General features: G+C 38.1%; 4 protein-coding genes across 5 annotated transcripts; 3 read left to right on the forward strand and 1 right to left on the reverse strand.

Moving 5' to 3' along the window:
- Window positions 1–47,473: 47,473 nt before the first annotated feature.
- On the forward strand, window positions 47,474–51,768 carry LOC145806719 (tubulin alpha-5 chain-like). Its single transcript, XM_082904431.1, has 5 exons — window positions 47,474–47,868; window positions 48,880–49,094; window positions 49,181–49,380; window positions 50,259–50,767; window positions 51,238–51,768. The coding sequence occupies exons 1-5, from the start codon at window positions 47,756–47,758 to the stop codon at window positions 51,548–51,550; spliced, it is 1,350 nt and encodes a 449-aa protein (XP_082760557.1). The 5' UTR covers window positions 47,474–47,755; the 3' UTR covers window positions 51,551–51,768.
- A 6,159-nt stretch (window positions 51,769–57,927) lies between these two features.
- LOC114256113 (uncharacterized) lies at window positions 57,928–102,984 on the forward strand. Of its 2 annotated transcripts, XM_028195690.2 has the most exons (8): window positions 57,928–58,325; window positions 68,072–68,164; window positions 82,377–82,588; window positions 89,990–90,134; window positions 90,222–90,294; window positions 98,454–98,600; window positions 98,702–98,827; window positions 102,504–102,984. In XM_028195690.2, the coding sequence occupies exons 1-8, from the start codon at window positions 58,060–58,062 to the stop codon at window positions 102,594–102,596; spliced, it is 1,155 nt and encodes a 384-aa protein (XP_028051491.2). In that variant the 5' UTR covers window positions 57,928–58,059; the 3' UTR covers window positions 102,597–102,984. The 2 variants fall into 2 exon arrangements, with proteins under 2 accessions (XP_028051491.2, XP_082760559.1); XM_082904433.1 differs by lacking the exon at window positions 68,072–68,164 and having other exon boundaries at window positions 57,979–58,325.
- LOC145806720 (uncharacterized) lies at window positions 71,175–73,030 on the forward strand. The gene is made up of 2 exons (XM_082904432.1): window positions 71,175–72,587; window positions 72,731–73,030. The coding sequence occupies exons 1-2, from the start codon at window positions 71,312–71,314 to the stop codon at window positions 72,763–72,765; spliced, it is 1,311 nt and encodes a 436-aa protein (XP_082760558.1). The 5' UTR covers window positions 71,175–71,311; the 3' UTR covers window positions 72,766–73,030.
- Window positions 102,985–110,694: 7,710 nt separating the features above from the next.
- LOC145788569 (uncharacterized) lies at window positions 110,695–114,052 on the reverse strand. The gene is made up of 2 exons (XM_082904435.1): window positions 112,026–114,052; window positions 110,695–111,081 (listed from the first exon to the last, which is right to left on the reverse strand). Exon 1 carries the CDS (start codon window positions 113,692–113,694, stop codon window positions 112,030–112,032), a length of 1,665 nt encoding a protein of 554 aa, XP_082760561.1. The 5' UTR covers window positions 113,695–114,052; the 3' UTR covers window positions 110,695–111,081; window positions 112,026–112,029.
- Window positions 114,053–144,179: the final 30,127 nt, after the last annotated feature.

Genomic DNA, 144,179 nt, shown 5'->3' on the forward strand with positions numbered 1-144,179 from the left:
TGATTTTAAAATACCCAGCTGACGACTGATATACGACATTCCCGCTTGAGAGGAGAACACAACGCTCGAGCGTCAAGAACAAAAAACTAGGTACGCTCGAGCGCAAGAAGGTCCACTCGAGCGCCAAGACACAAGAATAAAGTACATCCGCTCGAGCGCGAAAACCAGTCCGCTCGAGCGTAGATTTCCCCCTCTCAGAACTTACACAAAAAAGTACTACCCGCTCAAGCGCCAGAGTACCCGCTCGAGCGCGACCGCTCGAGCGTAAAGAAACCCGCTCGAGCGTAAAAATCACACTTGCAGAAGTTTTGCAGGGACACGAAATACTGGGAGTGTGCAATCTTCGCTCGAGCGCAACAAGACCCGCTCGAGCGGAACGACCAAAAATATGGCAACAAGATTTCAGACCAAGGTTCGACCCACCTGTTCGAAACATGTCCAACACATCCTAAAACTCAAACAAATGGAATTAAAGGACGACAACAAGATAGATACAACTATCAACTCCACGGAACCGAGTCCGGAATACAACAGAACAGTAAAGGGATAACCAGGATCGCTATAACCTCCCCCCCTTAAAGAATTTCGTCTCCGAAATTAAATACAAGTTTCTCAAAAACAAGATTTTCTCAATTCCCAACATTATCACAATGCGAATTTTAACAACTCGACCCATTACCGGTCATCTCATCTCTTTTCAAGAGGCAGTTTACAACATTTTCCACAACATGCATTATAGTTATGCATTCCTTGAAATTTCACAAATTTCAATACTACATTCCACAATTTTATATCATATTCAGTATTCATGATATATTTCCATTTCTACAATACATCCAACATATGTAATGTTACATTAAACTTCCATTTTGAGGCAAGTTTCAAAATACTTCCATTAAATCAAAACATAAACCATGTTTTACAACCTAAGATATACTCAATACTCTTAAGGTTCAATAATACAACAAAATATATAATACATGCTCAAACATCCATAAATAGATCCGGATATTTATCTCGGACCTCTAACTCACGTTCCCAAGTGGCTTCCTCCACTCCGTGATGTTTCCACAAGACTTTTACCAATGGAATGGTCTTGCCTTGCAAGACTTGATCCCGCCTATCGAAGACCCGAACTGGTCTCTCCTCATACGAGGCATCCTCATCTACCTCCAAGTCGGTCCAATCTAACACATGGAACGGATCCGGCTCATACTTCCGAAGCATACTCACATGAAACACGTCATGCACTCCGGACAACTGCGGTGGTAAAGCTAAACGATAAGCGACCTCCCCAATCCTCTCAAGGATCTCAAAGAGACCGATAAACCAAGGGGATAACTTCCCACTCTTCCCAAATCTCATCAAACCTCGCCTAGGTGATATTTTCAAGAAGACATGATCACCTATCTCAAACGCCAAAGGCCTCCTCCTACGGTCGGTATAACTCTTTTGGCGACTCTGGGTTGTAACAAGTCTCCTATGGATAAGCTCAACTTTCTCCGTCGTCTCCCTGACCAATTCTGGACCCAACAAAGGTGCATCACCCACCTCGGCCCAACACACTGGAGACCTACACGGTCGGCCATACAAGGCCTCAAACGGTGCCATACCGATGCTAGACTGAAAACTATTGTTGTAGGCAAACTCCACCAAGGGCAAGTGCCTCTCCCACGTTCCACTAAAGTCAAAGACACAACCTCGAAGCATATCCTCAAGGATCTGAATAGTACGCTCGGACTGCTCGTCAGTCTGAGGATGATAAGCCGTACTAAAGGTCAACTTAGTGCCCAATGCACTCTGCAAACTCTGCCACAACCTAGCAGTAAAACGAGGATCTCTATCTGAGACGATCATCACTGGGACCCCGTGCAATCTCACTATGTCCCGAACATACAAGTCAGCGAGATGATCTACCGAATCTCTCACGCGCATAAGAATGAAATGCGCCAACTTAGTCAACCAGTCTACAACCACCCAAATGGCATCACTACCCCGCTGAGTCCTCGGAAGACCTACAACGAAGTCCATAGTGACATGCTCCCACTTCCACTCGGAAATAGGCAAGGGTTGCAACAAACCCGCTGGCCTCCGATGCTCGGCCTTCACTTGCTGGCAAGTAAGGCACTTCGATACGAAAACAACCATATCTCTCCTCATACCCCGCCACCAAAACTGGCGACCCAAATCCCGATACATCTTAGTGCCTCCCGGATGCACCGCAAGGCGTGAATGATGGAACTCTCGGAGTACTTCCTCTCGGCAAGACTCCAGAACAAACAAACGGTATCGGTATCTCACACTCTGGTCGGGATACACCGTCAAACCCTTCTCAACTTTCCCACTGGAGATCTTCTCTCGGAAAGACTCTACCTCAAGGTTACCTCTCTGTGCCTCTAATACTCGGGTCAGGCTGTGCAGCAACAGAAAACAAGGCCGCAGCTTCAACAGATTCGCCCAGTAGCAAATCGAACTCGCCAAGTGCACCCAACATCTCCCATACCTAGATGGCTATACAAGCTACATCACTAATGGATTTCCTACTAAGGACATCGGCCACAATATTGGCCTTTCCCGGGTGATAGTGCAACTCAAAATCATAGTCCTCAATGAACTCCATCCATCTCCTTTGCCTCAAATTCAAGTCTCTCTATGTAAACAGATACTTCAAACTCTTGTGGTCAGAGAACACCTCGAACCTCTCACCATAAAGGTAATGCCTCCAAATCTTCAAGGCAAAGATCACTGCTGCTAACTCTAGGTCGTGTGTAGGGTAATTCTTCTCGTGTATTTTCAACTGACGTGAGCCATAAGCTACCACTTTTCCCTCTTGCATCAACACACAACCCAAACCCTCTCGTGAGGCATCACAATAAACTGCATAACCCAACCCTCTCTCCGGAATAATCAAGACCGGAGCGGTGGTCAATCTAACCTTCAACTCTTGGAACGACTTTTCGCAAGTCTCACTCCACACAAATTTGACCTCTTTTCGCGTCAATCTAGTCAACGGCGAAACTAGCATGGAGAAATCTTTCACAAATCGACGGTAATACCCAGCTAATTCCAGAAAACTGCGGATCTCAAACACACTCTTAGGCTGTGCCCAATCTTGCACTGCCTCTACCTTGGATGTATCAATAGACACCCCTTCTCCGGATACCACATGGCCTAAGAATTTGACCTCTCCTAGCCAGAACTCACACTTTCCAAACTTGGCATAAAGCCTATGGGCTCTAAGCAACTCAAGCACCACTCTCAAGTGTTCCTCGTGCTCCTCCTCTGAAGGCGAATAAATCAGAATGTCGTCCACGAAAATGACTACAAAACGGTCTAAGAATTCCCGGAAGATCCGGTTCATTAATCCATAAAGACTGCCGGTGCATTGGTGAGCCAAAACGGCATCACCAGAAACTCATAATGGCCATACCGCGTACGGAATGCCGTCTTAGGAATATCCTCCTCCTTGACCCTCAACTGGTGGTAACCCGATCTCAAGTCTATCTTAGAGAAACAACGGGAACCCTTCAACTGGTCAAACAGATCATCTATACGGGGCATAGGGTACTTATTCTTGACCGTAGCCCGATTTAACTTCCGGTAGTCTATACACAGTCTCAAGGCACCATCTTTCATTTTAGCAAAGAGGACCGGTGCTCCCCACGGCGAAACACTAGGGCGAACAAAACCCTTATCTAGCAATTCCTGGAGCTGAATCTTCAACTCACTCAACTCGGCTGGGGCAAAACGATAAGGTGCCATAGAAATCGGCGCTGTGCCGAGCACTAAATCAATAGAGAACTCTATCTCTCGGTGAGGTGGCAAACTAACAAGATCCTAAGGAAAAACATCCGAATACTCACAAACCACCATCGGCAATACAATTTGGGTCTCATCACACTCACCACTCATAAAGCTAGCAAGTAGACCATTAAGCTTACTCCGCCCTCGCGGAACATATATCGGTGGCAACACACTACCAACCCGATCCCCCAAGAAATGAAAACACTCCCTGCTCAAGGTACAAACTGTGACCCTCTGGCGGTAGTAATCAATAACAGCCCGGTATGACGATAGCCAGTCCATACCCAAAATGACATCAAAACCCTTCATGGGCATGACAACGAAAGGAAAATGAAGCCTATGGTCAGCGACCTCTATATCACAACCTCTAACACCTTGTTTCAAGATCAACTCACCACCAACAGGCGATACTACACATATAAGAGATGCTAACTGTGCCAACTCCAATTCCAAAACAGATGCAAATGCAGCAGATACAAAAGAATGAGATGCACCCGTATCAATCAATACACTAGCAACCGAGTTGCAAAACAGAAAGGTACCTCTCACTACTGATAGGGCCGGTACTAGGTCCTGCGCGGTAACAGCATACACGCGCCCTGTAGGCCCCTGATCTAACTGTTCACCTCTCGGAGCAAACGACTGCTGCACTGACTGGGACGACGAAGCTCCCGGATTAGCCCTCGAGGCCTGCTCAGACTGAGCTGGCTGAAAACCCTGCGTCTGCCTAGAACCAGACGCGCCCGAAGTGGCACTCAATTGTGGGCAAAACCTCTTCAGGTGCCCAGGTTGACCACACGGATAACAAGACAAGGGCTGGCCCCTGCCCTGACTCTGGTTCTGCGGTCTAGCTGAAGATGAAGCAGCACTCTGACCTCCTCCCCTCTGTGGGCAAGCTGAAGCCTTGTGGGCCAACTAACCACACTTGTAATAGGTGAATTCCCCCTGATTACCTCTCCCCGAGCCTGCACTCGGCACTGGAAAGGTCGACCTAGTAACACCACCCTGAGACTGTTGAGGGTTAGCACCCCCCTGTCTCCTTCCATCACCCTGACCATCTTGGCTCCTCTTGGAACCTCTCTGTCCCTCCTCTTCCTGCATCATGATCTCCATATGGGCTGCAACATCAACCAAGCGCCCATAATCTCGGATCATCGAACCTCCAACCCTCATCTTGAGGCTGTGCCTCAATCTCTTCTCGAACTCAATACAGCGGCGTTCCTCGAATGCCACAAGTTCAGGTGCGAACCTGGACAAGCTAGTGAAAGCAGCCTCATACTCGGCTACTGAAGAACTCAACTGCAAAAGCTGACAGAACTGGTCTCTCAGCTTCTCCCTGACTGCTGGAGACAAATACTTCTCCTGAAAAGCTTCCACAGAAGCCTCCCACGTGCCAGCAATACGGCCCCTCATGTATTTCCACCACTGACTCGCACCCCCTTTAAGCTGGAAGGATGCCAAGGTCACTTTCAACGCTCCGTTCTCGATGCCAAGCATCTTGAACGTCTTACTCAGTTGCTCTAACCACTCGTCAGCCTTCAGTGGCTCCTTCAGATCCCCAATAAACTCATCCGGGTTAGACCGAAAGAACTCCCTTTTCAAGAAGAAAGGCCCTGCCTCAACAACCTGGGCCTGAACTGGAGCCTGAACCAGATTCTCAGCTCGGAAAATACCCACAGACTCCCTCAAAGCATCGGCTATCCTTCGGGTTAAAGCGCCTATAGCCTCCTGACCTGTTGGCTCGGCCACATTGGCCTGGCCAACCCCCTCCTGCTGTGCCGGAATATCATTCGGTAAAGGCATCTCCTGCCTACCACGTCTGCCACGTCTACCACGTCCTCGTCCTGACATCCTAATAAAGGTAACGAAGAACGTCAGCACATTCATAAGTGTGCCAAAACTAAACACTCGCGTCCTAATACATGGACAACTGTAATTCACTCCACTTAAGCACATAAACACATAAGCACTTACGAATTTCATTTCTGGATAATGATAGTCCCGAGGAGTTATTAGAGTTCCGGTTAGAAACAGCATTGATCAAGTGCTTTTCCAACAAGACTCACAGAAACCCAAGGATCCAATCAACATCCTAGAAACTAAATCCCATACCCAAGTAGTCACATAAACATGTTATCAAATAAACACATAATGTCACACATAAGTCTCTAACAAGCGAGACAAATCCATTGTGATACTAATCACTTCCCACGTACCCAAAGTATTCGAACTCGGTACGCTCTGATACCAAGTTGTAATGCCCTCAAAATAATAAATAAAACCCATCTCATTAGACATGCATTGATATAATGTCACAGCCCAAACCCGGCCCTATGGGTTTAGCACCGTAACCGGCCAGTAATCCGAGATTACCGAAGGCCTGCTGAACAGTAATACAGTAAAACAGAGTACAGGGCCTGGCGGAAGCCAATACAGTAAATAAATAGTGTCCATTGAGCTGTGACAGTCTGTATGCGAAAAGGGTTTTCATATATTCACACATAAACAGTACAGAACAGTATGTACAATATTCACATCCATTCAACTAGGGACTCAACCCTACAGAACAGTACAGAAAACATTCCGTCTGTACAAAATAGTACGGTCTATACAAAACAGTAAAACAGTACAGAAGGGGGAAAAACAGACAAAACACCCCCAAGCCATAGCATGGCAACTCGGAACCTCGCAGTGAGGCACAAAGGCTGGCTTGACAAAACTGGAGTAACCCTGACGCCTCTAGCTGCGGTCTGGTGCCTGTACACCTACATATATATATGAGCAGTGAGCTAAAGCCCAGTGAATAACATAAAGCGTAAAGGGGTTTAGAATGAATGTCCTTACAGTAATGAAAACAGTTCAATTCAATCAGTATTTCGGTCGTTCAGTACAGTAAACAGGCATATGTGGTACATCCATTAGCATAACAGTACAGTAGGTCTTGAAAGACCGAACAGTAATGATGGCCATCAGTCAGTAAACAGTAGTGGTTCCACGAGGGAACCGACAGAGATCTCTGTAACAGTAACAGTAAACAGTAGGTACTAAGGATGCCACAGTACAGTTCAGAAATAAAGGACATACATTCATTCAGTAATACCAGTAATCAGTTCAGAAAACAGTACAGTTCAGTTGTTCAGAAGATAATCATTTGTGAACATATCTTTACACAATCGTTACTCACAGAGCTTGGGCTACAGTAGGCTAGAGCGTGTCTCCCCAGTTGCCAACCCTACACAGTTCACAGGTTGAACACACTAAGCTACACAGTTGGGAAATATCATAACTTAATCCCTAATTTGTCTTGGTTTGTTCTACAACGATATCCTCATCTAAATGTCTTAAACTAGGCCTAAGAATGCCTAGGATGGGATGAGGATGCAAAAATACACTTAGAAAACATTTTGCAAACTTTGCTGAAAATAGGGGTTTCGCTCGAGCGAGACTTTCTCCGCTCGAGCGTAAGTCCAAAATCAAAGGTTTCGCTCGAGCGAGGAATCCTTCGCTCGAGCGGTCTGCAAAACAGTAAAAGTACTGGATGCTGAGATTTTACGCGAGATGGTCGCTCGATGGTCGCTCGAGCGGATCCCTGGACAAAGGTGCTCGCTCGAGCGGGGAATCCTTCGCTCGAGCGGGGAAGCCAAATCTGGAATTTCCAGATCTGCCTCCCAAGCTCAAACCAAGCATTCAACCATTCCAAACTCGACCTCTTGGGCCCAAATTCTGGAAAACATCATTAAATTCAATGTATAACAAGTTTCAAAGCTCAATTTATGAATTCAAGCCCCAAAGGTGAGTCAATTAAAACCACATTCAAACCCATTTTCAAGAACAACATTCAAACATGCATGAATGAGTTTTAAACCAAATTGAAGCTCCAAAGCTTGCTCAAATGAGCTCATTTCTTTCCAAAACCAGATGAAAACATGGTCTATAACAACAATATGAGCATGCATGTACTAATGCCCATGTAATCAACCTCAAAATGCAATAATACTAACATGCATGCAAGAGATGAGCTTCAATCCAACATGTATGCACCAAAACATGGCTTAACTCTACAATTAAAGCATGAATTGTGCAAGAATGAACTCAAGAACAACAATAAGAAGATGAATGTCCTACCTTAGTCTTGTATTCAAGGTCTAGGAGCTCAAAGTAGCAATCACACTTCAATTCTCAAACAATTCCAAGCAATTCAAGATGAAAACCAACTCCTCAAGTCTCTCTCTCTCTAAGGTCGGTTGAGGCAAGAAGAGGAGAAGAAATGTTTGGTTTGATCACATACGTGGAGTGTAAAAGGCTCAAGAGGTGTGATGTGGTGGCCACTAAGTGGCGGAACGGTAATTAAGTCCAACTCTTCAATTAGCTTATTTAATCTAATTTAATCATACCTAATCAATTTTCAGATACTTATACCATAAAATCACATTAAATATGAGGGTCACGGAACATCAATCGGTTTCTAGTTCGGCCGCTGATAAGGCCTTCAATTAGCAGTTTAAACATATAAACATGAACAGATAATCAGACAATCAAACAGATAGAATGCAATTAACTAACATATACTCAGTCAATTCAGTTTCAATTTCAGTCAGTCAGTTCAGTATTTCATTCAGTTCGATTATCAGTCAGTTATCAGTCATTATCAGTTTCGTTTAACAGTAATCGGTCAGTCATTAATCAGTAAACAGTATGAGGGTTGTTACATATAAAGAAACCAACCACCTTTCCATTAAATCAGAATAGTTCTTACAAAAGTATTACATGTTAACAACAAAAGTAAATGCCCTACGGGCTTACAGCTTTCCAAGTTAACACTTGGTTACAAAAAGAAGAGTGCTAACTCAATACACATTAAGCCCTTGGCTTGAATTTACATGTAATACATCAAAAGAAAGCAAATAACAAGCAGTCAGTCTGTCTCTAGCCTCCCAAGCTATGTCCTTGGAGGTGGCATGCTACCTGTACCTGAAAATGATGTCTCATAAAGGGTGAGCCACAGTCCAGTAGAAATACACTAAATCAGCCATGAACAATGACTAAAAGATTAGTAGTTGATAGATGGTCAACACAGATACATCCACATATATCACATTTCGATTTCATGACATTAAGTCCATGTTTTTCCAACTTTGAGTTAGAAAACAAGGCTCAACACTTAGCCAAATAACTTAATGAGATTTAGACTCATCTTTAAAACACTTTCAAAATTCATGAGGGATACACATTTTAATGCTGTATCAATAACACATAAACCATTCCCACACTTCGCGAAAGATACACATTTCGATGTTGTATCCACATAACATAGAATCACTTCTATACTTTACAATTGATAACGATATACATTTTAGTGCTATATCAAATCAATTCAAACACTTCCATAATCAACACTTGATACACATTGTAGTGCTGTATCAATGTCACACAAAATCCGGTTTAGAGGTCTATCCCCTATCTTCCCCTAAACCGTGGAGTACATCCCCCATCTCCTCCCATACAACACATGTATATAAACATAGATCATATACAATTAATGAATACATAGAATTAATGTATTATTCCAGTTGCTATATTCAATAGCATACTCAATCGATTAGTTTTAGTTTGCCTAATCATCATGCAATGTCTACAACAATCAACACTATCCTCCACCGATAGCCCAAAGCAGTTATTTCTATACTGAAAATAAATGTACCAAATGGATATATAATCAACATTTCAACTAGGTGAGCGATGAACGAATCAAACTACACCCTTTAATCCCACACACATCCAATTCCAACATTCTCAATTTAATTCTTCTTTTCTTCAAATTAATTATACCAATTAATTTATCAATGTAATTAGAGCATTTCCCATAATTAACATCACAATCCTAAGGTTCCATTTTCACCAATAAATCAATATTGATCTCATTTCTCTATGCCAAACATGCATATAAGTTTATATAAACAAAATCCCAACTTTTGTAAAATTACACAAAGGCCCAAACTTTCTCAAAATTACCCAACAACCCCCAACTCATCAAAATACTAAAATTCAAAGACAAAACTCATGAGAAGGAGTAGGATATCCCTACCTCAAAGTTAGAGCTCAAATGGGGAAGTTGAAGAAAACCAAAATGCTCCAAACTCAAAGATCCATGGATCAAAATGGAGCCCTCGACGATCCACACACTTTTTACAGAGGCCGGAGGATAGTGAGACACTCTAACTAGATCAAACCCTAGAGAGAAGGGAGTTTCTAGAGAGAGGAGCTCTCAAAACAACTTTTTAGAAAGTAAGAGAGAGAGAGAGAATGTAAAAAAAGTGATTTTAAAATGCCCAACTGCCGACTGATATACGACATTCCCGCTCGAGCGGAGAACACAACGCTCGAGCTTCAAGAACAAAAAACTAGGTACACTCAAGCGCAAGAAGGTTCGCTCGAGCGCCAAGATACAAGAATAAAGTACATCCGCTCGAGCGCAAAAACCAGTCCGCTCGAGCGTAGATTTCCCTCTCCCAGAACTTACACCAAAAAGTACTACCCGCTCAAACGCCAGAGTACCCGCTCGAGCGTAAAAATCACACCTGCAGAAGTTTTGCAGGGACACGAAATACTGGGAGTGTGCAATCTCCGCTCGAGCGCAACAAGACCCGCTCAAGCGGAACGACCAAAAACATGGCAACAAGATTTCAGACCAAGGTTCGACCCACCTGTTCGAAACATGCCCAACACATCCTAAAACTCAAACAAATGGAATTAAAGGACGACAACAAGATAGATACAACTACCAACTCCACGGAATCGAGTCCGGAATACAACAGAACAGTAAAGGGACAACCGGGATCGCTATAAAATAAATGCAGCACTACAATTTATTTGTTCAACGAACACACTAAGTGTTTACACTCTTTCTCACAAAAATTAAATGTAGCAAAATGAAGAATAAATTTACAGAGAAGAAGTACGAAATTTCTGAATGGAAAACATCAAATGAGGGCTGCCTATTTATAGATGCAGTGGTGGCTATTGATTTTGAATTAAATAGGTGCAAACCTGTTTTGAACAGGTATGAAACCTGTTTGGTTTTGAATTAAACAGATTTAAATCTGTTGGGTTTAAAATTCAAACAGATAAAAAAAGGAAGGGACCTGCTTGGGTATAGAGAAAAATCGGAACAGATTAATTCCGGAATTAATTTGAATTCTGGACAGTTGGACATATTTTATTTCAAAAAATAAAATTAAATCCAAATGTTTTTGTCCAAAAAAGATTAGTATTGGGCCGAACAAGCCCAACCCAACCATACACCCGCGCCCAAGCCAGCTTGCCCAACCGGACAAAAGGCGGCGGCGCGCGTGTGTGGCAGTTTTTTTAGGTCCAATGGGTCTAGCCCATTTTGCCTATAACCTCTCTCTCTACAAAACTTGGATACCCCTTGGGGCACACCCCAAGGTCCAATCTCATATCTTATAAACCCACTCAAAACTTCCCACCAAATCAATGTGGGACAAGTCATTTTCCAACCTTAAGGAATTTCCACCAAAACTCCATTTCCATGGAGCTCACTTCGGCTTCAATTTTCTATTCACCCGATAATGGTTTTGAGCAACCAAATATACCACGTGAATCACAACACGGCATAGAACACGTTACCACTTAGACCTACCAAAATTAACGCACGGGTCCCACCTTAATAATAGACCAAAGTTAGGAAAAAATTCTGTTTTTACCCATAATTTTTCTACCATTTCCAACAGTGAGAAAATAAGAAAGAAAGTGTAAGAAAACAAGAATTCAAGTAATCCAATCAATTCCTCTAGAGGGGTGGCAAATTCCCTAATTTATCCACATGCCCAATCATATCTTAAACAATAGAATTCATAAGTATAAAGTGTTTGACAGGAGAGAAAAGAAAAGAAAATAGAAAAGAAATTGATGAGAAAGTTCAAAAGTTTACCTCAAGCAAAGGAGGAAGAGCTCTTTGATTAGCAATCCTTACTTTAGGCACCCTCAGACTTCTGAAATCTTCCTTGAATCTCCAACATGAAAAGCTTCAATCCCAAGCTTCAATGGAGGTGTATGTAGAGAGAGAAAGAGAGAAATTTGATGATGCAAGAGCTTTGAGATCAAGTGGGTGTCTCTATGCTCCTGTAAATCTTTCAAGCCCTAATCCTTTGAAAAGAGAAGTGTATTTATAGGCCAAGAGGTTACTTCATCTGCAATTCTCTCAAAAATTACGGAGGTGGCACCTCCACATGCATGGAGAACCATCTTCTAGAAACTGCTTTATTTATCGACGAAGTTGTTCGGCTAAACAAAACATGTCTGGCCAATACAAAGTTGTACTGCCATACATAAAAGTTGTTCGGCTGGGCTCATTTTGTATAGCTAGGCCAAAAATAAAGTAAAAATAGGGTTTTTTTTTTTTTTTTTTTGAAGGATTCTCCTGCTTTCCATTCATTTCTACTTTGTCTTTCCTCGGTTACTGAAAAGTACAATATTTTGATTGAAAAGTGAGCTTGAACATCATAGAAATAATTGGATTCTACACGACCAAAAATATTTTAAAAATAGTTTTAATGTTTTAAAATAGTTGGTCAAAATAGTGTAAGATTTGAATCCGCTTTTAGATGTAGCTTTTTTCTAGAGAAATCGAAGTCTTGCGCATTCTAATTTTCATCATTGAGTGCCTAAAACGAGGCGTCCAAGTCTTAAAATAAATTAAAATAGGACAATTAAATTGTTTCCTCTTACAATTATTAATTAGTTTAGTTCTAAAAATGACATTCGATAATCATTATTATTGATCTGTTACAATGTCTAACCTTTAAATACCAGATTCAAATCATGACAAAAGATGACCGTATTGTATCCAAATTTTTAAAATACTCAACATGAAAATAATTATCTGACTTGCCAACTTCACACATTTCTAGAGCAATGAACGAATCTCATCATGTGAAGGCAAACATTTCATAATTGTTAGTTGTAACTAACTACCTTGTTAGTCTAACACCAGCCAACGTAATCATTGAGTACAAAGCATACATGGCCCTACATGGAGTTGGCATATTATTGTTTCATAAACCTTATCTTTTCTCTCTCTCTCTCTCTCTCTCTCTCAATGCTACATTTATTTTGTTTGTATTTGCATGTGACATAATGTGGTGAACTTAACAACAGCCTAGCTGCACGAGGGGAATTTAATTGTATATAACATTATTTTGTCAATAATAATAAGAAAGCATACATAGTTAAGGTTGTAAAAAGAAAAGAAAAAAATAATCACAATAATTAACCACTTGCGCATGTGGGGAAGAAATTACAAGTGGACTGATCCTAACATTAAAACAGAAATATAATTTCTAAAGTGAGAGAGAAGATCAGTTGGATTTGATAGTTATTTTTTTAGAATTTTATTTATTTATTTTTTGTGTCTCTAGTAAATTTTTTAAAAATGATTTTTCTTTTCAAATCTTTTTACTTTTAGGTCCTACTTTAAGGTCAAACTAGAGTAAATTTCAATTGGGATTAAGAAAAACAGAAGCGTTTTTTATTTATTTATTTATTTATTTAATCTGATGCTAATTCTTGAAAATAAATTTATTGATAAACTTTTTTGAGTGTGTAAACAAAGCATAAGATATGATTGGTCCAAAATGTGAATTTCATGTTCAAATAATTTATTGACCCTACTTACAATTGTAGACTGTACCATTTTATATAAATAAAAACATAATATTATTTGAACACAATGCAACTCGTATTTTTCAAATTTAAATAGTTATGAAGTTATTTTTGTAAATTTATTTTGTGATGTCATACTTTGAATGTAGCCGCATTTTTAAAACACTATTCAATTAATTTATTATAAAATACTTAAAATAATGTTTTTAAAAATTTAAATTTAGTTTGAAGTTATTCAGCTACAAAATAAATAAACAAATTAAAAAAAAACTTGCTTGGAAAAAACTTTTTTAGAAAAAATCTGGATTTGACAAATAATTCATCATCAAAGAAGCATGATATTCATATCCAGTCCAGTGTTGGTGGTGCAACTCCTTGCAAGTACGCATGTTCCAAGCACGTGGACGAGATTGTCCTTCTTATCAAATTTCCTATTTTACCCTGAATATTTAAATAAAAGGTAAAATTATGCTTTGCCTCTTTATGTTCCACAATTTTCTCACTTTAATTCTTAATTAATTAATTTTTTTTTTTTGGTCATTTTGGCTTCTAACCTTTGTAATTTTTTTAATTTACTCTCAAAATTAACTTCCGTCCAATTTTGAATAAAAAATGTCAAGTTGAACTACGTGGCAAAATAAATAAATCACGCTTTGACCCTTTAAGTTTTTTAAGATTTCCACTTTGACTCTTAAACTCTTTTTTTTTTCTCTTTTTTTAAACTTTGGTCCGTAATGTTTGTAATTTATAATTTTTCTCAATTTACACCCAAAACAAATTTCTATCTAGCTTTTAAATCTAAAACCCAAAACCTAAGCCCCAAAATCCAATCTCAAATTATAACCCCATTTCTTTCTCCTCTTCAAATTTAATTCCAAACTTCCACTGTTCCTTCCCCTCTGCCCCAACCTTCACCACCCCCACTTGTCCCATTCCAAACGCCACTCTATTTCGTTAAGGTTTTATAATTTATTTTCTAAAAAAATTTAAAAATTAGTATGTTAAAAAAAATTAATTTTTTTTTTAAAAAACACTATATTTTCATATAATTTTCTCTTTTTGGCGTGGCAATATTTTTACAAAATTCAAATATATATTTTTTGTTAAAGAATATTTTATGTTGACAATTTTTGTAGACAAAATCAGTTTGTAATGGAGTGTTAGAATGTTTTAGAAGTGTGAGGATTTTTTGATAAAAAAAAGTCATACTCAGTTAGCCTAATACACAAGAAATTAATCTTCGCACTGTTACACTCTCAAGTAAGGTTTTGTGTGGGTGAAAATCTGACCACACTGCCCGTTTAGTGATCAGCTGGAGAGCACAAGCAGAATAGATGGCTTAAGCAACCTGAAACAGAAAGAAAAAAGCTCCGGCGGTGGTTCTTCCACCCGGGGGCACTCCGACGATCAAGTCAGTATATCTCTCAAAGATAATCAAGTACTAAATTGAATACTCAAAGTATAAATTACATACCTTAGACCCATGGGGTGCCTCTCTTTTATAATATACTCAATCCAAGTCCCACTAGAAGTATGACTTCTATGAATTCTAATTCACTGTTTACTCTGGACTCTTTTAAGTGATAAAGATAACTCCTTGAGAGTTTTATCCTTATCTTGATTCAGTCCCCTTTGTGCCTTAGGACTCTTGCCCCTTATCTCGGATTCCGATATCTTCGGAGATGACCTCGGCTTCTCCGAGATTACCTCGGCTTAACTACCAGGGCACGTGGCACCTCGGCTGACACGTCGGCGTCACCATGCCACGTGTTGGTATTCAGAAAATATATCCCCACAACTGCCCCCTAGGTTCTATTACCTCGGCATTCTGAGGTGATGGAATCTATTCCGAAATTTTGTCACTTCTTTTCTGAGTAATGGCTCAAAAACTATTTAGCCAAGATTATCTACTTTCAGCCGACGTGTTCTCTTCGGAGAACAAGGCTTTGATCGTATTCTCCCATGCGCATGAGCTGTCATGCATATCTAACTGTTTCTTTTACGTGTTTCGTCTTTATTGGAGCGTGTCAGTGACGCGCCTGAAGCTGTCTGTTCATTTCGTCTGCGCCGTCTGACGCGTGCGTTACCCTAGGCGTAATGATTGCCCTAATTTTGCCGCCGTTTCACATTTTTGACAAAACTTTTCTTTTGCCTCTATCTTTTCTTCACTTTTTCATTCCGTCTTCTTGCTCTTTCTCCCTCTGAAAACTCATTCTTCTTCGAATCTGCCATTGCTCCATTCTTTCTTCTGGAACTGCTCTTAATCCCTCATTCTTGCAAAAGCCCTCTTTGCTGTTGCAATCAATTTCTAGGTTCGGCGAGCACTGCCTCGGCTTCATTTGTCCTGGTAAGACCCTTTCCTTTAATTCTTTCATTCTCTTTATGTGCTTTTGTCTGTCTGTTGCCATTACTGATCTTGTTCGAGGTCTTGGATTTATTTGTATCTTGAATTTGTGGCTTTTACCTTGAACTTCTATGCTTTTTCATCATTCTCTTTGTCGCTGTCCTTGATTTTTTCTGTATTTCTATTGTTTCTGAGAACTATACCTCTGTTCTTGAATCTGAAACTTCATCTTTGTTTTCTCTTTTTTGTATCTGCCCCAGATCTGTGCCCTCGATCTTTATCCTCATACCTTATAGATTTGGGATTTGTCTGTAGAACCCTTAATCTTTAGGGAAACCTGAAAAACGCCCACCTTCTGAAACATATTCCTCTTAGTTTAAGCCAACATAATGGGTATGTGGAGGCATAGGGTAAATACCCCGACAAAACTTGAATACTTTAGGCAAGAATTCTCTATCCCAGCCGATGTTCATCTTAAGCTGGCTGGGGATAATGATACCATTGTGCCCACAGACCACACGATGCCTTTTCCAATAGTTGCTTTTACCGAATGTGGACTTCGGCTTCCACTCGATCTCCTTTTTCGTCAAGTTCTCCATTTCTATAAGCTGAACCCTATGCAACTTACTATCAATTCCTATAGGGTAATTAACGGTATTATTGCCTTAGCTAGGCAAGAAAACCTTAGAATCACCCTAGCCGACCTTCAATATTGTTATACCATGTGCCCTCTTGATCTGAAGGATAGGGGTTTTGTCTATTACCTTAAGCCGAGATCCACTCAGTATAAAATTATAGCCGACCTCCCAGACTCCAACAAGGGGGCTGGAGATGATTTTCTCATTGCTTCTGGAAATTGGGAATTTGGCCCAGATGAAGATGTCCACCTCTACCCTCTTCCTCGAACAATTACAGAGGGCAAGAGTAAGAGCCCTGAGTCAACACTTTAGTTGTTTTTATTTAAGACTTTAATACTTTGTTTCTGACGTCTGTTTCTTTGCAGATCTTCATCAGCCACCGAAAAATTTTCGCCAATCCTTCTTCCCAGGAACAGATCTGAAAACACTTCTTGGCCTCCCAATCCATAAACGAAAAGCCCCAGTATTACTAAACTTCATCCCTACATACAAATCCACCTTACCCGACGTCCCAAGAAAAAGGAAGAAGAGTCTTTCTCCACCCACAGCCACAACCTTAACTGCTTCTACATCCCGAACAGATCAAGAGTCCACATCTGACCCAGCCGATCTTCCATCAACTTCGGCCCCTACTTAATACCAATTCCTGAACGTAAACGCCGACGAAAGCTTGTAAAGACTGCCGAAATGGTTCGTCCAAGGCCTATCGTCCAAGACCTTCTTGCCGATCTCCCAACTGACGCCGAAGCCGCACCAACGCAATCAATGCTCCCACCCAAACCAAAGAGAGTTAAAAAGGTTCAGTCTAAGGCCAAGGCTACAGATGCCGAGGCTGAGGATGCTTTGCCGATTTCGAAGCTAGCTGAAAGCAAAAAATCAGCCTCTACTTCAACAAAGAGATCTGCTGAGGGCCAACCCTCCGGGTCTATACAATCAAAGCGGCCAAGGTCATCGTCTGCGACGACCTTGGCTTCGAAGAAGCCCGACGTCCCCTGGGCCCCTGATCTATCCCTGGAGGATAGGCCTATTATGGCTAGTGAAAGTGCTGACGATATCAACGTTGCTGTCGCCCTTAGCACTGCTCTTCTTCTACCAAATGACTTGGAGCAAAATGCCAAGCTTAGTGAGTATGAAAATTACGCTCTTATGCTCCAACACTCTGCTCAAGTAAGTATTTCTGTTTGTACTTGTGATTTTTTCTTCCGTTCTTCACTGAGAGTACTGTCTCACATTTCTGTTCTTTTTGCAGGCCATTCAGCATGCCCACTCATTTTCCATGCAATCCTTTGAAAATCGTCAAAGGTTGGTTGATATGAAAAGGGAAGCATTTTCAATGAAGAGAGAGATACGGGCCCTTGAGGCAAAAATGAAAAAATTGGAGGATCAGGCCGAGGCTGCAACGAAGGTTCAAACTTTAGCTCTTGAGAAGGCCGAAGCTGCTGAGGCCGTTAGAAAGATTGCTGAGGCCGAGAAGAGAAATGCCGAGGTTCAGAAGGCCCAAGCGGAGAAAGAACTCCAGCAAGCTCTGGCCACTAAAGAGGCCGAAATCAAAGAGGCCGACGAAAAGGCCTATGCTCAAGGTATGGCCGACGTCGCAGAAGACTACAAGCTTCAAGTCAGGCAGGCATGCAACAGGGGATTTTCCCTTGGTTGGATGTCCTTGATAAAGAAGCTTGATCTTCCTGCTGACTCGCCATTGCGCCAGGCCGACGCTATTCCTTTACCATTTCCTCCACCTCCTCCTGAAGGTGGATCAGAGTCTGAGGCCGAGGCCGTGGATGAAGATGAAGAAAAAGATGATGGTGAGGCCTTGGTGAGAAAACCCAAGAATGCTGCCGAAGCCAAGTCCCCTCCTCCTGCTGAGCAGGTTATGGACTTAACTCAAGATGAGGGGGGTGATGATGCTGAGGAAGTGCCCAGGGAGTCTGTTCAAGGGTATCTATCATCTGACCGTCTTCTGACTGAAAGAAGTCTTGACACAACATTGGCAGAGATAGATGCCGAAATACAAGCGGAGAAAGTGGCCGAGGAGATTCCACCTGAATCGTCCGAGGTCCCCGTTCCTGCAGTGGCTGATACTGAAGAATCTTGAAAATGTTTTTTTTTTTTTTTTTTTTTTGTACCTTGTACTTTGTACTTCTTTACTTTCTGGATAATGCAAAACTCCTTCTTTTGGTTGATGTGGTTTCTTCAATATGTAACTGCAACAGTTCTTTCTCTGGATGTTTTGATTTTGTGATATTCTGTTGACTGCTTCTGCATAGTCTTGTACTTAGAAAAAAATCCTTTGCATGTTGCTTCCTTTGTGCAATCTTCTCGGGGTTATATACCTCGGGTATAACCATAAAACTTTTACTTCGGCAAGATACTGTCCTGCAATCTTTTCATAAATTTCAACAAGTATAGAACATATATTTCGGAATGTAAACTTTTGCAAGCTCCTTCTTAAGTTTCAACAAGTTTTAGACGGTTATCTTAATCTTACCTACTTGTAAATTGCTACAAATTTCAACAAGTAATGAACAATATACTTAGCCTTTATTTTAACCTGTAACTTTCTGTGTACCTCAGCGGGTGATCGTATGTCGGCTTAACATAAACTTGTAAATTGCTACAAATTTCAACAAGTGTTAAGCATCTTCCCTTGGGTTTAAACAACCCACATATTGCTATGAGAACTTAAGCAATAACCTCGGCCTATCTTCAACTTGTAAATTGCTACAAATTTCAACAAGTGAAGATAAGGAATCAGCTTAATTCCAACTTGTAAATTGCTACAAATTTCAACAAGTGGATTAAGGAATAACATCGGCTTAACTTCAACTTGTAAATTGCTACAAATTTCAACAAGTGAAGATAAGGAATCAGCTTAATTCCAACTTGTAAATTGCTACAAATTTCAACAAGTGGATTAAGGAATAACATCGGCTTAACTTCAACTTGTAAATTGCTACAAATTTCAACAAGTGAAGATAAGGAATCAGCTTAATTCCAACTTGTAAATTGCTACAAATTTCAACAAGTAGATTAAGGAATAACATCGGCTTAACTTCAACTTGTAAATTGCTACAAATTTCAACAAGTGAAGATAAGGAATCAGCTTAATTCCAACTTGTAAATTGCTACAAATTTCAACAAGTGGATTAAGGAATAACATCGGCTTAACTTCAACTTGTAAATTGCTACAAATTTCAACAAGTGAAGATAAGGAATCAGCTTAATTCCAACTTGTAAATTGCTACAAATTTCAACAAGTGAATTAAGGAATAACATCGGCTTAGCTTTGCCTGAGTTTGATATGTCTTCAAAAACATCCATGCATAACTTTATCAATCGATCATGTTGAAAGGATTCTGAAAAGACTTTATTGATAATATTGGCCAAACAATGATGTTTATCTAATGATAGAAAAATTTCAAATTACAAGTATTCCAAGGTCTGGGCAATGCTTTGCCCTCATTGTCCTCAAGCTGATATGCTCCATTGCCTAATACTGAAGTGACTCTGTAGGGTCCTTCCCAGTTTGGGCCAAGCTTGCCTTCCCTGGGATCCTTCTTGTTCCCGACGACTTTTCTTAGGACTAGGTCGCCAACTTGAAAATCTCTTGGATTAACCTTCTTGTTGTAAGCTCTGGCAAGCTGTTGCTGGTATATTGCGAGCTGAATTGCAGCTTTCTCTCTTCGTTTTTCTAATAAATCCAGGTCTCGGGCTAAGAGTATGTCGTTGGTGCCATTCTCTACTCCCTGGGTTCTGATCCCTGGGATGCCGATCTCTAATGGGATGACTGCTTCTGTGCCATAGGCCATGGCAAAGGGGGATTCTCCTGTTGATCTTCTCGGCGTAGTCCGATACGCCCAAAGTACGTTGGGCAATTCGTCCACCCACTTTCCTTTTGCTGCCTGCAGCCTCTTCTTTATTCCATCCAGGATTACTTTGTTGGATGCTTCTGCTTGCCCATTGCTTTGAGGAAAACTTGGTGTTGAGAAATAATTCTTGATCTTGAATTTTGCACAAAAGTTTTTGATGAGTTTGCTGTCGAACTGTGTCCCGTTGTCGGCAACAATTGCTCTTGGAATCCCAAATCTGGTGATTATGTTTCTCCAAATAAAATTCTTGACATCCACATCTCGGATTTTGGCAAGAGGTTCTGCCTCTATCCATTTTGTGAAGTAGTCTGTTGCTACCGGCAAGTATTTTCTTTGCCCAGTTGCTTGGGGAAGTTGTCCAACCAGATCCATGCCCCATTGGGCAAACGGCCAAGGGCTGGATACTGGGTTTAGGTCGGCAGCTGGTTGATGTATCAAAGGTGCAAACCTTTGACATTGTTCACACTTCTTTACATAGGCTTCGGCGTCCTTTTGCATGTAGGGCCACCAATACCCCTGGGTAATGGTCCTGTGGGCTAACGATCTGCCCCCTGCATGGCTTCCACAAATTCCTTCATGAATCTCGTAAAGGAAATCTTCAACCTGCAAAGGATGTACGCACCTTAAAAGTGGTCCAGTGAAGGACCTCCTGTAAAGATGGCCTTCCGCTGTTAGACTGAATCTGGCCGATTTTAGCCTAATTTTATGTGCTTCTTTATGGTCTTCTGGCAGCTTCCCCTCTTTTAGGAATGTAATGATTGCATCCATCCAACTTGGTCCAAGGCCCACGCACATTGCTTCTTGTTCAATGCTCTGTTTATCTATGCTTGGGGCCGACATGTAGTCGATCATAATTGTCCTTGTTTTTCTAGTTTGAATTGAGCTGGCCAAGTTGGCTAACGCGTCGGCGTGGGTGTTGTCATCTCGGCTTACTTGGAGTAATCTACAGTTCTGGAATAGGGCTGCCAGTCGGATGACTTCTTTTGCATATGCCGACATTCTTTCGTCTCTGGCTGCAAATTCTCCTGTTGATTGGTTAACAATCAATTGTGAATCACAAAAAACAATTACCTCGTCTGCCTCTGCTGCTGCTGCTAGCTTTAGCCCTGCAATTAATGCTTCATATTCTGCTTCATTATTGGAGGCTTTGAACCCCAGGCGGATGGACTGTTCTACAATTTCTCCATCTGGAGATATCAGCAGTACTCCTGCTCCTGCTCCCTGGCGGTTTGAACTTCTATCGACGAATAGTCTGAATGAATCGCCGATGTAGATGCTGCATGGTCTGAGCTTTTCTTTCTCTTGCTTTTTTGTCTTTGACTGGGATTCTTTTTGCTTGTCGGGCCGATGCTCATCTTGGCTCGACGGAGCCCGAGGTGTGATGCCTTCAGGTGTGAGTTCTGCGACGAAGTCGGCCAAAACTTGGCCCTTTATTGCTGTTCTTGGCCTAAATTCTAGGTCAAACTAGCCTAGTGTTACTGCCCATTTTGCTATCCTTCCTGTTAAGTCTCCTTGATGTAATAAGGATTTCAGCGGGTGTTCTGTTAGAACCACAATCTTGTGTGCCTGAAAGTAATGGCTCAATTTCTTTGAGGCCGTTACCAAGGCTAGCATTAATTTTTCCAGTGGTAGGTACCTTGTTTCCGCGTTAGCCAGAGTCTTGCTTACATAATAGACAGCCTTTTGCTCCCCTTTTTCCTCTCGGATTAACACTGCACTGACTGCGTGTTCAGAGACTGCTAAGTACAAAAACAATTCCTCCCCTGGGATTGGGTTAGAAAGGACCGGGGTTGTGGTCAAGTACTTTTTTAGGTCGGCTAAGGCAGCTTCACATTCTTCCGTCCATAGGAAGTCTGTGGCTTTTTTCACCAGGTTAAAGAAGGGTCTGCACTTGTCTGAGCTTCTGCTGATGAATCGGTTTAGGGCTGCGGCCCTTCCAGTGAGCACTTGAACTTGCTTTGCCGATGTTGGACTCTGTAGTTCCAGGATGGCCTTGATTTGGTCTGGGCTGGCTTCAATGCCCTTTCTTGTTACCAGATATCCTAGAAATTTACCTGACCCAACTCCGAAGGCGCACTTTGAGGCGTTGAGTCGGAGCCGATATCTTTTGAGTATGTCAAAGACCTCTTTTAGGTCGGCAAGATGACCTTTTGATTCCTTGGTCTTTACGACCATATCATCGATGTAAACTTCTACCGTTTTGCCAATCAGGTGTTTAAACATCTTTGTCACTAACCTCTGATAGGTTGCTCCTGCGTTTTTCAGCCCAAAAGGCATTACCCTGTAACAGTACAGGCCTTTCGGGGTGATGAACGTGGTCTTCTCCTCATCTGGAGGGTACATAGCAATCTGGTGGTACCCTCTGTATGCATCTAAAAAACTCATCATTTCATGTCCCGAGGTGGTGTCTACCAGTTGGTCGATTTTGGGCAGAGGAAAGCTGTCTTTCGGGCAAGCTTTGTTGAGGCTGGTGAAGTCTACACAAACCCTCCACTTGCCATTCTTCTTTTTTACTACTACTGTGTTGGACAGCCACGTTGGGTACTGGACTTCTCGGATGGCCCTGGCTTCAAGGAGTCTGTCTACCTCTTCCTCGACTGCTTCGACGTGCATTAACGTCGGCCTTCTGGCTCGTTGAATCACAGGTTTTGCCGATCTGTCGACATTCAGACTGTGGCAAGTGACCTCGGGGTCAATGCCAGGCATTTCATAAGGTGTCCAGGCGAACGCCTCTATGTTTGTCCTTAAAAAATCTTCCAGTTCTTTTTCTTCTTCTCTAGCTAAGCCTGAGCCGAGAAGAAAAAATCGTTCTTCGTCGCCCTCCTGGACGAGGATTTTCTTTAACGCCTCTTCGCTTTTCTCGGCTGGTTCTTTCCCGACGTCTTCTAGGACTTCCATGTCCTCATCTTCAACTTTTGCTTTCTTTGGCTCCCGTATACTACAGGTGGACTTTATTGCTGCCATGGAGCAATTTTTGGCTTGTAGTTGATCCCCTCTGATTTCTTCAATCCCATGCTCTGTTGGGAACCGGAGTAGTTGATGCAACGTCGAGGGAACTGCCCCCATTGCATGCAACCACGGTCTTCCCAGGATGATGTTGTATGGTGAGGGTGTGTCAATTACCAGGAATTCCGTCCTGATCTTCTTAGTGCCGGCTTGTACCTCCAAGCTTGTTGCACCCAGTGGCCATGTCGGCGTTCCATTAAAGCCGACCATCGGGCCGCTGGATTGTTCTAGGTCATCGGGGTGAAGGCCTGGCTCTTTGTAACATCTGACGTACATGATGTCACAGGAGCTGCCTTGGTCTATTAGGATGCGTTTTACTTGGCACTCCCCAACCTGGAGGGATACTACCAAGGCATCATTATGCGGATGTTGGACCAGTTCTAGGTCGGCTTCAGTAAAGGCTATCATCGGCCCTTGGCATTCTTCTGGCCGATGTCTCTTTTCCCCGACTTGATAGATATGCTGTAAATGTCTTACCCTCTGGGTTTCTCCTCTGACTTCGTTTTCGTTGACCCTTGAGTGGATCACATTAACCGCCCTTGGTTCTCCTGCTTGTGGTAGCTGTGCTGGGGGAGGGGGTGCCGCTGGTGCTTGAGGCAACCTTGCCTGTTCTTCCCTTGTTCTGGCCTCATCGACCAGGTCCCTCAGAAGGCCTTGTCTTACTAGGTCTTCCAAGTGTGCTTTTAAGGCTTTGCAACCTTGAGTTGGATGCCCTTCTTCATTGTGGTAGGCACAACGTCTACCAACGTTCCTTCCCATGAATTCCCCCGGTGCTCTTGCTGGAGCCCTGAAATAAGGTTGATTTTGAATCCGATCTAAGATTTTATGGATTGGGATCCGGAATACCGTTGTTACCGCCTGTTTATTTCTCAATTCTATTTCTTGTTTGGTCGGTCCATTGTTGACTCGGCCTCGCTTTGGCGAGCCGTTTCCCTTTTCTTGTTTCACCTCCTTGTTTCCCGATGTATCTTCCTCGGCCCTGGCGTATTTCTCAATTCTTGCCATGAGTTCTTCCATGCTTTTTGGCAATGTTTTTGCCAAAGATTTCCGTAGTGGGCAGTCATCTTTCAGGCCGTTCTTGAAGGATACGACTGCTACTTCCTGGTTGCATTCAGGTATTCGGTTGAACACCTCGTAGTACCTCTTCGCATAGGCCCTGAGGCCTTCTTCTTTGGTGATTCGTAGAGCCATCAAAGCATCAACCCTCAGGGGTTGCAGCTTGTTGGTCACGAATCTGGCCACAAACATCTCGGCCAAGCCTTCCCATGTCTTTACGCTTCCTTTTGGTAACTTATGGAACCAATCAGATGCAATTTCCCCAAAGGATGAGGGGAATACTTTGCAGAGCAACGGCTCGTTCCCGCTATACAACGCCATTGAATTTAGGTATAGCCCAACATGAAAGTTTGGATCTGACTTACCATCATAGATTTGAAACCTCGGCATACTGAATCTTTTGGGCGGTTCGAATTTGTCCAGTTCCACCGAGAAGGCTGTCCTCAGTTTCACTGGGGAATTTACCTCGGCTTCTGCATTCTGCTGCCTCCTCTTGAGGTAGTCCCTTAAGTCTTCTTTGCTCCTCCCTGGAGCTCGGCTGTCTTTGGATTTTAGTCTTTTTGGTACACTGCTTTCGGCCTCGTGGTGGGGTCGTTTGGATCTTTCTTCATGGGTTGTGTCAAAATGGAGTACTTGCCCCTGAACATGTCGATGTTCTTTGGGGTCTGGATTCTTCATGTGGTGTGTCCTTCGGGACTCTTCTTGCCTCGGGTTTTCCCGTCCGACTTCCCTGGAAGGCCGGTGAGAATGCCTTCCGCTTCTGGTATGCTGAGGGACCTCGGGGATTGTTTTTCTTCCATCCTTCTGAGTGTTGTTCGCCGGCATCGGCGTATCTTGCAGCGGGTATGGTGGCTGCATAACATTATTCTGCATCATGAAGTTGACGACTGACTGGAGGTCCGCCAACTTGTTTGCTAGTTCTTTTACTTCCTCATCCCTCCGTAGGCACCTGTCCCTCCATACCTGGAGGTTATCTTCATTGTAGTATTTTCCTTGGTTTGCTCTTTTTGACGTGTCGCCTTCTGGGATGACGTCGTTCTCTCTGTGGCCCTGGTCACGGGCTTCTGCATTGTGGTTATCTCCTTCGATGTCCAGGTCAATTGGTCTGCCACTCCCAGTGGGAGCGTCATCCCCAATATTTTCCTGTTGTCCGTTACTGGCCATCTATTCTTCCTTCGTTCCCACAGACGGCGCCAAATTGTGTGGGTGAAAATCTGACCACACTGCCCGTTTAGTGATCAGCTGGAGAGCACAAGCAGAATAGATGGCTTAAGCAACCTGAAACAGAAAGAAAAAAGCTCCGGCGGTGGTTCTTCCACCCGGGGGCACTCCGACGATCAAGTCAGTATATCTCTCAAAGATAATCAAGTACTAAATTGAATACTCAAAGTATAAATTACATACCTTAGACCCATGGGGGTGCCTCTCTTTTATAATATACTCAATCCAAGTCCCACTAGAAGTATGACTTCTATGAATTCTAATTCACTGTTTACTCTGGACTCTTTTAAGTGATAAAGATAACTCCTTGAGAGTTTTATCCTTATCTTGATTCAGTCCCCTTTGTGCCTTAGGACTCTTGCCCCTTATCTCGGATTCCGATATCTTCGGAGATGACCTCGGCTTCTCCGAGATTACCTCGGCTTCTCCGAGATTACCTCGGCTTAACTACCAGGGCACGTGGTACCTCGGCTGACACGTCGGCGTCACCATGCCACGTGTTGGTATTCATAAAATATATCCCCACAGGTTTGCATATGTTTGTATTGCATTGAAAAAGGTTTTTCTAAACATAGAGTTTAAATGGTGGGAAAAAATATTTTTATGTTGACTTTAATGTAAAATTAAAGTAGATGCCAACTATTGGTTGAGGTGGGATTAAATGAGTTTAGACTTTTTGTGACAAGGTCTTTATACCACAAAAAGAATGACAAAAAATCATTGAGAATTGAACGCGAAATTGTCTCATAAAGATGGCCTCATGAATGAGGTATTAAGAATTGTGTATAACTGTCAATCCTACATTGATTGTAGAGGAAAGCTTTGATAGATATTTAAACCTAAAGATTTTGATAAGGGTATGAGCCCTTTGGGGCATTCAAATTTTTCGAAGGAAGGGAGTTATGAATCTTTCAAGGGTAGACTTGGGCTAAGACTATGATCCAAGTTGACTGTGGAAAAATTGCCACGTGTGCTCCGCCGGCTCGGATCGAACCGGGCCAGGTCGGGTCCTAATCCGTGGATCTTGGGCTTGAGGCTTGGGTTAGGTTTGGACTGAGCCGGGTTGATGATCCACCAACCTAAATTTTTTAGGCCAAGTCTGCTATAGATATATACACTTGTGTATACAAAATATATATATTTCTGTTAGATTAAGTGTGACCACACCATAATGTGGTGTGTCTCTGCATACTTGATTAAATCCAATGGCTGGTGTATTCCTTCCCGCAAGGTAATGGAACAATCTGGTAAGTTAAGTATTTGAATTTGAACACAATGGACACATTGTTTCATGACAATTGTGACTGCTAGTTTTTGAATCCAAAGGTTGTGACCTTTGGCAATGATTGCCATTGTGTTTATAAAAGCACTGGCAGGATGTGTTCTTTATATCAAGTTTTTAGAACCATTGAATAACCTTTGCTTTCGGATTATTGATTCCATCTTGCGTGATAAATACCCTCACGGGAATTCCGATCATTTAGCCATTGTTAAGTTAATCTTACAGTGGTATTAGAGCAAGGTTACACATTATCGCAAATGTCGAAATTTAGTCCGGAAGAGCAAAAATTTTCGGAACTCTTTTTACCAAAAATTCAGAAAATCATTGATCGTCAATCTTCAGCATTGGTTAATTCGGTTTGCTTATTTAATCATCACCAACGTGTTGTATTTCCAGAAAACTATCCGAAGAAAATAACTGTTGGTGGTGCTATTGTTCTAAACCTTGCCGAAAGTGAGTCCGAATTACACTGTTGGAAGCAATTTTATAAAATATTTTTTTATTCAAATTGCATCTCCAAATTGGCACCATCTTGTTCTTCTCAAAATTTTGATCATAATGGAGAAATTGGTTATGAAAAATGGAGAAAATTTGATCCATAAGATCCAACTTACAGTGTTTGGTCTCCTACTCCCATCGGAGAAGACGATCGGAAAATACAGTGCCAAGAAGAAGACTTTGTTTTGCAAATTAAGAGGTTTGGGCTGAATTCAAAATTAAAAAAAGGGCCCAAAATAAAGTTTACTGCAAGGAAATCAATTCCTTTGCGCCTAAAAATTAAAAAGAAATTTTTTGGGCCAATCCAGTAATCGGCCCAAGTCTGCCAAGCGGAGCCTAGCAACCCAAAACCTCAAGGACCGCCCAGCCCAGCAGCCCAAAGTCGTGGCCCAGCGTCTCGCGCCTAGACCAGTGCGTTGACCCTTCGTGCTCGGACCCGCGTCCGTCTACTCCGCACGACCCGCGCACTGATCTGCGCGTTGACCCGTGCATTGACCAGCTGTTCAAGCCGGTTCTACCCAAGCCGGCCTAAACCGGTTCAGCCCAGTCCTTGGACCGATAGCAGTCTAGTCCAAACGGTTTTTTGACTCGTTCTTGCTTATTTCAAGGCCGTTTTCAGTCATTTAAAAGCCAGAATTTTTCTAAGAATTTTTTTGTGGATACTTGTACTACATTTTCAAAAGAAAAAATTCGTGGAGGTGGCTATCCAAGAGTGTTACCAAGGAAAACATCCACAGAAACATTGTTTAAAAGGCACCATTGTGTTCCTTGGGCTCGTAACTATTATTACAATACTCATAAGCAAAGTGTTGGGTTTAAAAGGCCATTGGGTTTTCATCATTCTTTTTACCCAAGGCAATAGAACCGTTCTATTCCTTCACATCATCATCACGGGGGCCGATTCAATAACTACAAGGCTTATCCTTATTAAGACCTTTTGTTGTCTTTAATTTTGCTTATTTTTATTTTTTATTTTAGTATTGTAATATTCACATTTGAATTTTCATATTCACATTTGAATTTTCACAGTAACACATTTTGTTTTTAATATGGCTATTAAAAATACCATGGATTCTTCAAGAATCGAGATGCTTAATGGAAATAATTTCCGAGCATGGAAACGCCACATTTCTTATCTTCTTACACATGAGAAAACATTGCATACTTTATCCACTTCTAAACTAGATGATGATTCTAGTTGGTTCCAAAATAAATAGATAGAAGATGATGCAATGGCAAAGGCAAATATGTTACATAGTATGAAAGATAACATTATTCCGCTTTTTAAAGAACATGAAACTGCAAGACAACTAATGGAAGCACTAGAAAGTAAGTATGGAGTTTGATCGGATACTCAAATTCAATTACTCTTGGATAAATATAATAACACTCGTATAAGTGATAATGATAGTGTTGGTGATCATGTTAATCAAATGGAATTATTATCCAATGTTTGTCAGACAAGATGCAAGTAACTACCATACTTAATAGTCTTCCATTGTCTTGGGATCATGTTATTACATCTCTAACTCATAGCGGACGAGAGATTTCAATAGTAACATTGCCTGTACTCTTAGTTTTGGAAGAAGAAAGAATGAAGTGCAGGCGTAAAAAATGATTGTCTTCTAACTTGTTGATGGCACAATCTTCACCACAACCACAGAATAATACCCACACACCGTTCAACAAGAAAAAGACGACTTCTTTTAAGAAAAAATGGAAGAAAGGTTTTCAGAAAGGATGGAAGAAACTGCAAGAATGGCAAAAACAACAACATCACAAGCATCAGATAGGCCCATGTTACAAGTGCGGTCAAAAAGGTCATATCAAAGCCAATTGTCCTCAGAACAAGCAGAAAAAGGATCATAACCCTGTTGCCATGACAGTTTCTGAAGCAATGGTGCTTGAACCTTCATCAAATTCATGGTGGATTGATTCTGCTGCAACTAGGCATATTGTGCAAAATAAAGACATGTTCGTGGAGTTTACTGAAAAGAAGGTTGGTGAACGCAGAATCTACATGGGTAACAACTCCTATAGTGATGTTTTGGGCATTGGCAATTGTCAATTCTCTATTAATGGAACTTCTATTGTGCTTCATGATGTGTTTTATGTATCCAACATTCGGCGAAATTTAATTTCAGTTCCAGTGTTAACTCAAAAAGGTTTTGAGATTACTTTTAGGTTTAACACAGTATTGATTAAGAAACAAAGTGTATTAGTGAAAGGTGTAAGAGGAAATGACATGTACTCTCTTCCTATTGATAATAAAGTATGTATTTCTGATTATTTGCATGTTTCTACTAGTAATAGTTCTTATTTGTGGCATTTAAGGTTAGGTCACATTAATAAAAATAAAATGTCTCGAATGTTTAAACGTGGTTTATTGCCTAAAGTATGTTTTGATGATTTTGATATATGTGAACCATGTATCAAAGGCAAAATGATTAGCAAGCCATTTTTTAAACATTGGAAATCATCGGAATTACTCGAAATAATTTATTTGGACATTTGTGGCCCTTTAAGAACTAAAACTCATCGTGGCATAGAGTACTTTATTACTTTCACTGATGATTATTCAAGATATGGACATATCTACCTTCTTAAACACAAATCAGAAGCAATTGCCAAGTTTAAGGAATATAAATTAGAGCTAGAAAAGCAACTTGGTCGGTCTATTAAACATTTGAATAATTATAGAGGTGACGAATATGAAGCTATGGATTCTTTTTGCAAGGACAATGGCATAAAACATTTGTTTACAATGCCATACACACCACAACAAAATAAGGTTGCAGAAAGACGAAATCATACTCTCATGAAAATGACAAGGTCTATGATGGCTCATGTTCATCTTCCTATTCATTTTTTGGGGGAAGCCTTGTCCACCGCTGCGTACATCTTAAATAAAGTCGAAACAAAAGCCAAACCTCTAACTCCTTACGAATGCTAGTATGGAACTAAACCTAATGTTCAGAATCTCAAAGTTTGGGGATGTAAGGCACATGTACTTATTCCCAAACCTTTAAGGGATAAATTGGGAAGCAAAACTTGGGAATGCAAGTTTATTGGTTATGTCAAAAATGGTAGTGGTTATCATTTTTACCATCCCAAACGTGGATTAATAGAAAGTCGAGATGCTATTTTTTTTTAATCCACTGATCTTGTTACTCTTATTGACCAAATTGAATTGCTCTCTGAAGTATCTCCGGATTCTTCTCTTCCTTTTTTGTCATACAGTCCACATATTCTCCCTGAACCATCTAATAGTGGGAGCAAACGCAAATTACATGACGTTGTTTTACTTACTTCGAATTCTGAGATAAGTGGGAATAAGAAAGCAAGACGTCTATCTACGTTTTTGAAAGATCATTATGTTTTTCAAGTTGAAGAACTTAATAACTTAGTAGATGATCTTACTAGCTATAAAGAAGCAATGAGTAGCAATGATGCTACACAATGGCTTGAGGTAATGAATGAAGAACTTGACTCGATTAAGAAAAATGATGTTTGGGAATTAACTGATCTCCCAAATGGAAGAAAAACCATTGGTTGCAAATGGGTTCTTAGAAAGAAATTCAAAGTAGATGGAAGTTTGAAGAAATATAAGGCCAGGTTAGTAGCCAAGGGTTTCACTCAACAACCTGGAATAGACTTTGTAGACACATATTCTTCTGTTGCAAAATTTGCCTCAATAAGAATTCTAATGGCGGTAGTCGACAGGATGGATTTGGAATTGCATCAACTAGATGTTGAAACAGCTTTTTTCAATAGAGAATTAAAAGAGGAAATTTATATGATGCAACCTGATGGTTTCCAGAACCAAGGCAATGAGGATAAAGTCTACAAGTTGAAGAAATCTCTATATGGACTTAAACAATCTTCAAGACAATGGTATTTGAAATTCCACCAAGCTATTTTAGAAATGGGCTATGTTGTGAGTCCGTTAGATCACTGTGTTTATATCTGGAAAAATGATGACAAGTTAACAATATTGTCTTTATACGTGGATGACATATTATTAGCAGGAAATTGTCTAGATATGATTATAAAAACCAAAACTTTCTTGGCATCTAGATTTGAAATGAAAGACATGGGTCTTGCAACCTATGTTCTAGGAAATAGAATTTCACGAGATAGAAATTCAAAATTATTATATCTAGATCAAGAGAAATATCTAGACAAGGTACTCAAAAGATTTAATATGGATAACTGTAATTCTTTAAGCACGCCTGTTTGCAAGGGACAAAGTCTTAGTAAAAATATGAGTCCTTAAACTAAGTCTGACGTTGAAGAAATGAGAAATGTTCCGTATGCTCAGGTAGTAGGCAGCGTAATGTATGCTAGGACAAGCACAAGACCTGACATCTGTCATGCAGTCGAATTGGTAAGTCGGTTTCAATCCAATCCAGGTAAGGAACATTGGCAAACAGTTAAAAGAATATTCAGATATTTAAAGGGCACTAAAAATTTGAAATTATGTTTTGGTTTATGTGATTTAGACATAAAAGGATACACTGACGCATATTTTGCAGGAGATGTAGATGATAGAAAATCTACTAGTGGTCATGTGTTCTTGTTTGGTGGAACAACAGTTTCTTGGTTAAGTAAGAAACAGAGTTGTGTTGCAAAATACACTATGGAAGTTGAATACATAGCTTGTAGCACAGTCGTTAGTAATGCGGTCTGGATAAAACGATTTGTTGACAGTTTACAATTAGGTGACAGTTTACAATTAGGTATACCTGCCAGACCTGTCAATATGTTTTATGACAATCAGTCCGCCATCTCATTAATAAAGAGTGGAGCAAATAGCTCCAAGGGAAAACATATTGATGTAAGTTACCACTTGTAGACGTCCCCCGAACGCCTCCGGGAGGAACGAGTCCCCCCCGTTCCGTTCGATATTGGGCTCACTACAGTTCGGACTCTCAATTTGTCACGGTTCTAAATCTGAACCAAAGAGTCCAAATCCGGCAAATCGTTTTGAGAAAACAGATTTTGAAAGAAGTGCCAAACATGGACTGCTTTGCCAGATACAGAGTCGCCACCTAAATATTTTATTTTGGGGAAATTTAGGAAACCCTGACTCGTTTGCCTAAGGCCACGTGCCCGTCATCACCAAAGTTACCTCGACTTGGGAACTTGGGTACAATTGGGGAAGGTCACTTCGTGAGCGCCCCCGCTCGCCCGATCAAAGATCGGCTTCTACTAACCATGATATCTATTTTTGAAAACATTATGTGTTCTTATTCCGGTTATTAGCCTAGATTTACTATGTGATGCAGACAACATCAAGTATAGACTGGGTCGCCTGAATTGGAACAAAACATTTCATGTTTGTTTATTTGAAAATGGTTTGATGGTACTACCCGCAAGTAGGCTAAGACGTGGATTTGCCACCCTCGGGTGGGCTTAGAAAAACATGATTTTGCCACTATCTAGTGGGCTTTAAAACACACATTTGATGAATTGTTCCAATCCAAATAACCCAACCTTCACCCACAGGCATTCAGACAGTTATATCACATAAGCATATAGCCTCATGGTAAGCATGCTATTCATGGCAGTCACTTACACGCATGCAAGGATGCTAAAGCATAAAACTTACCGAGTACTCCAAGCCAAAACAGAAACTAATTAGAAATCCATGCATGATCCTAATTATACAGAAATGCCTAATGCAACACATGCAAAAATGCAACTATAGCAGGCTCGGCTATTCTAAACATGGCATATGAAATGCTATAGCTAACATGTATTCAACTTGGAATTGAAAATACAATGCAGTTAGTATGATGCGCCGAGCCCGGTGCATGCAAAACAGATGAATGAATGCAAACATACTATCATACTGTATGCTAATTGAAACATGCCCTAATCTAACCATCATAAGCTGGTAAATAAAAGGGAAGAAAGACGTGGGGTTGGAAGACATACATCACACACACGCACACTTATTACAGTTATGCCCTCGCACAGAGGGTCCGAATGAATAGTACAATCCAGAATAATTACAGTCCAAATAATACAGATCCCTAATTAATTTACAAATTAACTAAGAAAAAAAGATAAACTGGCATGCAAGCCAGGGACTGCCTTGACTCTTCTTCAGATGATGGATGATGCATGTCTAAGCTGCCTTGCGTGGAAATCCACGGCGATGCCCCGATTAGCCTCTGTTTGCAATTTATTCTTGGAAAGCGCGCTGAGCCCCGGAAGACTGCCGATTCCTGATTTGCTGCAACAGAGAGCAGGAAAAGGGCATGGCAATGTATTTTCACAAATGTATGCATGCCTCGATCCTCGTACCACCAATCACGCATCTCGATGCATGATGGCCGAGGAGTCGATTTGCATTACTGAATATAGAATGAATGCACATGAAAATTCAACTAAAACCTAACTCCATCATGGATAATTCGGAGTGTCGGTGACTTGGAATTGAGACACGTTCCGTCACTCGGAGTACGAAACATCCCTCGTTTCCCGTGCTTGGGCTAACTCCTATCCCAAGCACGATGCAATATGCATGACATGCATGAATGCAACTAATATACAACCTAGCATACACAATGCTATGAAATGGCATACACGATGCACGAGATAACATGGCATACACAATGCGCTAACATACAACCTAGCATACGCAATGCTATGAAATGAAATGGCATACACAATACATAATGGACTTACACCAACACAAGTGAACCTCAGCCACACTCGCATAGGAGGCCATTAGATGAAAATGAGATACTCGAAATGCGTGCATACGGGCACGCAAACCGAGGACCGACCCTAAGGCACGAAATGCCACTCTAACAAGACATGGCAAGGCATGAAAAATGGCATATAAACATGCAAGTTTTAGCAGCAAAACATTACCCAAAACAGCCCCGAATCATGAACACATGGCACCCGATGCATGAAAATGGTCTTGAAACGCAAGATTAAGTGCATGAAATGACTTGTAGCTACATCAAGCATGCATTATTTGATCATGACATGTGAAGACAGATTCAAGGCAGCCCCAAAACAATCATGTTTTCAGTTCTAAGCGAGGCCAAACAGCAAACACAAATAGGGCAAAACTAGCATGCAAAAAATGGCCCTAAAGGTGAGATAAAGAAGCAACTCATAGCTGCTGACCCCAAACAGATTAGGGCCCTTCAACAATGTTGAATAGGGGCCAAAAATATGACCTTTTACAGTTTATGACAAACCACAAAAACCAACACAGGTATGGCTAAGCTCTCATGCAAGAAATGGGCCAAAAGAGGGCCAAAGAAGCAAGTGGTGATTTTTGGCCTTAAACACAAAGGGGCCCTTCAACAATGTTGAAGAGGGGCCAAAAATAATTCACTTTAAAGTTGATGGCCGGACCCAAAACAGTATGCATGCAAGCCTAAGATACCATGCAAAATGAGGCCCAAAAGAGAGATATAACACAAAGTATATAAAATATGCCTCAAACTGTGAAAGACCCTTAATGAAACATGAATAATGGGTCAAAATAAGACTGTTTTCAGTTCTGAAAAGAGCCCAAAACAGAAGAATCTGAGGCTAACAAGTCATGCAAAAATATGGCCAAAAGAGAGATATAATGACAAGTAGTAAATAGAGGCCACAAACAGCAATGAGCCCTTCAACAATGTTGAAGAAGGGCTCAAAATAAGCAACTCTTCAGTTTATGAAATGCCTCAAAACAGATTATACATAAGCCAAAAATACTACACAAGATAATGGCATACAAGAGGGATAATGAAGCAAGTGCAACAAGGAGGCCTCAAACAGTGAGAGGCCCTTAAACAAAAGTGAAAAGAAGCTCAAAAAAATGCCACTTTCAGTTAGGGCCGGAGCTCAAAATAGTAAGCATGTATAGCTAAGAAATGATACAAGAATAAGCTCAAAAGAGTGGGAATGGTACTCACCCTTGAAGACCAAACTTTGGTAGCTTCTTGGACCAAAATGCAGCACTCCTAAGCTCTGGAGAACACCCTCAAACTGTTGGAATGGAGGATGGAAGGGTAGGGCTATGGGTTGGTGAAGAAATGGTGTAGGGTTAAGGGTGTTTGAGCTTGGAAAATGTAGAGGGAGAGAGATATAATGCAAGGGCCTTAGAGGGAAATTTTGTAACCCTAAACCAGCAGCTGGAGCTGCTGATATATAGGCCAAAGAGGGGGAAAAAAGGGGGGAAAAATGGAGTGAAAATGAGTCAAGTTTCCCTCCAAAAGTGCCAAACCCTCGAACATGTGTGAAGTGTAAAAAGAAATACATAGCTGGAATGCATTCACAGGGGCAAAAATGCCCGGCCAGTTTAAAAGGGGAAAAAAAGTCATCCACCAGGTAAGTGGCCGGCCGGCCAGAAAAAGTGGCCGGCCGGCTAGGTCAAAGGGGAAAAGTGGCCGGTCACCCCCTAGGATGAATCCCCAGAAGTTAGCTTTCCAATGGCGCAAACCTTGCATTAAAATTCCTCCTGTAGAAAAAGTTATGCCCTTTTCCGTGAAGCCGCGCAGATTCGGTCCAACCGGACTTCAACCAACCACATCTCCCTCCCCCGGACTTGGACTTAGGAGATTCTTGAGTGCAAAATGAATCCCGGGAAGTAAGCTTTCCAATGGTGGTGGCCTCATATTTTAATTCCTCTTGTGCAAAGAGTTACACCCGTTTCGGTGAAGGCGCGCAGATTTTTCTCCTTCCCGGATTCATGCTGAACCACTTTTGACCAAAAAGAAGTTGGCTTTTCAGCAAAATTGCTGGCCTCCCACCCTCCTACAAGCTTTCTAACAGTGAAAATAAGGTCTCCACCAAAAATGAGCCCAAACCGATGCAAAATGAAGGTTCGGGGGCCGAAACGCGCAGCCCGAGTCCCCGAAAACTGACTGTTAGGCACCAGAAGTGGTGTTCGACCACGAAGTTGGTCTCTCGGACCACAGTATCCCTTAAAAGGGAGCAAATAAGAAGTATGCCAAAAACCGGAGCAAACGGAGATGGTTAAGCGGTCCCGAACCGAGGCACACGGCCAACGGCTCCGAAAAATCGGAAACCGGACTCCAAACGGGAAAAAATGGCCTACGACCACGAAACGTAGCCTACGGCCACTGAGAGATGATCTGCGGGACCCCTCCCTTCCTTCGCGAAGAGAAAACAAAGAAAACAGTGCCTGGTTCGCAAACCGAGGCAAAGCACGAAAGAGTCCGGAAATCCGGAGGCAAGGCTCGCAGCCGAGACTCTGAAACTTCTGAACGAGCACATTATGCAACATCACCAAGCGCTCAATCAGTGACGTCTGAGTCTTAAGGTCGGTCAAAAATGGGGTGTCTATACCACTATATTCAGGGCATAGTGGAGAGAGGTGAAATTAAAGCCAGTTATATACCCTCAGAAGAGATAGTGGCTGACCCTATAACCAAAAGGTTGTCTCTGGAAAAATTCAGAGAACATGTAACTAATATGGGATTGAAAAATGCCTAGCTAAGTGGTTTAGCTACTTATATAAGAGCATAGTCGGATGACTCTGGGGACGCCTAGATAACCGATGTTTTGCGACTTTTTCTTGCATGGAAACATGCGTTTGGTCAGGTAACAAGATAGAGGAACTGACAAGGTACGGATATCATAATTAGCATGAGGTGTAAAGTCCATAATATGCAACGTGCAAACTAGATGATATTGTCTGCTTGATCAGCAAAAATTCATTGATAAGGTGTGTTAAGGAAAACCTTCAGGAATGGGTCTTAAAGGAAGTATTTAACAATAATTTCAGTGCAGGTCGACACATGAAAATGTATGCGGCTGAAGTCATCAATGGTGATTGGGTATGGACTATGAACCCAGCACTGAAAATTGATGCCGTTCATTTGAAATATAGTGAATTGAAGTCATCTGGAGTGTGTTGTCAGTGGGAGAACACATTCGTACGGGTGCAGTCAGATTGGTGGCAAAAACGTGTGCACGTTTGGCCAAGTCACGATCAAACGTCGATCTATAAGGTAATTTCATAGATGAAAGATTGGCATGAGGCAAAATTTTGGTACCAAGGTAAACATGCCAAACTTAGGTTTATCACCTCATTATGATGTGATGAAGTGGGAGCTGTTAGATTAAGTGTGACCACACCATAATGTGGTGTGTCTCTGCATACTTGATTAAATCCAATAGCTGGTGTATTCCTTCCCGCAAGGTAATGGAACAATTTGGTAAGTTAAGTATTTGAATTTGAACACAATGGACATATTGTTTCATGACAATTGTGACTGTTAGTTTTGGAATCCAAAGGTTGTGACCTTTGGCAATGGTTGCCTTTGTGTTTATAAAAGCAACGGCAGGATGTGTTCTTTATATACAAGTTTTTAGAACCATTGAATAACCTTTGCTTCCGGATTATTGATTCTATCTTGTGTGATAAATACCCTCATGGGAATTTTGATCATTTAACCATGAAAACATAGTACTTTTTCTTAAAATTATATATTTGATCTTCTTGTATATATATATATATATATATATTGGCACATGGAAGAGTGGCACCCAAATTTAGTTGGAGGGAAAGGAAAGGAAAAGAAAATAAAAGAAAATAATAATAAAGTCTTCCTAAATTCCTTGATTTAAGGGTGGATGTCTTTTTGTCTATAAATAAAAAGAAGAGAGAAAGAGGGAGAAAAGGAAAAAGGAAGAATAAGGGGGAAAAATGGTGTATTTTTGTAGGTGTGAGGTGTGTTAAACTAGTTGATCATATGACGAATTATTGGTGGATTGTTATGAAATTTTGTTATGGCGTTGATAATAATGAGATCTAATCATCTTGTGGTCATGATCCTGATTGAGGCAATTCGGTAGTGTATAATATGCTTTTTGTACGAGCACGAAATTATTCTCCTCGTATAATCCTGTTGATCAAGTGTGTGCTCCTCTAAACGTCGTCGCTTTACTCCTTGAAAACACAAACGTGAGCTAGCCGGTGAGTGTGTACCGGATACGTCTCCGATGCCTAAGTCAGCAAAATAGACAAAAGTTCTATGTATTCGAGAATCAAAGTTGTGTTACCTGTACATAGGTTATGTTGTGAGCTTTTATAGTTTCCGTGTGGCACAATCCTAGTAGGACTCTTATTCCTCCCTGTAGAGTCCTCCTAGGAATTACACTCCTGAAAAATAATGCTTATCCTTCAACACCTCCCTCACTATTTAAACCAAGTGAGATGGTTTTACCACGGTTGGATGACAGTATGACCGAGCTAACACTAGCCTTTTGTCATACTTAGTCCAGTGCCTTCCCAACTATATGACGTAGCTCGGTTCTCCTTACACTTGCACCTCGGATTGGTTTGTTGAGACCGAGCTAACCGCAGTAAGCTTTGACCAAGCTAACGTGAGCACGGTCCACCATAAGAAGTGCAAATACCTCGGTTCTGAATACCATGACCGAGCTAATTATCACCATACCGACCGTGGTAACCACAACCATAATTGGACCGAGCTAACTGCAAGGTCCTTTCACTCGGCCTTTTTTACCGCGGTCCACAGAACGGCCCATTACCACGCCTTGGTCTAGCTTGGCCCTAATGCACATAAAAACTCCCTTTCACTTTTTATAAGTTTCTTTGTAAAAAGTTTTATTTTAATTAATTCCAATTTGTATTCCGTATACCGGTTATTTGATCAATTCTCTGAAATTATTATGTATTGATACGTTTGATTACTCTGGTCATTTGATAAATTCAATGAAGTTATTCAGTATTGGTAGTGCTGATTTGTCTAAGTATCACGAAATTGCTTCGTACATGGATCAAGTGGACCCTGCCAATATTGTCTGTACCAATAAGTGTTAGTCGTTGCATCCTAGGAAGAAGACGCCGGTTAAAACTCGAAGCACCGGAGCGAGGGCGAAATCTACTTTAAAGAGATTCTATCCAACACAAGCCTCAACTTAAAATTTCTGTAAGTATTTAATTCAGAATTTAATTTATTAAATTATTTTCTGAATTATTCATTTATATCCTTGTTGTTTATTTTAGTTATACATTTAATTTACACACATACACCGCTGGGTGTAACAATCTTAAAGTAGATTTCCGTTTTTATTCATTTCTATGTTAGACAGACGAATATTTTGTTTCAAAAAATTAAATAGTAGTCATATACTGTTTAATTTCTTAAATAGTAGTAATATACTGTTTAATGATTTCTTTGATAACATAGTAGTGATATATTGTTTATCATTAGAATTTTGTTACAAAATATTATTCTATATATTTTGTGTGTAAATTCTTTTCTGTATAAATTTGTGATTGGTGTATTATTATTTCGTCAGAATTATGACAACTGAAATAAACAGTACTAAGACTATTATCACTCAAACCCCCACATCTGTTATGTTAGTGATGACTCTGGCAGTATCGGTAAATCATGGAGAGAGGCCAAAAAAATTCAATGGAAATGATTTTAAAAGATGGCAACAAAAGATGATATTTTATCTTACCACATTGAATTTGGCTTGCTTTACTCATGAAAAAGCTCTGGCACTACACAAAGGAGAAACTGACCGGCAAGTGGTTGCCCCAGTCAATGCATGGAAATATGGTGATTTTCTGTGTCGGAATTATATCCTCAATGGGTTGGACAATACATTGTACAATGTGTATAATGTCAAAAGCATTGCTAAAGAACTGTGGGAATCTCTAGATCATAAATATAAGACAGAGGATGCCAGTACAAAGAAATTTATTGTCGGCCATTTTTCGGATTTTAAAATGATAAATTCTAAGACAGCTATTAGCCAGGTTCAAGATATCCAATTAATTCTCCATGACATACATGTGAAAGGGATGGTTCTCAGTGAATCTTTCCAAGTAATGGCAATCATTGAAAATTTGCCATAATCCTAGAAAGAATTCAAGAATTATCTAAAGCATAAGTGCAAGGAGATGAAATTGGAGGAACTGATAGTGCGGCTCAGAATTGAGGAGGACAACCGTGGTTTCGATAAGAAGTCAATAAACCATGTCATGTAGGCTAAAACAAATGTTGTGGAACATGGATAAGGGTCAAAGTTCAATAACAAAAAGCGGAAGCATGATGACAATGGTCCCAAACGAGGATCCACTAGTAAGATTAACAATGGTTATTCACCAAAAAAAAAAGATTAACAATGGGTTCAACAAGAGATTCAAAGGCAAGTGTTTTATGTGCAGCAAAGATGGACATCGTGTTAAGGAGTGTTACATTCGCAAGGACGAAGGGAGTTCAAGCAAAAAGCCAGCACAAGCTAACATAGCTGAAGATTTTTATCTTTCCGATGGAGTGGCAGACATCAATCTTGCTACAGTAGTCTTTGAAGCAAATTTGGTAGGCAATCCTAATGAGTGATAGGTGGATACTGAAGCAACTTTCCATATCTGTGTAGATAAGAAAATGTTCATAACCTACAAAGTGGTGGAAAGTGGGGAACAACTTTTTATGGGAAACTCCTCCACTTCAACTGTGGAAGGATAAGGAAAGATCGTGCTGAAAATGGCCATGGGGAAAGAACTCACGCTCAACAACGTACTCTATGTGCCAAGAATTCGTAAAAAATTTATTTCTGGCTCATTGTTGATCAAGAATGGGTTTAAATTAGTCTTTGAATCTAACAAGGTTGTACTCTCCAAGAGTGGCATGTATGTGAGGCGAGGTTATATGAGTGATGGGCTTTTTCAGCTCAACGTAAATACTGTTGTACCAAATTTGGTTACTAATAATAAGAACACATCTTCTGTTTATATTACTGAATCTTCTTTTTTATGGCATGGTAGATTAGGACATGTTAATTTTAATTCTTTGTGTAGACTTGTTGCTTTAGAATGTTTACCAAACTTAGAGTTTGATCTTAATCATAAATGTGAGATTTGTGTTGAGGCAAAACTCACTAAGGCATCATTTGATAAAGTAGAAAGAAGTACTGAACCTCTAAGTTTAATTCACATAGATATCTGTGATTTAAAATTTGTTCAAACTAGAGGAGGTAAGAAGTACTTTATTACTTTTATTGATGATTGCATTCGATATTGCTATGTTTACTTATTAAGAAGTAAAGATGAAGCCTTAGAAGCTTTTAAGCAATATAAACTTGAGGTTGAAAATCAACTTGGCAAAACTATTAAGATAGTGAGGAGTGACAGAGGTAGTGAGTATAATGCACCATTTGAGGAATTTTATTCTGAACATGGTATTATTCACCAAACCACTGCACCTTATTCTCCTCAGTTAAATGGAGTTACTGAGAGAAAGAATCGAACTCTTAAAGAGATGATGAATGCCATGTTGATTAGTTTAGGGTTACCTCAGAACTTGTGTGGAGGGAGACGATTTTATCTGCTAACTTTATCCTTAACAGGGCACCTCACAAGAAAATTAATCAAACACCTTATGAATTATGAAAAGGTCGATGACCTACCTACAATTACCTCAAAGTGTGGGGGTGTTTGTCCAAGGTGGCAGTCCCTAGTCCCAAAACGACTAAGATAAGACCAAAAACCGTTGATTGTGTGTTCATTGGTTGTGCAAATAATAGTAGTGCATACAGATTTTTAGTTCATAGATCTGAAAATCTTGATATGTATGTAAACATGATTATTGAGTCAAGGAATGCGTCATTTTTTGAACACATTTTTCCATGCAAGGAAACTAAAGAGAAAAGTTCAAATAAAAGAACTTTTGATACTGCTATGGGTAGCAGTGAAGACCACAATGATAATGAAACAGAAGAACCTAGACATAGCAAGAAGGCTAAGATCTTTAAATCATTTGGTCCAGATTTTTTGATATACCTGTTAGAAAATGAACCTCAAAACTTCAAGAAAGCAATGTCAAGTCCTAAAACTCCATTGTGGAGAGAGGTTGTGAATAGTGAAATTGAATCAATTTTGCAAAATCATACTTAGGAACTGGTGGATCTTCCACCAAGGTGTAAACCTTTTGGATATAAGTGGATATTCAAGAGAAAAATGAAAACAGATGGTTCAATAGATAAATACAAGGCTAGACTTGTTGTTAAGGGATTCAGGAAGAAGGAAGACCTTGATTATTTTGACACCTATTCACCAATGACAAGAATAACATCTATTCGCATGTTGATTGCGATTGCAACTTTGTATAATTTGGAAATACATTAAATGGATGTTAAAACAACTTTTTTGAATGGTGAGCTAGATGAAGAAATCTATATGGAACAATCGGAAGGGTTTCAAGTTCCCGATCAAGAGAAAAAGGTTTATAAACTTGTCAAATCCCTTTATGGATTAAAACAAGCTCCGAAACAATAGCATGAAAAATTTGATCACGCTATGCTTTCGGATGGTTTTAAAATAAACGAATGTGACAAATGCATCTATGTTAAAAGCACAGAAAAAGACTATGTCATAAATTGTCTTTATGTGGATAACATGCTCATTATTGGAAGCAATAATGACATGATTAAATCCACAAAGAAAATGTTGAACAAAAAGTTTGACATGAAATATTTAGGAGTAGCAGATGTAATTCTAGGAATAAAAATTACTAGAACATCTGAAGGATATGCTTTATCTCAGTCTCACTATGTTGAGAAAATTCTAGAGAAATTTGGAAAGCATGACGACAGTCCTGCTAAAACACCTATTGACATTAGTCTTCATTTGTCAAAAAATACAAGTGCAAGCATATCACAATTAGAGTACTCTCGGATAATTGAAAGCTTGATGTACTTAACGAATTGTATTAGGCCAGATATAGCCTATGTTATAAGCAAATAGAGTAGGTACACAAGTAATCCAGAGTCCAATTATTGGAAAACGATAATTAGGGTCCTTAGGTATCTAAGACATACCCAAAATTATGACTTACATTATACCAAATATCCAGCAGTACTCGAGGGGTACAGTGATACAAATTGGATATCGGATACTAAAGACTCAAAATCCACTAGTGGATACGTCTTTACCCTGGGAGGTACTGTAGTCTCTTGGAAATCCTCTAAGCAGACATGCATAGCAAGGTCGACAATGGAATCTAAGTTTATCGCATTAGATAAAACAGGAGAAGAAACAGAATGACTTCGTAATTTCTTAGAAGACATTCCAATGTGGCCTAAACCTATGCCAGCTATATACATTCATTGTGATAGTGAAGCAGCAATAGGACGGGCACATAATCATATGTATAACGGTAAGTCTCAACACATTCGTTGAAGACATAATATCGTTAGGCATTTGCTCTCACATGGAATAATTTTCATAGAATATGTAAAGTCAAAGGAGAATATTGCAGATCCATTGACTAAAGGTTAGCCAGAGAGCAAGTGTACCATTTATCGAGGGGAATGAGATTAAAGCTATTACTTACAAAGTCACCATAATGACAACTCAATCTAGTTGATTGGAGATCCCAAGATCTAGGTTTAAAGGGACAACCGAATTATAGATGACTTTATATATCACTAAGGAGGTTTACTCTTACCCATTTTATGATAAGAAGAGTGATACCTGCAGCGTTAGTAGGATAAGCTTTGCTTTTAATAATTCTTATAGCTTGGACATCCAAGTGGGGTATAACATGATACTCTTAATAAGAAGTCATCTATATGAGTGTGAACTGGGCCAGTTTTGTGAGAATTGAAAATGCTAAATTCTCTAGAGAAATCATAATTTACCAAGTGTTGTTTAGTGCCAAAATGAACACAAGCGTAAGAACCAAACTATGTCTGCGGATACATTATGCGTAGTCTATTGTCTTGGCTTACACAAATAGCTGAACAGTTCAAGACATCACGTCCACTGGTTAGCCAGTTAGTCCGATAGGCTTTCACTAGAGGAGGTTCAAAGCCAAAAGCTACCTATCTCAATGTGGTGTATCTTCTTAATGTACTCTTTCTTTGTCTGCATCTTGTTACATGTCCGTTATTGTGAATTCCATTCATGTGGGGAATTATTGGAAAATGGCTTTGCAAAATCCTTATTTTTTGCTAACTTAGAGCATTAATTACGGTGGGACTCAAGCGTTATTTTAAAATTTTTTCATTGGATTCACGTTTAATGCTGCGTAGTGAATAAAATCGTGTATTTGGTCGATCAAAACCATTTCCGGATGAATGAGAATTTAATACGCATTTTCGGGTTCGTAGAATGGCTTTAGGTGAGTTTCCTACACATTTGTGAAATGTGTTTGTCCCACATTGGAAAGACTTATGGATTTGTGTGGGTTTAAATACTCTAGCTTGGGATACTTTGGATGGGCCCCAAGAGATAACCAAGTTTGTGGAAGGATGAGGTTATTGGTAAAGTATGCTAGACCCATTGGACTCAAAACAAAAACCACATGGGCACGTCGCCGTCCATCCGTCCAATCGAGTGAGCTGGGCTGGGCCTAGGCTTAGGTGCGGGTGCGTGGTGTGAGGTTAGATTGGGTTTATCCAGCCCAATACTTATCTTTTGGGCCAAAAACATTTGTAATTTATTTATTTATTTTTAATTTTGGTTTCAAAATTTAAAAGAAATTGGTCCAGATTTTTCCTTCACCCAAACAGATCCCTAACGGGTTTAGACCCACACAAACTGGTTCAAAGGGTTCAAAAGTAGTTCATACCTGTTGAATTCAAACTGAATCTGTCCAAATTGTTATTGAATCTGTCTGAACAGTTGCCTATCTGTTGGCTCCTGTTTGAATAGCCATCATTCCTCCTATAAATAGTCGGCCATCCAGCATTCATTTCCATCGAATTTTTTGGAGAGCTTTTCTTCTTTCTTCTTCCTCTCTTCGTCCTCTTGTTTCTGCATCTGTTCTGTATTTTAGTTTAGGAAGAAAAATAAAGAGTTACAACAGAGTTTTGGTTCGCCTGACTTGATTTTGTAGTGCTGCAAATTCAAGTGTTAGTCGTTATTGAATCTGTTTGAACAGTTGCCTATCTGTTGGCACCTGTTTGAATAGCCATCATTCCTCCTATAAATAGTCGGCCATCCAGCATTCATTTCCATCGAATTTTTTGGAGAGCTTTTCTTCTTTCTTCTTCCTCTCTTCGTCTTCTTGTTTCTGCATCTGTTCTGTATTTTAGTTTAGGAAGAAAAAGAAAGAGTTACAACAGAGTTTTGGTTTGCCAGACTTGATTTTGTAGTGCTGCAAATTCAAGTGTGTAGTGCTGCAAATTCAAGTGTTAGTCGTTACATCTTAGGAAGTAGACGCTGGTTAAAACTCGAAGCACCGGAGCGAGGGTAAAATCTACTTTAAGGAAATTGTATCCAATACAAGCCTCGACTTAAAATTTCTATAAACATTTAATTTATTAAATTATTTTCTGAATTATTCATTTATATCTTTGTTGTTTATTTTAATTATATATTTAATTTACACACACCGCTGGGTGTAACATGCATGACAATCCACAAAAATCCTATTAATTTTTGAGAGATTTTCATTTTCCACATCCATTGCCAATTAATATCTTGGTTGTGGATACCAGTAAGCTGCAGCGGATGAGAATTCTCTCTTTGGACTGCCTTTCCACACTGGTTGGTCAAGTGTGGAAGGAAATATTGGAGGAGTGATTCTCAAAACCCCAGTAACAATATTAGGAGGAAAAAAGTATTCAACTCTGTTCGAGGCAATAAAGCTCCCAACATGAATTCATGCTCGAGGCAACAAAGCTCCCAACATGAATTCCCTACCTGAATACCTCCCTCACAATCAAAGAAATGATTCACAGTGGTATCATAAAAGGATGGTGGGATTGACTTCCCATTTCAAGGGGTTTGTTTCCACGCCACTAATCTTTTCATAATCTCACTTTATTTCCAGTTCCAATTTTCCAGAAAGTTCCCTTAGCCAGAGTCTTTCTAGTACTCATTATACTCCTCTACACATGAGAGGCTTTCCTTCTATTTTTCTATTGGTGTATGCCATTTTTCTTTATGCTGTGTTTGGTTGGGGGATTTAGAGAGGAATTTTGAAAGGGAAATGGAAAAGGTAGGTGAAATGTAAATAAAACATGCCTATATTTCAGCTAGTTTCACACACCTTTTCCCTTTCCCTTTCCAAATCCCTCCTCAAATCCCCTAACCAAACACAGCATAAGTGTTTAGCTTTTAGAACCTTAGTATCAAAGTGGCATTTTTCTTCCAAAATTGAATGACAGTTTGTTTTACAAGTAAATTGAGAAAAATTACAAACATTAAGGCGACGTTTGGTAACGTTTACATTTTCATTTATAAAAAAATTGTAAACTAATTTTTGTTTATTTTTAGAAAAATAAAAACTAAAAATGCGTTTTATTTGAATAAAATATTTGAAAATTTTTATAAATTGAGAAGTTAGGGGTATGGACCTGGCATCGCAAGATGACCACCCCTAAATGAAATATCTAAGGCGTATCCTAGAAATACCAGTTTCCCCGGATAAGTCTGTTCTCAAGGTCAGAACTTCTTTGCTTTGAGAGGAAGCTTTCATAAAAAAAGCTTTTGTGGTTCAAAAAATGTTGCTCTCATGATTCAAATAACTGATCTTGTGCAACACAACACAAGGTCCTCCGCGTTCCTCCTGCATTGCTTCCATGTTGCTTATGTATTTTTCTTTAGTTTTTAAAACTTTTGTAAACACGTTTTTTCAATTTATGTTTTTAGCTTCGTTTTTAATTTAAGAGAACTGTTTATAAACTTAAAAAAATTTACTAAATAAGTTTATATGACATTTTTTAAATTTTATAAATATAAATAGAAAATTGAAAACAAAATAGTTACCAAACAAGAATTAATGAGAAGAAAAAATATTTTAAAAGCTAAAATGAAAAAAAAATATGAAACTTACAGGAAGCAAAATGTAATTAATTAATTTTTATGTTTATGTTACATCTCTGTTAACTAGTATTTTTCATTCAAAATTAAACATAAATTAATTTTGGAAGTAAACAAGAAAAAAATTTCAAACGGCATTAAAAGGGTAAAACTAAAAGAAAAAATCATGGAGTAAAGTGAAAAATATCTGAAATTTAAAGGGGACAAAATGTGAATAATCTTTTTAAGTAAATCCTGTTTACAATGTGCAATGTGCTTGATAACAAAGAAGAGAACGGGGTTGGATGGTAAATAGAATGAAGCCAACATAGGAAGGGGATTGCGGTTGGGCGGGCCCGGGGAAAGGCTGGCGCCAAATGGCGGGCCTCTTTTCGGATTCCAAACATCTTTTTAATGGCATTTAATTTTTAAGTCTGTTTTTTGCTTCAAAATAGAGAGCGACAGTAGGTAGCTTAATTACCTACATATAGAAAGAAAGAAATACAGAAAGATCGAGCGAGAGAGTGGGAGATCTGAGTTGTGTCTGGTGGATTTGTGTGGTATTTGAGATCAGAGAGAAGAGGGATGAGAGAAATCATAAGCATACACATAGGGCAAGCAGGTATTCAGGTAGGGAATTCATGTTGGGAGCTTTATTGCCTTGAACATGAAATTCAGCCCGATGGTATGATGCCCAGGTATTATTTCTGTTGATTTTATTGTAATTTTGTGCTTTCAATTCATATATTTTACTTTATCATGGAAATTCGTATTCTCAATTTATAATCCTTTTTTTTCCTTGTATTTCTGCTTGATCTCCCAACTGTTTGATTTATTTCTCATTTTTTCTTTCTTGAATAATTTTTCTGTTTATTTTATTCATTTTTCTGTTTTCTTTTCTCGTGGTTTGGTTGTGTTGGATGTTATTGAAATGAATTGGATTGAAATTATTTGTGACGGTTTTCATGCATCTGGAATTGGTGTTATAGTGTTTATTCTAGACAGAGTTAGTTTTGTCTTAGTCTCTCTCTCTCTCTCTCTCTGCTTGATTCTTTCTCATTAATTTGCTTGTTGGATCATCAATGAATTATTGTTTGTTTGTCATATTAACGAGAGAATCAATCTCATTAACTAAAAAATAAATAAATAACTAAATAAAAATAAAATTAATGGTAGGTAGACTAAAATCTTCTTAAAACGAAACTTAAAAGTGAAGTAAAGAGCCCCATGGTTCTAGTACATTTAACTAGAATTTGTAGCATAGCCCTTGAAATAATAGGACAGTAAATGTAGGTTTTTGTTTGTTTTTCCTCTTAAGAGGTCACCCAATTAAAGAGACTCAAGCTTAGGTTATTCAAATAATGGAGCAAAGTACGAGGCATCATTTTTCAGGTTGCCTCATCCAAAAGGAAAAAAAAAAAAAAAAAAAATAGTGGTTTTTGTTTTAAATCGAAAGGATAAGTGTTGTGCCACATGATTCTAAATCAGTATTTATGCATTGCTCAACTTAAACATAATTTGGTGATGTGTAAATTTAGCTGGTACCTTCCATTTTCTGCATTCAGATCTCATTCATTCAGGATTTATTTGTTTTCTGTTTGGTATTGCTGGTTTGCATATGCTTTTGTATATTTGTTCATTATTTTAGAGTCTTTGTTTAGGTCTAGATTTTTTATGAGTTCCTTACAAACTTTATGATGTTTTTGTAGTGACACATCAGTGGGCGTTGCGCACGATGCTTTTAATACCTTCTTTAGCGAGACCGGTGCAGGCAAACATGTGCCCAGAGCTATATTTGTTGACTTGGAACCTACCGTTATCGACGAGGTCCGGACAGGGACTTACCGCCAGCTTTTCCATCCTGAACAGCTTATTTCTGGGAAGGAAGATGCTGCTAACAATTTTGCAAGAGGGCATTATACTGGTAAACTTCATTGTTCACAAAATTGGGTAACCTTCACTTGGACATGTCTTTTTGTGGACTGAACATGATTTTGTGATGTTTTGCAGTGGGGAAGGAGATTGTTGATCTATGCCTTGATCGAGTGAGGAAGTTAGCTGATAACTGCACTGGTTTGCAAGGGTTTTTGGTTTTTAATGCCGTTGGTGGTGGCACTGGTTCTGGTTTGGGGTCCTTGTTGTTGGAACGCTTGTCCTTAGATTATGGAAAGAAGTCTAAGCTTGGATTTACCATCTATCCTTCTCCTCAGGTACCTATAGTTGTTAACTTATTAATGATAGATCCTCAATCTCCGAGACAAGCTATGAAGTACCAACCCTGCAAAATAAGTGTCGTAGCCATGTTGGACATAGACATGTGGGAACACTTATGGTACACGCCATATGGTTTGTCCATTTTTTAAAATTTTTTCATGGGACACGGCAAGGACACAGTGAAGTCTTATTTTAGTTTGCCAAAGCTAATTTTGGGGCTCATTATAATATCTGGAAATATAAGGGTTGGATTTAAAATATATAATATATATATTTATACATAACTCATATCAAACTATCAACAAAGCAAAACAAATCTAACCATAGTTATGAAGTTGAGAGACTGGGTTCTAATGATGTGTGGAGCGTAATGCAACATAGATTTAATATCTGGCTAATTTAAATTTAGTTTTTTTGTTATTTTTTATAATGTGAAGATAGTGTTAGTTTTCATTATATTAATTGTTTATGGATGTAATATTTAAATACATAGAAAATTAAAATATATAAAAAATATATTTTTTTTGCGGTATCCCAGTTGTGTCCATCTCCTTGTCCATGCTTCCTAGTATACAAATCTCACATGGAATTATTGGTTTTAGTAATGGTGTATTAGCATTATTTTTTTTAAGCAACAAGGTTTAGAGCATTAATCATTGAACCAACATAAAAATGTAATAATACTGGTTAACATAAGGTCAAAAATATCGGTTATCTTTAATTGAATTTATTAGTAAAAATCCAAACATGTATCCTATCTGTTAAAAGATGGCATATATTTGTCCAATATACATCAAAATTTGTGACTAAATGCATATTCATCCTATTTGTGGTTCAGTTGATATGTGTTCAGCTAATTTCTTGTTTATTGCAGGTCTCAACTGCAGTTGTGGAGCCTTATAACAGTGTTCTTTCTACACACTCCCTCCTTGAGCATACAGATGTGGCTGTGCTTTTGGACAATGAAGCTATTTATGACATCTGCCGCAGATCCCTAGATATTGAGAGGCCAACTTATACCAATTTGAATCGATTGATTTCCCAGATAATATCATCTTTGACCACTTCCTTAAGGTTTGATGGGGCCATTAATGTGGATGTTACTGAGTTTCAGACTAACCTTGTGCCATATCCCCGTATACATTTCATGCTTTCCTCATATGCCCCTGTAATTTCAGCTGAGAAAGCATACCATGAGCAGCTGTCTGTACCTGAGATCACAAATGCAGTGTTTGATCCCTCAAGCATGATGGCAAAATGTGATCCAAGGCACGGCAAATATATGGCCTGCTGCTTGATGTACCGTGGTGATGTTGTCCCAAAGGATGTTAATGCTGCCGTTGCCACTATCAAGACAAAACGGACTGTGCAGTTTGTTGACTGGTGAGAAAAATGCATATCAATGAACGAATAATTGTAGTTAATTTGAGTATGACGGATAGAATATGCTACTATGTTTCATATAGTTCATGAAACATCTTCTGAGATGTTTTCAAAGTTGGAAAATTTAAACATCATCTTCAAGATAATTAGTTAACTGTTAGGAATTTAAAGTAAAAGCTCTCTAGATTAGCTATAGGTAAAGTACTTCCTTGTTACATGCTGAGTTCAATTATCAGAAGTTTGTCGTTGAAGATTTATTTAGGGACACTCTTTTGAAGGTTCTATTGAAACATATTGCTACTATTATCTATGAAGTTTGTAGTCAAACAAGTTCTCATTGTTTGGCTTGTTCTTCTGGGTGGGAAGCAGATATTATGACCCTTATTTATACTCCCAGATTCCTGATCTTTAGTGTATAATTTGTCCCTAACTGAAATATTGCTTTTTTTTCTTTTTTGGTTTTTGGACAGGTGCCCGACTGGATTCAAATGTGGTATCAATTACCAGCCTCCAACAGTTGTACCAGGAGGTGATCTTGCCAAGGTGCAGCGAGCTGTGTGCATGATCAGCAACAACACAGCAGTGGCAGAGGTGTTTTCTCGCATTGATCACAAATTCGATCTTATGTATGCCAAGAGGGCATTTGTTCACTGGTATGTTGGTGAAGGCATGGAAGAAGGGGAGTTCTCTGAGGCCCGTGAAGATTTGGCTGCTCTCGAGAGAGATTATGAAGAAGTTGGTGCTGAAGCTGTGGAGGATGAAGACGAGGGTCAAGATTATTGAGGTAGTTGTGTGAGGGATATGTTTCGGTGATTGATTAATTTGAGCATTGCTCATCTCCATGTCGTTGTCTCTATCTCCATCTCTATCTCTATCTCTCTGCTGTTCCATTTCTCATGTATTATCATTCTCTCTTCATGTTATGAAATTGTTAGAAAGCTGTGTTTGCATTGTTTCTGATCAAGTGTTTTGTATGCTATGAAAGAAATTATTTTCTAGAATCATGAGTTGCTCTCACATATCAATTTTATGATGATTTTCTTTGTTTTCTTCGTATCTTTTTCTTCTCACTACCCTTGTAAGCTCCAAGCGTTTTAATTTTAGAGTTAAGTTGGGTGGGATTGTTAGTGTGATGAGTGTTAGTATAGAAATTTGTAGTGAGGTAACTAAAAAAAATTGTTTGTTTAATGACCACCGAATTATTAAAAATTCATATTTGTTTTGTTAACCTATGATGGAATTAATTATATGAAATTTTATAAATACTCTTGGTGTTTTGATATATTTTAATACTAGCGGCATACTCGTGTTATGCACAGTATAAAATATATATTTATTAAGAATAAATTTTTCTTAGAATTGCCTTTTGGAAGTCGAAATGTAATTTTAAATTAAAAATGTTAGAAAATCACATCCATGTGAATATTATGTAGAAAATTTGATAATTTTTTTGAAGTCTCTAGTATTGCTCTTTTATATTTTACACTTAAAAATGACTTACTCTAAGGTGGTGTTTGATAATCTAATTTAGCATTTAAAATTGAATATAATAAGTGATAATCAATTAAGTCTGTTTGATAATTATAATTGATATCCCTTAAAACTTAAGTAGCTCTTAAAATGTAACCCAAAAGTTAATAAAATTTTAAGTGATATAAAACTTATTTAATTATAACTGAATTTATAAATATTAAACATAAAGTAGCAACATATTCAAATATATATATATATATATATATCGATATATACTATTATAAATTCACTACAACCGTCACTGCCGCCATTATTGCTATCACTACATTCATTACCAATGTCATTGTTGTCATAAGTACCACTATCATTTCACTACAACTATCATATCATCACCACAATCGCCACTGCCATTACTATCACCACTATAACAACCACTACAACTCTTCACTTACACAATTATTGTCACTGTTGTCACAACCACTACCATCATTCTGCCATCGTCGCTAACCTTTTCTTCTTCTTTTTTTCTTCTCTCTCTTTCTATAATATATACCCTTCTACCACTACCACAATCATTATCCATTAATTTCTACTACTATTGACATTAGCGTCATATCTAATGCCGTAATTGCGTCATATCTAATTTTGAAAACTAGCATATCTAATTCGCCATCTAATGCCGTTATTGCGTCATTTCTACTACTATTCTGCTATCTAATGCCGTCATTGCGTCATATCTAATTTTGAAAACTAACATGGATAGGTATATGTATTGCATGTATTGACATCATGTTTGCCATTATAGTAAACAAATAAAATTTGAAGAAATTTGTTTTTCATATCAATGCTATGAAAGGAGAATAATTATTGAATTTGAAAGGTAGTAATTAAGGAATTTGATATATATTATTATAATAATGAAAGATCCAATAATTATAATTAAAATGAAAGGGCCAATGATTTCATGACACATGTAAATTTGTATTTTTTTTCATTCAAAAATCCAAAAAAAATAAGTTAGGAGTTTTGAGTTCATAGACCTAAAAACGTTGCTGCTTATATTATATACTTAAAAAATTATATTTTTGTGTTATATTATTTTATGTTGATATATTTATATTTTTTGTATTAATATATTATTATACTATTTCATTTTAATATTAAATTACTTTTGTAAAATGAGAGACAAAATAATCATTTCAACTCTAATCTCATAGGATTGGATTTAATTACCACCTTCCTATGGGATTGTTATGAGATATTTGAAATGTTCTAAATAAGTGTATTTTTTAATTTTTTTATAAAAAGTTATGTAAAAAAATAGAAAAAATAGATAGAAAAATAGAAAATAGATGCTGATAGATATTAATTAATGTAACTCAAATATATATATATATATATATATATCTATACAAAAAAATATATTTTTTTAATACATGTCAAACAAACACTTAGGCCTCGTTTGGGAACAGGCTAATTCAGTAACTTTTTGCCTATTTGGCTAAAATATGAGCTAAAAAAAACTAGTATGTTTGGGATGACTTTTTGACTTTTTAAGAAAAATTATGCAAAAAGTAATGAGAAAATAGAATCTTTAACTTTTTTGTATGAATTATTGACTTTTTAACTGATTTAATAACTTTTTAATTGTTTAATTAAAAAATTCGATTACCAAACGAGGCCTTAGTCTTCTCATTAGAGGGGTTTCATAGCTATTAATCCTCATTGTAAATTTTCAAAATAAACATGACATTTGTTGGTCTCTCCCAACTGCTAGTCAAATCTTACGTTCCATCTCTGAAACAAGCAGATCCTTAAATGTAAGTTAATTTTGACTAGACCCTTCACTTGGGTCAAGTTGTAGTTAATTTTTTTTGTAAGCTGTTATTCGATTGGTTGATGAAAAATGTCCACGTCACAGGAGAGTATCATATGGAAAAATTAGAGCATCTCCAACGGTGTACCAAATGTTTCACCAAATCTGAGTCAAAAAGGGGTCATTTCCTTAATTTGATACTTCGCGTTCCAACGGTTCAACATCAAATCCGTTTCATCAAATTTGCGCTGGGCAACCGATTGGTTGACCGGCCGGTCAACCGGTAACGACAAATTTTTTTATTTTATTTTATTTTTTTTTACCGGTTTGAACCTTTTTTTTTTGAACTTTTTGAACTTTTGGTGGTCGACCACCTAGGCAAAAAATTTTTTTGACTGGTTTCAACCTTTTTGTGAACTGTCTGAACTTTCTCCGGGGCGACCGGTTGGTTAACCGGTTGGTCAACCGGATGGTCGACCCGTTCGTCTCATCCCAACGGTTAGGAACAGTGATTTGGTGAAATGCTTCGCCTGCACTCAGTTTGGTACCATTTTTGCTGAATTCTGGATTTGATATCGATTTGGTGAAAACGTTGGAGCTTAAAAAAGTGGCTTTTTCACCAAATTTTAAATTTGATGCCAGGTTTGGTTCACCGTTGGAGATGGTCTTATATTGTAATTCAAGTGCAATACGTGGCTTTGTTCCTAATTAATCGCAATTCATCAATTTTTTTTGGAAAAATTATTGAAATATGTGTACACTATTTAATTCAATAACTTTTTGAGTAGACTTAAAAGTCCTACTTTTCCTCTCTCTCTCTCTCTCTCTGTTTTTTGCTTCACTCTTTACGTTTCCCCCTCTCTTTTTTTCTGTATTTTTCTCTCATTTTCTTTGTCATGGACGACGACCGATGACCAATGACCACCATTGATCTGGGTTCACTGGTAACCACCAACCATCGAAATAAACTTGTGACCTCACCCTCACCGACGGCGAAGAAGATATATTTCCTACGAAGAAGATGAGTAGATCAGATCTGAGTAGATCTACATCAGATTTGGCTAGATCTAAACAAAAAATAGTTGTCGAAGTACAATCCTCTCTCTATATCCGCCTTTCTCATTCGATCTCTTATTTTTTTTCTATATTTTCTTTGGTACACACTTCTCTTTTTCTGTTCTAATGAATAAAATTTTCAAGTTCTAAACAAGTAGTTTTCGAGTTTTAGTTACAGGCGGTGAAAATTGTAAAATTTTGCAGTTTCAAATTTTTTTGGTGCTTGAATGAATCATGGTATAAAACTGTAAAATTTTGTAGTTTCATAACATCATTTAGAACTATAAAATTTTACAATTTCATAACATGTTTTTCAGTTTGATTAATAAGGATAAATACTTAATAGATTTTTCTTTGAAACTATAACATTTTACAGTCTCAAATTGGAGCTTATTTGCTTAAACCTTACAAAAATTAAAAAATAGTATATGTTTTTCCCATTGTTGCTGTTTTTTGTCGTGTCATTTTTTTTTCTTTTAGTTTATTAATATTTAGCACATTTTGCTATCTTTTTGCTCCAATTTCTCCATTTAGTCTTTTTTTTTTTTTTTTTTTTTTGGGCAATATTCTAGACATTCCGGTAAGTCTCCAGTGATGTTCTTAACGTCCAGTGAACGTTCTGAACATTCCGGCGACTTCTATTAACGTTCTTAACACTTCGGTGAACTTCCGGCGATACTCCGGCGACTTCCCGGCAATACTCCGACGACTTCTGATGATGTTGAACATTCCGACGAGTCTCCAGTGATCGTTTGACGGAAGTTCAACGGTAGTAAGATATAACAGTGTTTGTAAATAAAAAAAAAAAATTAGGATTTTTTGGTAACAATTAAAAATATATAGTACTAATTGGTGCAAGTGTTTTGTTTGAAAATTAAATGGGTCTTGAACTTTGTATATGAGAGTTATTGGTAAGTTCCTCCTTTTTTTTTTTGCGTCTCAATCATCCCACATACTCTCAAATCTGATTATGGATAAAATGATTAGAGATAATTTTTGAGTTCTTTTTCATTAAATTAAAATAAAATTGAAGCTCAAAAATTGAATTTTTGATAATTGTGCTATTCAAACTCAAAAATTAAATTTACTTTTCAAATTAAATGACATAACAATGTATTAAAAAATTTAAATAAAATATTTCTCTCATATCTTCTCTAAATCCACCAATAATTTTATTTACATATAATTGGATCTAAGAAATGTTAGAGGAGTGGACTCATTTTAACGCTTCAAATGAACAGAGCTTATTATGAATAGATTGAAATTCAGCTCGATAAAGGTATTTTTTGGTAATGATTGGGCTAAAGCCAAAAATGAAAGATTATAACTTAATAATCTTAAAGGAATTAAACGTTTCTTAATTTATTAAATTTTTATTAAAAATATTAAGAATTTTAAAAAATTTATTAAAATTTTTATTAAATTCCTTAAATGAGTGTGAGACACACGAACTTACATGTGATCCCACGTCATTTAGTAAAGGTGAATTACTCAATTTTTATTGAATTTTAAATACCCAAAAATCATAGGTGTCGTTTGGTAACACTTACGTTCTCAGTTTTCTGTTTATATTTACAAAAATTTTAAAAATTCAAATAAAAACTTATTTGGTAAAATTTTTGATTTATAAATCAGTGGTCTCAGTTTATAAATTTGGCCAAAAAATGAAAACAAAAAAAATATGTTTCCGTTTTGAGTTTTGAGTTTTTTTTTTTACCACCCAACACTAGCCACCACTCGCCACCATTTTCCACCACCGTCTTCCACCACCACTACCAACCACCCACTACCCACCCCCCACTACCACCTGCCACCACCACTCACCACCCACCTGCCACCACCATCCAGCACCCACCTGTCACTACCACCCAGCACCCACCAGCTACCCACTCGCCACCCCTCGCCGCCACCACCACCACCACCCACTTGTCATACACCCACCACCACCTACCACCCGCCACTACCATCCACCGCCCACCACCACCACCCGCCACCTACTTGCCACCACTACTCACCACCCACCTGCCACCATCATCCACCACCAGCCACCCACCACCACCAGCCACCCGCCACTCACCCGCCACCACTACCACCACCACCACCACCATCACCCACCACTCACCCGCCACCCACCTGCCACCACCACCCATTCGCTACCACTTACCACCCGCCACCGTCACCCATCCACCAACCACCACCACCACCCGCTATCCGCCACCTACCTGCCACAACCACCCGCCACCACCACTACCACCACCACCACCACCCACTCGCTACCACCCACCACCTGCCACCGTTACCCACCCACCCACTCACCATCACCAGCCACCACCCACCCACCCGCCCCCACCACCACCACCACCACCGACTCGCTACCACCTACCACCCGCCATCGTCACCCGCCCACCCGCCACCACCACCCACCACCTACCCGTCACCACCACCACCCACCCGCCATCCGCCACCCACCTGCCACTACCACCACCACCCACTCGCTACCACCCACCACCGGCCACCGTCACCCACCTACCCACTACCACCACCCACCACCCACCGTCACCACTTTCCACCACCGTCTTCCGCCGCCACTTGTCATTTCTCGCTCTTTCTTATATTTAAAAATTTTTTAAAACATTTTGTCAATTACCAAACACGTTTATAGTTTATGTTTTTCTAAAAATAAACAAAAACTAATTTATAAAATTTTTATAAATATAAACTAAAAACGTAAAAGTTACCGAACAAATCCTTACAAGTTCGATTCGGTTGCACCCCCAGACTCATCGTTTGATAGAGGAGGAATAGTGAGCGACGTGGCAAAATCTTTCACTCTAATTGCATCTGCCACTAAACCAACAACAGCAACAAACAATAATGCCCCCAAATACTCTCTCTGTGGGACTCCATTTCAGGCTTGAGTCGAGTCTCCACCGCCTCTTGAGTGGAAATGCAAATGGCGGCGAGCGCAAGTTGTTGTTCTACCTTCCGATTCGACTTCCCCTCTGCTTTCTACTCACAAACAATAAGAAAGAAGCCTTCTGCTCCATTCCATCTTTCTACTTCTTATTCCTTTCTTTCTCACTCAACTTGTAAAATTTCTTCTATTTTTCGTTCCCATCATGTGTATCCTCCTATTGTTTCTCGTTTGAATGACCCTGTAATTGATGATCCAACCAAACACAACAACATCCCTCAACTTCAAATTAAAACCTGGTAATTCGTCTTTGCTCAAAATCTTTTTAATTTATTTTCATTCCCTTTTTGGGTTTTCTTGTCATAACATAGTGATTTCAATCAATACTCTTGTAATTCATTTACTTTTGAATTGTCTTGTTAGAATTAACAAAACCAAAACTACAAGCATGATTTTACTCTTTTATTTTATTTTCTTCAATTTCTTTACTGTGTTTGGGATTATAGGGAGAAAAAAAAAGAAATGATTACTCAAGTAATAAGAGAAAAGAAAAGAAAAAAAAAGAAAAAAAAATGATTGTGATTTCTCTAATTTTTGTTTGGATAAGAAAGAAATAATTATGATTTCTCTCATTTTTGTTTGGTTAGATTTTATTAAGAGAAAAGAAAAGAAATTATTTTATGTTATATTACAAAAATAATCTTTTTATATTTTCAATCATTTTATTTCTTTTATTTTTATAGGGACATAATTGGTATTATGAAAATAGTGGTTTCCTTTCTCTCCCAATCTCTCTACTCTTGGAAAGATTAAAAATGAGACTTATAAGAGAAATGAGTTTCTCTCCATTTCTCTCCATTTCTTTTTATTTCTCTTCACTTAGGTTATCTAAATAAGTAAGAGAAATACATATCTCTCCATTTCTTTTTTTTTCTCTCCAAATCACTCAATCCAAACATGGTGTTATAGGGGTGAAATTTTATGTGTGTTATTTAAAAAAGAAAAAAATGTATTTTATTTGATTCTTTGTTAAATATTTTAGTGGTGCAGGTACCTTGTAGGATCATGGTTTAGTAGGTTGTGGTCTTTTTGTATAGAAACAATATCTATTAATAAGGGAGGAAAAAATATTGTCAGATCAGAACTCTTCAATTGTGGAGAACATGAGTCCCGGTTCTCCTCAATGTGAATCAATTGGAGGTCTTCCCAGTTTGTAAATCAATCACACTGTCTACACATTCATTAACCCTCGTTGAATTTGATCCGACACCTACCTAGTTTTTGATTGTTTACATTCCATCATTGCACAATTGCTAGCCGGGTTCTCTAGGATGAAACTTTAAACCAATAAAATGAATGTTAGCAAAACATACTTTCCATGGATCTTGTATTGAGTGTTGCAATGATTATTGTGGTATTAAACTTATAATCATACAAACAAGGATGAATTTATGTAAGGTCTGGGGGGTCATGTGCCCCCCTCACTTTTTGATATATATATATGATTTTTTTTTTTTGCAATTAACTAGATTTGTTAGAGAGTAAGCATTGGTTCATTGATTAAAACTTTGGTCGACTAATCTTTAGATTATGGGTTCAAATCTAAGAATAGTCAGTTTGTATATTTATGCCAAAGGTTATTTTTTTAATTTACTTGATTTGTGTTAAAACTAGAGATTTGATTTATTGTGATTTGTGCTAAAATTAAGAATTTTGATTACAAATTTTAATTTTTTAAGTTTTACGCAATCATAGATAATTATTTTATTTTATTTTTAACAATGAATATTATGAATGATTAGTTGTTTAGTCGAATGAATGATAACTTAGTTGTATATATATAGAAATAGACATTTTTTATGGCATTGATAAAAATACTATTATGCAAAACTTTCAAACATGAAAACTCACTGGGGTTAATTGTAAAAGTTTACATTAAAAAATTTTGTAATTAATATTGAAGTTTTTGTGCGTACCGAATACTGCACTAGATGATTGTAGATCGGAGCTCCGCACCTGATTGAACTATTCAGAAGCTGAGACCCTGCAACAATGAGCACCGTTAGAGCTTCCCGGCCAGAGTTGGCCGGATAGCCCCTCCTGTGTGGGAGTAAGTGATCGGAGAAGATGGAAGATGCTCGCTAAGTGTAGAGAGTTGTGTTTAAGTGAGTGTGGTTCAGCTCAACTTAGTTACCTTCAATGTGAAGTGAGTGTAGTTTATATAGAACTCCTTGCTTGTTGCCCAAGATGGTTTCATTGAGTTTTGGTGCTACTAAGTTCCCTTTAGCATTGCTCAAGGTAGGGGACCATCAGGTAGTTGACAAGGGATGTATATACTTATTGTTGTCATGCTGATAACAAACCACATTCCCTTGATTAACCATTTTCGTAATTCTAGGTGAAGGAGACCAGCTGAGGTGGCAGCTTGCACATGCATGCATTCACAGTTTCCATGTTTCCCTGAGAGGTTCCTTCAGCTTGGTACCGTGGCTCGGCCCTCCGCGAGATTGCTTGTAGAGATGGGCTAGCCCAGTAGGATATTTTTGTATAGGCTCAGCCCATTTTGGTTCGGTCCAAGGATCAGGTCCTGCAGCTTGGCCCAGCCTAACATCATGGCTGGACTAACCTTTCCACTGTGGGTTGGGCCTAAGTGCTTGAGGGCTTGGGTGGATTTGTTGATCATGGAACTGGGCTGAATTGGCTCACCGAAATGTTCACCTGACTCATTTGGTCTTGGGTTTAGTGGATTGGGCCGGCCCAAGGCTTGGATCCGACCCGTTTCATATTTAGTCCTTTCATTTGCCCCTTAGCTTGCGCTAAGGTTCTCCTTGGGGGGAGTTACTGCTCAATACCCGAAGCGTCTCGTTTCTTCGGATTTGCTCCAGTTCAGCCTTGGTGATGGTTCAATCTTGACACACGCCTTCTGCATGTGTCTTCCCATGGTGACACGTGGTGGCACGGTACTAGTGCACAGAGATAGTGCGCTGATTCCATACAGACGGGCATGATTTGTGTACCTTCGCGCCGGTTGGGTGCAATAAATGTTCTAGGGTTGTCAATTCAAACCCCTTCGTCTTTCTTCAAACTTCAGAGAGTCCAAAACCCTTTCCGTTCCTCTGTTTTGGTTCCGACTAAGCTCTGCCCAGACGCTTCGCTGCCATTGCTGCTGCCATTCTCATTCCTGTCCCAAGGCTCTTCGCTTGTCGTTGCTGTTTAATCTCTATAAGTTCCCCTGAAATCTATCTTTTCTTCTAGTTTTCTATCTTGATCGCCCTCTTTGGCCCTCGCACCATTGTTTCCAGCGACTAATTCCATTTCTTGCTTAGTTAAGTTTTGTCTTTGCCCTGCTTAGGTCTAGATAATGGGCAAATTTCGGGCGTTGGTGGATACTCCTGAGGCGATGGCCTTGTTTCGCCGTGACTACGATATTCCCGATGATGTGACCTTTTCACTGGCGAGAGTCGACGCTAAGCGCATGGGTACCAAAAACATTGTTGCCTTCCCCGTCGCTGCCATTGTCGAAGGAGGGGTTCGGTTTCCCCTCGATCCCTTAGTACGCCGTTTTCTGCACCAAGTTCAACTTACCCCTATGCAAGTGTCAGTAAATCTGTTCCGAGTTGTCTGTGGCGGTTGAGTCTGAACATGGACATCTGGGATATTCTGGGTTGTTATACTCTGTCGCACAATAAGGATCATAGCACCTATTATCTCCGTGTCTGCTTGGCTGACTGTCATCTTGTAACCGGCTTACCCAATTTGGATAAACACAACGATGATTTTTTGCAAGTCGGTGGTAATTGGGAATTTCATGCTAGGACTGAGTTCCAATTCGAACGGATGCCCCAAAAGGATGGCTATCCAAGTCTGAGTTTTGTACCCTAGTACTTCTGTACTTCTGCTTGTTTGCTTGAATGTTATGCTAATGTTGTTCCCTCTTTCTTTGCAGAGGCTTCCCGTTATCAACGTAGATCGAACCACAAGAATACTGAGGCGATTAAAGCTGTTTTGAGATATAAGAAGAGATCCGCCCCCGAACTATTGGATTATCGAGCAACCTACCGTACCACAATCCAGAAAAAAGGCAAGGCTAGCTGCATCTCTCCTTGACTCTGATACTGAAACCGACTCTCCACCTGCTCCTCTGGTTACGAACCGCCGGCCCGGTCGAAGCTTATCTGTTGAGAGGACCCCTTATCCTACCCCTAGCTTCACAGGGGGAGGATCCATGGCAAAGAGATGGGTACTAGTGGACCTTGAGGCGGAAGCTTTTGGCTTCTCTTCAGCTCTGGAGACTTCTTTGGTCAAGGCCGAACCGAAGAGTCTTATGGATGTGAAGCTTGAGATAGGAGCCTCTGGTTCTTCTGCTGCGACTGCTGATCCTGCTACTTCGATTGCTGAGAGGGCGAAGAAGAGAAGAAGGGAGACTGGCAAGGCCATTGTTGGTGAGGTTTTTGGGGATCCCGTTAAGGATGAGTCATTTGAGAAGTGGGAACCGCCTATGCTGCATCAAGGCAGACCCATTTCTATCTCTGATTCGGTTGTTGCTTCTGGGGACTTTGCTTTCGATTTGACTAAAACCCTGTTGATGCTAGTAGATATGGCAGATCATAACGGACCTCGGGACATTCCAATCTTGAAGGGAACCCTTCAAATAATGACTGCTGTAAGTGCTACTCCATTTCTTTTTTGTGTTCTTTACTGATTTGTATTGTTTCCTTTCCTTTAGTACCTGTTTGTTTGCTGCAGTGTATCCAGAGGATGCATTTGTTCATCACCTGAGTTGAGGAACTAGAAAAGGCCATACTGGAGGCCGCCATGACTGCTGAGAGGTTGACAACAAGTGTGGAAGCTGAGAAGGAGGGACGCAGGACTGCTGAGAGGGAGGTATTTTCGTTTGCGCAAGGTTATCACCTCGACTGAGAAGTCCAAGGAAGCTGTTATTGGGGTCCAGGCCCAACTTGAGGGGAAAATGGCCGAGCTGGAGGCAATTATTGCGGTGATGGCCATTGAACGTTCGGCTTTGGAAGCTAAGCACTGGCAGCAAGGTTGGGACGAAGCTGGAGCCGCTTACAAAGAAGAGGTGCTGGTATTGCGAGACAAGCTTTTTCTGAAGGGTTGGACAAGTGCTCTAACCGTTGCTCAAATTCCTGAAGGGTCTCCTTTGTTTCTAGATATTCCTATTCCCTCAAAGCCCTTGGGTCTGAAGGCTACTGCTACCCCTGCTACTACTCCAGCTAAGATTTCTTCAAGAACTGATTCTGCAAACAAGACTTTGGAGAGCGATACTGCCAATGAAACGGTGAATGTTGAAGGGGTGAAACCCTGGAAACTGAAGCTGTGGGAGATGTGGTTAAGGAGGCTTCTGCTTTCCAGGAAGTTGGAGCTATCTCTACTTTTCCTCCCCAGGATGGCCCGGATAAGATTGTGGATGCTACTCCTGAAATTCCTCCTGCTGATGAAAGTTGAAGTGACCTTTGGAACGATTTGAAGTTTTTCTTTTTACATTTTACTTTTTCTCATTTTTTACTTTTCTGCTGTATTAGAGCTCGGTCTTTCTGACGAGTTGCCCCCTTAAGTTGGTCAAGACAATTTTCTTTCTTCTTGCTGCTGTTTTGCGAGGCTAGCTATGCCTTTGGTAGAATTTTCCTTCTGACATTGCAATCTGATATGTTTTGCTTTCATACCTGCGTTGTTCATACTATTTGGCCCCGGTCGAGCACTGTTGAGACCACAGGGTCAAATAGATGCTCGGTCTGCATGGTTGTATTGATCTTTTTAATTGAATGAGAGTAACTTACTCAGGTCCAGGTTGATTTCAAGAAAAACAATTGTTTGGCCCCTCCTGGAGCTAAGTAAGATTGGTACTGAAGAACTCGCTCTCTGGGAGAGTTGCTTAAGTTGATGTTGATTTTGATAGCATAAGTGCCATTGAATGGGACAAAAGATTCAAAGGGAAGATGTCATACTCAGGTTCAGGTTGGTTCCGAGAAACAGTTGTTTGTCCCCGCCTGGTGCTGAGTAAGATTGCTGTTGAAAGTTTGGTCTTGAAAGAATTATCCAAGTCTGTTCCAACTTTGTTTGGATGCAACAGTACTGAAGTGTTGATGTGATGATCCTTAAGAAATTCTGTGATTTCCAAGAAAATGAATTGGGCATCAAAAAATTCGTTAGGGCGGTTTCCACCAAGCAGTTCCACTTGGCTAAAATCCATTTTGGTGGCCAAACATAACTCCACCAAGCAATCCCACTTGGCATGTTTGAGTGCAGACCAAAACTAAATTCCGTTCGGTCGTTCTGAAACTTTTTCCGTTTAGTTAAAACCAAAGCTAAATCCGGTTAGTAAACACTAAAGCTAATTCCGCTTGGTAAACACCAAAGCTAATTCCGTTTGGTAAACACCAAAGCTAATTCCGTTTGGTAAACATCAAAGCTAAGTATGTTTATTTTGAAATATGCCCCTAGGGCTTGGATTATAAAGTTCAAGTTAAGCAATAATCTGCTCTAACCACAAAGCTGTATAGGTGCTCGGAAACAAAAGTTCAAAGAAATAGGGAGGCATTTTCATTAAGCAAAAGATAAATGCTTTTATACTTGATAGATAATTGTCGAGCCGAGGTATGGCCTTACCCTTGATATCCTCCAAGTAGTATGCTCCATTTCCAGCAACAACTGTAACCTTGTATGAACCTTCCCAATTAGGTCCTAATTTTCCTTCACCAGGCACTCTTTTCTGATCCATGACTTTCCTCAAAACCAATTCCCCAGGTGTGAATTGCCTTGGGAAAACTTTTTGGTTGAAACCCTTGATAAGCTGCTGCTGATAGGTTACAAGTCTGATCAGTGTTGCTTCTCTTCGGCCCTCTGCCATATCCAGTGCTTGTGCAATAGCTTCCTTATTACTTGCATCTTTAAACAGTTCCGATCGGAGGGTTGGGAGACCAACTTCAAGTGGGATAACAACCTCCATTCTGTAAGTTAGGGAGTAGGGTGTTTCCCCCGTTGAGCGCTGTGCCGTGGTTCAGTAGGCCCATAACACGTGGGGTAACTCTTCAACCCATTTCCTTTTTGCACTTTCGAGCCACTTCTTTACTTCGTTGATGATGGTTTTGTTTGACGCCTCTGCCTGCCTATTACTCTGTGGGTAGCCCAGAGAGGAGTTCCGATATTCGATCCTGAGGTCGGCACAAAATTTCCTGAAGATCTTTCTGTCAAACTGTGTTCCATTGTCTGCAATCAGTACCCGCGGGATGCCGAAATGGACCATGACATTCTTCATGACAAATCGCTTTGTGTCTGCTTCTTTGATGCTTGCCAGTGCTTCAACTTCAACCCACTTGGTGAAATAGTCGGTTGTAGCGATGAAGAATCGTCTATTCCCAGTGCCCCATGCCAAAGGTCCAACGATATCCAGACCCTACTGGGCAAAAGGCCACGGGCTAATAAGTGGAGTAAGAGTTTTGACTGGTTGATGAATTAGTGGAGCGAACCTCAGACACTTGTCACACTTTTGAACATATTGCTGTGCATCCTGCTGCTTCCGTGGCCACCAGTACCCATGAGTGAGGGTTCGGTGTGCTAATGACCTTCCACCAACGTGGCATCCACAAATCCCGTCGTGAATTTCGTAAAGACCATTTTTGACCAGATTTGGATGCAAACATAACAGATAAGGACCGAGATAAGAGCGTCGGTATAGCTTCCCAGATGGTGAGATCCAAAACCGAGCTGATTTGTGTCGAACTTTGTTGGCTTCCTTCTTGTCTTCAGGGAGAGTGCTGGATTTTAGAAAAACAAGTATTGGATTCATCCAGCTCGGCTCTAGGTTAGTGCAGAGGACTGGAGATGTAATGCTTGGTTCTGGCACAAACTTAACCCACACTTTTCTAGCATCATTGGCATCTACTGATGAGCCGAGGTAGGCCAGAGCATCAGCGTGACTGTTTCTGTCCCGATTGATTCGTTCCACTCGTATGGATTGGAATTTTTTAAGTACATCCCTTGCCTTGTTTGCATATATGGCCATTCTTTTATCTTGTGCTTCATAGACCCCAGTGAGTTGGTTGACAACCAACTGAGAATCGCTGAAAACCAGGAGTTGTTTTTCACTGAAGTGTTCGGCACTGCGTAAACCAGTTAACAGTGCTTCATATTCTACTTCATTGTTAGAGGCCTTCCAACCAAGCCTAAGAGCATGCTCCCAGATAAATCCTTTTGGTGATATAAGTACTACCCTTGCCCCCGAGCCTCAGTTATTGGATGATCCGCCAACGTAGAGCTGCCAGATGTCACCAATGAAGAGTTTCGATGCTTCTGAAGTGCATTACTTTCCCAATTCGGTGGTGCGCGACACCTATATCGAGCTGGAGTTTTGATGTTCGGTGCTCTGGGTGGGAGCGAATTTAGTGACGAAATCCACCAAGACCTAGGCCTTGATTGCTGTCCTGGGTTGATACCGAATGTCAAACTCACCAAGCTCAACCGCCTATTTCGCTGTTCAGCCGGAGAAATCGGCTCGGCTGAAGACAGATCTGAGGGGGAATTTAGTGAGGACATTGATGGTGTGACCTTGAAAGTAATGTTGTAGCTTCCTTGAGGCAATAAGTAGTGCGTAAGCCAGCTTCTCCAAGGGTAGGTACCGTGTCTCGGCATCTAGGAGAGTCTTGCTAACGTATTACACCGGCCTCTATTCCTTTTCAACTTCGCGAATCAGTACTACGCTTACGGCGTGATCTGAAACTGCCAGATACAGTTACAGTTACAGTTCTTCCCCCGGTTTTGGAGTGGACAGGAGAGGTGGTGTACTGAGATACTTCTTGAGGCCTTGCAGTGCTTTAGTACATTCAGGACCCCATTCGAATGTAACCTTTTTCCTTAGTAGCTGAAAGAAAGGCTTCATTCGATCTGAAGACTTGCTAATGAACCGATTCAGGGCGGCTGCCATTCCGGCCAGCATCTGTAGTTCCTTAGGCCTCGTTTGGGGACTTACTTTTTTAGCCAATTAGCTAAAAAGTTACTAAATTAGCCAAAAAGCCAACAACTCATACCAAAAAGTCAAAGATTCTCTTTTCTCTCTACTTTTTGCACATCTTTTCGTAATTAGCCAAAAAGTCATCCCAAACATACAAGTTTTTTTTACCTACCTTTTTAGCCAAATAGCCAAAAAGTTACTAAATTAGCCTGTTCTCAAACGAGGCCTTACCCTTGTTGGTATTTCGAGCTCTTGTATTGCTTTGATTTGATTCGGATTTGCCTCGATTTCTCTGTGAGTCACCATGTACCCTAAGAATTTCCCTGTTCCTACCCCGAAAGCGCATTTCGAGGCATTGAGGCAAAGCTTATGGTTTTTCAGGATATTGAAAACTTCTCTCAGTCGTGTTGGACATTGACAACTTCGGACAGTCCTAAATGCATGTCCAACACTTTTTCAACGTGTCTTAATTAAAAAATCAAATGCATAATATCTGGCTCTTTATCGACCCATCGTGGATACTTTGATTACTTCTTGAACTCTTTGAATACGTCCTATGTGATGAATACCTTTATAATAACAATGGTTTGCATTCTTTTATGCACTCTAAATATGTTTTGAAATATCATTAAAATGAATACATCTTGCGTATTTCAATGTTGTGTAAGAATATAATTGTTACGTGAATGATATCTTAATGTTTAAGTTCTGAAATATATAGCTTTTTAATGTAATTAGTGTTGCCCTATATATTTTTCATTATATTTGAATAAATTATTCATATATAAGACATAATAAATTTGTAAAAATATAAAAATTTAACGTGTCCCTAGTATGTCATGTCTTGCATTTTTTGACAATTGACATGTCGGCGTTTCAGTGTCGTGTCCGTGTCTGTGCTACTTAGCTTGGGAGAGCTACTGTATATTCGATTCTTCATTTATTTTTATAGTTTTTGAAAATCAATTTGTATTTATGCTTGGCCATTCAAGGATGATTTTGAGTATTTTCAAAATAGATTGTAATATTTTGGCTTTCTGATTATTTCATGCAACAATTTTTTTGTGTGTCTTGCAGTAGTTGGAACTGGAGGGGCTATTCCATTCGCTATCAGTATTCTGGGAACAATGGCCCTGTATTAGTTTTAGTTCACGGCTTTGGAGCAAACAGGTCCTCATCGTTCATATTTTGCTTGTCATCTACTAATTGATATAGGTATTAAACTGGACAAACTGCTCGGCACAAAAAATTATCTATCTTCATGCTTTTTGTTGCTTCTATGATTTGAAATGTCAAAATTGGTTTATACGAGGATTTTATGTGAATGGTTTGAGTTCTCAAAGGTTAGGCTAAACTTACACACACAGTTTATGGAGCTTTAAAAATGTACTGGTATAATCTAGTTGTAATAATGAGATAAGGGAGGTCTTTCCTATCAGCTAGAGCTATTTTTGGTCTTGTAATGTTTACAAATTAACCTATCATGAGCGACACTTTCCTTTCTTTCATCTCAAGATTCACAACACCTTAATAAAGATGGGCACATTTTATATTGTGAAATTAAAAGAAAAAAAAACAAAAAAACACAAAGTTCATTCTCGTCATGGGTAAAAAGCTCAAGAAAAATTAAAATTAAAGAACTTGCAAAAATTGGAATTGACAAATAAATTCAAGGTGGGGCAAATTGAAACCATGTGCAATCAAGTTTTCAGCCTTAATAGTGTCTTATTTTATGATTATTTATGTTAGATTTAAATCTAGTTTGGCTTTTGTCTGTTTTCTAATGGTTTTACAGAGGGTATTTTGCCAATTTCAATTTTTTTTGGACATGATCACATGTGTTGTAAGGTTGCCTATGGTTCTGCTTTTGAGTGAAATATGCTATTGGTCATAACACATGATTTTAGTAGGATTAAATAGGTTTTGGAAGGCGAGGCCTTATTTTATAAATTTAGGAGTCAGGTCTTATTAGAATTAGGAGTTCTTAGAAGGCTATTTAAAGTTATGGAATGTTTCAAATTCAATTGAGAATATGTTTTAGAGAATTTTTTGAGCTTTTTGGAGCTTCTTTTGGATCGTGTGATGTATCCCATCCCTAGATGTGATGCCTAGATTTTCCTCTTCCTTCCTTATTCTTTTTCCTTGTGTTGTTGCAATTTTAATAATTTCAATCTCAAACTGGATTTGTTTAGCCACCCTTCTCGTACCATTAAACCTTATTTCACAAGCCTATGTGTCATGGGGCGAGGTTTCAAACACAAGCACACCTCGTGTGGCGCTTACCAAGTCCCATTAGGTAAGCCAAGCAAGCTCAAATCTTCGATGGAAGCAAATTACAAGCAAGCAACCAAAGCAGATACAAGCAAAAGTATGACAAATGGAAGCAACAAACTAGGAGCGAAATAACAATAATTCCATTAACAAAAGAGTGAAATTACAATGCCACTACAATGCACAAATGTGCTGCAAAATTGCCCTAGCCCTGGCCTGAGTTGGGGTGCATTAAAGGCACAAGTGGTCTGGTTCATCACGTGGGTACCCCCTCCTTATAATAGCTTCTTAGGCCTTTTCAGAGTGGCAGGAGGAAACATTGGGTATGCTTGAGGAGTCATAATGACTATTACAAAATTAATAATAATTACAAAAAAAGGAAATAGGCAACATGCCTTGTATTACATCAAAGTATATATTCTATATTAGTCACACACCCTTGGATGTGCAGCAAAAAGTGGCTAGATTATCCCATATGTGCGAAGGTGGTTGCTGTGGGCCAAAGGTTGGCTCTAGGCTTGCTTGGTATGTGGCTTGCCATGGGGCTGCTTGGGCAACGCTTGACCCATGTCTTGGGCATCTCTTGGGCAATGTTTGGCTCTTTGCTTGGGCACCTCTTGGCACTCGTGGGACATCAAAGGGCTCTTTGGGGCAGCCCGTGGCACGATGTCACGAGTTAACAATTCGACTTGAGCTCGCAATGCTTGCAAGTGGCGTGTTGGCCCCAAGTAGTCCAATGCATGCCCAATGACTTTGCACACCAGCCTGCCCATGGATGCACGCTGGTGGGTGTCAAGCAAGTCTTGATGGCAAATGGGCAACCTTTAGGTGACCAAAGGGCGGGCCTCTGACATACTATTGAGAGTTGTCATTGGTCTCCATGTAGGTATGGAAACCCCATGGATAGTGTCATCGAGGGGCATGAGTGCCGACACTACTTGTCATATCCTAGCAGGAGGTTTACATACGCACTCGCTGTTCCGCGCATTGTAGTATTTTGTGGTGTCATCTTAGATTGAGCGGATTGGCTTATTGAGGCGCTATCATTAAGACCTCATGTGCTAACTCGTGAACATTGGCTTGGGTTCAACCGTGAACGTGAGGGTCCTGTAGCCTAGCTAGCGATTTGGTGACAATGCTATGCTTGTGATCATTTGAATGGCATGAAGCATTGCCATCATGCAAGGCACATTGTGCAAACTTGTGGGAAGGCGGAATGCTAATTGAGGGCTATGGACATACGTTGTCCTGCTCATGCTACAGGCTAGTGCAATGCGTCGAGTGCGCAATGGCCCTTGGTGGATGGTTTAGCATGTGAGTGTTGTTAGAAGTGTTAGGATATTTCCCATTTTATTCTCATTCAGTCTGTAATGGGCCTTTATTTAGGCCTTAACTTATGTTTATGATTTAATATAAAAGGGTATAGTTAACCACTCATACCCTAACCTTTTTTTTCTCTTCTAAAATTAACATGGTATCAGAGCAGACCTAGAAGGAGAGAAAAAAAAAAAAAAAACAAAAAAACAAAAACAAAACAAACAAAACCAGTCGACGGCAACTAGGGTTCCGGCAGCCACAACATCACCACCCCAGCCTGCAAGCCTCCGGCGAAGCCACCTAGGGTTCCGACAGCCCCAGTCGACGGCAACTAGGGTTCCGACAGCCCCAGTCGGAATCACGACTCCAGTCGAAGGCACAACCTAGGGCTCCGACAGCCCCAGTCGAAGGCACCTAGGATTCCGACAGCCCCAGTCGGAGTCGCGACTCCAGTCGAAGGCACAGGCTCATCTCTCTCTCGGCTAGCTTGGAGCCCTGTGGTCTGTCCTCGATGACATCTCTCTGTCTCTGCACGTAACACCTTCGTCTTCATCTTTCTCTCTATCTTCGTAATATCTGCCTCTCCTTAATCTGTCTTCTAAATAAATAAAAAAAAAAAAAAAAAATGTCCTCTTAAATTTTTATTTTAAAATTCATTATTATCTTCCCATCTTTCGGGTTTGTGATTCACTCTGGATGTGTTTGTGAGGGTTCCGTCGTGACGTCATTATGGCCGAATTGACTAGTGAGTCTGCTACTTCGCAGCCTGTTACACAAGGCGCGAGTCCTGTTTTGACCACTTCGATGACCGATTCCCTCCACCCTGGCCAGAAAATCACCACCTCTCTCTTTAATGGTCAGAACTATCTAGCGTGGTCGCAGAGTTTGACTATATTTTTGAAGAGCAAAGGGAAGATGGGATATGTTGATGGGCGTGTTCAGGCTCCCAGTATCACCGATACAGGTTATGATCAGTGGGAGATTACCAATTCTCTTATCATGGGTTGGTTGATACACTCTATGATTCCGGAGATCGGTGAGGGATACTTGTCTATGGACACAGCACAGGATATTTGGGAGGCTGTGGCCACTACATATTCTCGCAAAGGTAATTTCTCGCAGACTTTTGAGTTACGACGCTCTATTGACCGGTCTGTTCAGGGTGAGATGACTATTCTCCAGTATTTTACTTTCCTTAGCAATGGGTGGAAGCGACTTGATCATCTTCAAGACTACAAGCCTGTCTGCCCCACAGATTCTGCTGGTTATCGGAAATTTGTTGAACAAGTCCGGGTCTTCAAGTTTTTGGAAGGTTTGAATGTGGAGTTTGATCCTGTTCGGAGTCGTGTGCTTGGTATGGATGCTCTTCCTTCTCTCCAAGAAGCGTTTGCTTATGTGCAGAATGAGGAGAGTCGTCGTTCTGCTATGCTTCCGGCTGCCTCTTCTGATCGATCTGCCTTAGTTTCTGCCCCTTCTCGAGATGGGGATCGTGGTTCTCGCCCTCCTTCTGAGAAGGATACACTCTTCTGTGATTTTTGTCGTCGCCCTCGCCACACCCGTGAGACTTGTTGGAAGTTGCATGGGCAACCATCTGGCGGTCGTGGAGACCGTTCTAGTTCTCGAGGGGGTCGCTCCGGACAGTCTCGAGGCCGTGGGCCCAATGCCCGAGCCCATCATTCTGATACAGTTGAGCCACAGTCCACAGCTCCAGTTGATTCATCTGCTGATATCTCGGGGTTTTCTACTTCTGAGTTGGAGGTTGCTCTTCGCCACTTGCTAGACCGTCGGGCCTCTAGTTCATCTTCAGGTAATATTGCCCAGTCAGGTAACTTAGCTTCTTCTACAAGTGCTTTTCTCTCTCATCAAACATTACCTTGGATTATCGATTCTGGTGCTTCCGACCACATGTCTGGTTCTTCTGATTTGTTCTCCGCGTATACCCCTTCTTCAGGGCAGGATAAAGTTCGCATTGCTGATGGTACCATTTCTTCTGTGTCTGGGAAAGGTTTAATTCATGCCACTGCTTCTCTCCCTTTATCTTTTGTCCTACATGTTCCCAATTTTAGTGTTAATCTTTTGTCTTTGAGTCGTATTACACGGGACTTAAATTGTAGTGTGACGTTTTTCCCTGACCATTGTTTGTTTCAGGACCTTATCACGAGGAAGATGATTGGCAGTGGTAGACACGAGAATGGTCTCTATCTCTTGGATCAAACAGACAAGCTGGCTCACTCATCCATTCAGTCTCCATCTACCAAGGAAGACATCTGGCTGTGGCACCGCCGTCTTGGGCATCCATCTTTTTTGTTACTTAAGCATCTTTTTCCCTCTGTTTTTTTGAAACATAATGTTTCTGAGTTTCATTGTGAGTCGTGTCAACTTGGCAAACAACACAGTGCTTCTTTTGCTCCTTCTATTAATAAAAGTTTAGTTCCTTTTTCTTTGATTCATTCTGATGTATGGGGTCCCTCTCGTTTTGTGTCTTTGAAGGGTCAACGATGGTTTGTCACCTTTATTGATGATTGTTCTAGGACTACCTGGGTGTATCTTATGAAGGACAAATGTGAGGTGTTTTCTGTGTTTCAAAATTTTCATAAAATGCTTTGCACTCAATTTGGGGCAGTTGTCAAAATTCTGCGTTCTGATAATGGGGGGGAATACATTGATTCTGGACTTGCCAGCTATTTTGCCACTCATGGTATTATTCATCAAACTTCTTGTACCAATACCCCTCAACAGAATGGTGTTGCCGAGCGTAAAAACCAGCATCTTCTTGATATTGCGCGTTGTTTATCCTTTGAAATGCGCGTTCCTCGATCCTATTGGGGGGAAGCGGTTCTCACTGCTGCGTTCCTCATCAATCGGCTTCCTACCCAAGTTCTTCTTAAACAAACTCCTCTTCAGGTTTTGTTTGGCTTCCAAGCTTCTGCTGCCTTCTCCATTCCTCCCAAAACCTTTGGGTGTGTGTGCTTTGTTCATAATCATTCTCCTACCCGTAGTAAGTTGGATCCTCGGTCTCTTCGGTGTGTCTTCTTGGGTTACTCCGCCACTCAAGGGCTACAAGTGTTATCATCCCCCCTCTCACAAATGGTTTGTCTCTATGGATGTGTCTTTCTTTGAATCCCAGTCGTATTTTCTCTCATCCCCGGTGTCCCCGTCATCTCTTCAGGGGGAGCCTTGGTGTGAAGAGACTCCTGTATCACTACCATCACCATCAGTTATTGCGCCTCCTGAGACTCCTGTATCACTACCATCACCATCAGTTATTGCGACTCCTGAGACTATTATTACTGATGATCCAACTATTGAGAATGCTGACTTTCCATCTGCAGTGAAAGACGGCAAAGTGTATGTCAGGGACAAGGGTAGACAGAAAGTTAATTGGATACAAGAGACCAATTCAGATTCTCCACTGCTATCTTCTTCTTCTGATGAGTGTCCAAAATCCTCTTCTTCTGGTCCAGGTAACTCAATTATTTCTGATCTAGATGTTCCCATTGCTAAAAGGAAGGGGGTTAGGTCGTGTACTCAACATCCTATTTCTCATTTTGTCTCTTACGCTAATCTGTCTTCTTCCTATAAAGTTTTTTTGTCTAAAGTTTCTTCTGTGAGTCTTCCTTCCAATTTTCAGGATGCTCTTTCTACTCCTGAGTGGAAGCATGCCATGATGGAGGAGATGAGAGCGCTTGCTAAAAATGGCACTTGGGAATTGGCTGCGTTACCTAAGGGCAAACGACCTGTTGGATGTAAGTGGGTGTACACTGTAAAGCACAAAGCCGATGGTTCAATTGAACGTTACAAAGCTAGATTAGTGGCCAAGGGTTTTACTCAGACTTATGGAGTGGACTACCAGGAGACATTTGCACCGGTTGCTAAGATGAATTCTGTCAGAGTCCTTTTCTCCCTTGCCTCTAATCTTGACTGGCCTCTCCATCAATTTGATGTAAAAAATGCTTTCCTCCATGGAGATCTGGCAGAAGAAGTGTACATGGACATTCCCCCTGGCTTTGAGGATGTTAAAACCACAGGAAAGGTGTGCCGGTTACGCAAGTCACTTTATGGCCTTAAGCAGTCTCCTAGGGCTTGGTTTGAGAGGTTTACTCAGGCTATGCTGAGATATGGTTTCAAACAAAGTCAAACAGATCATACTTTGTTTGTGAAACACTCCTCACATGGTAAAACGACAGCCCTCATTGTCTATGTGGATGATATTGTACTCACAGGGGATGATGTTGAGGAGGTTCCTCGATTAAAGGAGTATTTGGCTAATGAGTTTGAAATCAAAGACTTAGGCAAATTGAAGTACTTTCTAGGCATTGAGGTTGCTCGGTCCAAAGATGGTATCTTCATATGTCAACGAAAGTATGTGCTTGATTTGCTAAAAGAAACTGGAATGCTTGGAAGTAAAGCATGTGATACACCACTAGAACCCGGCCTAAAGCTTAGTGCGGATGAAGGAGGCGAGCCCGTAGACAGGGGGAGATACCAGAGACTAGTGGGTAAGCTTATTTACTTATCCCATTCGCGGCCTGATATTGCTATTGCAGTTAGTATGGTTAGTCAGTTTATGCATGCTCCACGTGCAACTCACTTAGAGGCGGTTATGCGGATTCTGAGATACTTGAAATCTTCTCCGGGTAAGGGTCTTTATTTCTCAAAGCATAGTCATCTCAATGTGGAGGCATATACAGATGCTAATTGGGCTGGATCAGTAACTGATAGAAGATCCACCTCTGGCTATTGTACCTTCGTTGGCGGAAATCTAGTTACTTGGAGAAGCAAGAAACAAAATGTTGTTGCGCGGTCTAGTGCAGAGGCCGAATTCAGAGCTATGGCTCAAGGTGTGTGTGAGCTTTTATGGATTCGATTATTATTGCGGGATTTGGGGATTAATCACACAGATTCTATGAGGCTATACTGTGACAATAAGGCCGCCATTAATATAGCCCATAATCCGGTTCAGCATGATCGGACCAAGCATGTGGAGATTGATCGGCATTTTATCAAGGAAAAGCTTACTAGTGGCATTATATGTATGCCTTTCGTGCGGTCTGGGGATCAATTGGCTGATGTTCTTACCAAAGGATTAGGGATTAAACCGTTCCGTGACATTCTCGACAAGCTGGGCATGAGAGATATCTTTGCACCAACTTGAGGGGGAGTGTTAGAAGTGTTAGGATATTTCCCATTTTATTCTCATTCAGTCTGTAATGGGCCTTTATTTAGGCCTTAACTTATGTTTATGATTTAATATAAAAGGGTATGGTTAACCACTCATACCCTAACCTTTTTTTTTCTCTTCTAAAATTAACAAGTGTGTGTATCATCAATTCTTGACAATGGATATCGATTCTTAATAGTGACCCGATTGAGTTGTCAATAGTCAATGCATAACCTCAAGGTTCCATCTTTCTTCTTGGCGAACAATGCTAGTGCTCCTGATGGAAATGTACTAGGTTTGATGAACTTTTTATCTAGTAATTCCTATAACAGCGTCTTCAATTCTTGAAGGTTTGCTATCGATATTGGTGAAGTCCCATATTGCAGTTCAATCGTAAAATCTAACTCATGCTTTGGAGGTAATCCTGGTAGTTCATCAGGAAACACATCTGCGTACTCGCCTACCACACGAGGGAGTCCCATATCCTTTCGATCTTCGTCTTCCAAAATCAGGGTCGCTAGCTCCCTTAAATCGGAAACGAGTCGTCTGTTTTACGGTGACAATCTATCTCCCTTATAGTTCACAAGATTTACATACTAGATTCACTTGGATTTGACAGCCTAAGGGTGAAGCAACACTCATAGTTGTTTATAATGTTTCCAGTTCTAAACCCCAGCTATTACACTTGAATTTTCATTTTTAATAGTTATTGGGAAAAATCTGAGGCTCCATTTGGTGGAGCTCTCAAACTTTAGTTCTATGCTTTATTTTGAACGTGATGTTTGTTTACAGCTTTCAAAAATTAATTCTACACTTATTTTTGAAAACTCTGTCGAAGGCGGGAAAATTTGGGTTAACTGGTTGTCCCCCGGACATCCGATCGGTTGACCGGAACAATGCACATTTTTTTTTTAAACAATCGTCACCTTTTATTTTTTATATTTTAAATAAAAAAAATTCGGAATATTTAAATTTTTTTTATGAGCTTTGAATAGAATTTTAAGTTGTGTATTTGGTTATGAGTTGTAAGTTTTTGTATCAAATATCATATGTCACATCAAAAATTCTCCACTCAATTCAAAACTCTTTTCAAAACTCATTTACCAAACAAATTTTCCATACTCAAATCATAATTCCAAAACTCACAAACTCAAAATACAACTTTATTCTCAAATCATATTTAGAAAACTCTACCAAACGCTACCTGAGTTTTTAATAGCGATGATGGAAATATTGTTTAATTTTATTGCTTTATCCAGACCCTTGAAAGATTTGCTTGGAGTCGCCACCTAAGATAGAGTTTGTGTGTGTTAGGGCATTTGGAAAATAGATTTCTAATGAGCCAATACGTCTATATTTTATGATTGTTAATGTGGGGTCTGTTGTGTTTTAATGACTTTCATTAATGGTATGTTTTCCCTATATATACTGAAACCTGTTGGGAGTGCATGAACTTTGGTTTTTGCAATGATTGGTATACCAATTTGTTAATTTTATTGCTTATGGAGATGAAAATGTGTTGATTGTGAAGTTTATTAGTCTGCTCGTGGGCTTGGTGGTGAGTGGATGGTTATTGGTATTAATATACTACTGCTTGGATTTTTGACAAACTAACTACTAACTTATATATATGATAATATGATTATACTTAATTACCCATACGTAAAACTGGACAAGCATGCAGTGGATATAAAAGCATGCAAAGCCCCAGAGTCAAACAATACTCGAACCCAAGAATTCATGAGGATCAACATACCTTGAATCACTAATGGGTTGCCAACATCTTCCTAAGAGCGTACATCCTTCTTGTTGCATGTTGGTTAGATCTACATGGCTTCTTTCCATCTCCAGTTCCTTGTGGTTGTGTCCTTGGTTGGCCTACATTCCTGGAGGTTTGTGGCTGTCCCTTTTTGGTTTGAACATTCTGGGTAGGCTTGGAATCTTATCCTAGTTGGCATTTGTTATATTGTTGTGCCCCTCGTTGATACATAAAATACTCTTTGCCTTGACGACACTCATTTCGATGATGTCCTGGTTGACCACATCTAAAGCACCTTCCCTGAAATTCATTTGCAGGATTTCCTCCTTGTTGGTTTCCTCGGTTTTGTCTGTGCTGTGGTTGCAATCCTCCAAGCATAAGGCGCAAGTGCGAATTGATTCCTATTGTTCTGTACTAGGGCTCCTCTTTGTGGGTGGTTGTTATTTTTTGATCGAGAGTGGTTGTTATTTCTTGATCGCTGATCTCGAATGTGCTCGGCATCTGCCAATTCATGTTCTACAATCAAAGTTCGATCCACCATCTGGCCATAGGTGGAAAGTTGTACTGCGATCAACTGTCCCCTAATATCCATAGCCAAACGATAAACATAAAATACTTAAGTAGCTAGGACACTAATATGGTAAAAACTATGCGGCTCTAGTCAAGACTTCAAGTCAACCAAGACTCCACAATATCATTAACTTTGTTTTCAGCTTCCATCTCTTCCTTGGCAAAACTTGGCATCAAACGCCATGAGCTGCAAAGCCCAGAAAGAAAACACCACAAACCTACCTTTCTTCTCAATAAAATGATAGATCTATGAACATAATAATCATAACTTAATAGTATACATGCAACATAAAGTTACAAGGATTTATTACAATTTCTAGTTTAATTTACCAAGTGACACTTATAACCTTGCTGTGGAGACTCACTTAACCAACTGCTAAGCCATGTCCATGGATGATTTGAAACCCCACTTGATCAAATATTTAGATGTACAAACTATAACTACCAAGGATGCCTACGTCCAGGGTTACGTACCCAAGTACTGGTATCTGTAGTCTATCCCAAGGGAATGGTTTGCTAAGAGTATTCTCCCTGTTGTGCCACCCGCACATCCACCCTTATTACAAAAGCGAAATACCGATAAGGGTTCGAATACATCTCGCGCCATCTTAGGGTTTCGCGACACGACCTGCTTAAGACATCTCAAAACTAAGGTTTACCCAGAACAACTAGTAATAAACCGTCAATCGCTAATTTCATAAAGCCGTTTTTCCATTTAATCAGTTACTATGATAATCACTATTGTTTACATATTTAAGTCATAACCTGCACTGTACCATTTTTATTGCAATTTATTACAAGAATTACTAATACATGCGCTCTAAAATTTTGAATTGAAGATAACTATTATCGTGGACCATTATATATTAATAAATTAAATCAAGTCTTAACATTACGTAAAAATTTAAGTAATTACATTATGCATGCATATACTAACATGGTACAATTTAGATAATAATACTAGCACAAACACTGATGTAGGGTTTAATTTCCATAAATAACTAAAGTTTGCACTTTTGGACCCTTTTTCTTTTATTTTCCAGAATTCCAGATTCAGTGTTCTAGAAATAAAATTACAAATATAATGTTTAGAAAACTCTAAAATTCATGAGATTTTTAACAGTGGTCAATAAATATGCTATAGTTATTTTACAAAAAGAATTTCCGGAAAACAATTTATGCAAAATTCTAAAAAATTGCAAGAAGACACAGAACACAGATCTGACACATTTTCTTAAAATAATTCCACACTAAATTCTACAAGTCGAAACCATGATCCAAAAATTATTGGTGAAACTAGACTTCTCAAACTTCATTTTTCACTTAGAAAACACTAGATTTGGTTCAGAATAGAATATTTGGTGACTTTTGAAGACAAGGAAGAAATTGTCCCCAAACACAGGTTTAGAATATTTTGAATATAAATTTGTATGAAACTTTAAAAATTATACCAAAATTTATGGGTGTTCTAGACATCATTATTTACAACTTCTTAGAAGAAAGAAACCATCTCAAAAATTTGATTTTTAAAATGTCTAAAAATTCGTGCAAGAGTTTGGACATATTTAAGAAATGTAAGACCAAATCAAGGATAAGTCTTCAAACATCTAGTACATGCCATAAATCACACATGCAACCTTCAAAATAGTACTATATCATGATTTAAATACTATCAACACATAAATATTTTGATGTTTAAAGGGAAGAATGAGAAGGTTTGAGGGTTTTCTTAATAGCCATAAAAGAAAGGAATGAGATAGTGAATGAGTGATGAACTCTAGCCTTCTCTTCTTCTCCTCTCCTTCTTCCTTACTCTATTTCTCTGTACTACAAACTTTCAGCTGAGCAAATAAAAGAGGGCCCCTCATACATATATATAGGCATAATATAACTACACTTAAACCCTAAATTTCTACTGAACTAACCTAATTAATTTCCTACTCTAATTAAAGTTTGCATGGGAGACATCCCATCAAATCTACACTACAAATATTTTCCATCATTCTCCTGTAGAAGATCCGTCTAGACTTCCATGCAAAGCAACAAGTGGTGGGTGTGACTTCCCCCATCCGGCCACCTATTTTCTCTCTCTCTTTTTTTTTTGGAAGAATAAGAACTTATGTTTGTGTATAAATATGTATGTGTGTGGGTTCCTTAGAAATCAATTGAACAAGGTTTTTAACCAAAATAAGTAGGAAAGGTGATTTTTAAGTTGAATCTCTATCAGAAATAGTTACAAACAGAAATATTAAATATTCACAAAATAATTAATTTTAGTAATTTTTTTATTAGTGGCTAAATTTGAATAGTTTTCAACTAATTTATATAATAAAATATTTATTAAAATAGTCTTCACATAAAGAAATTTTATTACACATAATTTATAATGCACTTCAAATTGCTTGTTCAATACTAGTGGCTCAAAAATGCTTTGCCTTCCATGTTGTAAAAATGGCCCATCTAGTGGCCTGAAAGTACTTTTTCTTTTCATGGCTTAAAAATAACCCATCCAATTAAAATTGTATGCCTATCATGGTGTAAAAATTCAAGTTTCTTAAGGCTCAAGTTAAAGCCTTCAGGTCCAAAAAAATTTTACCAAATTCTAATTTCTACAAAAACTTGATTCTGGTCGAAGTTGTTTCCGATTCCATTTGGACTTGTTGACGTGGATACATGGGCAACTGATTCCATTGGGTGCAATAACAAACTTGATTCTTGTTGAACTCGTTTCTGATTCCATTCGGACTTGTTGACCAAATACATAGGCAACCATTCTGTTGGGTGCAGTCACAAAACCAAATAATTTTCAAATCAAATTTCAAAACAAGAATCATGGTTGAGTTGATTCTGGTCGAATTTGTTTTTAGTTCCATTTGGATTTGTTGACACGGATACATAGGCAACCCATTCTGTTGGGTGCAGTCACAAGATCATATAATTTTCAAAAGAAATTTTAAAATAATAACTACGGTTGACTTGATTATGGTCAAACTTGTTTGCGGTTCTATTCAGACTTGTTGACACACATATGTAAGCAAACAAATCTATTGGAAACAGTCACAAAACCAAATAAATAAAATCAAATGAAAACTTAAATTTTAATTCTGTGAACTATGTTTGCCTTGATTCCGATTCAAACTTATTCCCCAGTTTGGATTCTTGGGCAAACTACATAAATAATCTGGGTTCAGTCCCTAAATTTTTTTTAAAAAAAACAAATAATTTACCCTGCTCTTTGTCTAGATGGGAGTTTTGATATTAAGAAGTTGGAATAAAAGGTATTTTTCTTGAAACAAGGGATTGTATTTAAGGGATACGACATATCCTGAATAGGTCCGACCTACATAATTAAAGCTCATTTGACATATTGTCATGTGAGTAAAATTGTGTTGAGTAAAATAAATTCAAAATTTTGATTAACATGATGGATGGTGTTAGTGGTTTTATTCATACTAATAACCATAAGGACAACAGTTTTATATGAAGTACTATGGAATGTAAGTTTAAGTTTAAACTCTATGCCTTTGGATGCTTCTTAATCGGATCAATCATTGTGAAGTTCATTCCAAAAAGAAGTAGCAAAGTGATGGCAGACAAATATTTTTTTTTTTACCATTCAAATGGCAAGTTCCTCTTGTTCATTTGATGGTAATGGTGGAGATTATTGTAACGTATGGTTTGGAGGTAGTAGTAGTAGTGTAGGAGCCGAGAAGGTTGCCACGAGAGTGTATGGTGATTTGTTTTGGGAAGGCAAAATAGAGAAACCAAAATTTGACTTGATATCATTTTTTACTAGGAAATTCATGAATTTCTTTGAGTAAGTGGCACAAGATATTTCTTTTACAATTGTGGACTTTTCCGTTATTAACAAAAAGCGAGTCTCCTTTACTGTATGCTTAAGAATGGCATCAACATTGTGGATGATGAAATATTTTCAAGTATACAAGAAACACATGATTGCAGTCGTGTATAATGTGATTAAATATTTGTCGGCAATCAACATTATCACGTTGTTGAAGGTTTTCCCAAGCCTGAGGGACACTCGCAGAACCAGCTTCTTGCTTTCCTTCTTTCTTTCTTTTTATTGGGTTTTGTTGGGACTTGGAAGCTTGAACTTTTTGACCTTTCCTATTGCTTTCACATCTTGTTCTTTCAAGTATGCATGCTAAATGTGTAAGTTGGATATATTGTTTCACAATATATTAGCAATTAATTATCAAAAGGTTTTTTCCCTTGACATTTTTAAATTGGTTTACCTATTGTGTATTGGTCAGTAATTATGACTCACTTGTCTCTTTTAACAGTGACCATTGGAGGAAAAATATTCCAGTGCTTGCATGTTCCCATAGGGTGTTCTCAATCGATCTTATTGGTTATGGTTATTCAGACAAACCAAATCCTAGTGACTTTGAAGCTAACTCCTTCTATACATTTGAGACATGGGCTGCCCAGTTAAATGATTTCTGTATTGATGTGGTCAAAGACAAAGCATTTTTTATATGCAATTCTATTGGAGGTGACCATCTTTTACTTATCTGATTTCTCTGAGTTTAATCCCTGGTCATCCATATTGATGCTTAATTGATCTTCTCCTTGATTATTTGATTGCAAATAATTGATTGAAGGTACAATATTTATGTATTTTATTTCCTCATCGAGGATACACACTTGCTTATTTTTTGGAAAGAATTTAGGAAAATGTTTTTTTTGATTGGAATCGGGGTGTTTGGATCAAAGCCCGACTAATCCCCAAGGTGCATAGGCCCTTGGTAACGAGTTTCCCATAAGTGTACCACAGTTAATTCAAGGGTTTTCTCCCTGTCCGATGGCTTCAAGGAATTGTTAGCACCTAAGAAGTTTCGATCTCTGAACCTTGGAGGGAGCACACTGCCAAGACCCAAGGCCTTACCACCAAGTCAACCCTTGGGGTAATGAAGAATCTAGGCAATTTAATGTTATGGTCTTCCATTTTTGTTGTTACTGTGGAAATTATCCTAGTACATCATGGAAATGATTTCATTTTTCAAACTATTCCACTCATTTTAAATAGTGCGATGAAGTTTTTATTTTATTTTATTTAGTATTTGGGTAAATTATAGTTATCTCCCTTGAGGTTTTGCATAATTGCAAGGACCTCCCAATGATTTTTGAAATTGCATTGACCTCCCTTACTTTTTTTGACATTGTCAAGGTTCCCCCATCTCGTTAATTTGGCCCAACCAATGTTAACTTCGCTGTGTAAATAACCATAATACCCTTTAAACACTATTCATAGCCTCATGGGATATAGTTTGTCGGGCGTCAAGAGGCGCGCGATGCGCGTGGCTGCCTCGGCTATTTAACCAAGACGAAGGCAGAGGCTGAGGCAGAGAAAAAACTGAGAGAAACCTCTGAAAAAATCCTTTGTGTTGCTGAGAAAGAGAGTTCCTTGTGCTGAGAGAGATAGTCTGTAACACTTTGTTGCCCAGAAAATGGCCTCGTCTTCCCGTGGACTGCTCACCCTCTTTCCCGACCTCAACGAGTCAACAAGAGAGAGAACTGGAGCGGTGGCACTGGAACCTCAACCGAGTGCCCCGGAGTTTACTCCGCTGAACTTTCCGATGCGGTCTGTGGAGCAAAGAATGGCAGTGTAGTCGGATGTGGAAGCCAATCAGTATACATTAAAGTCATGTGTGGAAACCATGACTGCGGTTACAAACTTGTCGAATCGGCTGCAGAGTAGGGCAAATGAGGTGCAGCAGTTAAACTCCCAGCTGGCGCTGCTCCAACGCATGTATAAGGATGCGCGAGCAGAGATAAGTGTGCTGAAAGCAGAAAATAAGGAGCTGAAGCGGAAGGCCACCGTGATGTTCCGGTTTGGAGGTCCGCCATATGCTGCAGGGGAGGAGCAGGGAGTAGTGATCATGCCCAGTGGAGTGGGAAGTATGGAGGCAGCGCCGGGAAGGGATACCCAAGAGAAAAGCAAGAAGAAGAGACCTGCAGTAGAGTAGAGAAGAAAAAAAAATCCCGCCTGTGGATGTGTTTTTTTTTTTTTTTTGTTGTTGTTGTTGTTTTTTTTTTTTTTTTTTTTTTGTGATGTAAAATGGTGAACGGGGTGAGCCCCGACATGAATAAAAGGAGAGGTTGGTGTGCAAGTCTTGTTTTTTTTTTTTTTTTTTTTTGTGTTTGTTTAATGGTAAAGGAATAAAAAAAAGAAAAACAAAGAAAGGTGATATTTAAATCAGTAGAGAATAGGAAAATAAAAAGAAACGAAAAGAGGAAAGTGGAGTGGGGAACAGAAGTGTAAGAAAAAAATGGGTTTTAAAAATAAAAAGGAGGAAGAGATAAAAAAAATAATAATATAAAATAAATAAATAAATGAGTAAAAATAAAAAGGAGTGGTTGTAAAGTGGTTGCACTACCGTGGCATGTTTGAAAAATAAAAAGGAGGAGATAAAAAAAAAAAATAATAATAAATAAATAAATAAACAAAGTAGTAAAAAGAAGAAGGAGTGGGTGTAAAGAAAGAAAAAGAAAAAATGTGAGTTGGAGAGTGGGTCACATGGGAGAGAGAAAAAAAAAAAAAAAAAAAACACACATATCCATGTGCTCTAGCTTCTCCTTTAGTTGGAAAAAAGGGATCAACACACAGAAGATACTGACAGGGAGAACAACTCACACACAGCACTAGTCTCTCTGTCGGTGGTGTTCATGGAGGAAAAGAAAAAAAAAATAAAGAAATAAAAGAAGAAAAGTAAAAATGGGTTTAAAAACACGAGAGAGAGAGATAACCCAATCCCTGAGGAGACGACGAAGACGAGAGCTGCTATAGTGTGCATCGAGAGAGAGAGAGAAGAAGAAGAAGAAGAAGGATGGGGAAGACACCGGTGAGGATGAAGGCGGTGGCGTACGCGCTGTCGCCGTTCCAGCAGAAGGTGATGCCGGGTCTCTGGAACATAGGTACTGAAGGCATGGGTGAAGTCAAGTGCTTCAAGTGAAGAGCATTTTTTGATTTACTGGCAAATAAGAAGCCTGTTATGATAATTGACTGCAGTTGCTGTCATGGAACTTTTGCAACTTTTATCAATTCATTTCCGAAAGGAAAAATGGGCTGGTTGCTGAATCGATGTCACCAACATAGAATTAACCTATCAGTGCCCTAGCACTGGAACTGTGGCCGACATCCTCAAAATCATCAGTTGCATCCTTGCCTGTTGCGGACAACAAAAAACTCATCACCACCGGGATGGTCCTCCACGCCGGTGTTCTGTTTTCGGATTGCTGGCGTCGCTGCTACATCGGCGACAGATGCGGTGTTTTTTTTTTTTTTTTTTTTTTTTTTTTTTTTTTTTTTTTGCTTCGGCAAGGAGGTGTAGTGGGTTTGTTGAAGATGTTGCTGACTACACGCAGCTGTTGGCGCGTGAACATGGGCCTTGGGACTTCACACAGCTGTTGGTGACTGTTTGTAGGCTGCTATTGTGCCGATGAAAGATGAATCAGCAGGAGAGGTTTCAGTTGCATGTGTTGTGAGAACAAATGGGTTTGAAGTCACTGAGGAAGCTGCAAGATAGCTGAGGGAAAGAGATTTCTGCCGTGTGTGTGTATCAGTGTGATGGGTCGTGGATGAGAAGAAATTTCAAGGTATGTGTAGAAATTCTAGCGGACTAGGTTGAGGTCCGGCGGGCGGCCAAGGTGAGGTTGCCGCCCGCCGGTGAAGCGAAAAATACTAAGTGCTTAACTTGGCTCTGATACCATGTTAAAATATATTGATGTATATTATTGATTGATGAGTTATTGTTCTATTGATACATATTCTGTCTATTACAAATGGTTCCTTATATAGATGTAGGTGTAGTGGATGGTGTGTAGTGGATGGTGATAGTGGTGTAGTGGGTTAGGTTTAGTGGAGTAGGTGAGGTGGTAGTGGTGTAGTGGGTTAGGTTTAGTGGAGTAGGTAAGGTGGTAGTGGTGGTAGGTGATGGTAAATTCTAACAATATATATATATATATATGAAATTATCATTTTATTTCTTTCAAAAATTTAAAAATGTAATTGTAATTCCCTAACTATGCATTATTTTTTTCCGCTATAAGTTTTTCAACTTTTATAAATAAAAAATAAATAAAAAATCAACCATTAAAAAAGGTGAAAGAATATCCATGTTTCTTGTTTGAACTAATTTTAAGATTTAATTAAATAAAAAATAGTTTAAATGCGAGAAATAAAGATGGAGATATAGATTTAAGGTGCAACAAATGACAAATTATTTGAGTATTTTATTATTCTCAAATAATTTCTTCGTTCAAGTAAAGTTCAATTTTAATTTTAGGTGTAGAAAATGATAAATTGTTTGATTGGTTTATTATTCTTAAATAAGTTCTTGATCCTTTATTCCCTATCAAATAATTTTAATTTATTGTAATAGGATTAGATTTTTTTTTATACTTTATATTTATTTTTAAAAATTTTGTTAATTAGGTGAGAAATATTGACCTGCATTTTTTTAATATGCATCAACTAGAAATTGAAGGACTTAGATAAAAATTAAAATTTGAGAATAATATAGGATTGTGATAATATAAAAATGATATTTTTTCTATATATGTATAAATAAGTAGTGCAAATTGTTGAAAAAAGAAGTTTAAAAAAAGCAACACGATATTTATGAGGTAGTATTTGGTAATATTTATGGGTTCGTTTTTATATAAATATGAAATGTTATTATGTTTATTTTTCTTAAAAAATATTTAATACACATATATGTTTACAAGACAAAAGAATATACATGTTTCGTACGTTGGTGTGGTATTGGGTGATACAGGCTAGCAGTGATGAAGGAGAAAAAAAGAAAGAAAATGGAGGAAGGAGCATGAGGGAAGATCACCAATTTTTTTTTTATTTTTTATGTGGCACTACTATTGGTTGCAGTAGCACCATAAAAAAAAATGAAGGAGAGAATAAATAGAAAGAAGAGTGAAAAAAACAGAGGAAAGAAAATGGGTAAAGAGGGATGTAGTGCAAATTGATTTTTTTTTTTTTATAGAGACGGAGATGGTGAACTTTTTTTTTTTTTGTAGAGATAGAAAGTGGGTCATGATTGCACAAAAAGGGAAAAAAAAGAAAAGAAAATGATTAAAAAAATGTGAGAAAAATAAAGAAAAATGAATTAGAAACAATATAGAGATAAAGTTAGTTTATGAGAGGAAGAAGATGATATGGATTGAGATTTTATGTTGTTGAACCTATTGGTATAATACATAAGGGAGGTCTCTGCAATTATATAAAACTTGAAGGGAGGTTAGTGTAATTTACCCTTTAATCTTTGCATTCCTAGAAAGAGATGAACAGGGGCAATTTTGACATTCTAATAGTTAAAGTTGCTGACATCACCTCATTACGTCAGACATTTTAACATATAGATAATAGAAGGGGGAATCTTGACATCACCTCATTATGTTAGTTTATTTTTCTTGGTGTGATTTATTCTCTTCTTCATTCTCTCGATGTCCTACATCAACCACCTTAGTGTTTAGGGGAACTTTTCAGTGTTAAGATCAATCCTAAATTAGTATCCAAAAGTCATCTCATCCATACTTACGATCCCCACCCTTTTATATCCCCAGCACAATGATGATGTGCATGGAAAGTGTAAGTGTATATTTTGACTTGACAATTTTTATGTATAAAACTGGGTTGTAATGGAGTGTTTTAATTGTGAGGACTCTTTGGTCATTTGTCATACCAAGCCTGTCACACCGAAATTGAAAGCTTCGTTCTGTTACCCTTTTAGATAAGGTTTACATATATGGTTCAATTGTATTGAAAAAGGTTTTTCAGAAAAAGAGTTCGAAAAATATACAAAAACCTTCCTTGAAAAACAAGTGCAAAATAACCCTAGTTAAGTAGGGGATCACCTGAAATGATTTTCAAATAGTATCGATCGGTTCAAAAATATTTTTGGTCTAGTAGCTAGCGATTGACAGGCAATTGACCGCATTTTGGGCGCTATCGATCGTAGCTTTGGTTTTCATTTAGCCTTTTCCAATTTCGTTTTTGATACTTTCTATCTAAACACCTCCAGAACTCATATTTCAGGATCTTAACCATTGTGTTTTCACAGCCAAAACACCTTAATCTCTAGAAAAGTTCCGAGCATATATTCTGATCATTGTGAGAGAATTTTTATGAGTTATTTTCAAAATTCCTCAAAACCTTGCATATCTTTGCATTGTTTTTTATACACCTAGGGCCGGTTGGGTAATTAGAGTCGTTCAAGAACGGAAAACGAGACTGCTGCTCCGTGGTGTCTAGAAGATCAAGAAGGCTGATTGTGCTCATGGAGTAATTACTAGTCATCGGGGTTAGGTAAACCTAGGTCTACAGTTGTAAGTCCTCTTGACTGTGTTTTCTATTCTTTGATCTCATAGTGGATTTCTATTTGGTGTTGGGACCGTGATTTTTCCCTCTTGGTTTTTTCACTTAATATTTGGGTGTTATTGTGTGATTTCTTTTCAGTGTGTTAATTGGATTAAAGGCCAAAATTGAGTAAATAACTATAAATTTTAATTGATTAGCCTATTCACCCCTCAATATTTTAGACTCGAATATTTCAGAACGGAAAACGACAAATATGGAATTTCACAAGGAGCACATCTAGGGTTTTACATAAATAATGTTTAGGGTTAGTTCGAGTCTTATTTAATATTGTTTATAGATTAGAATGCTACTAGACAGATTTAATGTATTATTTAGTTTTAGTAGTTAGGGATACTCAGCTTATAAGTATGCATGTAATCTTTCTTTGCAAATAGAGAGTTGGGTTACGAGAATTTGAGATTGTTTTTATATGAATCTTGTTAATTGTTGCGAGGGTGAAGCATCTATTTCCTTCTCTTCTAAGACTTAATCTTCTCCTCCTTTGCACAAATTACTTGAGTCTTGTTATTAGGTTACTATTTATTCGTAATCCTCAAAAAGTGCACTTTTAAATCCCAAAATCCTATAATGATGCCCCAAACCCTTTCGTACATATTGGCCATCAAGTTAACCATTAGGTTCTCAAATAGTCTTTGCTTTGGAAATCCAACAATCTGCCATTTTTGAAAATGAAACCAAATCAAAAAATTTTCCATCTAGAATTCTTAAAAGCCATCTTCTACTTCTTTGAACCTTAACCCTAGCAAATTTTCATGCCAAAATCTCACATTTTTCATCTAGAATTCTTGAAAGCCTTCTTCTACCGCTTTGAACTTTAACCCTAGCAAAATTTAATTCCAAAATTTACTGTAATTCCAATTGTGTAGGCAATCTTGGGCTAAGTGTCCCTATAGTTTTCATACATGACACAAACTCTAATAACCGTATATTTTTCATAATCTTTTATAAGGTAATTATGACATCACGGTTTTATTCCGGTTGAACCAGTGACCCTTGACCAGGTCGTTTTCCTGGTTTGATCAATGGTCTGGGTTTTAGAACATTGCCTAAGATGTAACTTTGATACCATGTTAGAAATTTTGGAAGCATCCAACCCAAAACCAAATTTCTTATTGTTTTTATTTTAGGAGACTGGCTTGTTTTTATATTTTGTCTAAAACTTTGGGGGACCCTTGGGAGAAGGGCTGCACCCTCCATACTGTCCTGTGCCTTGCTCAACTTTTTCAAAGATATTGTCTTAATATGCAAGGCATCTTCCCTTGGGAGAAAATGGCAAATACATACTCCAGTCTCATTTTATGTTTGATTTGTGATACGACTCTTCTTATCACACTATACATATCTCATTCAACAGAATTGATGCATTCTTTTGCTGCCTTTATTTTTTATTGATTATTGAAACAAACAGTGCCATAGATTATTTGCATTCCTTTGAATTTTGCAAAGATAAGATTAACATGATGTGTGCCTAAGAAAAGAGTCATCATTGCCTTGCCGTAGGAGTTGTTGGTCTTCAGGCAGCAGTCAGGGAGCCTGAAGTCTGCACGGGCATTATCCTTTTAAATCTATCTCTTCGTATGCTTCATATTAAGAAGCAACCATGGTATGGAAGACCTCTAATCAGATCATTTCAGAGTTTGTTGAGGTAATTGGATATAAAATTGTTTTTCTTACATATTCTAGAGTATTAAACTTGGCAATTAGGGTTTAAAATAATTGTACTTCTTGTCAGGAATACTGCACTTGGCAAATTTTTTTATAAATCTGTTGCCACACCAGAGTCAGTGAGGAGTATTCTTTGTCAGGTATTCCTATATGACACCATGGATATATAGTCACACCATTGTTTGGTAATAATGCTTATAATGTCAAGGGCTACGGATGAAAGAAGCATAGAGAATGTTATGATCAAGGTTTTAAAAAGCGGCCGCAACCGTTACGTAACGGTTGTGGTGGTTATCACCACCTGTTACAGCCACTATAGCGGTGTGACGGAAATTCACATGTGTATGGCCGTTTCGGTGTTACGTAATGGCCATAGTGGTACCGTAACGGTCCGTTAGACACTGTTACACTCTTTTATAATATTCTGAATAGCTTCCTTTTCCAAAAAAAAAGAAGCAAAAGGTTACAAAAAAAGAACAAATACTCAAGTGATCCAAACCCAAAGAAAAAATCTTATATGAATTTTTCTTCTTTATAATTTTTAAAAAAAATTTATGGCATAATTTTTATTTTATAATCCTTTCATTTAATAATTGTGAATATTTTTTATTTAGTTAGTTCAGGTATTGGTAAAAAATTATTTGTAGACATTTAAAATCAATTATTCTTAAAATAATTAACTATTGAAATAAAATGTAAAAAGCTCATTTTATAGTGATTTAAAAATATGAAATATATTGGATCATACTTAAAATTAATAAAAATTGATCAAAATTTATTTTAAACCCCAATAAATGTGATTTTGAAAAAAATAATAATATGCGTATCAGTAAGTTTTCTTCAAATTGTGCGGAAAAAAAAAAAAAATCACGGTTCCAATTATCGCAACCGCAACGCTACGGCCTTTACACCCCGCAACTGCTACCATGTCACCGCAACCGTTCCGGCGACCGCAACCACTTTTCAAAACCTTGGTTATGATTGAATATGGAAATTATGACTGACATGGATCCATATGAGTAGCACTTAGAAAATATGAGGAAGAAGAACTCCGAAAATATGAGGAAGAAGGAATATATTTCTGTTATATTCAAAACTTCTTATCTTACAAGACCAAATGACACTCCTTATATAGGAGATATTACAAACATCATTATAACCCATTATATGCCACTTACATATTATATATTACCACTATCTACCACTATCATATTATATACATGTCACTATCTACCACCAACACCACTATCATATTCTATACATGCCACTATCTACCACCAACACCACTATCATATTCTATACATGCCACTATCTACCACCAACACCACTATCATATTCTATACATGCCACTATCTACCACCAACACCACTATCATATTATATACATTAACACAAATTTCCAGCACTCCCCCTCAAGCTGGTTTGAAGATATCTTCCATAGCCAGCTTGCTAGTCAGCTTATCAAATTGCTTCTTGTGTAGTCCCTTCGTTAGCACATCAGCTAATTGTTCACCTGTTGGAAGGTAGGTCATACAGATTATACCAGCATTGATTTTCTCCTTGATGAAATGTTTATCCACTTCTATATGTTTTGTGCGATCATGTAGAACTGGATTATGAGCTATAGATATAGCTGCTTTGTTGTCACAATAGACCTTCATAGGTGTCGGGTGAGAAAGCTTTAATTCTTCAAGAATTCTTTTAATCCACATTACTTCACAGATTCCATGGGCAACAGCTCTGAACTCTACTTCTGCACTACTTCTAGCTACCACATTCTGTTTTTTACTCCGCCATGTAACTAGGTTCCCACCTACAAAGGAGCAGTATCCGGATGTTGATCTCCTGTCTGTAACACTTCCTGCCCAGTCTGCATCTGTGTATACTTCAACTTGAAGATGTCCATGTTTCTTGAACAGTAAGCCTCTCCCTGGAGTTCCTTTCAAATATCTTAAGATCTTATAAACGGCCTCAAAGTGCTCTGCCCCTGGTGAGTGCATGAACTGACTTACCATGCTGACTGCAAAGGCAATATCAGGCCGCGTATGAGACAAGTAAATCAATTTCCCTACAAGTCGCTGATATTGTTCCCTCTCTTTGACTTCTTCAGCCTTAGCAGCTTGTAACTTCAAGTTAGGCTCGATCGGAGTCTCCACCATCTTACAACCAAGCATACCTGTTTCTCCAAGGAGATCAAGAACATATTTTCTCTGATTAACGAAGATACCTTCCTTGGATCTTGCAAATTCCATTCCGAGGAAATACTTGAGGGCTCCCAGATCCTTAATGTGAAATTCTTTTGCGAGTTTCTCTTTGAGGGCTGCTAACTCTGCTTCATCATTACCAGTTAAAATGATGTCATCAACATAAACAATCAAAATTGCAATTTTACTGTTTTTTGAATGTTTATAAAATATTGTGTGATCTGCTTGACTCTGCGAGAAGCCACAACTGATAACTGCCTTCCCAAAGCGTTCAAACCACGCTCTTGGTGATTGTTTGAGTCCGTATAATGACTTGTTCAATCTGCATACTCTGTCGCTTCCAAGTCTCTGCTCAAATCCCGGCGGTAGGCTCATGAACACCTCCTCTTCAAGATCACCATTGAGAAATGCATTTTTAATGTCAAGTTGATGTAGAGGCCAATCTGAATTTACTGCAAGAGATAACAGTACTCTGATGGAATTTATTTTAGCAACAGGAGCAAACGTCTCCTGATAGTCGATCCCATAAGTTTGAGTGAAGCCTTTAGCCACCAGCCTCGCCTTGTATCTCTCAACGCTTCCATCTGCGTTACATTTTATCGTAAACACCCATTTACACCCAATTGTTTTCTTGTCTTTGGGTAGATCAACTATCTCCCAAGTACCACTTCTCCTTAAAGCATTCATCTCCTCCATGACTGCTAATTTCCAATTCGGATCATCCAATGCTTCCTGTATATTCCTTGGAACAAACAAGTGTGAAATCCTAGATGTGAAAGCTCTATGGTTTTTAGACAGTCTTTGATAGGAGAGGTAATTTGCAATAGGATGTTTAATGCAATTTCGGACACCTTTCCTAATTGCTATAGGAACATCAAGGTCGGAAATAGAAGGAATAGGATTACCTAAAATTTCGATGCCAGAACTCGGGTGGACATTCGGGTCATTAGGATGGACATTCGGGTCATTATTCCTCAGATGAAATCGCTTCCTAGTATAAACCTGAAGCTCAGGATTTAGATCATTTTGTAGTACTTCTCCCCCTAAACAAGAATCTTCTTGACTAGGCACCATAGAACTTGGTTCTCCTAAGTGATCATTATCAGACAGATGTGGTTTTTGTGTAGGATAAATGACATTGGGGAGCGGGATAGAAATATCCCAAAAACGATCTTCTACTCCACTTGTCTCCCCCTGAAGAGAAGTGTTGGGGAAATAGGATTTTGTTTCCACAAATGACACATCCATACTCACATGAAATTTCTTGGTTTGAGGATCGAAACACTTATATCCCTTTTTGTTTGAGGAATAACCCAAAAAAACACATTTTATAGCACGTGGGTCAAGTTTTGAACGAAATTGACTGGGAACATGAACATAGGCAGTACATCCAAAAACTTTGGCGGGTAAATCAGAAAACAACCTCGTGTCAGGAAAAAAAGTTTTGAGACAATCAAAAGGTGTTTTGTATGTTAACACCTTTGTAGGCATCCTGTTTATCAAATAAGAGGCTGTTAAAATTGCTTCACCCCATAGATATTTAGGAACATGCATGTAAAACATTATAGCACGTGCTACTTCAAGTAGATGTTTATTTTTTCGTTCTGCAATGCCATTTTGTTGAGGGGTATCCCGACATGTAGATTGATGAAAAATCCCTTTTTTTTCCAAAAACTCACCCAACTGCTCATTGAAATATTCTGTTCCATTATCAGAATGTAAAATACCAATTTTGGTTTGAAATTGGTTTTCAATCATATTGTAAAAATTTGTGAATAAATTTTTCACGTCAGATTTTTTATTCATCAAATAAATCCAACATAAGCGGGTATGGTCATCAATAAATGTAACAAACCATCTTTTACCAGAAAGAGTAGTGATTTTAGAAGGGCCCCAAACATCACTATGAATCAAATAAAAAGGTTTGGAAGCCTGGTAAGGTTTTGGCAAATAAGTAGAGCGATGAAATTTTGCAAAAATGCAACTTTCACAATGAAAAGAAGAACAATCAATCCCTTTAAATAATTCTGGAAATAAATGTTTCAGATAAAGAAAACTAGGATGTCCTAGCCTATAGTGCCATAGCATTATTTTTTCTCGAACAGAGATTGAACTAGTACTATTAAAGCTCTGAGCTTTTTTATTACTAACAGGTACTTCATCAAAGTAGTAAAGACCTTCAAGCATCCTAGCACGCCCAATCATCATCCCCGAGTTCTGGTCCTGAAATTCACAATGGGATTCAAAAAATGTAACACGACAATTAGAATCCTTAGATAGTTTACTGACAGACAAAAGGTTACAGGCTAAGTTGGGGACGTGAAGAACAGCATTGAGATTAATTTTCTCAGTTAGTTTAATAAATCCTTTTCCTGCAATAGGTGAAAAACTACCATCGGCTATTCTGATTTTGTCATGACCAGAACAAGGGAAATAGGTACTAAATAAATGGGAAAAACTAGTCATGTGATCGGAGGCACCGGAATCTATGATCCACGGAGAGAAGTTTAGGCAAGAGAAGGCTTTAGGATTTCTACCTGTTTGTGCCAACAAAACACTAGGAGTACCGGCTGAAGAGTTGGATTTTATCAGCTTTAAGAGTTGATCAATCTGCTCTTTGTTGAAGGGACCTGAATTGGCTTCATTAGCGGTAGGAAAGCCACGATTCTTCTCTCCTTGTTTGCTGCTTTTCCAGTTGACAGGTTTGCCATGGATCTTCCAACACGTTTCGCGTGTATGGCGAGGCTTGTTGCAAAAATCACACCAGACCCGTGGCTTATCATCAAACCTGCGCTGGTAATTCGCAGCCTTGTTGGCCGCAGCATCGCTAATTAAAGCAGAAATTTCAATTGATTCACCAGTACCTTTTTTCTTAAGCATGACGCTCCTTCGGCTCTCTTCCCTTCTGACTTCGGCAAATACTTCGCCAATGGATGGGAGAGGAGGTCTGCCAATAATTCTTCCTCGTACTTCATCGAACTCGATGTTGAGGCCGGCAAGAAACTTGTAAATACGGCTGTCTTCCACAGTTTTCTTGTGGTGGTTGCAGTCGTCAACCGATTTCCATTCGTATGTGTTGAAGATGTCAAGATCCTGCCACAACCTTTTCAACGAATTGAAATATTTGGTGACGGAATCATCTCCTTGACGAATCTCTCCTAACTTCAAAGTTAATTCGAAAACTTGAGATTGATTTCCTAGGTCAGAATACATCTGACTAACATTATCCCACAATTCTTGTGCAGTAGTATAGCACATGTAATTAGAGCTTATATCCTCCTCCATGGAATTGACCAACCATGTCATAACCATGGAGTTTTCAGCGTCCCAACTGTCGAACAGCGGATCATTAACAGCAGGAGCCTTCTTGTCACCAGTGATGTAACCGATCTTTCCTTGCCCACGAATATACATCCGGACAGATTGTGACCAGCGGAGAAAATTATCACCATTTAGGCGGATGGTGGTGATTTGGACAGAGTGAGAGTTGGACGTTTTCACCGGAATGGCAGCGGCAGGGGTTGAAGTGGTTTTGGACGTGACTTCTGACATGGTTATGATGGTTTTAGGGCTGCTGTGTTTGTTGTTGCTCTGATACCAACTTAGAAAATATGAGGAAGAAGAACTCCGAAAATATGAGGAAGAAGGAATATATTTCTGTTATATTCAAAACTTCTTATCTTACAAGACCAAATGACACTCCTTATATAGGAGATATTACAAACATCATTATAACCCATTATATGCCACTTACATATTATATATTACCACTATCTACCACTATCATATTATATACATGTCACTATCTACCACCAACACCACTATCATATTCTATACATGCCACTATCTACCACCAACACCACTATCATATTCTATACATGCCACTATCTACCACCAACACCACTATCATATTCTATACATGCCACTATCTACCACCAACACCACTATCATATTATATACATTAACACAAATTTCCAGCAGTAGCTATCAACATTATTATGTAAAAATTCCCCAAAATTTTGAAGCTTAAGAATATGGTTTTGCTATGTTGTACTATATTGCATAATTTGTGCACAACTATCACTAGCATTATGCTTGATGTGATGGATCCATTCCTCTGAAGGTGCACTAATGGTGATCTATTTAGTGAGAGTTTAATTCACTAATTGGGGCCATAGGGGGACATACTTTGAGAAAAGGTACAAGATTATTATAGTCTATGAAGCATGGGTACTTCAACAAAATGTCGCACTAGTACGGGATACTTACCTGGTATTGGTACTTTGTACTGTACTTCTGCATACATATCTAGATGCACGGAACACGTACCATTCATTTTCTTCTTAATTTTTATTGTACCCTAAAAGTATCTAGTATATACTCGAGCTACACCTCAACTAGAATAATGTTTTGTCCGATGTAGAGGTGAAGTTAGTTTTATTGGACTTTTTCTTTAGGCTTAGCATGATTTTGAAATTAAGTTTTGGTTTATAAGTTATTTAATATAATGACATTTCATTTTGGTTCATAAATTTTTTTTTAAACGTTAAATGTGAAACCAAAAAAACCATTTAACTAACTTTTGTATTACTCTAAATTAAAAATAAATATTTTTTTTACAAACATATCCAGCTGTACTTGTACTTTACTTTTTTTAGATTTTACTATATCAACGTACCTGTACCTATACCCGTACCCGTACCCGTACCGTACCCGTGCTTCATAGGATACAATCATCAACTCCCTGTGGGGTATTTATAGACTTGTTACATTTTGGTTCTCTCTCAAGATTCTTCCATGTAGCTTTTATAAGAAAAACACCTTATATCCTTGTGTCATTACTTTCTGTAGAAATATAAGATATTTGTTTGTACATTATATGAGGAATAAAACCTAGCATTTCTAGATATTTCTACTTGCTTTTCGTAATCGTCAAGATTTATTTGCTTTCCAAAAACTTCTAATGAAGTGTATTACCATTACATCTTCCTTCATGCACTTTTTCGGTACTATTAGCATGTTAGTACTTGAAATTGTTCCCTGAGTAGTCCCTTTGGGGTGATGTTTATTATATGCTCCTTGTACTTGCAAGTTGCAACAGTTGAATTCCATTGTTGAACAAGTTGCTACCTCTCATTGGTAGTGTTACTTGATTGTAATATGAATTACGTCTTTTGCTGTTCGTTGTGTCATTGAGTATTCTTCTTAGCCATATAGGTTGACATGCTGAACCAGTTGCAGCAGCATACTCAAAGCTCCTCCTAGATCCCTGATTTTGAAATTGCCTACTAGTTTCTCAATTTTGAAGTAGAAGCATTTCTGAGCTTTAGATGCCCATAAATCTGAAATCTTGTTAGTGATTTCTAATGATGTGTAGGGCTTCCAAAACATCTTCACGCATATCTGTATCGTGGTAGGACAAAACATATAGCAATCAAGCATCACTTAATAGGAGAAAGAGCAACCAATGGAGACATCGAGTTTTAAGTATTGCAAGTTTAAGGAGCAAATAGAAAACATTTCCACAAAAGTGTTACTAAGACGAAATTTTCAACTATTTTGTAGACTGCTAGGATTTTCAGAAAAGTTTGCACTTTCATCTGTAAAGTTTTATCTAAAACAACTGTTGGAAAATTTTAGATTACCTCATGTTATTCCTAGGATAATGTACAAACAGATATCTGGTACTTCTAGAGGAAAGAATCTACAGAATGACACTACAGTGTTAGTTTAAACAAACTTAGAAGGCAATTTCAATATATCTATAGGTGCCATGATTCGCTCTGAAATTACTTGGCAAAATTTAGTAGATCAGCTACCAATCAGTAGCTCTTTAACCCCAAACTTCTTGGGTTTTAATGTCTGATATTGAGTGACAGTAAAATTTTGAATTGGAAGCAACAGTTTCAAGATTATTTTCAAAAAAATTATAAGGGATGATGGTGATAAGACCTGCCATAGATACCATTTGCACCAGATCTTAATTTTGGAAGTATACTGGAACTTTTCCCTTGCCAAGTAATTTTGACTAGAAGACCCAGTCCAGTTATGTCCTTGTCTTCGTGGAATAATTCTAATGAACTGCGCTTCTTTCAGTGTTACCATGACACATCCCAGGTGACAGATGAATTAGTTGAGGCTATCCTTCTTCCAGGACTTGAGCCTGGTGCTGCTGATGTGTTTCTGGAGTTCATTTGTTATTCGGGAGGTCCTCTTCCAGAGGAATTACTGCCTCAAGTCAAGGTCATATTTTTAAACTGATCCCTACGATTACGTGTTGCTGATTATATTTTGGTTTTGATGATACAAATTTGTCACTCTCCCTTTCTTCCTCTTCTTTGCAGTGCCCTGTTTTGATAGCATGGGGTGACAAGGATCCATGGGAACCCATTGAGCTTGGAAGAGCTTATGACAAATTTGATTCTGTAGAGGATTTTATTGTCCTCCCTAACGTCGGCCATTGCCCTCAGGTCCTCTCTCTCTCTCTTTCTCTCTCTCGTGCGCATGCACAAGCACACAGAGAGCATGTACAGGGATTGTGATTTGTAGTTTAATGTTAAAATTTATCACCTACTTCACCCACTTAAACCTACTCTACTAAACCTAACCCACTACACCCACTTAAACCTACTCCACTAAACCTAACCCACTACACCACTACCACCTCACCTACTCCACTAAACCTAACCCACTACACCACTACCACCTCCACTTCACCTACTTCTTACCTACTACACACTCACCCTCTTCTATATATAGGAATAATGAATCATTGTAATAAATACAACAAACATCAATCAATCAATACATACATAATTGTTTCTCTCTCTCTCTTTTACTATACATTAATTCTAATATGGTATCAGAGCGAGGTTAAGAACTTAGTATTTTTCGCTTCACCGGCGGGCGGCAACCTCGCCTTAGCCGCCCGCCGGACCTCAACCTAGTCCGCTGAATTTTCTAAGATATACCTTCACTCCCCTACATCTTCCAACTCTTTCTTTGTGGCTCTAATCATTTTGTTTAATCAACCCACTATTTTCTGGAGGCTGGGATTCTATTGCGGTTTGATCATCACATAACAAATCAATTGCCTCACTCACCACTGGTGGTTCTAGAGTTGCTTCTAGATCAGGCAGTTTGGACACAGTGACAGTTGCTTCTTTCTTTATCTTCTCACCGGAGTCACTGATGTTCTCCTTTGCAGTATTTTGATCTGAAAAGCTCAAAACCTTTTCCAGACCATACTTTGGCTTCTCACTGTCAGCCTCAGACTGAATGGAGCCCTCTGTATTAGGGTTGTGAACCTTTCTCAGACTGCGTTTGACCTTTTCAAGCTCATTTTGTGGATGTTCCTGCACTGAATCTGCTGGATGACTCGAGACTTTCCGGAGGTTACGTCTTGGTTTCTCAGTTTCAGAGGTGGATTGAGTCGAGACATTGTCAAGGTTTAAAGGAGGAATCCTTCGGACACAATCTCTCTTTCTCTCTCATATTTCCACTTTCAACCCCCACAATCTTTTTTTTAATCAACCCACTATCTCTCTCTATGGTCCCTTTTTTCTCTCTCTCTACTCAAGGATCCACCACTTTGTCTACTTTCCAACCCCTTCCTTCACCTTTTGCACTCCACTCACCATATATCTACGGATTCAGGGGACAAAGCATATATATCTTTTATTATTATAATATATTACCCACACTTTTATCCTTCACTCACCCTATATCTATTGATTCATCAATATATATATATAATGATTTTTCACAAACCTTTATTTTATTTTATTTTTATTTTTTTCTATCTTTCTTTTTCATCAATATTTCAATATTCTACAACTCAGTTGGTGCGTATCATCCTTTTTCCATTCTCTTATTATTTTATTTTATTTTTATTCCAATACCCAAAAAAAAAAAAAAAAAAAAAAAAAAAAAAAAAATCCATTAACAACCAACTCGTTTTCATTCCACAAACTTGTCATTTCTTCAAGCCGGGATCAACCCCGATCACAATTTTACACCAACAAACACAACACAAAAAAAAAAAAAAAAAAAAAAAAAAAAAACAAACAAACAAACAAACAACCACATCCACAGGCGGGATTTTTCTTCTCTACTCTGCCGCCGGTCTCTTTTTTTTGCCTCCGTCCTGGGCGGCCCTTGACAGTGTTGCCTCCGTGCTTCCCACTCCACTGGGTACGATCACTACTCCCTGTTCCTCTACTGCAGCATACGGCAGACCTCCAAATCGGAACATCACAGTGGCCTTCCGCTTCAGCTCCTTATTTTCTGCTTTCAGCACACTTATCTCTGTTCGCGCATCCTTATACATGCGTTGGAGCAGAGCCAGTTGGGCATTTAAATGCTGCACCTCATTTGTCCTACTCTGCAGCCGGTTCGACAAATTTGTGACCGCCGTCATGCTTTCCACACATGCCTTCAAAGTATACTGATTGGCCTCCACATCCGACTGCACTGCCATTCTTTGCTCCACAGACCGCATCGGAAAGTTCAACGGAGTAAACTCCGTGGCGCTTGGTTGAGGTTCCAGTGCCACCGCACCAGTTGTCTCTCTTGTTGACTCATTGAGGTCGGGAAAGAGAGTGAGCAGACTCCGGGAAGATGAAGCCATTTTCTGGGCCACAGAGTATTACAGAGTATCTCTCTCAGAAATCTCTCTCAGACAACAGAGTGTTACGGACTATCTCTCTCAGCAAAACGAAGAAGAGTTTTTGTTTTTTCAGAGGTTTTTCGCAGCTTTTCTCTGCCTTAGCCTCAGCCTCTGTCTTATAGCCGAGGCAGCCACGCGCATCGCGCGCCTCTTATCACCAGCCGACAAACGGGCACGCAAGCCAAGGCGCCCACGTGCCTCGCCATCATGTCCGGCACACCTTTTGATGAATTGGGCACGCCTTTTGATGGCACGCCTTTTGACAAAATTGGGCACACCTTTTGAGGATGCCACTTTTCCAAGGGTCCGACAAGACTCTATAAACTGTCCCGACATTTGATACCGGTTAGCTCCTTTATGGGTCCGACAAGACTCTGTAAACTGTCCCGACATTGATTCCGGTTAGCTCCTTTATGGGTCCGACAAGACTCTGTAAACTGTCTCGACATTTGATTCCGGTTAGCTTTTTCAAGGGTCCGACAAGACTCTGTAAACTGTCCCGACATTGATTCCGGTTAGCTCCTTCATGGGTCCGACAAGACTCTGTAAACTGTCCCGACATAGATTCCGGTTAGTTTCTACAAGGGTCCGACAAGACTCTGTAAACTGTCCCGACATTGATTCCGGTTAGTTTCTACAAGGGTCCAGCAAGACTCCGTAAACTGTCACAACAACTGTCACCACATTGTCTGCTACAACGGTCCGACATGACCCCATAAACTGTCTTCTACAGCGGTCTGACACCGCCATCCAGTGTCCTCTACACCATTATGACACCACCATACAGTGTCCTCTACAACGTTATGACACCACCATCCAGTGTCTTCACCAATGGTCTGACACGACCATACAGTGTCACCTATCCTCTTTTATTTTTATGTATTTTCTTGTTTTGTAACTCTCTCCAAACTCAAGTTGGCTAGTTCCTATCCCCCTTGAGTTTGCGGGGGGCTGTTAAAATTTATCACCTACTTCACCCACTTAAACCTACTCCACTAAACCTAACCCACTACACCCACTTAAACCTACTCCACTAAACCTAACCCACTACACCACTACCACCTCACCTACTCCACTAAACCTAACCCACTACACCACTACCACCTCCACTTCACCTACTTCTTACCTACTACACACTCACCCTCTTCTATATATAGGAATAATGAATCATTGTAATAAATACAACAAACATCAATCAATCAATACATACATAATTGTTTCTCTCTCTCTCTTTTACTATACATTAATTCTAATATTTAATCTGGTTTACTTTCTCATATAAAATTTGCTTTGAAAGGCTATTTTTTATATCAGAATGGGACCCTTGACTTCTGGTCAGCTTGAAATGCAAACTTTGCAGTCAAAACATCATTTGGCAAAAATGGCTGATCTAAGTGATTCCTTTTAAATTTTTATGAATATTTTGGGATGATGATAACTTCCGAATTCTAACTGCATCATTGTTGATATGTACTAAGGATGAGGCACCTCATCTCGTCAACCCAATTGTTGAGTCATTTGTGGCACGACATGCAACACCTCAAGTTAGTCTGTCCACAAAAGCTACGTAATCCATTTCCAGGTTAGTTTGTTGCTGCTGCTTGGTGCACTGAGGATATCTTCAAACACTACCTTTTCTGTAGAGAGCACATGGGATTGCAACTGTTTACTTCATGAGGAATGCTGCCTATAGTTCAAGCTGAGTTCTTTCTGAACCTTAAAAAGTCTGGGAGCCACACTGAAACAGTTATGTATGAGACATGATTTGGTAATCTGTAAAAAGGGTTTATTACACCTGTTCATCTAGAGAAGATTTTTATCGATTCTTTCCTTGCTCACTTAAAATTATGTACAGAGCTTCATTTCAAAATTAAAGTAATTAACATGTATAAAAACCAATGCTTTGTTTGATTCATTGCAATAAAGTGGAATATAATGATCATTTCATTGGGAGGTTAAGGAATAGTCAATCTATTATATTCTATTTCATTCTAGTGATTCAAATATTACACAATTACCATGTGAAGATACTATATGTTTTTATTCCCATTGTTTTGTGGTAGTCAAAATTTTTTTGGGTGAGTTTGGTTTTGGGTGAGGTGGTATTTTTTTTTTGGTAAATTACATTGACCACCTTTGAGATTTGGAGAAAATACAATAGGTTCCTTGAAGGTTTTAATTCATGTAATATTTGATGAAAACTTTATTAGAATTTCGTTGTCGTATGAATAAAAAAAAATGACATTATCTACTTTTTTACATTGAAATGTACATTTTTAAGTTGTGTATTGTTGTGTCTTCATGTCATCTATATTAGTTTTGGTCTTTAATCTTACTAAAAAACGGTTCGCGTAATTATATCAAAATTGTGGTTTTTTTTGTATTTTTTGTGAACTTCAAGGGAGGTCATTGTAATTTATCTCTTTTTGGAACTAGTTTTGGATGAGTTTAGTTAGGATGACAGAGAAGCAAAGTGCAAGAGGGGGGAAAAAAATTACAGGTTTATTACACTTTGTCAAATTGTCTACTTAGTCATTAAATTATTGATTGAGTTTACTAAGTCCCTAAAGTATATATAAATCAAAATCTATCTAGGTCTTAAACTATTGATTTAATCAATTAAGTATCTAAGGTATTGAACTCAAACATATTTAGTTCTTGAAAAAATTATAAAAATAAAATATAAGTATATAAGCATTATAAATTAGTCACAATATCCTACTTTGTTAAAATTTTATTTTAAAAAAAATTAATTTTTATTTTATTTTTAAAAAATAAGTGTCAGTTCTTCCGTTGAATTTCTTTATATAAAGGTAATCGTAATTATTTATAACTTGTCTTACTTATCATTTAAAATAGCTACTTATTTGTTTTTATCTAGTATTATATATTGGATTTCATTAGAAATTTTCTAATTGATTGTCTTTAAGTTTTTTCGTTAAGTTCTTTTTATAACTTAATTATTGTATTATTTTGTTTTATTATTACTTGTAATGAAGTGTTATTATTTAAATTATACTTCTTCAATATATTTAATGCTTATATCATTTTATTGGCAATGTTAAGAAATCAGGTTTTGATATTAATTTAAACACACAATGAAACTAAATATTTTTTAAAGACATAATAGAAATTTAAGCATTTTTAGAATGAAATCTTAACTATGCAGTATTTTTAACTGATTTATATACTCATGAGCGTATATTTAATTTTTGTAATTGTTTTAGGAATTAAATAGGTTTAAATTAAATATTTTAGAGATTTAATTGATTCAATCAATAGTTCAAAAATTAAATACATTTTGATTTATATATTTAGAGATTTAGTAGACATAATTAATAATTTAGGAACTAAATAAATAATTTAACAATAGTTTAGTTTAACACAATTTTTTCTATGTTTGTATGAGAGGTGAAAAGTGGAACAGAGTTCAAGTTTTCTTTCTTTTTTTTTTTTTTTTTTTTTTTTTTTTTTTTTTTTTTCCTCAACTTTGTCTAAAAAATTCATGTCAACCAAAAACATATATAAGAAGATAAATTTAATTCTATTTTATTATCTGTCAATTTAACTTCTCATGATATTTCTGCGCTCTAATAAAAATATACTCTTTTATGTGATTTACCTGTATAATTGCAAAAAATGAATTAGTGCAAAGGTGCTTAGCCTAGCTTACTTTTTACTTCCATTGTTGTATTGCCCATGTTGACCTTCTGATCTTAGAAAGACCTAAAAATGAATTGAGCCTCTTTGATGGTGTGTGTCTATTATTATGTTTTGGAATTGAGTAGTGTGGCTTTGTAAACAAACATGCCCTTAATATTTTACACAAATTAGAGCATGATACATGGGTGCCTCTATTTATACATCACTTTTTCTCTCAAGGTACACTGTTAATTGGTTTAATTTTTATTACAATATTAATCTTATGTAAAATGACTACAAAGAACAAAGGGTTATGATATACACTTTTTGTAAAATATCATAAAGGACAATAATGAATACCACACACATCAAGTATCTCACACGTTACTTACGTATCTTCTTCTTTCTCAAGAATTCAAAAATCTTGAGACAAAAACCAAAAACCCTCATCACCCTGACCTCTACCCCGACCTCGACCCTGACCCCAATCCCGAACCTGACCTCAACCTTGACCTTGAACTTGGCCACGAGCAGGATTTGTTAATGCACGACGTCGTCTCTCTGAGACAGTGGTTGGAATATGCAAATGGTCATCTATTTCTAAAAATAAAACAGAAAACAGTGAAAGATAAAACTGTTCGAAAGTACAGAGCTAGACTATTCAATTTTGTTCGACACTCAATTTTCGAACATATTGAACTTGTTCGGCAGACTAAGTTCAAATAGTTTACTTAAGTTCGACACTAAAATGTCGAACATATTGAATTTGTTCTACAAAAACATTCCGAACAAAAGGTTAATGTTCGACAGACCAGTGTTGAACGGTTCGCAAAATCAAACTTTCATATACCATGCCACTAGTTCACAAAACCAAACATTCATATACAATACTCATGGCAATGGAAAAGCGTACATAAAACCCTCAAATCTAAGCAAAATGAGAATTCTCACCTACTGTATCTCCAACGTGGAGTTGTTTCCACCGGCATTTTTGATGAAACAGAGAATGGAGGAGAATAGGTCTTCACCACTGGCGTTGTTGATGAAATAGAGAATGGAGGGAGAGATGGAAGATCATGGGTGGGGTGTGTGAGTAAGGGTAAAGATGGAAGATGTGGGTGGGGTGTGTGAATAAGGGTGAAGATGGAAGATTGTGGTGTGTATTGAGCAAATTTTATATTTTTCAAATTACTAAAGGTATGCCTTGAGATAAAAGGTGGTGTATAAATAGAGACACCCCATGATATATATCTATCTATATAAGAAGTGAAATTCTATTTACACAACATATTTATCTCTTTATATCCTCAATTTGTGATGGTTTTTTTCCCCTAATTTTACTCATGTATGAAATTAGCTTTAAGGATAAAAGATAAAAATTAAATAGATTTGATTATCTCTTTACACTCATTACACTTCAATCCCTACATCTTTTCTTCCTTTCTTATTTCTTCTTCTCTACTATACATCTACTTTCAAAAAGTGAGAATCATAGTGTTTTGATCTTAAAAGAAAGCAATGGACGAAGAATTGGTGGTGATAGACCAACAAAAAAGTGAAATTGAGAGTTTTTTTTTCTCTGTTTTTACGTTTTTATTTCGTGTTTTAAGAGGGTTGTTTGACTTTTATTTAGTGTAGTAAAATCGAACAAAATCAAATAGCTTGAAATCACACTATCAAATAAAAAATATATATCCACTAACCTACTGTCGAACAAAAAATATATGTCTGGTAATTCATTGCCAAACATTTTTAGTTTATTTTTCTGACGTTTTTATTTTTTTCACTTTGAAGAATTATTCTTTTACTCATCGCAGCAAGGCAAGTAATGTATTGTTAATGGACTACAATTATAAATTCATTACAGGCAAGGTTTGTTAGATTTATTTGCTTCCTGATCATCTACTACCTCAGATAACAAGTAATTGGGTTCGCTTTCATCACCCGTGTGCTAATAGATGGAGAAAGTATATACTATCCGTATTGATCAATTCTGTATGCTTGTTAGTCTTGATGTAGTAACTATCGACATAGATGAATTGTGATAACATCTCAGTGTGATTTTCCCTAAATCGTAATTGATTTTTTGGCATTTCATTTTTGTTTTTGTTGTTTGTAGTTTGTTTGGCCTGGTCTTGTTTTTATTTTCATTTGTATGTTGTTTGTTTTATTTAAATATAATTGCTTTTCATGTTCCTAAAAAAAAAAAAGATTTGAAGATATTTGTATTGACAGATGTTTTAAGAAAAGTGAATATGTAAATGTGCGGCAATAGATAGTTAGACAAATCTATTTTATCAGCAACATGACACCGGAACAATCCAAATTGTTTGACAATGTATAACCAAACAAGTCCATCATAATTTATTTATTTTTTTAAAAATGATGTTTTATGAAAAATGAATCTATAAACGTCCAGTAACAGATGAGTAGACAAGTATAGTTTGTTCGGTAACATGATATCAGAGTAATTCAAAAAGAATATGTGTCATAAGAAAAATCAGTAAGGCTTTTGAAAAGGGTTTAATTGAGGATTAGTTTTGATATTATAAAAGGTGCAATGAAAATTTCAATTTTTTTTAATGGTATAAAGAGAAAATATGTGCAAAGAGGTAAAATTATGGTGTAAATAGAATTTATCATATAAGAATTGCTCCACTAATTGCCAAAAGGCTTGTTCTTTTTTATTTCCTATTTTGTCCTTGGTTTGTTCTTTAATTTTCTATTTTGCCCTTTTTTGGTTTCTTTCTTTTTTGTTTTTTCATTTATCATTTTTTCATTTTGTTTTGTTTTTTTGTTTTGTTTTTGGGTGAAATTTTGAGGGTTATTTTAGAAAAATCAACTTTTACAAATGTATTATTTTTGGGTAATTTTATTTGCATACCGTACAAACTCTCAGTACAAACCCCAAATAGTGTTCGGATATAAATATTTGAACAAAAGTCAAATATTCAAATATAAAATTATGAAAATAAAACAATTGTTTGGATATAAATAATTAAATGAAATATATATTTGAATAATTTATTTTTATTCATAACTTTAAATCCGAATATTTGACATTTGTTTAAAAATTTATATACGAACACCATTTGTGGTGTGTACTGAGAGTTTGTATGGTATGTAAATAGAATTTCTAATAATTTTTTCTTGTTTTTATAAAAGGTATTTTTTTCCCCTTGTTTTCTCCAATTGTTGGATAAAAAGGCTTCTTAGTTTTGAAAAATTGCATGAAATTCTTTGCACAATTCAAAACATATTTGATAATTTTGTATTTTTTATTTTTTTTAATGAATAATATGCTTGACAAACCCTACAATCTGAACAATTTGATTTGTTTAATCTTCTACTTTATTCAATTCTGAGAAGAAAAATCTTATTTTAAGACAATGCTCTCAAATAATACTTTATTAATTGAAATAAAGGGCGAATGCCATTAAATTTAGTGAAATAGAATGAAATTATTAGGGGCTTTTTCCAAATTAAGCCAAATTAGCAACTTAATTCCTAAACTAGGCCTAGTTTGGACAGAATTCTCAAACTAGGCTAAAGCGCTATTACAAACCACGCTTTCACTGTTTCTAGGACCCTCCCGCGGAAAATTTGTGAATTAGTAAAAGCGTGGTTACAAACCACTCTTTTAAGAAAATTTCATTTATACATAAAACGTGGTTAGAAAGCATGCTTTTAAGCAAAATTTGTTTTCTTCAAAAAACGTGGTTTTAAACCACGCTTTTACTGTGCTTATAATTAAATTTTATTTTCTGAAGAAAACGTGGTTCCAAATCATGCTTTCACTGTACATATTTGTTTTCTTAAAGAAAACGTGATTCACAATCACGCTTTCACTGTGCATATTTGTTTTCTAACCACGCTTTTAAAATAGATTAAAATGTGATCAAAATAAAACTTGAGTGCTCTATAGCTCAAATGGTAGTGCATTTGTTTTGCCTGGTAGAGGCACGTGTTCAATCCACGACATCTCCAAACAATTGCTACTTTTCAAATTAAATTCAACTCTTTTTTTTCTTTTTTTTCCTTCCACTCACTCTATACTTTATATATTTATTATGTAATTTTTTTATCAAAAAAAAGTAAAACGTTTGTTTGGTTAACTAAATTTTTTTTTCTATAAAATACAATTTTTTTCAAAATGTCAACATAATTGTTTAAAAAGTATTCAATGTGTTTAGTTTGAGTTTTTTGAATTTAGTTATTTGAAAACTGAGTTTTTTGATTTTCTTATTTTTTTGTTTTTAGTGAATATTTTAAACATGTTTTTTTATTTTTTTAGATGCACCTTAGTTAGATGTATCTAAAAAGTAAAAAATTTGTGAAAAAATATAAAGTCAAAAATTAATGAATACATAAAAATACAAAAAATGTACTGAAAAAATGTATTTTGAAAAAAAATACATTTTAAAAATATTCACTAAAAATATTTTTTCAGTACATTTTTTGTATTTTTATGTATTTATTAATTTTTAAAAATATTTTTTCACAAATTTTTTACTTTTTAGATACATCTAACTAAGGTGCATCTAAAAAAATAAAAAAAAATATTTTAAATTTTAAAAATATTCACTAAAAATAAAAAAATACGAAAATTAAAAAAATTAAAAAGCACGTTTGAAAATAATAAAAAAAACGTATAAAGTATAGAGTGAAACAAAAATATTTTCGTATTTTTGAAACCAAATACGAAAAGTACGTTTGAAAATAAGAAATATATGTTTGAAACCAAATTTTTTAGATACATCTGGAAAACAAAAATATTTTTTCAATACATTTTTTTTGTATTTTTCTGTATGTATTAATTTTTTAAAATATTTTTTTCACAAATTTTTTACTTTTTAGATACATCTAACTAAGGTGAATCTAAAAAAGTAAAAAAAAAATATTTAAAATTTTAAAAATATTCACTAAAAACAAAAAAATACGAAAAATCAAAAAACTCAATTTTCAAATAACTAAATCCAAAAAACTCAAACAAAAAACACTGAATACTTTTTAAATTATGTTGACATTTTGAAAAAAATTGTATTTTATAAAAAAAATTTTTAGTTAACCAAACAAACGTTTTACTTTTTTTTGATAAAAAAATTACATAATAAATATATAAAGTATAGAGTGAGCAGAAGGAAAAAAAGAAAAAAAAAAAGAGTTGAATTTAATTTGAAAAGTAGCAGCTGTTTGGAGATGCCGTGGATTGAACCCGCGCCTATGACAGGCAAAACAAATGCACTACCATTTGAGCTACAGAGAACCCAAGTTTTATTTTGATCACATTTTAATATATTTTAAAAGTGTGGTTAGAAAACAAATATGCACAGTAAAAGCGTGATTGTGAATCACGTTTTCTTAAGAAAACAAATATGCACAGTGAAAGCATGATTTGGAACTACGTTTTCTTCAAAAAACAAAATTTAATTTATAAGCACAGTAAAAGCGTGGTTTGAAACCACGTTTTCTGAAGAAAACAAATTTTGCTTAAAAGCGTGCTTTCTACTCACGTTTTATGTATAAATGGAATTTCCTTAGAAGCGTGGTTTGTAACCACGCTTTCTTAATTAAAAGCGTGGTTTGTAACCACGCTTTTACTATTTCACAAATTTTCTGCGAGAGGGTCTTAAAAACAGTGAAAGCGTGGTTTGTAATAGCACTTTAGCTTAGTTTGGGAATTCCATCCAAACTAGGCTTAGTTTGGGAATTAAGTTGTTAATTTGACTTAATTTGGGAAAAGTCCCAAATTATTAAGGAACAAAAATGTTATTTGCTGGTGGGGGTGGTGGCTGTCTCACTCAGCATGCATGACTTCTGAACTGATGGTTCTCACACTAGTAGATTGAAGAAATCACATGGCTGATACAATGAAATTGTATTATGCTTTCGTGTATGCGTACAAGAAAGCATAATGCAAATGTCCTACATCCATCCCAGCAACCAATGTAACAGACAAAAACAACAGGGAATAGATAGCAGAACCAGCCCTTTGCCTGCCTAAAACCGCAACTTTATGAGAGTTGATTGCAGTTTCAATCCTTTTATTCCAGTGCAAGGGTTTTTCATACATTCCTTACAAAGTTCAGAGACCAAGAGTGTGCAAAATAAGAATACCCTACCCATTTAAGAAGGTAGAAACTGATTTTGTTGGCTGCTAATATGACTTCTGACATATCAATAATAAAAAAAAGAAGTATGACATCTGAATTAGAAGATAACATTGAACCTAACTGTGAATGGATGCCAGACACAAGTCACTTCATAGGATCTGGGGGAGAAATATGCAAACAGAACAGAGGTGTTGCATCTTATATGAAGAGAAGGCAAATGTTGATAGTCTCCTAGTGAAGGGACAGAAGCAGCACTTCCTTGTTGATGATTTTTCCATCTCATTTTATCTCAATGAGTACACTACAAGGAATAAAAAGCTTCATTACGAATTCTCACAAATTTATTTGGTAAAATATGACTACATCTAATGAACAACAGAAGGATAATAGAATGGGCCTACTATTATCATGTAGATCCATCAACCAGGTCAAAAGTTTTGTTGGACCAACAAAAAGCTGCCCTGATGACAAGCACAGAGGAATTTGACAAAATGGGAGACAAGACTTCGTTCATGGAAATCCAGTGTAAACTTCCGGAAAATAATGCCTAAACGAAAGCATATTGGACATAAATTAGTGTATGATACAGCAAAGAGATATGTCATCCCTATAGTTTCCCCTTCTTGGTTTCATCTCTTACAGATTAGTGGCAATTATAAACATAGGCAAAGCCTGGTGTAAATTAAAAATCAGTAGCAAAACAATAACAAAGGAAAAGAAATGTAACTACTGAGAAAGAGTGCACATAATATCTGTGACAGGGAAAAAAAAAAGGGGGTTTATTTTCCTATGATTTATGCAAAAGATTTGAAGGAAACTTCATGAGTAGCATATTACTTGTAGGTTTTTAGGAAGATACGAAGTGTAAAATGTTTTACATCACGTATCCCACCCTCTTTAATTCTTTGTAGCTATTGAGTGAATTGCAAGAATACATCATAGATGGACGAAATAAGATGAGAAAATGAAATAATAGGTGTCCTATCTCATGAGGAAGTCACAAACAGCAAAGAGGCACAAAGAAGCAAAGGCAGTAAAAAGTGAATCTATTGTATAGATACAGATTTCACATGACAAATAGAAGTGTTACAATATAATCAAATACAATAACAGGATAAACAAGTACAAAGAAATGACACAAGTTAAACGTTATCATTTTGAAACTGAACAATAATTGGACCCAAAGGAAAAAAAAGAAGAGATAATTCACAAAATATAATGTAAGCAATAAAAGGTATCTCCAACCTGGTCAGCACGTACTAATCCCATCTTTGCAATCATCGGTCAAGTTATAGAATGTCTCCACCTGTGTCTTTGCCCTGTAAAGAACCTCAGTGTCTACTTCAACTCTCATATATCCATCAAAATCAACAGGGCGACCACCATTCAAAAGCCTCATCTCATTGTACCACTCACTTGTATTTCCCCACAATTCCTTGTAATCATCAAGCAAATGAACGTTGTAATGAGACCTCAATTTATCAAAGTAATTATAGAATGGTTCATTGGTGGCAACATACAAATTCCTATGAGGTTGAATCATCCCTTGAAGCTTTGTAACGAGGGCATCCGGGGATGTATCATCATCTAAATGGGGCCACAGCTCCTTATTCTGTGCTTTATCTCCTCTAACTACATGAACTGCATCAAAATCCCAGTCCATATGACCACTAATGTCAGAAACTATATTCATCAGTCTCTTTGATTTCCACAGTGCGTGCCATGGTCTCTGAACGTACTTTGCAGCTTGGCCTTCACAAACTCTGTACCAATAGTTTTCTGGCTCGGGAGCATCAAATTGCCTCCAAATAATCGTGCTTTTATCTTTCCTAAGCTGCATTGGTGTGACCTTATAGCTAGCAACCTTTTTGACAGGAATTTTCTTTTTGTGCGTCTTATCCCAATTTTTCCAATCTCTATGGAATTCACCCTCCTCCACAATTGAGCCCACCTCTTTCAAATGCTCAAAATCAAAATAAAACCTAAAATCCTTTCCTTCCTCATCCTTATTACCAGCAGTATATGCTGCCGACAAGCAAATACTCAAATCCACCACAAATGTTCTATTCAAATACTGAGCCTCCCCAAGGGCACACAAGAAGCTCCAAAGGTAATGATTCATGCCTTTACAATAATCCCCTCCGCGTGAATAGTACAAATACTTCCCCTGCCTAAAGGCCATATCTGAACCCAACACAGGGATTGTGTCATTGATCTCATCGTCATGAAATGGAGGAGCGACTTTAGCATTCTCACCACTCCTATTTGCATTATTAACTGTAGTCCTTGGCCTGCGGGCATTTGTACCCGAGTGCCAACCCTTCGCATTAAGCACCTTATAAGTACAATTTTCACGATACCCAATCCTAAACCTCCGAAAATCCCTGTACTTCCTCCAAGACTTTTCCTTTTTGTTCCTAAATCTCCACGCCACATCGCACTCATCAAGTCTCAACCCACTGACCGGTGTTTGATACTCCAGAAACACAATTGACTTCAAAGCCTTCAAATTAAACCTTTCAATGGCAATCAAAACCTGAGGATCGGAACAATTCACTGCAGAGATATCCTCACAACCTGATTTCAACGTCAGATTAGTCAATTGGGCCTCAGATTTCTCAATGATCGATTCGGTAACAGCGTTAGGGTTGGCGTTGGCAGGTGGGGCGGCGGAAGTAGCAAGGTCTTCACCAGTTTTAAGGAGAGTAGTGTCGGTTTGGAAGGTGGCGTTTTCGAATTGGGTAAAAACTCTAGTGAGGGCTCTAGAAGATTCCCATGGATCGGGAGGTTGGTATGTGATGGCAATTACTGTAAATATGAGCACCGAGAATACAAAGACTGAGAAACACACATTCGTAATCAGCTTTATTAGGTTTTGCCCAATTGGATCCATTGTTGAATTCAACTCTTTCATTGATACAAACCAAACACACCTTAATTTCAATGAAATTGGATTACCCACAGATTTTTTTCAAGTGTAATTTTGGTGATCAAATGAAAAGTAGCAGCGTCTCCAAGCAAATCATGAAAAAAGATTAGGGTTTACTGACCTCTGATATGGAAAGAGCCTTAATTTACATAGAGCATTGATGGTGTTGGATGAAGAGAAGATGAGAGTTGGAGGGCGGTAAGAGGAGAAGGAGAGAAACCAGTGAACTCAGGTTAGAAAGAGAAAGCCAGGGCTTAGTGACGGACACTGTTTGTTTTTCTTTAAACCCTCGATCTCAACTTCTCGGAAGACTTATGTTCACGTTGTCGAGCGAAAGATTATTACCACGACGATATTAAGGTTATGTTTGGCATATTTTAAATAATTTATCTTTTTATTTTTTTTTATCATATTATTTTTTTATTTTTTTGTATATCTTTTTATAAAAAGAAAAAAAAAATATTTATTTAAGTTATTCCAAACAACTCCTAAATTAGAGATGTAAAATAAAAGTATTTGTTTGTACGTAATTAGATTAATGATATTATAAACAGTATTAATATATAAAATTAATATTTTTTAATATTATAATTATTTTTTTAATACTTTTAAGTACGAAGACTTTGTTTGTCATTCTTTGAAAAAATCAAAAAATTACTATCCTATTTAAGTCGTATCATTTATTTAAGTCACATCACTTCTCTACCACAACACTTCAAACTCAACCCATATTTCATAAAAAGTCAAAAAGTACACTTATTTAGAACATCTTAAACAACCCCTTAATTTAGAAACACTTAAAAAATATAAATTTTACTTATAAATTATTTAAAAATTCATTAAATATAATATTTTTTTATTAAAAAAAATCATATACTTAATCTGCGGTAATAATTTTTTTTTTAAATATTTATTTCACAAATAAATTATTTGAGAAAAATAAAATTAAAATATTTTAATCCAAGGGAATTGGATTACCAATCCCAACTTTCTAATGAGTTCAGATCCTCTTCGTATACTCTCTCGTTGCTTCCCTACTTGGGACGACACATATGCACTCAAACAGATCCAACGGTCCAGATATTCCTATTAAAAAAAGATCAAAACAAATTGAAAATCATATTTCCCACGCAAAGTTACACATACAGGTTATACACATTTGACATCACTCTCACTCACTCTCACCCTCACCCTCACGATCTTCTTCTCCATCGAACCCAACCTCACCAGCAACTCACTCTCGACGGCGACCCACTCCCAATGACGGCAACCTAACCCATCGAGGTGGATTGATTCTCTCTACTTCGCAAACTAGAGCCCTCACGCTCTTCTCTTACTTACCGAACCTATTGCGCCGGCGACCTTCTCGACAGCGACCCACTCCCCAAACATAACCCATTACTTTGCCCTCATTCTCTCTGCCCTCACTTCGCGAACCAAAGTTCCCCTGCGAGCAAACCAGTCTCTGTAGCTTCAAACACCCGACGTTTGAGTCTGAGGTCAATCATCCATCGGTTAATCTTCATTGTCTTTGTAATTGATTGTTTCAGCTTCATTTGTTTGATACATGAAATCAATCATGTGATATAATTTGGAAAAAGATCGGGACCCCTACAACCCCCATTGGCCTCTGATTGGCCAATTTTTTTTTTCTTCTCCTCCAATCACTAACCCCCACGTGTGTGTGTAGGTGGTGGAGGTGGAGGCTTGAGGAGGTCTCAATCACTTCCGATATAATCTTTGCTTGTTGGTAATGGTTGTTGATATCCTTGGTCTTTACATACATAATTTTTGCCTGTTGGTAATGGTTCTCCCCAGTCTTGACATATATAAGTTCAAGAAATTCATGTTTGTATGTCAAGAACTTAACTGATGCACTAAAAATTTATGTTTGTATGTCAGTTTCATTATCATAGTAGACCATGAACTAACCAATATAAACACTTAAAAGATATTTCAATAACTTAACTGATGCACTGAGAATTTTGTTGGATACACATAATAATAGTTCAAAAATTAGGGGAATTTTCAAAATTTGTTTTTATATTTTGTTAGTTTGACAAATATAAACACTTAAAAGATATTTTCAATTTTTTCAAAAATTATTTCTACCATCTAAAAGATAAAATCATGTGAAAAAGATGTTGTTCATCCTGGTAAATATAATGAAGGCTTGTTGAATTAGGTTGGGCATTTGTTTGTAATTGGCTTTATGCAAAGCCATAGTTTCAGTCAGCATCCAAGTAATCTTCACTTTTTTCATGACCTCATCCCATGTTTGTTTTGACCTACCTCTTCACTTTTCTCATAATGATTAAGGATGAAATTGTTATTTTTTTATTTTTAAATTGTGTAGAAGATATAACATTTTTTTTTATAGCAGATATAATTTATATGACTTATTCTGTAGCTAATATTTGATTTATATGGTTTTCCAGTTGCATTTTGATATGGATATGGAACTTGAGAATGATTATGCCTGGAAGCCAAAAGAGGGAATGACATTTGATTCAGAACAATGTGCGTATGATTTTTATAATACATATAGAGGAAGAGTGAGATTTAGCATAAGAAAGGATTATTGTAGCAAGAACAAGTTCACTAACCAACTTATTTGTAGAATTTTGGTTTGCAACAAGAAGGGATTTCAGAAGGTTGCAAGTGAGACCTATTGACAAAAAACCCTAGAGCTAAAACTAGGAGTGGTTGTGAGGCTCGATTTTATGTTAAATTAGATGCGGGTATTGGGAAATTTATTGTGACTGATTTCAAAGAAAAACACAACCATGAACTTGTATCACCTGAGTGTGCCCACATGTTACTGTCATAAAGAAAGATATCGACTACCCAAACAATTGAGTTGGATTTGGCCGCACAATCTGGTTTTCGTTTAGTCCAATCTTTCAAACTCATGGGTAGGAAAGCTGGTGGGAGGCAATGTCTTGGGTTTACAAAATTAGACCAAAAAAATTATTTAAGAACTAAAAGACAACAAAGTTTAGCATATGGAGAAGTAGGCAATGTGTTGCAATACTTTAAAAAAAAAAATCTTTGCAAAATCCTTCTCTTTTTTTTATGCTTTCTAGTTGGATAATGAGGAGCAAATAACGATTAGGTTTTGGGTAGATGCACAAATGATCATGGATTATGCCCCATTTGGTGATGTAGTTACATTTGATACGACTTACAAGTTAAACAAAGAATATAGACTCTTTGCATCTTTTGTGGGATTCAACCATTATAGGGAAACAGTTATATTTGATGTAGCCTTGTTGTATGATGAGACCGCCAAATTGTTTGTATGCTTGTTTCAAACTTTTTTAGAGGCCATGTCAAGAAAGGCACCAAAAAATTTGTTCATCGATCAAGATGTTGCAATGGCTAAAGCCATACCCATTGTTATGCCTGACATGAGTCACCGATTGTGTACTTAGCATTTGATGCAAAATGCATTAAAACATGTTAATTGTCTCTTACAAGATAAAGTGGTAAAGAGTGTACTAAATAAATTCATGTTTGACATTGAAAATGAAAATGAATGGAAGTTAGAGTGGGTTGAAAAGCTTGATAAATATGATGCTCATGATAACCATTGGTTGAAATTGACTTTTACGGTGAAAGAAAAATGGGGCTGGCCATATATTAGATCGACATGGGCTGCGGGAATGAGTACCACACAATTTAGTGAATCTTTTAATGTTTTTTTGAAGGATTACATTTGTTTTAAATGAATTCTTCATGCATTTTGAAAAGATACTTTATGAGAATCGATACAAGGAGTTAGAAGTAGGATATGCTTTGTGCCAAAGATTGCCAAAGGTGAAAGCGACAAGAAGAATGTTAATTCAAATGGGTAATGGGTTACAAAAAATATTTTTGAGGAATTTCAAAATGAGTACTTTCATTCCATTGAATTGGACATAAAAGTAATTGAATATGGCGAGGCTTGTACCATATACACAGTTGTTGTTGTTGCTAGGAAACATGCAAAGAAAGTCAAGATGAAGAGGGATGACTCTTTGGGTTGTAATCGTACAAAGTTTGAAAGGAAAGGAATTTTGTGTTGCCACTCTTTGAAGGTTATTAGAGACGTATTGAAGATGAAAGAGGTTCCTTCACAATACATTCTGAAGAGGTGGACCAAACAAGCAAGAGCTAAAATTGTGAGGGACATTAATCGGAAATGACATTCAAGTAGATGTCAAATTCTAACAAGCCTCATGGTGTAAGACATTGATGACTGTATTTAGAGCAATAGCATGTAGAGCTGCTGAAATTGAAGAAACCTATGATTTTTCAATTGCACAAGTCACTACATTAGGTGCAAATGTTGAAAGCAAGTTAAGTGCTCATTTTGCTGTTGAAAATGAAGTACGTAATGATGATGAAACCCAAAGCTTTGAAGTGGATTGCGAATATGACAATCATGTTGTGCAACCAAAAGGATTAAAGAAAAACGATACAACTAGTAAGGGTAAAAGGAGGGTCAAAAGTGGATTTGAAGCAGCGTTGGTAGTGAACTTAAAAAAAAAAAAAAATCCCATGCTAATAGCTTGGCTTCTTCAAAATCTATTACAGGTCCAACAGTTAGACATTCTTCATTATCTGTTGGAAGAGATGCCCATATTTGTCAACACATTCCTCCTCTTCATCCTCTTCCTCTAGCTTTTGCCATGGGTGGTAATTCAATTCTTCCTCCATTGATGTATCCCACATATCATGTGAGTGTTAGTTTAACATCGTATTTTTTGTGTGTGTATAATATGAAACTCAAACCATTATTGTCAAGCCTAATATAATATGACATTGTTGTAGGCAAACAATTTGCATAGGATGTATGTAGTGCCAAATTCAATGCCTTAGCGCTATTATGCTCAGCCTTTAACGCCCTGAAGTAAATGCAATATACCATCCAAAACGATAAGTAAATAACAATATAAATAAGAGTATAATGTCCTTATATTATATGAGATTCGATTGTACAAAATGGTGACACATGCGATATACATTCATAAATAATGCATCCTAAATCTACAGCATGTGTTACGAATCAATAAAAAAAGATAAAGCTAAACAGATAATCATATGCCTTAAAAGCTTACATCTTTCTAAGTTAAGGCTTGGGTACATCAAAAGTGAGTCCTGAGCTTAATATGAATAATGCCTTAAGCTTGTACAAAAGTGAATACAAAATAACAAAACTGAGCCTTCAGCTCTACAGTCCTCCTAAGCTAAGTCCTTGGTTGAGACATATCACCAGCACTTGAAAATGGTTTTTCCCAAATAGGGTGAGCCAAAGCCCAATAGAAATAATGTAACACAATATATGAATCTTGACAAAGATATAAGGGTGAAATGCATATGCAATGCCCATGTCAAAATGGTTTACATTTCTTTCTCAAAATCGTGCCATGCTTAATTTATATCACAATTCTTAAATCATGTCAACCTTTCACGAATATTTCATCCGCAGGAAATTGTCAAACGGCACCCGTGTAAACGTAGTCTATACAAGCACTACTATTGCCATTTTACTGATATTTCATCCGCGGGAATCGACACCCATGTATATGTGCGTTTTTCGGGACTTTCACTCTAGACACACAGACCAACTTAGTTTGGTAGTACACACCTCTGTTCAACTTTCACTCATTTTCTCAAAATCACATACATTTGCAATGTATTTAATGAGCAACAATATTCAACGCACATGGATGAGAAATTAGTTTCAATTCACCTAATCCTCATGCAATTTCTACAACAATCATAGCTATCTTATCGATAGCCCCAAAATAGATATTTCTAAACGGATATAAAATCTCCAATATAGATGAACTTTCCAAATTTCGAGGTGAGTGACAATACATATCAAACTCCACCATCTATATCAATATCCATCAAATTTCACATTCCTAACTTCAATTCCATTTATTTATACAAAATAAATATTTGAGACATTTAAGACAAACCCTATTTCTTCCAAAAATCCAATTTCAAGTATGAAATCAATACTTTAGCCACTACTCACCCTTATTTCCACTCCCATAACCATTTTCCATACATCCATTTGAAAACCCCCCCTTTTAAAAAAAAAAAAAATTTAAACCATAATCGTAGGTTTGTTCAAAATCCTCCAAAATCACAATATTGTTTATGAAAAACAAATAGCTAAATTAAAAATCATAAAAGAGTGTAGAATATCCCTACCTCGAAGCTAGAAGATCAAGGAGAGAGTGGAGAAACCTTAAGGAAGTCGAAATCCAACTCTATTCGGATGAAAACAAAGCTCTAGATGAGCTCTACCTTTTTAACAAAGAGAGTAGGGTGGAGAGATGGGTAGATCTTGGTGTATTTGTAGAGAGAGAGTGAGTCCTAGAGAGAGAAGGTCTCAACTTTAGGTTTTTGAAATGTTTAAAGAGAGAAAGAGATGAAAAAGTGATATAAAAAGTGACTTTTACGAACTGATATATGCACAGTCTGCTCGAGCATAAGAAGTGACGCTCAAGCATCCAGACACAATAAGTTGTTTCGCTTAAGCGCAGAATACACACTCCCAGTAGTTTTACAGACAGCAGATCAACACTCAAGCGCAAGAACGGCCGTTCGGGTGCAGGAAGCACCGCTCGAGCATAGAATACACTCTCTTAAAGTTTTGCAGACCGGCAAAAGTACTAAGAATTCACAAATCCCACTCGAGCGCAAGAAGTGACGCTCGAGCGGGGGAGTAAAATTTTGGGCAGCCAAAGTTTGAAAACCAAGCTACCAACCTGTTTCCAACGCAACCAATACAACCCAATAGCCAAACTCAAGGAGGCATAAAGGAAATAAGACAAGAACAACAAAATGAAACCACGAAACCCGAGTCCACAATTACAAATGGGTCGGGCCAAATCAGAATCATTGTATAACCAACATTCCAGTCAATACTTGAAGGTTTATGTGGATATGACATTAGGTTTCGATATTCTGAAGAATCAAATAGTCCAATGTGTAGCTAGGTTCTTTCATTAACTTTGACAATTGTTATTACATTTTATGTACATTAAGTTTGCCTCTTTGCTTAAATTCATTGTGTCTTTATAATATATTTTTTTTTGGGAAATTCAATTTGCCTTATTAATTTAGTTGTTGAATTTGTTGTTGTGTTTTTAATTTTTTTTTTGTTTTTGTTTTAGGCTATCGACAGGCACAAAGACGTGGAACGCATTGGAAATTTCAGTCATAGCAGCTCATAAATGAAAGTCTCTTCCGTAATGTTACTGAAAATGTTGCTAAGAATTGAAATATATATATATATATATATATATATTTTAATGTTGCTAAAAATGTCCATGTAAAATTGGCCAGATTTATATATTGGCTTGTATTTACAATTTAGAGAAACCTCATTCTTTCTTCTGTTGATCTTTGAATGGAAGAGTTTTATGTGCACTTATACCATGTCTATATATTCTTGCATTAGTGTTGTGGGTAGATTTCATGTTAAATTTAGTGGTTGATGTAATGCCCCGTATTTTATTACTCGGATAACCTTACCAATATTCATTAATTAAGTTCATTTACAAATAACATTTCATCTTTGGATGAAATGATGAATAATTAAATATACATATTCCCTCTCGTTATACAACAACGACATTTACATATAAATAAAAGAAATGCCCTGAGGCTTACAATAAAAGAGAGGACACTACTCTTTACAAAAAAATAGCACTCAGCCAAACAACAAATGAAGTAGTACAATCCATCACTACATTACACTTATGAAATGGTAAAAATTATTGTTTGATCTTCAAATCCGAAAAGCATTCCCTGTACACATGTACAGGTAGGGGGTGAGCAACCACTAGCTCACCAAGCAATCTCATATTAAAACATTAGAAGATATGCGGGTACCAAAATACTCGCACATATACGTGAAATCATAGCATGTCAAAACCATATGATTTTATTACATAATTTCTTAAATCCAATTTATTTAATTAACCACAACAAGTTAACTTAAATAAATAAACATGTTTCAATAGCAACAGGACATCTTTTTCAATTCATTCAATTATCTCATTATCAATTGAGTCAAATAATTAAACAATTTATCAAATCCATTTTATACAGTCTTATGAGATGAATGCATATGCCATGTCATGCTCAAAATATTTTTCTCATCTTTTGAAAATCTTACGCAAAATGCCATTTCGAAAACACATTAATCCAACAATTTCAATAAAATTTCAAGATGGTAAATACGACTCAGGTAATCCCTAGGCTGGTGTCTGCAAATAGACTATACAAGTACTACCAATTTGTCATTTTTACCAGTATTAACTAGAAGGCTCGACACCTATCATCTATACCATCTTTCAATCCCTAGACTGGTGTCTGCAAATAGACTATACAAGTACTACCAATTTGTCATTTTTATCAGTATTAACTGGAAGGCTCGACACCTATCATCTATACCACCTTTCAAGACTTACCGCTGTATTTATCCCAAAATCATTTCATGAAAACTTGTTTCACAACATTCTTTTCTCAATGCAAAATTTTCAAATCAAATTTCAAAGCTCATCATTATCAAATGAATTGATATGCCAATACAATGATTAATAATACAATGCAATATTTCTTCCACTTTCAATACTTCCATACAATATTCTCATTATGATCGAAATTCTCATTTCTCATTTCAATATAATTTCTCAAGATGAATATAAATACTTTTATTCTAATTCATCCATGGGACAACAAAATTCCCACACTTAGAGTAATCTCAACCATTTAGTCACTTCAACACTATATCAACATTTTGAACAACAATTTTAAAAACTTCAACAATACTCATATTCCATGAAAACCATCATTTATATGTAAACAAATAAATATTTTTTCAAACAACATTAATTTTGGCACACAAAATAAATATAACATCTTCAAAGATTGTCAACATTTTTCTTAAAAACTCTCAATTTCTAGATTTTCTCACCAAAACCACTCATCTTCATTTATTGAAAGAAAGTCACCAAAAACATCTCTCTTCAATCCTCATAGTTCCAAATCCTCAATTTCTATTTTAAAAGGAACAAGAAAGTAAACCCACTTAAAAAAAAAAAAAAAATCTCATCTTCTTGAATCAGCCATCAATTTTCAAAACAAATTAAAAGATGATTTTAAAAATCATCTAGATCTTGCAAAAACATATATATAACTCAAAGGAAGTCCCTACTTATCAAATGTTACCATTTCCATCCTACTATGTCAAAAGTTATGGTATAATCTTAATAACATACTTTTAACCAAAACTAATTTAATCCACTAAATTAATAAGTTTATTATATTCAAAAAATTTCAAATTAATAATACTAAACCTAACTTCACATGCCTCATCCCTCAAACATAACTATATTTCAACATAACCATTTTTCATGCCAAGCTATTTAAAGAGGTAATATTTTTACCAAATTCTCCACCAATAACAATTTCACAACTTTTTTTTTTTTAAAATTACTTAACCGACATGATATGTACATCAAAAATTATGAAATATGCCAAATAGTAACATTTTCAAGGTTATGAGTTTAAAAGTCCAGATTTCATATTTTTATTTTTATAAAAATGAACACAACTTAATTATCAATATATCATCTTTTATAAAATATCATGAATATGACACTTTTAGAGTTTTTAATCCCAAAGCAACACTATAATTCCTATTTAAGCATTTACTCCATATTCCTCAATATTAATTTATTTTTCTCAAAAATAAATTCCAAATCAAAGATAAAAAAAAAATTCAACTTTATATTTCTCAAAATAAATCATCTAATCATAATATGATGTAAATACAATCATACAACTATTAAATTTTATTTTCAGATTTCTTTGCCAATTTATCAACACAAAATGATTTTTTTCAAATCAATCTCAAAATGTCAACATTCTTAACATTTCAACATAATTTTTCTTCTAAAAATTACCAAACAAAAATCTGAAGAAAATATATATATATATATATATATGCAATACCTCTTATAATGATACATTTTCTCAAAATAATCATAACATAGCTTTAATGTAAAAACATGAAAAAAGTACCTACTTCAAATATGAAGAAAAACAAATCTGAAAATGCAAACATCGCCCGATCGTGAATATGAGATCACCATTGCGAAGATCATGACGAACATTCCGACTTTCATTTACAAAACTTTTGCAAAATCTCACTCTAAAGACTTCCACTCTAAACTCAAAGCTTGAGCAAAAATGGAGAAAAGAGAAAGGGAGAGAGAGATGGAGAGAGAGAGAGGGGGTGAGGTGAAAGAGAGCAGAGCTCTCTGCTCAAAATAAAAAAAGAAAAGAAAAGTAAAAGTAGAAGAAATGAATAGCAAGCAAGCAAGGGCCAACCATACATGGGTTGTCACCCACCACACAGTTGTATTATTTAAAATTTGTAATAATACCTCAAAATTTTATAATATAAAATATAAAATGATATAATTTTTTTCACCACAAATATAATATTTTTGCACATCATACAATATAATCTTTTGCTCACTACGAAATATACACATTTTCATTCTTTATAAAATATATAATTTTTCACCATATGGTACACACTATAAAATCAACTATCAAATATTTATTATAACCCCTATATAATAAATAATAACAACTCCCAAGGTAGTTACTACTAATTACATAATTAAAAAGGACCAAACAATTAAACACGAGTCACTAAACAAACTCAAATTAAATTAAATCTAAATCATGGGTCTCACCCATAAGTCAAACATGGTCAAATTATATACCAAAATAGTCCCAACAAATTTATCTTAAATCCTAGTCCGAACACCCAAAACTCAATTTCAAATTCTGTTATAAATTAAACTGAACACCAATCAGTCTGTGAATTTTCATAAAATAAATACTCATCATTTAATACTGAAATTTTTATCTAACGTGATAGACTCATATGGGAACAACATATAAAAATTTCATAATTTTCTGAGATCGGAAACTATTTTTAAAAAATACAAAACAGAACTGTTTTTGCACAGAATTTAAACAGCAATTAAATTTGAAAATTTACTCAATTAAATTATGCATTGACTATTTTACAAAAAAAATTCTGGGTCATTACAGTTGATTTCCTATTACTTTGGGCAGATTGGTGTTCATGTATCACCTTCACAGATGTTGATTGAGATCTGGGCCAAGTAACATTGACCCAAATAGCATGGAGACACCTTCCAACATGTGTGCATATAACCTTTTTCATAGGCATTTCCTAGATCAATTGATAAGCATTATCGTAATAGCATCAATCAATACGCTGACCATCATACATTACAAGTTCTATAATCATATAATCATAAAATCCATAACTACATTCATCAAATTTCTATTGATCAAAACCATCTAAAATCATTCCATCCATTCATCAAACCCAAAATGCGACAAACTTTAAAAATCATTCCATAAAGATAAAGAAAAAATGCTACAAATGCCAACAATACATCCGTTAAGTTTTATAAAATCCATAATAACATTTGTAAAATTTTTCCAAAGCCAACCAGTCAATAAGTTACATCATAAAGTATAAACTGATAGAAAATACAATGACATACACCATTGCCTTCAAATTATTTTCCATCATTTCAAGCCTTTGACCATAGTCATCATTTTCGTTTTCCATCTCATGAAGCCTCGCCCTTAGATCGTTAAAGTCTTCTACTGTTATAGCATCACGAGCTCTAGTATTGGAACGGATTATGGAGGTAACGTCTTCATCATCTTCATCTATGAACTTGAAGTAATTGCAATGTTCCTTATTACTTTACAATGCATGACACTCAGTTAGTCAAATAAGACAAATTAATTTATAACTACTAAAGGATTAATTTCTACAATAGATATGTACATATTTGATGGGTAAACAAAGAACAAACACCATTGATTTCCATTCTCATTGGTTCTTACAATATATATGGTTGTTGTTCTTCCACAATCGCGCAGTCTTGATTTTAATATAATGTTGTTGTTGTTAGTAGAAGAATAAGTCATTTTTTAATCTACATAAACAATACAAAAAATCCCACAACTAAGGATCACAACCACATTTTTCGAAAATTGATAAAGACATATATAACATATCACACACTCCTCACATCATGTACTTGATGAAAGAGAAATGGAAACAAGTGTATTGGGAGTTCATTGATAGGATTGTATTGAGAATCACCAGATCCATTACAAAAAACTGAAATACAGTAGAAATTTTTTTACGTAGTAGTTAAGAATCAAGTATGTACATTTGATTTTTTATTTTTATTTTTATAGTTATATAGTAAATTATAGAACTTATTTGTTTGTATGAGCTTAATTTTCAAAATTGATTAATCAAGTGTGAAAGCAACAATAAAAAATTAAAAATAAATAGGGAAAAAGGCCATATGGGCCAAAAAGCCATGACCGATCGTCCACCCGGATGTCCTCTTGGATGTCCCGTAAGCGCCCTATAACAAAGAAGGAAAATGCCCAAAATTGGCCTGACCAGTCGACAGCCTGGTCGACCTCCATGTGTGATTGTGTTACTGCTGTTTGCTTGTTGTTTCCTGCTCTTCTAGGACTAATCCATCATATATTTAAATTGAAAAAAAATAAAAGAATAAAAAATAATATTTTAATGAAATAGAATTTTAAAATAGAAAGTTTGATGGAGTGTGTACATAAAAAAGAGGCTAGCTAAAATACAAAAGTGGATTTTGGGTTATAATTTGGCTCAAATTTTGTTGGGACTGATACGGATGCTCTAATAATCCTCTCTATTTTAGTTACCATTCAAACTAACTTAACTATTTTCAAAAGAAAAACGATACACATCTTTCTTTTTGTTTTTTGACAAAAAAAGTAACGTATTTCATTGCATGACAATTGGGCACTACAGTTCAAAAACAAATCAATGAAATCTTTTTTTAATTGAAGACATTTATTCATCAACAAACAAGAATTCAAATTTATTTATTTATTTATTTTGCTACAGCCAAATGCCAAAAAAAAAAAAAAAATCCAAATTCAACTACATTGGATGATTTCATTAGATGCTAATGAAAATCAAATCAGTTGTGGAAAGACTCTAATCAAATAAATTAAAGGTTCAATATTTGTCTATAGATGCCTAATTGGATGATTTCAAAGATTACATAAATACATCAGACAATCTTGAAATTCCACAAGAGTCAAACCAAGCTCTAAACAAGATCCTAAATATACATACATCTTCTATACTACTATATTATATATCACACAACTTTTTCAGTGTGAATCATCACACTTTTACGTATCACTGATTTTATAAACCAACACAGTCTAAAGGGATTGATTGCAACACAATATAAAATATAAGAATTAAACCCTAGAGAGAGTCATACAAGAAAGAAAGAAAAAAAACACTAAATAAACAAACAAGTCCAATGCATGCAAAGAACACACCAGAGATAGATTTTGGGAGTGTTTGGCCTGTGGAAACATCGAATGGCGTTCAGGAGAGAGAGAGAGAGAATCAAATGGTTAACAATGATGGATTGATACATGAGGTGGTAGATTGGGTGGTATAATATGGTGATAAGTATATAATGCCCATCGTGTATAATGATTACACCTCATATCTTTGCCATCTTCTTGTAATACTTGCATTTTTAAGTATAGGTAATTGTCTAGTAGACATCATAATCAAAATCCACAAGTTCATAGCACTAAAAATAATCAAGTCAAGAAAACCCAAATCAAAGCCCTAATTTTTTCCTGTTGGAATCCTAAATCGAAGTCCTAATTTTGAAATTTCAAATCTATTTTCTCAATCACAACCCTAACTTTTTAATTTGAATTTAAAATTAGATATCAGAGTTTGGAGGACGAATTTGGTTCATCTATGGCTTGAGAAGCCACGTTCTTCTCAACAAATTTCTTCACTCTAATCGATGGTGGTCACAGAGTCTCCCTATGTAGTCTCTCTATCTCTCTTGGAATATACTCCCTACTTGGTCCATTTTGTATTCGGTGAAATGGGTTTGGTGAGGTAGAGGAGGAGATAAGGTGAGGTGAACAGTGGGCTATGGTTCGCGAAGCATAGAAAATGAGGGCTGGAGCGATGGGTTAGGTTTCAAGAGTGGGTTGCCATTGTTGAGAGTGGGTCGTCGTCGGGAGTGAGTCGTCGGTGAGATTGGGTTCGGTGGAGGAGAAGATCATAAGAGTGAGGGTGAGGGTGAGGGTGAGGGTGAGTGAGAGTGAGGTCAAATGTGTATACCTGTATGTATAGCTCTGCGCGGGAAAATATGATTTTTTTTCTTTTAATAGGCAGATTTGGACCATTGGATCTGTTTGGATGCATCTAGACCGTCCCGAGTAGGGAGGCAAAGAGAAAGTATAAGGAGAGGATTTGAACTCCTCTCCAATGGGTATGCTAATCCCACCCTTTGGAGGGATTGGTAGTCCAATTAGACTAATAGTCCCATAACATTTTAGCTCAACCAAACATACTTTTGATGGACCCCGTGAATTGTTAATCCAATCCCCTCTTCTAAGAAGCCAAACAAACATGGCCTACCAACCTATCTGTGACTGTGAGTCTGGGGGCTTTGTACAGACTAATCTTTCCCATTTTGGTTTATCTAAACATACATTGTAGACTGGACCTTGTTGTTTGGATCTATAAGGCCATCACAGATCCTATTTCAATATTTCGGATCTTTTAATGTGTAGAACTCATCGAGTATCTCATTTCTGAAAAAAATCACATTAATTAGATATCAATAGCTACTTGATCGGATACGATTTCTGTCAACAATTTATTTTGAAAATTATATTTACCATTGACAAAAATATTATTTGATCAAGTGGTTATCGATATCCAATTAATGTGATGTTTTTGTAGAAATGAAGTACTCAGCGACTTCTACACATTGAACGGTTTGGATTATCGAAACAGAATCTGTGGTGGGCCCCTACATGCCCAACAACACGTTTCAGTTCGATTTCGGACTGAAGAGAAACCTGACCCATGTTTATATTCATAGCTTTTTAATTAATTATTTATATTTATAAAACTTTTAATTTATAAATAAAAAAATTATTTGATATTATTTTCGTTTTTAAATAATTTATTAAATCTCAAGTGTCTGTAAAATGTTGGTATCTGACATGATACGCATCTTTCGTAAAAATATCCATAAAGTGAATTGTTAGACATTTCATTCGAATTAAAGTAAATTTTACCTCTAAAACAAAGTGATAAAAATATCTATAATTTACATAACGAGATTAATTTTATATTTATTTATTTATTTATTTTTGTTAAGTCATTAATGGACTGACAATACACTTTAGTCTAAGTATTTTTTTTTTATCGATGAAAATCAGTTGTTAGTTGTTAAATTAATACCTCTTAATTCAACTCTCCTTTAAGGAGAATTAAACCCATAATCTCACCCTTTGAACTAAGCTCTTGCTTATCTAATTGACAAAACAGTCATGCACAAATTAATCAAACTACAGAGGTATAAAATGAAAAGTGGACATGTTTTAAAGGGAAATGATTTGATTTTGTCACATCATTCTATACGTAAATTCTATATAATTTTGGTAATTGTATAGTATTTTATTTTACTATTGGTATTGTTGTTGTTCACAAGTGGCACATTAATGAATTTTTTAGGCCCAAAAATATTAGCCACATGTTTTTAGGCTTGTTTTACATCCAAGTTTATTAAGCTAGCTAGAACTTGATTTTAAAAAATAATAAAATAATAATAAATAAAAAAAAGAATGTTGTACATTGCAACCCAAGAAAGCACATATTTTTAGGGATTGACTCCTCTTCATACCATTATTTTTCATATTTCACTATATTCTATTTTGTGAATAATAATCTAAACTATTCATCTTATAAATTTTATAATGAAAATCGTCTGTACAAAAAATAAAGTTCATTGAATATCGATGAATATATGAAAAAATCATATTGTATTTTTATAAAATGTGTGGTTTAAGTTGTTGTCCATTTTAAAGGGTGCTCGGGCGATAAATTTAATTTTGGATTTTCTTTGTTCCAAGGTTTAGACGTTGAAATACTTTCTCCATGAGGATAAGCTATTGTAAAATGACCAAATTACCCTCTTACACATTTTATCTCGCATTGATCTCGCATCTGTCTCTTTTTAGTTTTCATCGTCGGTTTACCATCGTTCTCACCATCGCCTCCACTCATTCGACCTTACCACCACTGTAGACACCCCATTTTTGACCGTCCTCAAGACTTGAACGTCATCGTTTGAACACTCGATGATCATCCATGCTCGTGTTCGTTTTGAGTTCTCAGAGGTGTCGGCAGCGCGCCTTGCCTCAAGATCTCTCAACTTGACTGTTTTATGCTTGGTTGTGGACCAAGCACTTGTGTTTTTTCTTCTGAGGGAAGAGAGTGGCTTGTTGGCCATTCCCTCAACCCACCAGCTAAGGCATGAAGCCATCGGCCTTGTTTTCTTATCATCGGCCAAAAGTTTTGGCCGATCGGCACTCTTTTTGGTCGATCGGCACTTATGTTGGTCAATCGGCCATAATTTCTGGCCGAGCCCTGTTCATCTGCTTTATACAGATATTTTATGCCAGCTGTCATAGCTGGCAACCACAATTCCCCCCTCTATACACGTGTATAGAGGGATTTGCCCCTTAATTAGCTTGCTTAGGAAGCTTTAGAATTTGGAATTCTATAAGAAGGGAGCTCCTCCTCCCTTCTCATAGGTTCTGAAAAATAGGGTTAGAAAAGTTGTATCTATCTATTTCTATATCTCCCTCTCTCTTGATTTGTGTGTGTATTTGTGCCTTAAAGTGTGATTTTGTCTTACTTTTGCACCAGAGCACCTAGCAATACACCATCCTCTTGTTGCTGAGGCACTAGGGAGTTAGTTTCAGAGTTCTTGGAGTGGTTTAAGCTTGGAAAAGTTGCTGGAGTGGTGTTCTTGAAGAGGTTCTACAAGGGTGAGCAAACTTACTTTTAATACCCCATTTTTGCTTAAGCTTTTAGCCCTTCTTGCTTATTGTTTTAAGCTTAGCTCTTAACTGATAAAAGTTCTATTTTTACTTGCTTTAGACCTTTGTTTAAGGTCACTTTTTGGTTTAGGGTTGTTTACCCCCTCTTAGGCCTTGTTTGGCCTTATTTTAGGCCATCCCTTTTGGCTCTTGTTCTTGGCTTTGCATGACCTTTCTACCACTGAAATCCAAACTATTTTCAGTGGTGGAAAGGTGGTTTTGGAGTCCTAAATAGGAGAGGGTCATCCCCTCTCCTTGTTGTCTGGCATGCTAGTATAAATGGCTTATATTGGTAGCATGTTTGCTTAGCTTGTTTTAGTTTCATTTCAGTATGTATTAGGCTTTGTTTTGCCATGATACAACACTATTTTTGCTTGGTTTTGTCACTTCATGCATGCCTAATACACTTGTAGTGTAAATCACACAAACTAGTCTTATATGCTTCATGTTTGAGCATGTCTTTCTAGCTTATGTTGACTCTATTTCAGCATGTATTTGGTGTTGTCTTACCATGTCATACCTCTGTTTAGGTTTGGTTTGGTTAGCCTTTGCATGCCTCATGCATTTGTAGTGCATTTCCATGAAATTGCCTTAACAGGCTTTGTGCTTTAAGCCATGTTTTTTAGCATGATTTTGGCTTGACCCAAAGAATCTTTTAACCTTATATTACCATGCTTAAGTTCTATTTGGTATTATTTTGGCCATGTTTGCATTGCTTTGTATAGCCATGGTTCAACCTAGCTTGTTAGCTTTGAGTGTCCGAGTCTCTAGCATGCATTACTTAGACTTTTATCATGATTTGGCATAATTTGAAATGTTATTTCAGTCCATATTTCGTGCTTATATATTCGCACTTATCACTCCTTTAATGCTTTAAAGAGTTGATGTCTTATGCCTCACGAATGGACCATTGTGTATGCCTCTATGCTTAGGTCTTTGGGATGCCATCTAAGTGGGTTTTTGGGCTTATTTTGATATGCCATAACTCTGTTTTTCCTCGGATAAGTCATGCCATGTTTGGTTTTGATAGGTGTAGTGTAACACCCCTTTTGTAGCCTTGCATGCCTCATGCTTTTGGTGTTGTGTTCTAGCTTGTGTTGGCTAGTTTCGAGCATGTTTTTGGCCCTATCTTGACCTGCCTTGGGACTGTTTTGAGTGCCCTTGGCCCTTTGGGGCTTGCCTTGCATGGCCATGGTTTGAGTCCTTTGGCTAGCCTTGAGCTTTAGGCTTTCTTGCATGCCATACTTACTTTGTTTGGTAGGTTTGGTTCCTTTCCATACATGATTTCAGAGCTTGCCATGTTTGTCACATGTCCATATTTGTCCTTTTTTAAGTGTTCTTGAAAGTTGCTCGCCTATGCATAGGTGATAGGCAATTGGCATGCATGTTTGTATGTATCTTTGTCTTCATTTCCATAGCATTTTGGCCACTGATTTTGGGCATGGCTGAGGTCTATCCATCTTTAGTTTAAGTCCATTTTACCATGTTGTCGCATGCTTGTCTCATTTTGTATGTTGTTGCATACTTGTCCACCTTGACATGCCTTGCATGTTTGCATGTTCATGTTGCATCTTACCATGTTGTTCAAAGTTGTTACTTTACATCATGCTTATATGTTTGTCGCGTACTTGTTAGATTACATGTCATTGCATGCTTGTTGTTGGTATTGTTGTTGCATACCTATTACATTCTATGCATGTATGTTCGTATGCTTGGATTTCATGTTGTTGCATGTTTACTTGTTGCATGCTTGAGTTGTTCGCATCCTACTTGCATGTTTGCATTGCATTATGTGTGCATCCCTTGCCTCTTGATCAAGCATAATAGAGATTGAGGCCCCTTATGTGTTTTGTGCATTTTATTTGATATTGAATTGCACACTTGGCTCCTTTGGCCATCATGCATTGGAATGCGTGATTGGTGGCTCGAGGGTCGAGAACTACACTCCTTTGAGTCTTAAACATGATAAGGGGTGTGGTTGCAAACATTTTCTTGCAAATGAATTGTCATGCTCTGTTTGTCCTCTGTTGCAGCAAAAGGAGCAGTCAGCAGGAACAAATGGTCGATCGACCATATTCAGTGCCGATCGGCTAACAATGTCTGGCCGAGAGCCTTATTTTTAGTCGATGACCTTCATCTCTTGGCCGATGGCCTTTCCATTTGGCCGATGGACTCTCAGCATGTCCATGAAGTGGTTCTAGAGCATCATAGGACTTTTCACTGTTTTCAAAGGTGCAAAGCAGTGCAAACAGAGGCAACATGAGGCGTGGCAACGGATTTCCGAGCGAAGCCGACCGAGCATACATTCGTCGCTCTTCCTGAGGCTGTTTTATTGTTTTCATAGCTTAATTAATTTGTTTAATTAGTTAAGGATTGTATAATAATTAATTAGCTTGTTAGTTAGTTAAGTTAGTTAATTAGATGATTTGTATTATTCTTTCGGTCCCTCTGTCGAGAGGGCACAATTTTGTAATAAGCGTACGTGTGTGTGATGCATGTCTTCCAACCTCCATTTCTTTCTCCCTTTTACTTAACCGCTTACGATGGTTAGTTTTAGGACATATTTCATTTAGCATCCTTATGCTTGCATGTTTGCATCCATTCATCTGTGTTGCATACACTGGGCTCGGCGCATCATACTAACTGCATTGCATTTCAATTCCAAAGTTGAATACATGTATCAATTATCGCATTTCACATGCCATTTTAGATTAGCCGAGCCTAGTTATAGTTGCATTTTGCATGTGTTGCATTAGCCATCTTAACATGAGCTAGGATCATACATGATTACTAACTAGTTCTTTGTTTTGGCTCGGAGTACACTGTGAGTGTTTACGCTTTAGTATACTGCATGTGTGTTATCGATTGCCATGAAAGCATGCTTGCCATGAGGCTAATTGCTTATATGATATAACTACCTGATTGCCTATGGGTGAAGGTTGGATTACTTGAATTGGAACAATTCATCAAATCCACATTTTAGCCTACTTGCAGTAGCAAACTTCAAATCATTTTCCAAACAAACAGATATGCAATGCTTTGTTCCAAATTAGGCGATCTAGTCTATACTTGTGTGTTGTGCGCATCACTTAGTAATACTAGATAATAACCGGAATAAGAACGCATGTGTTTTCAAAAACAAGATATCATGCTTAGTACAGGCCGATCTTTGATCGGGCGTGCGGGGGTGCTCATAGATGACCTTCCCCTCTTGTACCCAAGTTCCCGAGCCGAGGCAACTTTGGTGATGATGGACACGTGGCCTTAGGCACGAGTCAAGGTTTCCTAAATTCCCCCAAAATAAATATTTAGGTGGCGACTCTGTATCTGGCAAAACAGTCCATGTTTGACACTTCTTTACAAAAATTAGTTTTCCAAAACGATTTTCCGGATTTGGACTCTTTAGTGATTTATCAATCTCACATCGCACATTGTGAGATCAGATTAAGAACCGTGACATTGAGTTCGAACTGTAGCATGAAGCCCAAGGGCGCGTCTACAGTTTCTGGCGACTTTGCTGGAGATTTAGAGAACTTGACTCGAACTCATGATATTTTGTTTTGTTTACACTTATGTGTTTCTTTGCATTGCATTTGCATTGGTGCGCCTAGGACACCGTGTTTGCTGTATGCTATTCCTGAACGGTTTGCCGGAGGCTTGCTTTGAAAAGCGTGCCATAAGGCTGACCGGTTGCGGGCTCTGCCACGACGGGAACGCAAACCCCGATTTTTACCGGGGCACCCTTTTTGACCATTCGACCTAGTGCATATCGGAATCCATAGTGACTATTCCAAGCTTGGACAGGTTACTTACTCGATTGTAGGTTGTTTGAAATCGCTGCGTGTGTAATGAAACCCTAGCTCCTGACAAAATAGAACAGAGAAACCCTACCCCAACATAGGGGTGTTTTGGTTCTCATTTGCTTGCTATGTGCTTCTAGAGTGTGTCTTTATAAGAATGCATGTATCAGTTTGCAAGTCTGGGTATCAGGCCTGCGGGCATCAGTACTTTGAGGATCAGTTATATCTGCGGGTATCAGATTCAGATTTGGGGCAGTGATTTTGGGAACAGTGATCAGTGGTTGAGAACGGTTCATTCAACTTGTGTTTGCCAATTGTGTGTTGTCTTTATTTAAGCTATTATACTGTCCGTCTTTCTGTTCATTATTTCTTATTATGCTTTATTTATCTTTTTGCAAGGTAGTTTAGTACCATTGCATCCGACCAGGTAGATATCCCCCGAGCACTCTAGGTTAGAGGTCGTAGACTTAATCGATCTAGGGATCTGATAGACGGATAAGCAGTGTTCCATTCTTTACCCCCGGTTACCAGACGGAGGTCAAAAAGGCGCAGTATATCGGTACAGCAGTCGCTAGATCAGTGGTTTACCCCATCAGTGAACAGTCAGGCTGAGGCTCAGTTTCTATTGTAGAGACAGATATACCGGTTATTCAGCTAGATCAGTACAATATGGCAGGCATAGAGGAGATGATGCGTCAGCTCCAGGAGAGTATGAAAATCATGCAGCAGGACGCTGCCCGTCAAACAGAATTTGCCACACGCCACGCTGAGATTATGGCCCAACAGGCAGAGATAATTACCAGGCTACAGCAACAAACTGGAGCATCTGCTTCACACCAAGCTCCTCCCCCACTAAGAATTCCAATACTCGGGGAGACAACAAATGTCCAGGAAGATACGGACATTCCAACAGGGCTAGCTCCCCCGATCCTACCCTAGCTATCCAAAGCACCTACCAACCTACCTGATTCCCCCTTTTGAGTTCGAGGTGAACCCCACAACGTTAAAAGTGAGCAAGCTTGAAAAGCTGTTCAAGAAATCCCAAGGTGTGAAGTCCATCCCGGATATGGAGGGTAGGTACACCGACTCGGCCGTGACGCTGCCGGACCGATTTAAGATGCTGCACATAGACCGTTTCGACGTGTCTGGAGATCCTATGGTGCATTTGCGGCTGTTTTCAGATATACTGAGGTTAATGGGCCTCTCTAGATTGCAGAAGCTTTCTTTGTTTGGCCGGACCCTGTCGGGTGTAGCGGTTATTTGGTATGCAAAACTGGAGGACTTTGTTAAGAGGAACTGAGAGGAGATGACCGAGGCCTTCATAGCTCAATACTTCTACAATACACAGATTGAGGTCACAACCTGTGATCTTGAGACAACTAGACAGGAGCCAAATGAGAGTTTCTCCAATTTCGTAACCCGGTGGAGGGCCAATGCCTCAATGATGACCATTAGGCCCGTCGACAAAGATCAGATTTGGATGGTTGTGCGTAACCTCCAGCCCAAGCTTATGCAGAAGATGATCGTTCTCCCCCTCCTCACCTTTGCAGATCTACATGAGATAGGGGTGTAGATCGAGGACGCTATGAAACAGGGTCTGATTGACTAAGACAGAGAGCAGCCTAAGGGGGTATTCAACCGTAGTACAAATGCAGGCACAAGCAGTGCTGCAGCTACCAGATCTTCAGATGTGGAAATGATCACTACCACTACCACCCCGAGAACCCTTGCAGCTACACCATTCACCGGTGTGTCCGGAAGTAGCTCACAAACAACCAAGTATTCTCCTCGAGGCCAAAGAACCTTCACTCCACTATACATGCCCTTGTCCAAAGCTCTGGCAAAGCTCTGGGGGTTTTGATCAAGAAAGGGCACTTGAAGCCCCTAGAGCCGCGACTACTACCAGATAAACTTCCTGCTTCCCATAACCCGGTCAAGTACTGCGCCTTTCACCAACAGCATGGTCATGACACCGACCAGTGCTTTCGATTGCGTCATGAGATTCAAGGTCTCATTGATAACAGGGTGATCGTGCCTCTGGAGAAACCGAATGTCACAACCAACCCTCTCCCACCACATAACCAAGCTCCACCTCCCAAACGCATCAATTTGATCCAAACTGGGGTTGTGTCATAAGACCCTAGCGTATATATCACCCCTTCTTACCTACCTAAGCCGGAGGTGTTCATTCCAGACAGCACTAACTTGTGCATGTTAGACATCTCCCAAACCCAGCCTGAGACGGTGGTGGTGGCCATCGAAGATAGAAGTGGGTCGATTGTGGGAGCGGATTAGATTGATAATACAGAGCCTAAGGGGTCTGCAAGCTTCATGAACAACCCGAGCGATTACATTATATCAGCAAGCCAGGCTAGGCCGAGAGTGGAATTACCAACGGGGTCGGAGATTTGTGTAGTACGAGAAGATGGACTTAATCAAGGTCTGGATGACCTGGCAGAACTAGCGGAGGACATTGTGAACCTTCAATTCTTCAACGAATAGGACTCCGGAGACGTGACTGTCAACTGGTTTGGTCTGGAAGGGTCAGTGGAGTCTACTAGGTGGCTTGACGACCAGTCGGATATTGTCGAACAACTTCAGCTAAAACAGGATCCGTCAGGGATGGGGACATCAATAGTGGCCGGAAGGGCCGAGAATCAGAATACATGCCGGAAAGCACTGGTGTTAAGAATTTTGCTCAGAATGCGGGCAGTTTGGGTACAGAGTATGATGAGTAGTAGGCTGCACTGAAGCGGTTTGAGCAAGAAAGGATCGAGGATTCTGAGAGAGTCAGAAAGGCCAAAGCCCCTGAGGGGACAGAACGTGATGAGTGCACAGGAACGGAGCATGCTGCGGGCACAGTAACGGAAGGTGCTGTGGGCACAGGAATAGTTGTAACGAAGCCAGACAGATGTCTGTCAGTTGCCGATGGCATGTGATTGGAAGATGATGATCTATGTCTTGCCCACACTGATGAAGACTGGGGACAAAGTTAGCCGGATGATACCTGGTACATTGGCGAAGTAGACCACATGACTAGGAGCGGGCGTTATTTCAAACCCCCGCACTTAGATCAACCAGAGGCGTCTGGAAAGGACAAGGAGGCGGAGAAGTAAAAAGATAAGTTGCTCGAAGAGGAGGCTGTGCTGAAACAGTTGAAGAAGATACAGGCAGACATCTCCATTTGGGGACTGCTTATGGCTTCAAGAGTACATAGACAGGCTGTCCTTTCTGCAATGGACAAAGCCAAACTTTTAATAGACACATTTGGTAGGATTGGTTTTTTCGGGAGGAGCTTCTCCGACGTTGACATTTTCTAACAAGGAACTGCCGCCTGAGGGCACAAATCACAACAAACATCTCTACATCTCTGTGGAATGTAGAGACAAATGGATACCGGTGGTTCTTGTCGATACAGGATCCGCTATTAACATATGCCTGTCAAGGACAGCATATTGGGTTGAAGCCCGTGGACTTTGAGCCAACTGCCCAGGTGATAAAGGCCTATGACAATACTAGCAGAGAAGTGATGGGGACCGTGAAGATTCACACTCAGGTTGGTCCAGGACAACACGAGATTGACTTTCATGTCTTGGACGTTCCCGCAACCTTTAATCTACTCTTGAGGCGTCCATGGCTGCACCAGGTAAATGCGGTCTCTTCCACCCTGCATCAGATATTGAAATACCCCCACGGGAAGGGGGTGGCTATAGTTTTTAGGAATTCATCAATCCATCTACTGCCAGAGGTGTCTACACCAGTTTTGGAAATCGAGCATGGCACGGAGGATGTGTTCTTATGAGGATTCACCCTAGCCGAGGCCCGGGTTATTCAAAATATCTTAGCTGTTGATGAGGGTTATATGTCAGCGCACAGTCAGTGTACCTCATGAACAAGCTCCAGCATATCCCTGGGATGGGACTAGGAAAAAGTGGCCGGAAGGGCATTGTAGTATCGGCCGAAGTGCCGCACAACCCGCATACCTTTGGTCTGGGTTATTTGCCCACCAAAGAGGATTGGGTGAGAAAAGGTAAAGAAATGGCTGGGAGAGCCAGAGCCAAGCAGACCGGGAGGCATTTTGAGTTGATGCATCGGCCTATTTAGGGCACCCTGAACGGACTCTTCGTTCGGGAGAGAGAAGACTTTCCATTCTGCAGCTTCCTAGAGCCATGGTTGAACGTAGAGAAAAGGCGCATGCAAGGATTTGAGATCTTCTTCGATTTGCAATTATCCGGGAATGATGTTGCCGAGGAGCAGACAGACCCATCAGCTGAGGTTGAGCAGTGTAAGGAAATGGATTCCGAGAGCACCAAGATCGAAATGGGAGTAGCACTGGCTTGTCTACTATCAGATCCTCCGATCGTACATGAGTGCTTAGGGGATGATCTCTCAGTGTCTATGATCGGGAATGAAACAGCTGCGAGCCCATCTTCAAACATTTTGGATGCATCCATCGCACCCTCCCTCGTCTGGCAGTACGATGAGGGATTTTTATCGAGCAGCACCGGGTCAGGTAGTGAGTCAGAATCTAATTCCACTGAGTTCGTAGAGTCAGAATCAGGTTCCAGCTCGTTTGAGTCTGAGTCCGGTTTTCTTGGGGGTGACAACCCGGATGCCACAGTCCTGTCTAGGTCGTATTTTTCTTTTTCCTTTGAGTCTATTGTTACAGAGGAACCAGGCGACTTGGAAGAGATTAATGAGAATGGAATGGTTGTGGCTTTTGAGTATTTTTCTGTGCCCTTGATTTATTATATTAATTAGGACTTTCAAAATTTCGATGAAAATGACGAGGAAGAAATTCCTCCGGTTTTGAAATATTTGCTTGATCAAGAGCAGGAGAGGTTTGTAAAACCGCTGGTTAATGAAATCACCTAAATTAATGTTGGTACTGAGAAGGACCCGTGGCTGGTCCAGATCGGGTCCACTTTGTCTTTGGAGGAGCGCGAGCGCTTAGTCGCTTTATTAAAAGATTTCAAAGATGTTTTCGCGTGGTCCTATGAAGACATGCCTGGATTCGATCCTGAGATTGTACAGCACCGGATCCCTCTTGACCCAGAGGCCCGACCTGTCAAACAGAAATTCAGAAGGATTCGCCCGGACTGGGCTATCAAGATCAAAGAAGAGGTCACCAAGCAAATTGACGCAGGGTTCCTACTGGTATCTGAACACCCAACTTGGTTAGCCAACATAGTTCCAGTGCCGAAGAAGGACGACAGAATTCGAGTGTGTGTGGATTTCAGGGATTTGAACAAAACCAGTCCAAAGGACGACTTTCCTCTACCGCATATCGATGAATTAGTAGACTTCACTGCAGGGCATGCGTAGCTCTCGTTCATGGATGGATTTTCTGGCTACAATCAGATATTGATGGCACTCGAAGACCGGGAGAAGACTGCTTTCACCACCCCGTGGGGAACCTATTGTTATAGGGTAATGCCGTTTGGGCTGAAGAATGCTGGAGCTACATATCAACGGGCTGCAACCACAATTTTGCACAACATGATCCACAAAGAGGTTGAGGTGTACGTGGACGACATGATTGTCAAGTCCAAAGAAAAAGAGGGCCACTACACTGCCTTGCAAAAGTTCTTTCAAAGGATCAGAGAATTTCGGTTGCGGCTGAATCCTCAGAAATGTATGTTTGGTATTACAGTAGGGAAAATGTTGGGGTTCTTGATTACACAGAGAGGTATCGAAGTCGACCTTTCCAAAATCAAGGCCATCTTAGAAATGCCACCACCGAGGACCGAAAAGGAGGTGCGAGGCTTTCTGGGCAAAGTGCAATTCATAAGACGGTTTATTGCTAAATTAACCTTGACTTGTGAACCAATCTTTGGTCTCCTGAAGAAAGAAACGAAGTTCCAATGAGACGGCCGATGCCAAGCTGCTTTCGAACAGATCAAGCAATATTTACAGAACCCACCCGTGTTGTCACCGCTTGAGCCGGGAAAACCATTGATTTTGTACCTTTCAGTGACTGAAACTACAATGGGCTGTATGCTTGCACAAGAGTCCGAGGACAAGGTAGAGAGAGCTATCTACTACCTGAGCAAGAAGGTGCTGGATTACGAGACCCGCTACACTCCGCTGAAGAAGGCTTGTTTGGCCTTGGTATGGGCTACCAGGAAGCTACGGCACTACTTGTTAGCTCACTCTGTAATGTTGGTTTCGAGATTAGATCCCATCAAATATCTCTTCGAGAAACCAGCACTTACGGGTAAGCTAGCCCGTTGGTTGCTTCTGCTTTCCAAATTCGATCTGAAATATGTGACGCGCAAGTCAGTAAAGGGAAGAGCGGTAGCAGAGTTCCTAGTCAATCACCCAGTGGACGGGGATGAAACAGTTGAGTACCTATTCCCAGATGAGGCCATTTTGCATGTCGAAGATGAAACCTGGACGATGTACTTTGATGGAGCGTCAAACCAATACGGGTATGGGATAGGGGTGCTATTAATAGCACCCGACAATTCCCGCATACCTCTAGCATTCAAACTCCGTTTCAAAGTCTCGAACAACGAAGTAGAATATGAGGCATGTATTGCTGGTTTAGAAGTTGTCCCAGAACTAGGGGCAAAACGGTTGGACGTCATCGGGGACTCGAACCTCGTTGTATTTCAAGCTAAAGGAGATTGGAAAGTCAAAGAAGAAAAGATGAGAATCTACCACCAAACCTTAGACTTGCTGATTCCTCGGTTTAAGAAATTGAATTTCGCTCATCTGTTAAGAGAGAACAATAGGTTCGCAGATTCATTAGCAACTCTATCTTCCATGAGACAGCATGCACAAGCAAAGTGCATGTCGCCGATAACCCTGCCAATCATGATCGCCACGGTCACCGGCATCAGAAAACCGACAAACCAAGCTTGGAATGTCCAGCTCCCCGTCGTGAATTAATGACCGAGCGTCATGCAAAGTAAGGCTGCACATCCGTCCTAGGGCTTGGATGTGGCCGAACCGGAGTTGAGGCAAGATTTCTTCATTACGCTCGGATTCCATTAAAGCTTGGAAATCCTCGTAAGTAGGACACATCTCTTGACTGCAAAAGCTAAAGACGTGTGTTATTGTAGACGTCCCCGAACGTCCTGGGAGGGAATCCCGTTTTGTTCATTTGGGCTTACTACAGTTCAGGACTTAATGTCACGGTCTTGTATCTAATCTCACAGAGTGCAATGCAAGACAGATAAATCATCAAAGAGTCCAAATTCGGGAAATCATTTTTTGAAAAATTGATTTTTAGAAAGAAGTGCCAAACACGGACTGCTTTGCCAGATACAGAGTCGCCATCTAAATATTTTATTTTTGGGAGAATTTAGGAAACCCTGACTCGTGCCTAAGGCCACGTGTTCGTCATCACCAAAAGTTGCCTCGGCTCGGGAACTTGGGTACAATTGGGGAAGGTCACTTCGTGAGCACCCCCGCTCGCCCGATCAAAGATCGGCCTCTACTAACCATGATACCGAGTTTTGAAAACATTATATACTCTTATTCCGGTTATTAGCCTAGAATTACTATGTGATGCGCACAACATACAAGTATAGACTAGATCGTCTAATTTGGAACAAAGCATCACATATCCGTTTTGTTTGGAAAATGGTTTGAAATTTGCTACTCGCAAATAGGCTAAAATGCGGATTTCAATGAATTGTCCCAATTCAAGTAAGCCAACCTTCACCCACAAGCATTCAGGCAGTTTATATCAACTAAGCAGTTAGCCTCATGGCAAGCATGTTGTCATGTTAACACTTACACACATGCAAGATGCTAAAGCATAAACACTCACAATGTACTCCGAGCCAAAATAAGAACATGTTAGTAATCAAATGTATGATCCAAGTCCATGTTAAGATGGCTAATGCAACACATATGAAATGCAATTAGAATAGGCTCGGCTAATCTAAGATGGCATATGATATGCGGCAATTTGATACACGTATTCAAGTTGGAATTGAAATACTATGCAGTTAGTATGATGCGCCGAGCCCGGTACATGCAATACAAATGAATAAATGCAAACATGCATAGCATAAGGTATGCTAAATCAAATATGTCCTAAAACTAACCATCATAAGCGGTTAAATAAAAGGGAGAAAGAAGTGGGGGTTGGAAGACATGTATCACACACACGCACGCTTATTACACAATTGCGCCCTCTTGAGGGAGGGATCGAATAAATAATACAAATCAACTAGCTAATCAACTAACAAGCTAATTAATTAATTACACAACCAAATCGAAATAAATAACCAGTCTAAGTTATTAAAACGCTGAAATGGCCTCGATGTGAGGGATGCATGCATGCTTGTACAACTTCGCTCGGAAATCCATCGCCATACTCATGTTGCCTCTGTTTACATTGATCTGTACTTCTGAAAACTTCACAAGTCCCAACGAAGCTTCAGAATCACTCTCTGAGCACTGTGAGATGTCACCGACCAAGAGATGAGGCCACCGACCATGGGGAACTGGTCATCGACCATAAATGGGGCTCTCGGCCGAACATTTATAGTCGGTCGGCACTGAAGATGGTCGGCCAACCATCTTTTTCTGCAGAATCCTGTTTTGCTGCAGCAGAGGACAGACAGAACATGGCAATGCATTTTCAAAGCAATGTTTGCACCACCACCCTCCTTATCATGTTTGAGACTCAAAGGAGTATGGTTCTCGACCCTCGGAGCATCAATCACGCATTTCAATGCATGATGGCCCAAGGTGCCAAGTGTTCAAGTCAATATGGAATGAAACGCATATAACACGTAAGGGGGTCCTAACCTCCATCATGGTTGATCAAGAGGCAAGGGATGCATGCTCGATGCTATGCAACCTAAACATGCGAGCATACTAGTGCAAAATGAGCATACAAGCAACAATGTTACACAAGGCAATTAGCATATAACAATATGCAAAGACAAGCATGCAAACAAGCGTGTGGCTTTGTTCAATCATGTAACAACATATTAAGCAACGCAAAACCAAAAGAATGCATGCCAAATGCACTACCGTTTAAGCATGCAACAACATATTGATAGGCCAAGTATGCGACAACATGCAAGACAAGCATGCAACAACATGCAGGAATGGTCTTAAACCAAAATGGGCAGCTCTCGAATAAGCCCAAATCAGCGGCCAAAATGCTAAGGGATAAGGGACAAAACCACATTCAAACATGCATGGTGGTTGGCCTAACACTTAAGCATCAAAGGGAGACTTTTAAGCACACTTAAAAGGAATGAAAGAAAAAAAAAAAAAAGCATGCAAATGTGACAACATGTTAAACTCTGAAAACATGCTAGGAATGATGCCAAACCAACTAAACAAAGTAAGCAAAGGGTGCAAGAGAGCCTAAAGCTTGAACCTAGCCGAAGGACTCAAACCAAGGCTACATGAAGCAAGCTCCAAAGGGACAAGGGGACCTAAAACAGTCCCAAATCAAGCTAAAGTGAGCCTAAAACATGCAGTGACCAAACCCAAAACAAGCTAAAATGAAGGGGCAAAACCATGAAGCATGCAAGGCCAACAAAGAGATGTTACACTACACCTAATATAGCCAAACATGGCACGATTTAAGCGACTCAAAACAGAGGTAGGACATGT

Source organism: Camellia sinensis, chromosome 14 (genome assembly GCF_055761805.1).
Source record: "Camellia sinensis isolate YWXY chromosome 14, ASM5576180v1, whole genome shotgun sequence".
Classification (NCBI taxonomy): Eukaryota; Viridiplantae; Streptophyta; class Magnoliopsida; order Ericales; family Theaceae; genus Camellia; species Camellia sinensis.

What these genes read in the sequence shown, in the direction of transcription:
- LOC145788569 (XM_082904435.1), bottom strand. Translation starts at nt 113,694, where the DNA reads ATGAAAGAGTTGAATTCAACAATGGATCCAATTGGGCAAAACCTAATA.
- LOC145806719 (XM_082904431.1), top strand. Translation starts at nt 47,756, where the DNA reads ATGAGAGAAATCATAAGCATACACATAGGGCAAGCAGGTATTCAGGTA. An exon ending in CCCGATGGTATGATGCCCAG is followed by an intron (nt 47,869 to 48,879) that starts GTATTATTTCTG and finishes ATGTTTTTGTAG; the next exon opens with TGACACATCAGTGGGCGTTG. An exon ending in ACTGTGCAGTTTGTTGACTG is followed by an intron (nt 50,768 to 51,237) that starts GTGAGAAAAATG and finishes GTTTTTGGACAG; the next exon opens with GTGCCCGACTGGATTCAAAT.
- LOC114256113 (XM_028195690.2), top strand. Translation starts at nt 58,060, where the DNA reads ATGCAAATGGCGGCGAGCGCAAGTTGTTGTTCTACCTTCCGATTCGAC. An exon ending in TGAGGAGTATTCTTTGTCAG is followed by an intron (nt 90,295 to 98,453) that starts GTATTCCTATAT and finishes CGCTTCTTTCAG; the next exon opens with TGTTACCATGACACATCCCA. An exon ending in ACGTCGGCCATTGCCCTCAG is followed by an intron (nt 98,828 to 102,503) that starts GTCCTCTCTCTC and finishes ATATGTACTAAG; the next exon opens with GATGAGGCACCTCATCTCGT.
- LOC145806720 (XM_082904432.1), top strand. Translation starts at nt 71,312, where the DNA reads ATGGCCGAATTGACTAGTGAGTCTGCTACTTCGCAGCCTGTTACACAA. An exon ending in TTCTTCTGTGTCTGGGAAAG is followed by an intron (nt 72,588 to 72,730) that starts GTTTAATTCATG and finishes TGTTTGTTTCAG; the next exon opens with GACCTTATCACGAGGAAGAT.